The sequence below is a fragment of the Odocoileus virginianus genome, chromosome 9, assembly GCF_023699985.2.
Source record: "Odocoileus virginianus isolate 20LAN1187 ecotype Illinois chromosome 9, Ovbor_1.2, whole genome shotgun sequence".
NCBI lineage: Eukaryota > Metazoa > Chordata > Mammalia > Artiodactyla > Cervidae > Odocoileus > Odocoileus virginianus.
The window spans coordinates 76,904,139-77,048,317 of NC_069682.1; the positions used below are offsets into that span (position 1 = coordinate 76,904,139).

A 144,179-nucleotide genomic window follows, 5' to 3' on the forward strand; every position below is an offset into this window, starting at 1 on the left:
GCAGGAGAGAAACCTGTATGCAGGTCAAGAAGTAACAGAACCTCACTTGAAACAACTGTCTGGCTCAAAATCCGGAAAGGTGTAAGACAGAGTTGTATGGGAGCATCAGCTTTCGCATCAGTCCTTCCAGTGAATATTCAGGGTTGATTTCCTTTAAGATGGGCTGGTTTGGTCAACCCTGAATATTCACTGGAAGGACCGATGCTAAAGCTGGCGCTCCAATACTTTGGCCACCCGATGGGGAAGACTGGAGGCAAAAGGAGAAGGGGGTGGCAGAGGCTGAGTTGGTTAGATAGCGTCACCCACTCAATGGTCGTGAGTTTGAGCAAATTCTGGGAGACAGTGGAGGATAGAGGAGCCCGGCGTGTTGCAGTCCCTGGGGTCACAAAGAGTCAGACACGCCTTATGACTGACCAGCAACAAAGAGCAGGGGACAGGCTAAGAGAGTGAGCTTTGGACTGAGACTGGCGTGACTTGCTCACAGTGCTGCCACTTACAACCCCCTTATGGCTGTGCTGTGCTGAGTCGCTCAGTCGTGTCCGACTCTCTGTGACCCCATGGACTGTAGCCTGCCAGGCTCCTCTGTCCACGGGGTTCTTCAGACAAGAATACTGGCGTGAGGTGCCATGCCCTTCTCCAGGGCATCTTCCCAACCCAGGGATCAAACCTGGGTCTCCTGCATTGCAGGCGGATTCTTTACCATCTGAGCCACCAGGGGAGCCAAGCTGTAAAAACTTGCTGAGCTCAGCTTTTCTTCAGCTGCAAAACTGGGATTATCCTAACAGTCTCTATCTTATATGTTTGTAGCGAGAACTAACTGAGATTATGCACAGGAGTTCAGCGCAGAGCTGGGCAAAGAGCAATCTGCAAAGCTAGCAAACAGCAGCAGCACAGAGGTTTCTGCATCGTCTTTTATGTGACCGCGGCAAATTACCTTTTCCCTCACCACCGAATTCACAGTCTGGTGACCATCATCATGGTTCAAAGCGTGTGTGTTTCACTCAGCCTTTCTACGTCTCCCTTTGCACGTGCACAGGGGTGGCCACTGAATGTGCTTCCTCTCGGTGTACCCACTCTTCAGGTCTAGTCCCTGTTCCAGACTGCGCTCACTGTTGCCTCACCTTCTGAGAAAGCTACGCGTGACTTGGAGACAGATTAGGTTTCGGGAAGAGACAACAAACCTGTATCCTGTCTCTGCACTATTCTTTTTAACGCCTCTGGCCATCTACCCCAGTTCCTGGTTGAAGAATAAGCCAGGGAAGGTATTCATAGCTATGCAGTCCATTTTTGCCCCTAGAAAAATAAGCCCTGGTATTCCTGACACCTCAGACTTTTTTCTCACAAAGCAGTGGCCAGTGATTTGCCAATACTTTATAAGGGTTTTTAGAAGCCAGTCAACATGCGTTCACAACACAAAAATTCTTCGGTTTTGGGGGTTAATTCAATCACTTGCATTGCCGACCCAAGTCTATGCTCTCAAGGTTTCATTCTCTGTCTTCTGCACGCGTTATCTCCCAAGTTCTCTCTGGACCATTCCCCACATGGCGCTGGTTGTTTCTGGGAAGAATGGTTTTTCCTTACACATACCTTTTCTAACCTCTGTGTTATGAAGAGGAGTTCTGGTTGCTAAGGCCACCGGGAGTGGTGTGGGTGCTTTCAGCATTAGGTATCTTCCCACTGGCTGCAACACCATGCGGTCTTTCTTGCCGGCTTCTTTGGCTGTGTTGCTAAGTGTATGCTTGCCTGAATTCCCTGGCTTAATGCCTTCTTTTCTTATCGACTACATCGGCATGCTGTATCCAAAACTAATCGTTCTGACCTTTTCCCCGAGTGTCGTCATGTCTCTGTCTCTCTCTTAATTCTCTGACTTCTTTCTTCCTTTTTAAATGCTTCTGCTTTCTCTCTCCATTAGTTCCACCAAAGATTTAATAATAGTGCATTAACAGATTGACTAGTTGACCTTGTAGAGACAAGCTGAGAGTATGTGACCTCACATATTGATAATTGGGTGACCTAGGGCAAGAACATCTTGGTTTAGCTTTGGATGCTTTCTTCTGAGCTTTTGTCCCTACATTTATTTTATTTTAACTTTTTCTTTTGTATTGAGTTATAACTGATTAACAATGTTGTAATAGTTTCAGGTGAATGGCAAAGCCATACATATATACGTATTCATTCTCCTCCAAGACCCCCTCCCATCCAGGCTACCACATAACATTAAGCAGAGTTCCGTTACATGTGGAATCTAAAAAGAAATGAAACAAGTGAACTTACAAAATAGGAACAGACTCACAGACTTAGAGAAGGAACTTATGGTTGCTGGTGGGAGGGTCGGAGAGGGAAGGATAGTTAGGGAGTTTGGGATGGACTTGTGCCTTCAGCTGCTGAACAGCTTTCTTGAGCCTCTCTTCTCATGGGAGACAGTCCAGCTTTGATAAAAGGAAGTGCTCCTTCCCAGCTCTTTCTCAGGCCGTCCCTTCTAGGGGTCATCCTTCTGCGGTATATGGCTGATATTTTTGTGCACTTTGTTGTTCCTACATTTAGACTATCCGAACGGCAGTATCTTTCTCCTTCCTCACTGCTGCCCTCCATCAGACCATTTTGAAAGGACAAGTGAGATGCTGCTTAATTCTAGTGTCCCCTCAGTCATCCATTGCATCAGTTAAATGAGGGAAGGGTATCTTCTGATTCAACTGAGGAAGAAGGACGCACGACCTATTTCAGTGCCAAAGTTTAGGGATTCATGACAGACCTAGATTTCCTTATTCACAGTAAATAAACACACTTTCACTTCTTTGGCTATATATGCAATGAATGCTCGACAATGGGGACTTCACGTTATTCCTGAAGAAGGTAGAGAGGAATCTATGAAGGAGGCAGCCGTAAGAGATACGGAGAGGAGTCCACGTGGCCCAGCGTGCCACCTCCCACTGTCTGCATCACAGATGGTAGCTAGACTCCTCTGTGCACAGGGTGAGGAACAATAAAGACCCACCACTACTATGTGGACTCTTATCAGGCATCAGCTTTCTGTCAAGAGTCTCATTCATGTGAGACTTAATTTTAGGTTTTACAGATACTCCATGAGGTTGGAGCTAACTGTGATTGCCCATGGGCACATAGCATGCAAACACCATGGCTGGGATGAAAACTAATAGGGGTAACTCCACACTCCACATTTTTATATTGTACTTGTGATGTATGTTACAAACAGAAAGGTTCCATCTTGATAGTGAAGTCGCTCAGTTGTGTCCGACTCTGCCACCGCATGGACTGTCGCCCGTCATGCTCCTCCGTTCATGGGATTTTCCAGGCAAGAACACTGGAGTGGCTTGCCTGTTTCCTTCTCCAGGGATCTTCCGACCCGGGGATCTATCGCAGAGCTCCTGCATTGCAGGTGGACTCTACTGTCGGCGCCACCAGGGAATCGGGTATTCTTGCGCCATATACTCACAGTGCTCTTACAAAATGAGAGGGGGAAAGGGGTAACAAGGGAGACGAGGGGAGGAGGAGGAGCAGAGAGGTGTATTCACTACTAAAATAACAATAATAACATTTCTCAGCCTTATGAATGTGGGTAACCATATCATGATAGTTACTGCTTAATCCTTTTGCCCGAAAGACAAACAAATATGTAAACAAAATGCAGCCCAAACCAAAAGACTATGTTGGTATTTTTCCTTCCCTTCTTTTTGTTATAACATTTAAAGTCAGTAATGAATTTCTTCTTTAATTAGAAAATCTGCTTCACTTCCAAGCTAACACTCAGGTAAGTGTCAAACTTCCAATTATACAAATTAAAATATGTTTGGAACCAATGTTAAAAACACTATTTGCATTAGGCTTTAATCATCATAAAGGAAAAATGTAAATGTTTCCAGGCAGTCCAACTACATAAATAATCATTCATTTCTTAAGTGCATGGTGGAGTTTTCCCCTGAGAAAATTCCGTAACCTTGAGAGTAATGTAAGGGTAATTAATTACCAAAAAGAGATTAATACTGCATGCCAAGAATGATAACAAAATGCACAGAGGCCCTACAAACACAGTCTGCAGGCAGTTCAGAAAAGGAAATGTTGTGAAGCGAACCTATTTAATTCACATTTCAGGCTTAGTTCACAAAAAGCTATTTCTCTTTTTTTGGGTTCAATTATCTCTATTGAATCTCTATTCCACATCATCTGAATACCTGCAATACCTTTTTATTGCCCTCATATTCCTCGTAGTGTATCTCACCTAAACTCTCCTCTCAGGAAATCCATTTCAGTCTTGTTGCTCCCAACTAATTTCGCAATAACTCAATCATCATAGTTACCTGCTCAGAATCCTTCAATGGCTCCCCATTACTCCTGGAACACATTCCAGTCTTTTTGAAACACGTTTATTTAATTTTTTAGTTGGTGGGAATTGCTTTACACTTTTGTGTTGGTTTCTGCCATGCCACAACACAAATCATAATATATACACGCATGTCCCTTCAGTCCTGAGCCCCCCTTCCCTCCCTGTCCTGCCCTCTAGGTCATCACAGAGAGCCGGGCCGGGCTCTGGGTGGTACTCAGCGACTCCCCGGCTCTCTGTCTCAGGCATGAGAGTGTGCATGCGTCGGGACTAATTTCTCAAGTCCCCCGCTCGCACTTTTCCCTGCGATGTTCACAAGTCCGTTCTCTACTAGGTTCATCAGCACCACTTTTCTAGATTCCATATATATGTGTTAACATATGACATTTGTTTTTCTTTCTAACTTACTTCTATCTGTAGAAGAGGCTCTAGGTTCATCTATCTTACTACAACTGACTCAAATGCATTCCTTTTTATGGCTGAGTAACAGCCTTTAAAGGAAGATTCTGAGGTTCTTCATAAGCATGGTTTTGGCCAAATTTCTTCTTTTCCTCCTTCCCTTGCCACCAAGGCCATTGTTCACCAGCCCACTGTTCCTCAAATTCAACTGCCAAAAAAAGTCAACTGGGATATGTATGAGTTAAGACTTCAGATTCCTAGGCTTCTTCCCAGGAATCAGATTCTCTAGGAAAAGGGACTGGGAACCTACGTTATAACAAATGGTCCAAATCTCTCAGACCAGCTTAGAAACTGTTCTCAGCAAACCCGATCCTTCGCCTTCCCCTCAGCATGGCCCGTGGTTCCCCTTGCAGCTCAGTGGTAAAGAATCTACCTGCAGTGCAGAGAGAGGAGACGCGGGTCCCATCCCTGGGTTGGGAAGGTCCCCTGGAGGGGGACGTAGCAAACCACTCAAGTAATCTTGCCTGGAAACCATCCCACGGACAGAAGAGCCAGATGGGCTACAGTCCACGGGCCGCAAAGAGCCAGATGTGCCTGAGCACACACACAAAGCACAGGCGTGACCCATGTTTCCTGCCCCCAGCCCCTGCTTATTGAAGAGCTATCCTGGTGGATGGTTCAGCTAGCATGGTCTTAGTGTGGGTTTTCCCCAAAACAGAGCATAAGACCAGACTTTGATGGTAGGTGGCTTATTTGAGAGGTGATCGTGCGAAGCACGTAAAGAGAATGGGACGTGAGGCAGGGAAGGAAGCAGGGGCCACGTAAGCACTTTTCAGCAAGGTTATTGCTCTGGGTATTGGCAACTCAGTTCTGCTGGTGCATCGGCAGCCTCTGAGAGGTGTGCGGAACTCCTAGAGCAGCCCCTCTGAGTGCGGAAGTCTGGCGTTTATGGCGCATCGGCAGCCTCTGAGAGGTGTGCAGAGCTCCTAGAGCAGCCCCTCTGAGTGCGGAAGTCTGGCGTTTATGGCGCATCGGCAGCCTCTGAGAGGTGTGCGGAACTCCTTCTGGAGCAGCCCCTCTGAGTGCGGCAGTCTGGCGTTTATGGCGCATCGGCAGCCTCTGAGAGGTGTGCAGAACTCCTAGAGCAGCCCCTCTGAAGTGTGGAAGTCTGGCGTTTATCTGCCTGCTTGGGTTCTCCTCTGCGTGGGTGACTTCATGGCATTAAACCCCTTGCTCTTCCTGGCAAGGGCCCGCGTGGCAGTGAAGCAGACTCGGGGGCAGAGGAAGGGATACTGAGTATTCTCCAGATGGGATTCTATCAGCTAGAGGGTAGCCTGGGCTCCCGTGGCACTGTTCCCTGCAGCTGCAGATCATAGCCGAGGTGGGCCCAGGATGGCGTGGGGCCAGAGGCATTCACTGCATGTGTCCTTTTCATTCTGTATTAGCTAGCTATTGCTGTGTAACAAATTTCCCCAATAACAAATTATGTAGCTATAATCACACACATTTGTTATGTCATAGCTTCTGTGGATAGAGAACCTTGGTGTGGCTTAGCAGAGCCTTCCCGCTCAGGGACACCTCGGGTCTGACCTCATTTCAAGCCTTGACTGGAGAGGGCACGCTCCTGGGCTCAGCCCGAGGGATGTGGATATTGCTTCAGGAGTAGCTGGACTGGAGGCTTCGGTACCTCAATGGCTGTTTTCCTTCATGGGCTGCTTGCCATGTGGGCCTCTCCAACGAGATTTTCACAACACGGCAGCTGGCTTCATAGAGTGAACATGCAAGACAGATTCAGCCTTTTGTAATCTAATCTCAGAGGTAAGAGCTCTTCACATCTGTTGTATTCTGTTCATTACAAGTGAGTCACTAGGTCCAGCCCACACTTGGGTGGGTAGAATCCACCATTTCCCAATTCTTAGGGTTATCTCTGTGATCCATTATCAGAATTTGCTAGGAATCAGCCAGGAATTTCTGTCATGATAAAATGTTATATTAAATGTTATTTTGGTGTTTTATCTGTCAAATTTTATATTTGCTTCTCCTATATTTGAAACTTCTGTAAATCTAAGGCACTACAGGATATATGGAAAGAACATTTGAATAAATCATTTGACACCTTTTTCAAAGCCTGCCCTTTTAAAATTAATTCATGTGAAATCCAGTCAAGAGATAGTAAGTACTATAAAAATTTAAGGTACTGATAGTAAATATTTCATGCCACATAGGCCTGAAAGAAAATGTAAACCACTCTAGTTAGAAGATTTACCTAAAGCTTGTAGGGCCCTCTTGTTAAACTCTTTTTTCTTTTTTAAACCGTCTCCACCTTATCTGGGAGGGAGGACTTTGAACTCACAGCCTGAGGCCCTGAGTCTCTGTAGGCTCTCAAATCCTCTCAGAGTCAGTTTCATCTCCTATTCAATGGGGCGGCCTAATGTGAATCTTGGGCTTTGCAGGTGGCGCAGTGGTAAAGAATCCGCTTGCCAATGTAGGAAACCCGAGATGTGGTTTCGATCCCTCGGTCGGGAAGACCCCCTGGAGTAGGAAATGGTAGCCACTACAGTACCCTTGACTGGGAAATCCCACGGCCAGAGGAGCCTGGCGGGCTACTCAGTCCATGGGGTTGCAAAGAGTCGAACGTGACTAAAGTGCATGCATGCACGCGCACACATGAACACACAGTGTGAACCTCAGAGCGTATCAGTGTTGACTAAGCAAGCACTTGCTATGTGGCACCCTCTGAAAAGCACTCATCATACTGCCTGCATAGTACCTGGCACACAGTAGGCATACAATAAATAGCAACTGATCCTGACTCTGTGTCCAAGGGGACATTGGACACAATGTCCAATTCATTCTTAATTCATTATTAAGAAGAGTTTCTGAAGATCTTACTGGGGAAAGAGAAGAGCTAGGTTTACAGATTCAGTTCAGTTCAGTCGCTCAGTCATGTCCTGACTCTTTGCAACCCCATGAACCGCAGCACGCCAGGCCTCCCTGCCCATCACCAACTCCCAGAGTTCACCCAAACCCATGTCCATTGAGTCGGTGATGCCATCCAACCATCTCATCCTCTGTTGTCCCCTTCTCCTCCTGCCCTCAATCTTTCCCAGTATCAGGGTCTTTTCCAATGAATCAGCTCTTCGCATCAGGTGGCCAAAGTATTGTAGTTTCAACTTCAGCATCAGTCCTTCCAATGACTATTCAGGACTGATTTGCTATAGATGATATCTACATAAGGGACTTGAAAGAATTTCCCTGAGTGAAAAGTTAAGTTGCAAGCATTTATCCTTGCAGTTTGAAGAACTAACAGCAGGCGGAGCTCCGAGCTCACCGGGGGATCAGTTACTCCACACCTGCCTATTGAGGGCCTCCCCATCCATGGCATGCAGTCCTCTGGGCTCAGGGACCAGCGGATGCGAGCAGAGGCAGCACTTGGCAGTCAGGAGGGCCACACGGGAGCGGCGCGTGCAGACACCCCGGGCCAGACATGGGTGCGCAGTCGTGCCTGTGCCGTGAGAAGGAAGCCGAGACCAGGCGATGATGCCTGTGTTCACGGGGAGACTGAGGGGGCTGCCGGCAGCATCTGGATGGTGCGGGACACGTCCTCCTGCCCGAGCACGGCAGCTCAGAGCTTGTCCTCTGCAGAGAGCCGGCCTGGCTTGACGTGTGGCTTCACCACTGACTCCCTTTGTGACCTCGGCTATGTTACTTGGTCCCTTTGAACTTCAACTTCTTCATCTGACATGTGGGAATAATTACAGGATGTATTTTGTGGGGCTGTTGTGGGGATTAAAAAATTAATATGTGTAAAGCATTTCGAACAACCTGGCAATAGTGTTTTATATCAGCTGATATCACTATCGCTCTTGTTGATGTTGTGGCTGTTGTTAATATTGTTCTTGTTATTATCATTGTTCTGATTGTCAACAGCAGCGGCGAGACTCTTGTCCTTTCTATCTTTTTATTTTCTTTGGTCTCCACTGAATTTCAGGGACTTTCAGATGCATGATTCTTATTTAAGAATATCCTGGGAAGTGTGCTGAAATGCAATTTGGGGGCCTGAGTTTTGGTTCAGTGGGCTCAGTGGGTTGGGTTGGGCCTAGGAACTGACATCTTTACTAGGCACCTAGACAAGACTGCACTGTCAGAAATCCTTCCTTAAAGGTCAGAATCATGAAACGTAGGATTTACGGAGACACTACCATGCTTCAGACCCTTGGCTAAGTGCTTTGTGCATGCCATTTATAATCTTAACAAAAGCTCTGCTAGGCCACTATCATTATCCCCATTTGATAATGGGCAGCCTGAGGCTCAGCATAATCTAGACACCTCATTCCTGTTTGCTCAAGAGCCTGCCGGTCTTCCGCAGGCAGCGCTGCGCCACTCCGTGCGGAGGTCCGCTTGGTCGCTTTCAGCCCGTTAGTCCCCAGTGTGACGCCTCTGCTGCTGAAGCCCGTGTGCCCCCAAAGCCCGCGCTCCGCCCTGAGAGGAGCCAGAGCAGAGAGAACCTGCACCCACAGCTGGCGCGCAGCTGCCGATCCTGTAACCAGAGAAAGGGGCGGGGCAGCAGCGCAGACCCAGAGGCCAACAGAAAGTCCCCTACTGGAGATCACTCAGCTGAGGATTTGGGTGGGCTAGACCCAGGATCTCTAGGAAGGAGAAATGCGAGGACCTCCATCTGGGAAGTAAAGCATTTTGTTTAAGAATGTTTCCAGCTTTATTGAGATATAACTGACATATAACATTGTCAGGCAAACAAAATTAAGAGATGTTCACTATGGTGGGATTTTACAGGAGGGATAATATCAGAGGGGTATTTTGAAAGACAAAAGGCGTTTCCGACAGGCAGAGACACAGAAAAAGGGCCTGGCAAGGGGAATAGAAGGGTGTGGGAAAGACCATGGCTTGCTTGGGGATTGTAAGGAGATTCCTGTGACAGAGGATGGTGTTTTGTCTGATTGGAGAGGTGGGAAAGACCTGGGTAATGATGACAGAGCACGCCATGCCCCAGATCTGGTGGGGCGTCATGGAGACCTTTCAGCATGAGTGGAGCATGGTGTTTAATTATATGGATGCCTACAGTGTGGTCGGAGGTGATGCTGATGTCAAGATTTATAAGATCTAGGCGACCAAAAGGACCTCACCATGAAACTTTATCTACTGTGTGTGTCTGTGCACATATGTGTCTCACAAGGACCCCTGTGTTCTTCTTTTTTTTTAACAAAGATTCTTTTTTGATGTGGACCATTTTAAAAGTCTTTATTTAATTTGGTGTTAATATAACATTGCTTCTGTTTTATACCTTGGTTTTTTGGCCACGGGGTATGTGGGATCTTAGTTCCCGGACCAGGGATCAATCCTGCACCCCAGCATTGTAAGGCAATGTCCTAACCACTGGACTGCTGAGAAGTCCCCCTCCCACCATATTCTTTCATAGAACTCTTTCTTTTATAATTGCCACACCTTTCATAAGTCTTTGGAAGCTTTGCCATAAAAGAGAGCTACAAATGAACATATCAAAATCAACTCAAAAGTTAACCAAGGATTTGAAAGCAAAATTAACTTCTCACTAATGGTTGACATTTTTTTATCATCTTATCCTAAGTAATTCCATACACGCTTTCCCTTGACAAGGGAATCATTTAAAGTCACAGTGGAGTAAATGAAACTAAGATGCTTCTCATTCCCTGTCACTGACAGATTTTTAATCTAGTGTCAGAGCTTGAATATTCAAAATCCATTCTACTACCTCTCTAGTCAACCCTCTCTACCCTAGCACCTGTGAGGTTTTGGGAACATCAGCTTAAGAATGAACGTGTAACTTCTGATGTCCTATTAAAGCAATTCGACAACTGTTGATGTTTCCAGGATAGCCAAGTCCCTCCCAGACAACAGGGGCTCCCAGCTGAATTCAGCTTGTGGACGGTGCCCGTCTAGTAAGTGCACGGATGGATGCTGTCAAGGTGCAGGTTTGGGGAAAGCACTGTGCCCCGAGCCACGGAGCCAGATGGCGGGTCGAGCACCTACAGTTGGTATCATATGACTGCAGCACGCATCGTAGAGAGCAAAAGCAAGGCGATGTGCTGGGCAAATGCGATTCACAGCTTTGAAGTCCACGTTAAAAAGAAGTGTGGGCTTTATCCATGTTACCCTTAGAGCAATGGTCTCAGAGCCTTTGAAAAGAAAGGATTTCAGCAAAGGTGAACACCAGGTGGTCATCTTAGAAAATTCACTTTGATGGGTAGTAGGGTTACTAGTTGGAGAAGGCAATGACGCCCCACTCCAGGACTCTTGCCTGGAAAATCCCATGGATGGAGGAACCTGGTAGGCTGCAGTCCATGGGGTCGCTAAGAGTCGGACACAACTAAGTGACTTCACTTTAACTTTTCACTTTCATGCATTGGAGAAGGAAATGGCAACGCACTCCAGTGTTCTTGCCCGGAGAATCCCAGGGATGGGGGAGCCTGGTGGGCTGCCATCTGTGGGGTCGCTTAGAGTCAGACACGACTGAAGCGACTTAGCAGCAGCAGGGTTACTAGTGGAGAAGGCAATGGCAACCCACTGCAGTACTCTTGCCTGGAAAATCCCATGGATGGAGGAGCCTGGTGGGCTGCAGTTCATGGGGTCGCTAAGAGTAGCATGTGACTGAAGTGACTTAGCAGCAGCAGGGTTACTAGTGGGTTTTCCTGGTGGCTCAGCAGTAAAGAATCTGCCTGCAATGCAGGAGACTCAAGTTCAATCCCTGGGTTGGGAAGATCCCCTAGATAAGGAAACAGCAACTCACTCTAGGATTCTTGCCCGGGAAATCCCACGGACAGAGAAGCCTGGTGGGCCACAGTCCATAGGGTTACAAAGAGGCAGACAGGACTGAGCACACACACTCACACACAGGGCTACTAGCAGCACACACCGAGGGACTGGTACATTTTGAAAGTGTGCCCACTCCTCTAGGGGACTGCAAAGCCTGGTGCCCAGATTTATAGATGGGAGAGGAAGAGTAAAGTCATAACAGGACAGCATCCCCCCTCCCCCACCGGCAGGCAAACCCTGCATGACAACCAGCCCTGAGGAATGAAATGGGGAATGCAGGTCCGAGGCTGCTGGAGACAGCAGTGATGGAGACAAGGAGTGACGGAGGCCCGAGCCCAGAGTGCAGACGGAGAATGCAGAGGAGATGGATTTGGTCCGGCGCTGAGCGTGATGGGGTCTAAAAAGGTGAGGCAGAGACACGAGGTCGGTGCCTCAGTTTCTGACCTGACCATCTCAGGATGTCACATAATAAATATCTCTAGGGGACAGTGTATTATGTTAACATTCAAAATCTCAGGCTCAGTCATGTCTGACTCTTTTGGGACCCCATGAACTGTAGCCCACCAGGCTCCTCTGTGCATGAGATTCTCCAAGCAAGAATACTGCAATGGGTTGCATTTCCTCCTCCAGGGGATCTTCCCAACCCAGGGATAGAACCTGCAACATTCAAAATAGCATATAGCTTAAAGTCTGGACCAAGACACATACATGTTATGTCATGACTATGTATTCTGATTATCTATAGGAATATTTTCAAATGATTGCTAGAATATTCCTCAAGTCAGAATCAACTCCCCCCGTCCCCCGCACATCCCCACCCCCACCCCGCTCTTTTTGATGGTAAATGATATTCTGTCTGGAAGCCACAGATGAGCATTTTGCGAGCCCTTCAGGCCAGCTTCCAGAGTCCTCAGCTTTTCCATCTTTAGCTGGACTGTGTGCAGCAAATGGGCGAGTCCAGAAAAGGAGTGTCCCTGATGCCAAATGCCACACTGAAGGTGCTGCCTGGAGAGAGCGTGCCTGTGTGTGGCTCGGCTCTGTGCCCAGGAAGGAGGGGCAGAGATGAAGCAGGTTCCAGGACAACAGTGCCTTTCTGTCCTGTGCCTGCAGCTCCTCTAGCTGTCAGGCGGGCATGGTCTGCTCTGTCCCTCCAATGCGGCATCATGGGCATCAAGTGAGACGGGAATAGCTCCAGCTAAACGTTTTAAAAATAGTACCTTTTAGCCAATCCAATCATTTAATATAACGAAATACTATTTGTTGCCCAAATCTTGCCCCCCCATGTCCACTGTTGTCACATAAAAAAATATAGAGACAGAGTTTGAAGGAAATAGAGTGGCTTTCTCTTTGCAGGGTAATGGGGAATATACAGCAGGCTACTGCCTCAAGAACTATGCCCCCTCCCTTGGGGAACTTGTTGTTTAGTTGCTAAGTCACGTCTGACTCTTTGTGACCCCATGGTCTGTAGGCCACCAGGCTCCTCTATCCATGGGATTTCCCAGGCAAGAATACTGGAGTGGGTTGCCATTTCCTCCTCCAGGGGATCTTCCTGACCCAGGGATCAAACCAGCATCACTTGCACTGCTGGCAGATTCTTTACCATGGCATCACCAGGGAAGCCCTGCCTGGTGAATAGGGAGAGGTTTTATATCCTCATGAAGTTCTTGTATATAGATACATTTTTTTTTCCCTCTCATTTTACAGCCAAAAGCTGGTGTCAGGAGGCTCAGCAACCTGGTCTCGCATCCCCAAAGTTATTGGCTGTGAGCTTCTTCCTCTCGAGATGCAGAATCCTACAAGGAAGTGTAGGGGGAGAACTACGCCAGGTGCAGAATATAATCTACATGGAGTCAGACAGTACTTAGCTTTGTGAGGGACAAGTCCAGCTACAAGTGTGTGTCAGTAGTAACAGCTAAAGGATAAGCAAGATGGTTTAACTGTTGCAGAGCCGTTTGACTGGTATGTGCCAAAGGCTGCTCACTCACTTTTGTTTTTGCTGAAACGATCCTCCATGTATCACCAGCAAAGCCCATGTACAATTCCAGGGAAATCAAACTAGAATTGGGGTAAGAAGGTCCAATCTTTTTTTCCTGTGTGCTTAGTCTGGAGTCACTGGCTCACAGGGGACTGTGTGACGAGGCCTCGCACCCTGCATTCAGACCAGAGCTCCCGGTGCCACACGCCCTCCCACACTGGCAGCTGACCACTCTGTGGGCAGAAGCCCAGCGGCAACTCTCAACTCAAGCTGGCGGCCCCCAGCCACGCGCAGAACCGCTCCCCGCAGCCTGGAGCTCCAGGGCTGAGCGCTCCCGCGAGAACTCCGCCAGCCCCGCCCACCCGCCGCGAGACCCAGAAACAGCCGGGCGCGCAGCCTGCCGGGAGAGCGTGTGTTTTTGAGCCCCACTTCTTATCTTTCGGCTTTATGGTCCAAGAGGAAGCGACACCCGGCAGGAGGACTCTTGTGCATCCCTGTCTTGAAAAGGTTGGTAACAAACAAATCTTGTTTCAGAGAAAATGAGCTCCCTTTTCTCACAGCCTCGTGGCATTTCTTGTCTAGCCCATATCTCAAAGGTGCGTTCCATTACCTTGTTTTCCAGCTTTTTTTTTTTTTAAGAACAATGATACCAATGTGGGCAACTGCAAAAGCGAAAACGAAATGAAGAAAAGGGTAAAAGAGAAGAAGAGATTTCTTTTTCTTAAACTGAGGTTTTTCTGAAGTATTTATTCAGAATGGGCTTTTATTTCTTCAAGGACAGAAGGCCAAACTGACAGAATAGCGAAGAAGCACCTTCTTCCTCTCCTTGCGTAGTTCTCGACCTTCTGTGAGTGTTGATTCTTTTGGAAAATGGATTTGCTGTGGGCTTGGGAAGGCTGTACTGTGTCAGTTCCACCTTGAGAGCCTCCTAAATTCTCTAGGGAGAAGCGCGGGTCAGGATTCTCCTTCCTTCTAGGAGGAGGACAGGAGAAACTGTTGGGAAGTTCGTCAGAGTGGAGATGGCAAGCGCTAGACCGAAGCGCAGGTGTTTCGGTGTCACCCTCGAGTCAGGTACCTTCACCTGTTTCCATTTTGTTTGTGCGATTGTTTGATCAGCAGCCCAAGCTGTGCCCTGGTGTTGTCGCCCTGACCAGTGGGAGCAGGAAGCCAGCATTAGAAACGGAAGGAAGGGTCACGCTTCCTCCCGTTTGCTGTTATTGTAGTTGACACCTGCAACTCACTAGTCACTTTGGTTTCAAGTGGACACAACAAAAAATGTTCAGTGTGGTTAAAGCTCAGTCTAGGCTGCTACATTTACAATTGCCTTGTTATTTTAAAAATAGCTGTTTCTGGATTTTATTCTTTTCTCTTTATCTTGATTATTTTTCTCCAACGTGTTTGTCCACCATTCAGTCGCCCTTGGGTGACTCAGTTGACTATACCCGGAAAACCTCTGCTGTGAGATTTCAGCTGGGCCTTTGCTGTAGCGGACAGATCTGAGGGTTGGAGGAGGTCAGGGAGGGGCGTGACCTCCAGTTCACTGTGGAGCTGGATCCGGGCAATTGGGGGCGGCTACCCCATCCCCATCCTGGAAATCTACACTCTAACCACTGTCGCCACATAGAAGCTGTTAGAGGATGTGGCCTGAGGCAGGAAGGTGTTGGACCATCTGGACGATGTGCCTGGCTGCGCTCAGTCACTTCAGTCATGTCCAACTCCTGTGACCCCATGGACGGGAGCCCGCCAGGCTCCTCTATCCCTGGGATTCTCCAGGCAGGAAGACTGGAGTGGATGGCCATGCCCTCCTCCAGGGGCTCTTCCCAACCCAGAGATCTAACCTGCATGTCCTGCATCTCCTCCATCTCAGGTGGATTCTTTTCCACTGAGTCTCCTGGGAAGCCCCACTGTGTGCCTAGACCATATAAACTTAAAATTCTGGCAGGCACGTGTGGAGATATACTGTCTTCCAGATCCCAGGACAGACTTCATGTGTAAGTTGCCTTTTTTGTTAAAACTGTCACTTCCCCATCCCCAGTGGATTTCTCTTTCTTCTGTCCCTCCCTGCCCTTTGTGTTCAGGGGCCAGTTTGCTCACTGGTGGGAAGATATGTTCAGGGCCTTAATATTTTAAACATAAGTGTAATGTGATAGAACAATGGGTTGAAAATGAAGACTGGAATGCAATCACTGACATTCGCCATGGTACACAGGGTTGTGATGTGGATAAATATATCTTAAGTAAATTGTTGTGTCATTTTTTTAGTTACAGGCTGTTGGAACAAAGGATCTCAGGGAGGCTGTTTTAATTTCCTGCTCCTAGCCTCTTGTATTAAGAATGATGAATCTAAGTGAAAAATCCTGATTAATTCAATGAGTTATGGCTGAGGTGTACCTGTCATGAGAGTAAGAGCATGTTTTAATCTGCTGATGTTTTCTAAGACAGTACTATTCATTGAGTCTCCAGATTTATTTACCAGCAGATTTTTTTGTGTGAGCGTACCGTGTACCAGCACCAGCATAAGAATATTGGGCTAACATTCTATTGTTAAGCTTACAACTGCTTTGGGGCATATTATTTTCCTATTTAGAACAGTAGTTCTTAGCATGGAATAATACTTGGGAATTGAGTTGAAAAATAAGTAACAATTTCTATGTCTGTTTCCATATAAATAGCTCAGTGATTTTTTTTTTTAACCAGTTTGGGAGAACACTTCTGGGGTGCATAATTTTTAAAACAGTTTGAGTAGTATAAAGATGAGTTGATGTGGATGTGTGTATTTTGGAAGGTTCCTCAATGAAATTCTCATCCTTCGGACTAGCTAAAACCAAGATAGGAGAGGCGTATGTGTCTTCTGGTCAGAAAAGGCCAGCCACGCTTATTAAGTGATTGCAATGAAGAAAAACACTCAAATTAATTTGAGACTCACCTAAGTATTGGCTCCCAGATTCAAAAACTGATTGATTGATGAGCTGCTTCTCCTATGCACAGCTCTGTAAATTTGCTCCAGGCTAAATGGCAGCAGGAATGTATTTACTTAATTGTTATTGTTTAGTCACTAAGTCCTGTTGGACTCTTTTTCCACCCCATGGACTATAACCGACCAGGCTCCTCTGTCCATGGGATTTCCAGGCAAGAACACTAGAGTGGGTGGCCATCTCCTTCTCCAGGGGATTTTCCCGACCCAGGGATCACACCTGAGTCTCCGGCGATGGCAGGCGGATTCTTTACCACTGAGCCACCAGGGGAACCTTTGCTCATGTATTGTTGTTGCTGTTTAGTCAGTAAGTCATGTCTGACTCTTTACAACCCCATGGACTGTAGCCCGCCAGGCTTCTCTGTCCATGGACTTTCCCAGGCAAGAATACTCGAGTGGGTTACCATATCCTTCTCCAGGGGGTCTTCCTGACCCAGGGATCAAACCCAGGTCTCCTGCATTGGCACGGATTCCTGACTTGTATAGTAGTTCTCCCAAGGAATAGTAATAGCCAGGAGGCTAGCCAGTATGGTGAAAATAAAATAGTACATCTTGCAAATGATTTACTTTTGTTATTATAAAGTAGTGCCAGCTCAAGATTTTACTTACAGTTACTTTGTTGCGACCGTGTCTTAATAGCTCTCCTGAATGCCTAGCGGTGAACTTCCCACCTGTCTTCGGAACCCGAAGCCCTTGGGTGTGCTTCGGAAGGCACTGCCTATGCACTTGCATGTGTTCTTTATGGCTTATGTGATGGAGGTCAGGCTGAGGGTGATTTTCCTGGTCCTTCATCCTGCAAGTGTGGTCCTGGGAGGCCGGGCAGTATTGGTATCTCCATGGGATCTTGTTGGAAATGTAGAATCTTGGGCTCTTCTCTGGCCTACTGAAACAGAGTCTGCATTTTAGCAGGATCTCCAGGTGGATCCAAACATACATCACACGTGAAAGTTTAAAAAGCACTTGTCTAGAAGGCCTTTGATGTTTTCTACATTTTGTCTTTTGTCAGTTTTTTCAATGCAGTTTTTTTTTTTCTTTTACATAGTAGTTCCTCCCTTTCCCTGCCTCAAAACAATTCAAATAGTCTTTGAAGCATAAATCATTTAGACTTTAAATGGGAAAGTAAGGGAGAAAGTGGTTGCATTTGGAAGTCAGTGTTGGAGAACAGTAATTTTTGAAAATCTGAAATTTATCCATTTTAGAAGTCTAAACACAGTCCTGGTCCCAGAGATCATAACTCAAACAGATTACTTCATCTCTTTACCTGTATTCTAAAGAAAGAGATGTGTGTTTAAATGCATGTGTACATAGCTTCCTTAATGAAAGCTTTGCTGCAAAAGCACTTTGTTCCTAATGCATCCTTAAGTGAAGTTTTGCATTCTTAATTTTCCACTCAAGTAATTTAGAAACCATTAGTTAAAGTGGAACTCTAAGATAAAGTAGGATCCTTACAAGTTTAGATGGTTTCCTCTGAAGATTGCTCTTACAATTGTCAGAGAAAGATAAATTCTTAATTGCATTTCATTACATCTGGGTAGCAGATACATGTTTACTTTCCAGATACCTGTCTGGCAAAAGTGGAGGAGGATAGGTGATGAAGTGATACAGTAACATCAAGCTAACAGATTGCAAAGTTCTCCACCTGTCCAGCTGGCTGCTATGAATCCCCTTTTGTCAGGACAAAAGCATTTCCCCCGTCTATCTACACCTCCTTTCTCCAGCAGTCGAATCAAAATCGGTGTTTCTCCTTTGTTCCTATTTCTCCTATAGTTTACTACACGCTAGACAAGAGAACAGTTGTTGCTCTTGAAGGTTAGAGATTTCTGTTGTCGCCTTCTGAAATTGGCAATCATGGACAATGTCGGCAGTACAGACAGAAGCAGGTTCCCTTTCTTCGTTTCTCTCCTCAAAAGTGTGGTTCTGCCTCTGGCTCTTTTTAAATCTCATTACAAAATCTTCTTCTCTTGTGCCTGAATGGTTTGATTTTTCTTTCAAGTTAGAGGTCTTCTAGAGAAAGTCTTTGAAGTACAATCAGACCCAAATTTCAAAAGTAAAGAGATATATTTTACTGATCTTAAAAAAGGAATTGTGTTCACAAATACTAATATTTGCCTAGGGCCCTTTCCAGAATGAAAGATCTGCCCACATAGATCGGTCTACATGGATGTTGTGCAGCTGTAATTTAATACTAAGATAACACTTCCTAACATATAGATCCTATGTAAGCTTCTCATATTGGCATCTGACTTCTTTCTTGTCTTTTTCAAGGTCATAAAAAGTGTTAGAAATTTGAGTTAGAAATTTTTCCATAGTTTTTAGTTTTAGGTTTTTGAAGAAAGGCTAGCCTGTATGATTTTTCTGATTATATATAATCTATCTTAATACTAGACAGTTATAGCAAATAAAATTCAGAGACTTTCGAAAATACAAATGAGGGGGAGGTTTGTACTATGAGCAATATTTTTCTGATGAATCTGTGATCTCTTGGGAAAGGAAATTGAGGTAAGAAGAATCTACAGAAAGTCTCCAGGCTGAAGTATTGTTAATTTTGGAGGGATCTGGGACAGACTGAGCTCCTGACCAGAGTTACGAATGTATTACTGTTTCTTTTCCCTAGGCAAAAGGACTACACTTTCTTTGGATTGCCAAGGAGTCTATATTAAAAAAAAAAAAAGCCACAAGATTTACCCCTTGAATCATTCACAACTCATAAATCTCCGCTCCCCCTTTTCTTTAAATTATTTTACCTGGTTTCCATGCTGGTTTTCATTTCCTGATTTCATTGTCTGCTCGATCCTTAGCAATACCTGCTTGGTGTAGAGGTATATAGATCTGTGCTTCCAAGAGAAGAGAGTTCTCCTTCATGGGTTTTGTGAATCACTGGTTACTGTGAACTTTGTATGTTCTTTGTCAGTGCATATATGTAACTATAGATCTCTTCACACCTGCACATCTATGAATGGGCTTTCATGGCAGCGCTAGTGATAAAGAATCTGCCTGCCAGTGCAAGAGGTGCAAGAGACATGGGTTTGACCCCTGAGTTGGGAAGGTCCCCTGGAGTAGGAAATGGCAACCCACTCCAGCATTCTTGCCTAGAAAATCTCATGGACAGAGGAGCCTGGTGGTCTGCAGCCCATGGAGGCACAAAGAGTTGGGCACGACTGAGCACACTTACTACTACTGTGTGTACATGCATTAAATACTACACGTGTGCATGTCTATAATGTACACATGCACACATGTATGTGTGCATGCTAAGTCACTTCAGTTGTGTCCATAGTACTATGCGTACGTGCATTAAATACACATGCGCATGTCTGTAATTACACGTGCACACATGTACGTGTGCATGCTAAGTCACTTCAGTTGTGTGCAACTCTTTGGACTGTAGCCCGCCAGGCTCCACTGTCTGTGGGATTCTCCAGGCAAGAACACTGAGTGGGTGGCCATGCCCTCCTCCAGGGGATCTTCCCGACCCAGGGGTTGAACCAGAGTCTCTTAGGCCTCCTGCATCAGCAGGCAGGTTCTTGACCACTAGTGCCACCTGGGAAGCCCCCAAACACGTAGATACATGTATGTACATAGACACATATGTTCACATTGATGCCTTTGTATATTTAAGCATGTGTGTGTACATTTTTATGCGTGTTTATATATAAATGCATGCATACACGTATATATATGTGTGCACACATATCTATATATGTAAATATGCATGTAGTATGTGTTTATATATCTATATACCTATGTTTGTATGTATCTGTATGCTGCTGCTGCTGAGTCGCATCAGTCGTGTCCAACTCTTTGCGACCCCATAGACGTCAGCCCCCCAGGCTCCCCTGTCCCTGGGATTCTCCAGGCAAGAACACTGAGTGGGTTGCCATTTCCTTCTCCAATGTATCTGTATAGGTGAATATAAATATTCAGGTATATATATGAGCATATATATATAGTATGTGTATCCATGCATGTGCATATGTGTACATGTGCACATGTACACATATCTGTATATACATGTGTGTATGTGTGTGTGTGTTTACGCATGCAGTATGGGGCTTACCAGATGGACCCAGTGGTAAAGAATCCACCTGCCAATGTAGGAGACGTGGGGGACACAGCTTCAGTCCCTGGTTCAGGAAGCTCCCCTGGAGAAGAAAATGGCAACCCACCTGTGGGGAGAGAGCAAATTAGCCCAGGTGGGGTGTTCAGGCTCCCCCACTCCGAGTTTTGTAAATAAGGACTGTGTAACAGCTGAGATCACTTACAGCAGTGAGCATGTGCTCCCGAGGTCCCTGCTGGGCCAGGGACTCCTTAGTGCGGTAGCCCTCCGCAAGCTCCAGCTGAAAGGCGTTGGCCTTCCCGCTGCGCCCTGGCGGGGTCCTGGGGTCGGCCGGAACGGGGCGGATGCGGCGCGGCTGCCGCCCCGGCTGGGAGGGGAGACGAGGGCGTGGCTCCAGCGGCCCCTCCAGCCCCGAGCCCCATGCCTGCCCCGGGTTCAGGGACAGCGCGGTCAGTGCGGTGCAGCGATACAGTTGACGTCGAGAACAGGATCAGCACTACGCCACTCCACTATGCTTGCCTGCAGAATCCCAGGGATGGAGGAGCCTGGCGGGCTGCCGACCATGGTCGCAGAGCCAGACACGACTGAGTGCGTGCACACACATGCACGCACACACACGCAGCATATGTGTCCGTATTTCTGTGTTCATGGATGTGTACGTGCTTACCCTTCTGTTGATACTTCGGCAGAACCCCGTGGTTGTGCACGGAGCATCAGAATGTGCTCCAGGAGCTGCGGCAGGGGGGCTGCGGCATGCAGTGAGCGAGCCCCCGAGTCAGGCAGAGCCAGATGGGGGAAGTTTGGGTCAGTTCCGCCCAGCAGGTGGTGGCTTCCCTAAGATCAGAATTTCCTGGAGAACCCAGTTCAGTGGGTTGAGGTGAAGTGATGTTTTCCTCGGTGCTGTAAATCATAAATATCCGGCTGTTCTCATGGTGTTAAACGGCAGCCGGAGACCAGGGTCCAGTCACCAGTGTCTGTCTTGCTCCGGCGGAGACCCTCTGCGAGTAGGGAGGGATGGGGATGGGATCAGCGATGGTTTCAGTTACCTGATCAATTTTTCTTGCTGGAGCATGATGTTCTATTTTCCTTGCCCAGACAGTCTCATTACTCAGAAACTCTGAGGAAACATGCTTTTCAGCAGCTGTGAAATGTGCTGCTCCTTCTATGGAGAGCAGACAGGCACGGCCGTCAGAGTCCTCCTTCCCCACCAGCTGGCTCCTAGATGCTGGTGAGAGATAGGTCACTTGTTGACACTGCTTTTCCTAACTCTTACTTTTTTTTGAATTTGAAAATAAATGTTTTCTTTTTAGCATCATACATGGGAAGATCCCCTGGAAGAGGCATGGCAACCCACTCGAGTATTCTTGCCTGGAGAATCTCATGGACAGAGGAGCCTGGCGGGCCACAGTCCACGGGGCCACAAAGAATTGGACACGACTGAGTGACTGAGCACACGAGAATAGTACTTGCCTCTCAGAGACATTGTGGAGATCAAATGAGGCGACAGGTAGGAAAACCCGTATCAAATATTCAACTTAGGTTCCTGTTGCTGTTATTGCTACTCGCACTACTTACTACTGTTATGGTAGAACATGAGTTAGCAACAGCCCCCAAAATAGATTGAAACTGTTATCCACAAATAATTAAGGATTTTTAGCTCCTGAAGGTTATTTTATGTATTCATTCCAGACTCACAGCTATTCAGTGACAACTGTGCTTTCCTTATAAACATTTGGCCACCAGATGTTGCCTGTCTAATGTGTATGAGTATTCTTCCTTTTTTCAGACAGAGATGGATTTTTGGGTGTTACTTGTACTCTTAAGTTGAAAAATAAAAGCCTATGTCAGAATAAGTAATTCAGGCTATTTGCATCTCATTACTATAACCTTGGGTGCATACTCAATTGACAGAATGTATCAGGAGTCGATATTCTAATCAATCAAGCTATTGGCACCTCTAAAAAAAAATTAATGTTGGTGTAATTAGATTTAAAGGTACTGCAAAATGTTTTCTCCAGCCACAAAATAATAGAATCACCTCACAGTACTGGAGACAGATTGCTAACATCCTTATTGCAACCTGATCATTTCACATCACAGTATAGGCAGGGTGGTTCCTCTGACTTTCAGGAGGTTTTGTAGATGATGAATTTGATTTCTGGCAGTAATTAATCTTTATAGAATTATATAGGGTGCCTAAGAAATGGATTTTTTTCAAAGATGCCAGATCTGAAATGATGAGAAATGTCCAAACAAGTGTACTTTTAAGCAAAACTGAGTTGGATGTATAAATTGTATGCTGAAGTACATGGGATCAGATATGAATTCAGGACTAGAGGAAAAACAATGCATTTGTTTAATTTCTTCTAGTGCCTCTTTGAGTTCTTGTTAAGAGATGTCTGATAACTGCTCAAAACCATTTTATCCAACTCTTCAGGGCAGCTGATCTATGATGAGACAGAAAGAGGACCCTCCTTTTAATTTCTCCTGACTTAATCGATTAAGTATGTTAATTACTCTACTTAAATTTTTCTCATGGTGTTGTTTGTTTGTTAAGGTGGATCGTTCTGGCAGTTGATGAAAAATAGCTTCCTGCTAAGCCAGCATAATGAATATTGACGTTCTTGGCGTTTACAGCCAATAGAAATCACATTTTCAAGTCTCCATTTCCAAGGTGCTTACTTAATAAATAACTTCTCTGACCGTCTGCGCTACGGGGGCACACTCTCTCAAAGACTGGCATGAGTAAAGCTTGAAAACTGTCTGTGGATTAACGTCAGCATCTGTAAAGAGCAAACACTGAGCTTAGAGTTTGAATCTCCAAGACAGAATGGTAAGGGGAAGTGGGGCCTGGGAGTCTGGAGATGCAAGCAGGACAAATTCAGGCATCATTAGCTCGAGATCTCTGCCCCTGCTGTGTCTCTGCATTAGAGGAACATTACTGCATTAAATGTGGCCTGCAATCCTGATCAAGATGCTAATTGAAAGAGGAACTTTGCCAGCACCTTTCCACTTTCCTCTATACCCTGCTAAACCTTTATCTTAGTTTAACAGAGAAAACAAACAAAAAACCCCCTAAGGCCTGAAAAAGATGATAGCAGGAAGAGGAAGCTATTTTTTTCTGTGTCTCTTATATAAACGTTGTCTTTTGGTAATACACATCTTTAAAAAATGAGAAGGAAAGAAAGCCCTTTAAAACACTTAAGAAATAAAATGACACTTTCCCAAGGAATATTATAAGTTTCAGTCTCCAGACTTTGAAGCTCTCTTATGGGGCATTTTTCTACAAAGATCTTCAAATAACACCCCTCTAAAAAGCTGTCTCTCTTTGACAGTTCTAGTTTACCAATCCACGATTACTTGTCATATCTTGTTTTCAGTGTTCACGTGTAAAATGATAACCCCTTTTTTCCCTTCTTACAGCTCTCCTCTGAAAAGAAGTCTTTATGATGAGGTTCTGTCCCCACTTCAAGTCTTCTAGGATTTCACAGAACTGGAGAACCTTTGTGGATCTTGGGTATCACCTTTGCCAAGCCTCATATACCCCAGGTAAGGAAACTGAAGTATGTTTCAAGTCAGTTCCCTCCACTTACTTGTACCTTCTGAGTGATCATGCCAAGTTTAGAACTCAGGTTAACTGCCCTGCTCTTGGCTACCACAGAGCTGATAGTCTCTTCCTAATTTCAGAAGATGAAGACAGCAATCCTTTGACAGCTTGCTGTAGTTCTGGTTCACAAATGTTTACTTTTCCTCAATTCTTTTGAAAATCCACTACGACCAGGGGGAAAGAGTTTCACTTTATAAAGTACTGCAGCATCTTAGGTCCTTTGCGTTTGCTTTTTACATATTGCTGTCTTCCTGTGTCCGCGATGAAGTGCACCTTTGCCCAAGAGGAAACGTAGCCATTGGATCCGCTTCCCCTTCTGCGTGGGAAGAAGGTTTGGTCGTGAAATACTGTTCGGAGTCAGCCTCAGCCTTGCGGTGGGAGAGCTGCCTCCTGGCGACCTCAGCTACCCTTAGGGAGTTAAAAGATGGTGAGCTTATCACAGACTCTCTAAACCAGGCTCCCCAACTTGCAGGAGCTAATGCCTGATGATTTTAGGTGGAGCTGATGTAACAATAATACTGGAAATGAAATGTATAGTAAATGTAATGTACGTGACAGTGAAGTCGCTCAGTCATGTCAGACTCTTTGCAACCCCATGAAAGGTAGCCCGCCAGGCTCCTCCCATGGGCTCTGCCAGGCAAGAATATTGGAGTGGGTATCATTTCCTTCTCCAGAGGATCTTCCCCATGCAGGGATTGAAACCAGGTCTCCAGCACTGCAGGCAGACTCTTCACCATCTGAGCCCCCAGGGAATCCTGAAACCACTCCCCCGCATCTAACCCACCCTCTGGTTGTGAAAAAATTGTCTTCCACAAAACCGGTCCCTGGTGCCAAAAAGGTTGGGGACCACTGCGCTAAACTGGTTGAGGTCATCTGAATAGACTCGCCTGAGTTACTGACGGTGAGATTACTGCTGTATCAACACAGGGTTTTAGAATTTCAGTGGCGTTTATTCTGTCAACTGTTTGTTTTGGCGGACAGAGAATCAGTGGTTGTATTTGTCAGTGCTTTTTATTGGTTGCAGTTGATAGAAGTTTAGACCTAATCTGAATGTATATCTTAATCAAGCTGGCTAAACCTCAAAAAAAGGGAGTCTGAGAGCTGTTTTGGCTCCTGTAAGTTTAGGTGATAGATTCAGGGGCTTGGACGATGCCGTCAGTCTCCCCTCTCTCTGTCTTCTCCCCTCGCCTTGGTTTTCCTTCTCTCACTCTCCATACTGCCAGCCAGCTTACGTCCCTTTTTACTCACTCTGGTTGTTGTTCGGTCACTAAGTCATGTCTGATGCTTTGCAACCCCGTGGACTGCAGCATGCCCGCTTCCCTGTCCTTCACTGTCTCATGTCCATTGAGTCGGTGATGCCATCCAACCACCTCATCCTCTGTCATCCCCTTATTCTCCTGCCCTCAGTCTCTCCCAGCATCAAGGTCTTTTCCAGTGAGTCAGCTGTTTGCATCAGGTGGCCAAAGTATTGGAGCTTCAGCACCAGTCCTTCCAAAGAATACTCACAGTTGGTTTGCCTTAGGATGGACTGGCTTGACCTTGCAGTCCAAGGGGCTCTCTAGAGTCTCCTCCGGCACCACAGTTCAGAAGCACCAGTTCTTCGGTGCCCAGCTTTCTTCATGGCTCAGCTCTCACATCGGCGCGTGACTACTGCTGGCCTTGGAAAGCTGGAAATCTTGGCTCATGCTGGCCCTGTGTGCTCTTAAGTACGAGCATGCCGTTTGGTGCGTTCAGGTCCCCTCCCTGCTTCCTTGAAGCTGCTGAGAGAGTTAGGTGGCAGTCCCACCGAAAGCTCAAGGACAGAAGAGTGGCCAGGGAGAGGAACTGTTACTGAACTAGGGGCTGGATGCTTGCAAGAAACTAATAATAATAGTTAAAAATAATAACATCAGTATCTAACAGTTACTGGTTTCTCACTTCAATATGCCAGGAACTTTTCTGAGTGTTTAATAGCTAATAACTTATTTGATTCTCAAAACAGTGTGAGGTACATATATACATATGACTTCCATTTATATCAATAGATGAAGAAGATTAATCACAGGAGAGATTAGTTGTCTGTCATTATGATTTAGAAGCCAAGTGCATTTTTTCCCCCCAAATATATCTTAATGCCCAGTACCCTTTCAACTAACATTCATTAAATCAATATTTGCTCACAACTAATTGGGAACATTGGGAAGTGAGAAAATACAAAGCTTATCTTTATGGCATATGCAGTCTAAGGGTGGAGTCAAAGACATCTTCTATCTAAACACATATCCTGTATCTAAATAATGACCATGTAATTTATAGAAAGAAGTGCTACAAAGCAATCATGCAAGGTGAAGGACTGTGATACAGAGATAGCTAATGTATTCTCTTTTGGTTGTTCAAAAGAGCTGTATTAAAATTTCTTTATCACAAGGAAAATTAGTTCAAATGACAGTGATTGTTCAGTGAGGAAGGCTCAGTTGTCCCAAACCTTAGAAGTCTTTTCTCCCAGGTGAATTGGATCTTGCCAAGGCTGGAGAAAGGAGGTGGATAGAGAGGTGGGAATTCTTAAAGAATGTGTGTGGAATAAATGAATAACAAATAATTCAAATGTTGATGAAAAAAAACCATTTGGATTAGTTCTCATTTTGATTTTTTCTTTCTGATTTAAAACAAACTGCACTTAAAACACCAACCTAGAAAACAGCAAAAGTTGCTTATCATAAACTATAAATAATGTTTCTTTGTTTCAGATTGGTGCAGGTATATGAGAATATTTTCTTTAATTTTAAACTAGAATATTCATAGCATCAAATTTGAGATTTAACTCCTGCTTCTTTTAGGGTTTCATTTGAAACCTTGATATTAGCCTTTTCCCAATTAAAACATTTGAAGCCTTTGGCTCATTAATGAGGTCCATAAACCATAGATGCTTCTTCCTCCGCAACACCCGGCCCCACCCTGCCCCATTTGGCAACTTAAATTTCCCACTAGTCAAAAAAAAGTTAATTTGTATTAACAACCAGTTTCTCAAAAGGCTGATTATTCAAAAATGGGCTTGGACTCTAACCAGAAAACTTAGAGTTCTACTTAGAGATCAACGAAGTGTTAGAAAGCAAGAATACCAACTGAATCTGAAAATCAAAATATAAAGCATATTGAAAAATCTTCTGGAGGATAGAAAGGCCATCTTATCCATTTTATGTCTTTATCAAAGTGTCTGAATAATGCCTCCAATGCACAGCTTTCCCCAGCTACACAGACATGCTTTTCTTGGTGCACAGAGAGCCATTAAATCTGTCAGAGACTAGAGGAGATTACTTCGCATTTCTTGGAAAAATTGACTTGGAAGGTCATTGAAGGCTAATGCACTTGGGCAATTATAGTGGGGAGTTTACAAATCACTCAGCAGTTATGTTTTAACCAGAAACAAAAAATGAATAAATCGAAGGATTTGGGGTCTGCTAGATCTGTAGTTGTGACTTTCTGAACATGTCTGTGTGTGTGTGTGTGTGTGTGTGTGTATGATCAGCGTGTGTGTGTGTCTCCCTTTTTATTCTTCCTGATAAATGGCTGGAGATACAGAATAACCTGAAATAATTGCAGTAAGGTAGCAGTCACTATTCACTTGTCTCCATCTGCTGCATTAATTCTGATCAGATACAAACCCACTGAATAGACAGCAGGTGACAGATAGGAGTGAACGTTTTGTGTGTGTTTTGCTTTTCTCTTCCCCATCATATTTCCAGGGTTGTAAGTTTAAAGATAACGCTCAGTCAAATTACGGAAATGTGTTCCTATAGGAGAAAATTTGAGCATGTCTCTAAGGGGTTCAGATTCTCTCATTTCTAAAGCCTAGAGATGTAACTTTTGCTTTCTGAAACATTGTAACTGGGGAACAGGAGGCCTCAAAGTTCAGGAATGTTTCCTTGTTTATTTTTCTCTTGATGCACAAGAAAGAATAAAAGAATAATATATAACCTCTGGTCCTTTTTCTTCTTCATTTGATCTTTGTCTCCACTGTGAAACAAGAATATAATAAAAATGAGAAATTAATTGGACATCCAAAGAACCCTAAATTATGAGGGTGTAGTTCTGAAACGGCAGTGAATATACATACATGTGGACACTGCTCTCTGAGAGGTGGTTTTGTTTTGGAACCTGAGTATAATTATTGCTTATCCAGGGCAGGAGCCAGGTCATTCTTCTCCCAGATGCCTGGAATGGAGCCTAGAGTATCTTAAACAAGGAACCAGGACCTAAGATTATACAGCACTTCCTCCCGTGTGCCGGGAGCGTGTCCTGGGTGGCTCTGCAGCGAAGCGTCCACCTGCAAGGTAGGAGACATGGCAGGAGCCGCGGGTTCAGTCCCGGGGTGGGGAAGGTCCCCTGGAGAAGGGAATGGCTCGCCACGCCAGCATTCGTGCCTGGAAAGTCCCGCGGATGAGGAGCCTGGCGGGCTGGAGCCCATGGGGCTGCAGAAGAGTCAGACACAGAACTTCGCGGCTAGACAGCAACAGCGGCTCTGTGCCAGGCAGTGCCTGGAGCGCTGACACTTGCGATCCTTCACTCCTTTAGAAGTTGCTTCTTTGCAGCGGACCCCCTGCCCCACGGCTGCCTGCCTGAACTCCCTGGCAGTGCATAGGCAGCCTGCCATCTCAGCCTGGGCTCACGCACCGCTCCTCTCTCTGGTTTCTCCCCCCGGGAAGCTTGCTGGAGCAGAAGGATGCACAGCCCTGGAGCAGTGGCCGGCGGGAGACCCTGGGTAACTGGTGGAGCCTCCTCCGCCCCCCGTGGGATGAGTCTGAAGCCTGTTTTAAGTGATTTCACAAAGGCCCTCTGGCGATTTCGCCCACAGGCCTGTGGGCAGAACTTGCTCTTCGCCTCCTGTTTATTGCTTTTCCCCTTCCCTGGCGTGCTTTCTTCACGTCCTCTCTCACTGACTCCCCGGGAGGAGCTCCAGACAGTCCACTAGCGCTCACGTCGTCTTTGAGTCCGCCTGTGGGTCTCCCAAAGTTAGGTATTCTTGCTCGTATAATTTTGTGACCTGAATGAACGGACAAATGAATGAACTTGAGAGATACCTAACTCTTCCAGGCCAACCAGAAAGTGTTCAGTTTTTCATGGATTCTGCCTTTAAGTTAATGTACTCAGGCAGCAATGCAGCGGCAGTTGTTAATGAAGCAGCAGGGAGTTACGCTTAAGCAGAGACACAGGGAGGAATGAATTAACTGAATACAAAACAGTCCTGGGAAGAGCTGCGTTGGTCTAACCTGGGTGGAGTCAGTTGAGCCCCTGCTGAACACTGGCTGCAGACACCTTGCAGCCACGTTTCTCTGCGCATCCCTAGTGTCAAGAACGGTTTAAGATAAAGTGAGACTTACTATGAGATGATGGATAATTGAGAGAAACCATTAGGAAGATTATTTTGATTCCTTTGAAGTATATTGAAAATGACCCATGAATTGGATATGTTAATGATAACATTTATTTCTTTTGTACTTTGGGCTAAGGCCAAGGGAATGTGTTGATTATTGACGGTGTATTACTGATTATTGGTTCCATGCATTTGTTATTATTGTGAGATTAGCGATAACCTTACTTAGTTTATTCTGCTCCCAGAACTAAATTGGTGATTCTAATAGTTGTTTTGGTTCTGTTAGCATATGAAAACAACAATAACAGCCATCAGAAATTATGTAGGCTGACCAATAATTGTAGTTTATTGAGGATCTCTATGTGTCAGATATTGTTCTAGACATATGTTGTGTTAGTTACCATAACACACCGAGGAAGTTTCTGTCCTGATTTTCAGTTCAGTCACTCAGTCGTGTCCAACTCTTTGTGACCCCATGGACTGCAGCACGCCAGGCCTCCCTGTCCATCACCAACTCCCAGAGTTTACTGAAACTCCTGTCCATTGAGTTGGTGATGCCATCCAACCATCTCATCCTCTGTCGTCCCCTTCTCCTCCCCGCCTCAATCTTTCCCAGCATCAGGGTCTTTTCAAAGTCAGTTCTTCGCATCAGGTGGCCAAAGCATTGGAGTTTCCGCTTCAAACATCAGTCCTTTCAATGAATATTCAGGACTAATTTCCTTTAGGATTGACTGGTTGGATCTCCCTGCAGTCTGAGGGACTCTCAAGAGTCTTCTCCAACACCACAGTTCAAAAGCATCAATTCTTTGGTGCTCAGTTTTCTTTATAGTCCAACTCTCACATTCATACATGACTACTGGAAAAACCGTAACCTTGACTAGATGGACCTTTGTTGGCAAAGGAATGAATGTTTCTGCTTCTTAATATGCTATCTAGGTTGGTCATAACTTTCCTTCCAAGGAGTAAGCATCTTGTTATTTCATGGCTGCAATCAATCTGCAGTGATTTTGGAGCCCAGAAAAATAAAGTCTCTCACTGTTTATACTGTTTCTCCATCTATTTCCCATGAATTGATGGGACTGGATGCCATGATCTTAGTTTTCTGAATGTTGAACATTAAGCCAACTTTTTCACTCTCTTTCACTTTCATCAAGAGACTCTTTAGTTCTTCTTCACTTTCTGCCATTTTACCATTTACCAATTTTATCATTTTACCAATGAGGAAACCGAAGCTCAGAAAAAAGTAGGATAACATCTTCAAAAACACCTAGACTGTGCTCCTTCAGCTAAGTGTTGAGGCTTCAAATATTACAGGAAAGCCATCTCAGGACGTGTCAGATCTCAGCAAGCATTTACTCGCACTGCTGCTATTCAGTCCGATGCTGAGACCCCGTGGACTGCCCGTGGAAGGACTGCCTGCTTGGCCTGGCCCTGACGCTGAAGCCTGTGCGTTAGCTCACGGGGCACCAGGGCCGATGACCGGCACCCTTCAGTCCCTTGCGCAGGGAGTGGTGCTGCCTGTAGCCTGGCTCAGAGACTCACGTTTGGAGGGCCAGGGTCACAGCTGGCTACCGCATCCTTGTTCATCGATGTGGCAGGAGATACTCCATTTCACGCCACCTGTGAAATGACTGTAAGAGAAAGGAGTTAACCCATCCCCCTGCCTGATATTTGCCATTCTAGGAGACGTTTACAAAAATGGCATGGTTTTTACCTTGTTTTCTCCCCTCCCCCCATCTCTGATCCATAAAACAATCTGGCATCTAGGCCCCAACAAGATGGTTAGTTTGAGACTTTAGTTTGCCACCTTCTCGGTCAGCTGGCTCTCCAATAAAGTCATATTTCTTGCGTCAATGCCTTGTCTCTTAGATTTATTGGCCTATCATGAGACCAGCAGGGCAAGTTGGACTCGGTAACAGTTTCACTTTCTGTGGCCTCAGTTACCTGAGACTAACTATGGCCAGAAAATACTAAGTGGAAAATTCTAGAAATTAACAATGTATAACTTCAGAGCTGCATGCCATTCTGAGTAGTGTGTTGAAATCTCACACTGTCCCCTTCCAGCCAGCCTAGGGTGGGAATCACCCCTTTGTTCAGTATACCCAAGCTGTACGTGCTGCTCACCTGTTACTGTAGGAGGAAGTACAGAACGTGTTTGTATGGGGTTTGGTACTGTCCCTGGTTCCAGGCATCCACTGGGAGTCTTGGAACATTTCCCCCAGGAACCAGGGGGGAACTACTGTCCTGTCTCCTTGGCAGCCAAAGTGAATTTCTTTTAGTTCCCCCAAAAGCATAAGGCACATTTCACCTCTGGACACGGATGATGATGTTCTTTTTGTCTCAGATCTTTTCCCCACTGCTATTATTCCTTGCCTAGCTGGATCTTTTATTATTATTATTTATTTATTTGCACTCAGGCCCTAATGAAATTTCATGTTCTTTTCAATTTCGATTTCCATCTCAAATCAGCAGGTCTTATTGATAGCACTGATTCCACTGGTGGAAGACCTCTGTGGCTGGGAGATGATGCCAGTCCATCGAATAATCAATGACCAATAAGATTCCCGTGTTTGAGAATGTGAACAGAGACATGGAGTCAGTAACCAAGGAAGTGCAAGGGGGTAGGATTGAGGAGATGCAGCTGCAGGGTGGTGGGGCTGCAGGACCACAGACGGGATGGGGAGACTGGGGTGGGACAGGCAGACAAGAGCAGAGGTGAGAGGTGCCTGTGGGCCTTAGAAGGCTGGAGCCATTTCCTGAGACTGATGGAATCAGTCGTTCACCAGGAATACATTGACCCTCTCTGTATTTAACCCTTGTTTTAGGGGTTGTACTGCTCAACATATGTAGTCTTGATGGTCACTGAGCTTTAATTCTGGATGGGGATGTGTGTGCTTAATTTCTCAGTCATGTGCGACTCTTTGGACTGGAGCGCAGCAGGCTCCTCTGTCCATGGGATTTCCCAGCAAGAATACTGGACTGGGTAGCCATTTCCTTTTCCGGGGGATCTTCCTGATCCAGGGATTGAATCTGTGTATCCTGCACTGCAGGTAGAATCTTTACCCACTGAGCCATACAGATGCTAAAATACATAAACTATATAACACATTAGATGGTAGTAAGAGCAGTCCCATCACTTCATGGCAAATAGATGGAGAAATAGTGGGAACAGTGGCTGACTTTATTTTTATGGGCTCCAAAATCACTGCAGTTGGTGATTGCAGCCATCAAATAAAAAGATGCTTACTCCTTGGAAGGAAAGTTATGACCAACCTAGACAGCATATTAAGAAGCAGAGACGTTACTTTGCCAACAAAGGTCTGTCTAGTCAAGGCTATGGTTTTTGCCGGTGGTCATGTATGGATGTGAGAGTTGGACTGTGAAGAAAGCTGAGCACCGAAGAATTGATGCTTTTGAACTGTGGTGCTGGAGAAGACTCTTGAGAGTCCCCTGGACTGCAAGGAGATCCAACCAGTCCCTCCTACAGGAGATCAGTCCTGGGTGTTCATTGGAAGGACTGATGTTTGAAGCTGAAACTCCAATACTTTGGCCACCTGATGCAAAGAGCTGACTCATTGGAAAAGACCCTGATGCTGGGAGGGATCGAGGGCAGGAGGAGAAGGGGACAACAGAGGATGAGATGGCTGGATGGCATCACCGACTCAATGGACATGGGTTTGGGTGGACTCTGGGAGTTGATGATGGACAGGGAGGCCCGGCGTGCTGTGGTCCATGGGGTCGCAGAGTCGGACACGACTGAGCAACTGAACTGAACTGGACTGAAGAGCAGTGCGGGCAAAGCAGGAGGAGATATCTGGAAATGGAGGCGACGGCGGTTTTTTTAAAACGGTTTAATGTAATTTGCTTCACTATGAAGATGACATTTGAACAAAGGCCCAGAATGGCTGAGTGAGAGGAGTGGGGAAGACAAAACATTTCGTCCTGTGTTGCAGAAATTCTCTCTTGGGAACAGAATCAGTTCTGAGCTAGAATAAGGCCTGCTGGCATTAATACCATCCTCTATAGGGAAGTGGCTTGTTAGAAAGTTCATATTTACCCTGTGATGAGACATGAAAATGTTTCTGAGGTTTTCCCCTAATCTACAAAATAATGCAAATTTGCTGGCATTTTCTGATGAAGAGCAAAAGCTTTAGTTAGGATTTGAACCAGTGGCTCCAGGGACTGGCAATATCATTAAGTCAGATTTAAATCTCTTTAAGCCAGGTGCTTAATCCAGTAAATCCAGCCTTTAGTTTGCTAAGCTACCTTTCTGCGCCTGCTTAGGGAAATGATGTATGTTGGCTCCCAAAGGTTTTCTTTAAGTCAGAGCCAAGTGGAAGTCAGATGCCCCTGCAGCCTGCTGTGAATAAGAACGTGAATGCTTTGGTTCTGCTGGAATATGATTGTGGCAGAAGGCATGGCAGAAGTAGAGTTGCCTGGAATCTGATTTGGTTCATGGTGTCATTTTCATACTGTTATTTAGGTCTATGATAGTCACTGGCTATGGAGTAGAGGGGAGAGGAAAAATCAGTGTACTTACAGATTTTGCTCTTTGGAAATCGTTGTTCACCTAACGTGCACCCTGCTCCCCGACTCTCAGTTTTATGTTTTCTTTTCTAATGTTTATTTATTTATTGAGGCTGAGGTGGGTCGGTTGCTGGGTGGGCTCTCCCCTAGTGAGGTGAGCGGGAGCCTCTCGCGTTGTGGGGCTCCTCCCGTGGCGGCGTCTCTCCAAGCAGAGCACAGGTTCTGGGGCCCGCGGGCGTCTCTGGTTCTGACCCGCGGGCTTAGTGCTTGCAGCTCCCGGCTTTGGAGCGCCGGCCCGGTGGTGGTGGCGCTCAGGCTGAGCTGTTCCCTGGCGTGTGGGATCTTCCCGGAAAAGGGACTGAGCTCACGCCTCCTGCGTTGGCTGCATTGGGTGGGTTCTTATCCACTGAGCCACCGGGGAACCCCTCAGCTTTCTCGTTTTGTTATAGCCACACTTTCCGGGAAACAAACTCACTCAGAAGGACAATGCAGATAGTGAGTGCAGTTTGTTACACTGGTGGGCCCAAGGCAGAGTCTCCTCTTAGCCAAGGGCCCTGACCAGCATTTGTGAAAATCTTTTACACCCCATGTGTACGTGTCCAAACCCACTACCCCAATCCCTTGATGCTTACAAAGGAAGGGTAAATACAATCCCAATAACCCCATCATTCACGTGTTATGTGTTCAAACAGTTAATAATCAATAAGCCCACGGTTACATTCCAACCAGTTAATAACCGATAACCTGTGCTTACATTCTGATAGATAGTGTCCGGAGGCAGGAGTGATTAGTGTCTGTTTTCTCTTAGGTGATGAGTAACCTGGATATGATCTTCAAGGTTCCCCTGTCCAGAGGGGGCTTATCCTTCCATTGTCGTTCCCACAGGCACTAAGCGGAGAGTTCAGAGTCCACTGGAGAGGTGGCCGAGCACGATCAGCGCGGACAGGCCTCAGATGGAGTCCAGGCCCTATGCATTCCTTCTTCAGTTTGACTAACACGTGATACATGTGTGTTTGAGTTATAGTATAGGAGGGATCACAGACACTTGCAGGGGAACCTGCAGTCAGCCTAACTCAGTGAAGCAGTCAGATAGAAGGAAACAGACACTGAAGTGTTACCAAGCCCAAGCTCGCTCTGCTCACTGCATGGCAGGCCAGTGCCTCCACGAGATGAGGTGTTGAGGCGAGAACATGACTTTATTCAGAAAGCCGACTGACAGAGAAGGCGGCAGGCCAGTGTCTCAGAGTGACCATCGTGCCTGGGGCTTCATGCCGGGCTCTCTTACAGTCAGAGGGAGGGAAGCAGTGAGGAGCTGAAGCAAAGACAGAACGGGGCAGAGGCAGCGGGTGTAACACGAAAGGGAGGGAGAGGGCCAGGGAAGTGGGCTGAAGGGTCTTCAGTCTTCTGTCTCCAGGAGTGGCCAGCCATGGGAAGGCGCGTGTTCATCTGCAGCTGCTCACAGGTGGGCTCAGTGGTGACCGAACCCGCCTGCCAATGCGGGAGGCCCAGGTTCAATCCCTGGGGTGGGAAGATGCCCTGGAGCAGGAAATCACAACCCAGTCCAGTATCCTTGCCTGGAGAGGACTGGTGGGCTACAATCCGTGGGGTCACAGAAGAGTCAGACATGACTTGGCGACTAAACAGCAGACCCAGGTGGGCAGGGTCAGGCTCTCCCTGGGTTGAACAAAGGCACTTCGGTTTACAGTCAGGAAGAGGAGCAGGGTCCTCTGAGGCAGGCTGTTAGGGATGATTACAATAACAAAAGCAGCAACAAAAAAGCCAGAGAAACAGTTTTCAATACAGAGTCAGAATTGGCTTCTTCTCTGCAACAGAATTGCAAACTGACATCATCTTTTAAGCCCAGCTGGAGAGTTTAACAAAGTGCCCTGTGCCTTCACAGTGTATGCCTGTTGGCCAATTTCAGGATGAGGACAGCGGGATTCTCTTTTCAGTTCCTAAAACCGACCCTCATTAACTATGTGACTTTGAGATTTCTTAAGCCTTAGTTTCTCCATCTCTGAAGTGGGTGTAATTTCTTGCAGAGTTTAGTTGCACAGGTCCAGTGAGGTGATGCCTTGTCAAATGTTAAGCACAGACCACTGAATGTGTGCTAAGTTGCTTCAGTCGTGTCCAGCTCTTTGCGACCCCATGGACTGTAGCCCACCAGGCTCCTGGGCCATGGCATTCTCCAGGCAAGAAGACTGATGTGGGTTTCCACACGCTTCTCCAGGAGATCTTCCCGACTCGGGTGGAACTCACATTTCCTGCATTGGCAGACGGGTTCTTTACCACTAGTGCCACCTGGGAAGACCCCTGACCAATATAAGCAGTTAATAAATGATGAATTTCATTATTTTCATTAAAATTGGTGTTCATTATTTACAACACACCATAAGAAAGATTTGTTCCTTATTGAAAATTGTACATTATCTGGAGCAAACCTTTTGTGCTGATTTTGATTTTATGGGATTTAGTCTACAACTCTGTAATTGTAACTAACCTAAGCAATACGAAATAATTCCTGTCCGTTGATAGGTAAATGAATTTTGCTCCATTCCCAGTCAAAGCTAGTTTTGGCACCCATTTTTAATTCATTTTAATGTTTTACTTCTTATATTTGTGCTGCTTTGAATTCTCCATTGAACTGGTTTATCTGCCTGCTTTGCTCGTTTAACCATTGGATATTAAATAAAATCTGTAATGCAGGCTGATTTTATATCTGTATGAGATTCATGATTTTACCTGTTCTATAAAATTTTCCTTTAATGGTATAAAAAACTATTCAAAGGATTGTGAGTGAGAAAAGGAATCTTTGAGACCTGGGAGATCTGACTGAGATGTAGCCTTGCTGGGCACAGAAAACAGATTCGGTAGTAGATGTGGTAGGATTAAGTCCCCAGTGAAGGACATAAAACGTGAGTTTAAGGAACCACTCTACCCTGGTGTTGATGAGTGTGTTCCACTGAGGAGGCCATTCAGTAGATCAGAATTACTGGAATTTCTTTCCTCCCTCTTTACTTACTTCAGAGTGCTAAGCCACTGAACAGCAGAAAAACATTGGACATTCCCAGTAAAGTCCTTCTCGACATAAATCGATAAAGTGAGCAGCAGTCACCACCGCAGAAGCAGGCGTTTGTCTGTGTTCCTCCCGTCAAGGGACCGCACGTTGATGACTCTGTCATTCTCTGCCACATAGGACCTGAAATGTATTAGGGGTGAGGTATCTATATACTGAATAAATGCAGAAATACGTTAATTTGTCTGGTAAAAGCAAATGCTTTACTAATGAGCATTCAGTTGCCAATAATATGAACACAGCTTAAAATATGTTCATGAGTGTATTGTCAAAGAAAAAATAATATTCATGACAGTTGTTAGCGATGATCAGGAAGACAATCAAGGGGTCTGACGGATGGGTGTGGGGACCACAGCCAAGGGGTCTTGGCAGGGAAGATGGACTCGACTCCAGATACACTGTGGCAAAGTGAGAACTTACCGCACAGGGGCAGGGCGGGGACCGGATGGGAAATCACTGAGAGGAGGCGCCAGGGAAGAGGGAGCGGTGGTCGTCCTTGTGGTTCAGCCACGAAGTCACGTCCGACTCTGAGACTCCATGGACAGTAGCACGCCAGGCTCCTCTGTCTCTGCTATCTCCTGGAGTTTGTTCTGATTCATGTCCATTGAGTCGGTGATGCCAACCAACCATCTCATCCTCTGTCGTCCCCTTCTCCTGCCCTCAATCTTTCCCAGCATCAGGGGCTTTTCCAGTGAGTCGGCTTTCCCATCAGGTGGCCAAAAGATTGGAGTTTCAGCTTTAGCGTCAGTCCTTTCAGTGAATATTCAGAGTTGATCTCCTTCAAGATAGACTGGTTGGATCTCCTTGCAGTCCGAGGGACTCTCAAGAGTCTTCTCCAACACTACGATTTGAAAGCATCAATTCTTCAACACTCCCTTCTTGATGGTCCAGTTCTCACATCTGTACATGACTACTGGAAAGGCTATAGATTTGTCTAAGGGATAAGGGAGGGATTCTCTGTGGCAGGCCAGGGTGAGCAGACCTCACCCGGGGGACACTGGAGGGTGAAGGACTGCTGAGAGACGGAGGTGAGACTGTGATTAGATTGGGCGGATGGGGAATTCTGGCTGAACTGACTTAGCAGGATTTTTACTAAATCGGAAAATGCAGAGAGGAACATGAAAACCCAAAAGTCAGGCCTAATTTAAAGAAGCTCAGGGGAGCCTGATGAAAGTCTGGCCTTGGAGAGAATCTGTCAGCACAACTTTAAAAGTCCGGGCTCAGTTCTGTTCCAGGGTTCACATGGTTTCCTCTTGGTTAAATTTCCTCCCTCCCGCTAATCTCCTCTACTTTCCGTTATTCTGCTTTGCTCTTGGGCAGTGTCGTTTTCAAGCAGCTTTGCGCTGGTGGCAGCAACTGTTGCTCTGTCCCCAGAGCTTGTGTGCTTTCATGGCTGCTTGCTCTGTGTGACGCTCCCTCAGGAGTGCCCACGAGGGGAGACGCAGTTCAGTTCAGTCCAGTCGCTCAGTCGTGTCCGGCTCTTTGTGACCCCATGGACTACAGCACGCCAGGCCTCCCTGTCCATCCACAACTCCTGGAGCTTGCCCAGACTCACGTCCATTGAGTCAGTGATGCCATCCACCCATCTCATCCTCTGTGGTCCCCTTCTCCTCCCGCCTTCAATCTTTCCCAGCATCAGGGTCTTTTCAGATGAGTCAGTTCTTCACATCAGGCGGCCAGAGTATTGGAGTTTCATCTTCAGCATCAGTCCTTCCAATGAACACTCAGGACTGATTTCCTTTAGGATGGACTGGTTGGATGTCCTTGCAGTCCAAGGGACTCTCAAGAGTCTTCTCCAACACCACAGTTCAAAAGCATCAGTTCTTTGGCACTCAGCTTTCTTTATAGTCCAGCTCTCACATTCATACATGACTACTGGAGAAACCATAGCCTCGACTAGATGGACCTTTGTTGGCAAAGTAATGTCTACTTTTTAATATGCTGTCTAGGTTGGTCATAACTTTTCTTCTAGGGAGTAAGCGTCTTTCAATTTCATGGCAGCAATCAGCATCTGCAGTGATTTTGGAGCCCCCAAAAATAAACTCAGCCACTGTTTCCCTTGTTTTCCCATCTATTTGCCACGAAGTGATGGGACCAGATGTCATGACCTTAGTTTTCTGACTCAGGAGAGGGTCAAAACAAAAATGTATGTGAAACTCCTAGTTTCCAGGGAGATGTCAGCACCTAGGCTCACAGGGGAGATGCCACAACTTTGTCAGGTTTCAGAACAGGCTTCCCAGGTGGCTCATTGGTAAAGAATCTGCTTGTCAGTGCAGGAGATGCAAGACATGCAGGTTTGATCAGGAAGATCCCCTGGAGAAGGAAATGGGAACCCACTCCAGTATTCTTGCCTGGAAAATTCCACGGACGTAGGAGCCTGGCAGGCTACAGTGCATAGAGTTGCAAAGAGTCATGACTGGGCGACTGAACACACACACACAGGAGTGGAAGGCCTAGGGGAGGGTCGTTCCTGGGTTTCTGCAGGAAAGACAAAGCTGGGCAGATTAAACAGTGTGGTCTGGCTGGTGCGAGTCCGTTCCGCGGGCTTTGGGCTGCAGGGGTGGTTCTGGTTCCTTGGCACCTGGCCCAGGGTGAATTAGGCAGAGGCATGCTGCTCCTTCCTGGGATGTGTGGCTCTGGTCTGGTTCACAGGGCAAAGCAGTGGTCTAGCCTGGCCCTTTGCTCTAAGGATCAGCCAGCCCAGGGAGGCGCCTCTCCCCCCGGCAGAAAGGTTTTGTCAGGTGTTGAAAACTGAGGGCAAAAAGTCAAAATATAATATATAGAAAATTTAAAAAGTATATAAAGAATACACTGCTTTATATTATTTTCCTATTCAGATCTTGATACATTTTTGTGTAAGAATGGAGGCGAGAGTAACAAGGGAAGTGTTAGGGGAAGCACACGACTGAAACCGCCCACCCTGGCCAGGCCCCACAGTGACCATTCGCATGAGCTGTTTCACGACAGGAGGTCCGGTGAGGAGCAGGGAACTAATAAGCCACCAGCAGCCCCAAGAGTTCGGGAAGGGTCAAAAGGAGACACCGCATGTCCGACCACCTCCCAGAATCCTCTCTGGCCCCCATGTTGGCTGAGCGACGCGCACACCACCAGGAAGGACTCTGAGTCAGAATGACTGGTGGAGCACAAGCCAGAAACTCACCCCATCACCAGAAACCCCGAGCCTGCGAGCCACGTGGCAGAGCCGTCCTCCTGGGCTCCCTCACCCTCTGCTTTCCCCCCGGGCGCCCTTTCCCAATGAAGTCTCTTGCTTTGTCAGCACGCGCCTCCTCAGACAAGTCGTTTCTGGGTGTTGGACAGGAGCCCAGTTCCGGGCCCTGGAAGGGGTCCCCCTTCCTGCAACAGAAGGAGGTGGGAAGGGAAGGAGGGTGAGTCAGGCTTGTTAAACTTTCTAGTAGATGCAGAACACACGGGAGCTGTACTTCCTTGTAAAACCGCTCCAAAATGCAGGTTATGAACTCAGATGACTGCAAAAATGCCTTTTAAAATTGCAAAAGTCTTGGGCTACAGGTAGAACTTTTTCTCAAGGACATTCATTGGTACTCTGGTTAGAAAAATGTTATAACTGTGACCCCAAAAATGTTGACTTTTATTGAAAGATTCGTTGTCATGATGATATTGTGGGAATTAGCCTTGCATCTCTGTTGGCTCGAGTCTGACGTCCTCAAATCTCCGCTTAGGTTGGACCAGTGCAAATGAGATGGTGCCTGAGAACATGTTCCCTTCCAGGGAAGAGAAAATTCTCACCTTGGGCTTCAAAGATCATATTGGCTGTTTTCAAATGGTGTCAGTCTTCAGCAGTTCCAGTTCATTTTCTGCCCCACTGCAAGAACTTGCCCAAAATACCCTTTGGTTAATGGTAATACGATTCAAATGACATCTAATCAGAGTATTCTTGTAATTGATCTGATATTTGCAGGGACTTTTTCTAATCTTTGAGGATGTTTTGTAGCAAGGATGCTGCTGTCTGTTAGAATTAAATATGAGAAATGGAAATATTAGCTCTTCAATAACAACAGATTAAAAATCAGAAATTAGATATCATGCAAATGATGGTTCCTTTTTAATTTATTTCTTTGAAAGAAAGATTTTTATCACGGTGCAAACAAATAAAAACTTGAATATGTAATTAAGCACATTATGTAAAACTAGCCTGTCTTTCCAAATTGTTTCCTCTTAATGAATTGCAAACGAGTGTATTTACTTAGAGTATTTGGCCTGAAAAGTTTAAAATAAGAATTGCACAGTTTTTCTCCCTGGTTCTTTAAAGTCCAAGTGAAGATTCTTACTGCACACACAGGAAAGAAGATGTAGAAGCTTGGTTGAAATTTGCGCTTTGTCTTATTAATTATTCCTTTTATCTAGAAAGTGTGTGCATGCTAAGTTGCTTCAGTCATGTCCAACTCTTTGTGACTCTATGAACTGTAGCCCACCAGGCTCCTCTCTCCGTAGGATTCTCCAGGCAAGAATACGGGAATGGGTTGCTATGCCCTCTTCCAGGGGATCTTCGCCATCCAGGGACTGAACCTGGGTCTCCTGCAGCTCCTGCATCGGGCAGGCAGGTTCTTTACCACTAGCATCACATGGGGTGGACGTTTAAACCTTCATTTACTTTCCAAATTATCTTTATGCCAGGGTTTTTTTTTTTTTTTTTAATCTTTTTTCCTCTCTGTGATGTTGGAAATGAGAAGATGGAGCTCAAGTTGGCTTGAGGCAATTGTCTCAATAGGATGAATGGGAAGAAAAATAAATTTCCCTGTACTTTTCTTGGTTCTTTGCTGAGACCTCCCTGTAATAAATGACAGATTAACAGGAAAGAGAACAAACAAAAGTTTAATATCATGCACACCTTCTATATACATGGGAGACACCCAGGAAAACTGAGTAACCCCCACAAATGGCCCAAGCAACCACCTTAAATACCATCTCCAGCCAAAGTCAAAGGAAGATGTTGAAGTTGGGGTTGGGGCAGTTATGGGAGGTGACCAGGAAAAACCTAGTAAACAAGGTTTACTAGGTAAGGTTGTTATGCAGCTTTAAGTCCTTGCCTTCTCCATTGATGAGTTTCTAGAGATTTAGAGCATCTTCCTCTTTCTAAGAGAGAGAGAGATCTCCTTTCAAATGGAGAATTCTCATATATGTAAATGTCCCTTTGTTGTTGTCTAGTAATGAAATCGTTTCCAAATCTTTGCAGCTCCATGAGCTGCAGCATGAAGCTCCTCCTCTGTCCTCTACAACTCTGAGTTTGCTCGAATTCATGTCCATTGAGAGGTGATGCTATCTGACCATCTCATCCTTTGCTACCCCGTCTCCTTTTGTCTTCAGTCTTTCTCTTACAAAAGAGTAATTTCTACTTGGTTTTCAGAGATTCTTCTGTGTCTGCTGTTTCTTAAAAATAATCAGCCTGCAATAATCCTTATGCCAAAGAGGCATACTTTAGGGTGAAAAAGTCTGCTCCCCTTCAAGGGACATGTCTTGGATTATAGGTAGACGGAAAGGTGGTAAAGAACCCCCCTGCCAATGCAGGAGACGCAGGAGATGAGGGTTCAGTCCTTGGGTTGGGAAGATCCCCAGGAGGCGGGCTTGGCAACCCACTCCAATATTCTTGCCTGGGAAATCCCGTGGACAGAGGAGCCTGGCGGGCTGCAGTCATAGGGTCGCAAAGAGTCAGACGTGATTGAAGTGACTGAGCATGCATGCACAGACTCACTTTGGATACGCTGACTTCACCTCCTGTTGTTTGCTCCCATGTTTAATAGTATCTGGAAAGAGGTGGTTCTGGCTTACTTAAAGAGAGAAGAGGAGGACGCTGGTAGACAGACAGACACAGAGGCACACAAACATACAGTCACAGCAAGGCAAAATGAGAAAAAGAGGGACTGACAGGAGAGAGGGGGAGAAAGGGAAGAGGAGGCACAGGGAACGAGAGGAAGTGTGTGTGTGTAGAGAGACAGAGGCTGGATCGCCAGAGGAGGAGAGGTGCGATGACTGAGCCAAGGAGGGAAGATGGGAGCGTATACTGGGGGAGGTACAGTGTTAAAATAAATAAAGCATTAACAAACAGAAACCCCAATTAAATAGAGCCAGGAGACCTGAGAGGGGAGCGCTCACTCCCCACAAACATAGCAGAAACTAAGAGGAAGAAGAAAGACTCTTTCCTGGTGAGCCGATAAAAACTATGGACTCTGTTTACTATACCCTCCTGACTGCCTTTTATTCCCTTATAAAAGCTTTCTTCTTTCCTTGCTGTGGGGGGCTTGCCCTTGGCTCACCATAGCTGCCAACCCCAAATCGCAATTCTTGGCTGATCCAGGATAAACCCAACTTTGCTAAGGAAGTATTAGTATCTGGCAGTCTGTTTGTATTAGGTCAACAGAGACAGGCTCAGAATGCAGCCACTTGTGCTAAACCCCACTTTAGCAAACCAAAACTTAATATCTAAGCTAATTGCAATTTCAGCTTCTCCCACAAGCAGAATTTTAAACCAGTGGGTCCGGAATTTCCTGATCAACACTAGTGAAGTCATCTGCCTGATAGACCCCAGGAACTCCTTCAATAGTAGCTGACCTTGTCTGAAATAATCCTTTCTTTTGTTTGTGACTTCCTTGTTCCACCCACTTTCTGCCTTCAAAAACCCTTTTTATTGGTATGAAAATCTTTTGAAAGCTAAATAAGCCTCCTGCCAGTTTCATAACTCAGGAGTATTTCCGTAAGAACCCGGGAGCCGTATCTCTGAAATGTAAGCATTTCAGGAAGAGAGGCCCTGCCCTCTAGCTCCTGGGCAGGTTGGACCTTAGCTTCAGCTGGCACCTGGCTTCGAGTAGCAAACCTCTTCAAGTCCTAGAGTCATAATAAAATTGTTCTTCCAAAGGCATTGGCAACAGAGGTGGCCACGCCACTTACCAAGTAAGCGAAGGAGACCCAAGACCAAACCAGACCAGAAACAAACCTTTCACTCTGTGTGGCTCCTTGGAACCACAGGTTTGCTCAGTGAGTTTTGTTTTTTAACAAGAGAGAGACACTAACAGACAACAAGTGAAGTGGGAACAATACCCCTTCAGGAGAAAAGAAGCCTGGCTGTACCTTAAAAAAAACAAAAACGAACGAGACAAAACCCTTTCTTCTCTGACCTGTCTGTGAGCCTCGTAAACCATGACACTCATGAAGGACACGGGCTTTTCTTTCCGGGGCCAGAGTCAGAAGGGATAAGTATGGAGCCGCCCGTCGGCTCAGCAGCTGACCGCCCGCGTCCTCGCAGGCCCTCCTCCCCTCCTCTCCATCTCTGCTGTGGAGGCTGATCTTCCCTCACTGCGTATCTTCTCCAGCTCACGGGTTGGAAACACTGCTGGCTGACTGTGGCCCGTGACTTCGTCTTCTCTGAGAGTCACTTCTTTCCTCTGCTAATGGGAGTGGCGTGGGCACATCACATCCGGTGGCAGTGAGTGAAATCCTGAGTGTGCCTAACTCACGGTTTTATCCCTAGAAAAACGATGCCTCAGTGTTGGTGTCTTCTCCACGTCGCCTGCCGCTCCTCCTCCTGCATGTATTCTTGTGTCTCTTGTATAGTCTTTAGCACAGCTGTGGAATTTTAATGATTTAAAGCTGCAGGGGGCTAATGTTACAAAAGCTTAATCTTAAAAGCATCTTAATTCAAAGAGATTTGGGGTGAAGGGCAGACAACTTTCAAGTCTGCTGCTTTTCCTATTATCTAACCATCTCTCCTTTGTGGCTTCTGATGACGGTACATCTAGTAATGACTTCCCTGTTTCATCTTTTGTTGTTTTTCTAGACTCAACAGATTGATTTTGAATATCTCCCCCATGTCCTCAGATTCCCCTTATAAGAATTCAGTCTACTGCTATATAAAGTTTGGAAAGCTTAGACTCTCAAAGTGCATTCTAAACTTACTCATAAAATGAGATCATAAGAAGGTTCTCTAAAGAAAACTGTGGCCTTTATTGTCATAGAAAGCAGCTGAACTTTGGTAAAGATGGAGAAGCTATTGAAATATTGGGGCTTAGACAGTTCTTGTGAATTGCTCTGTCTACCCAGGTTTGAAACAAGCACCACTCAGTAAAATCTCCTCGTGTGGTTGCTGCTGAGTTACTGATATACTCTCCCAGGGTTCTAGCTGCCTGTGATAGCCTGTAATTTCAGGGTCCTGGGAGCTATGCAGCCAGGGTGATAAACTCTCTCCCTGATAACCTGATAATATGTATTTTGATTTATTGATGGTTTTGTGTGTCTTATCTCTTGTACCCAAACTATCAACTCTTTGTGAGTAAATGTTATTTGTTTTTATTGCTTCTGGATTTTCCACAGAACCTAGCAGCTTTCTAAGAGACTATCAGGGATTCAATAAATACCTGTTGATTGACAGCTGATAACATCCTTGCTTTGAGGTCTGGAAGCTATGCATGCAAATGAGTTTTGATGCGCTCTCTGCAGCTCCCCTAAAAATCATGCCTAATGCTCAGGTCTCTTATGACTGAAGGCATTTTGAAATAGTGCAGTGTTCACCTTGCCGCCCTCAGCCCTCATGACAGCCCTGTCATCTGCGCAGGCACCTGTATTCAGGATGCACAGCAAGAGTGTGGAGCGCAGGAGTCAGATTTTTGTTTCAACCTTGTGTTTGTTGTCCATTTGATGAGCCAAGGGTGTAGATATCTGCAGACTACAGGTAGGTTCCAAAACTCAACACTTTTAGGGAGGAGTTAGTCTGTCTTATTCATTCTGGTAATTTTCCAAGGATATTAAACTTGAAGCATTCTCTCTGAAGTTAAGCTAAGTTAAGCTCTGAGAGGAATTGATATGTGTGTGTTAGAGAGGTCAGGGTCTCTATTGTGAAGCCTGCCTCTGTGTAATGAAAAATCAACTTTGAATATTAAAAACATTAGTTCAGTCTCGGCAGAAGATGGGACTCACTGCTCAGCTGTGCAGTACTGCTCAGGTATAGTGATGAGACCTGGTGATGAGAGATGCTCTGTAGCCTCACTGGGTGAGGCTTTGATCGCTAAATCGAGCCTGTTGAGAAGCAGCTCTTCTCTAACCACACGCCATGTGTCTGCTCTGATCCTGTCTAAATAAATAGTTTGGGTGCATGGCTGGTGGTGCCCCAGTCAGCTTTGTGTATGTGGCTGAGCCATCTTATGGCGGCACTGGCTCAGAAATGGGATTTTACCGCCTGCATCTTATACTTTGCTGCATGGCAGTGACAAAGATCAGGGCCTTTTTTCCCCCATAAGGAGACTACCTCTGCTGGGTTAAGCTATTGTAATAAATAAGCAATCTGAGATGAAGGAGAAAATCAGGGTTAGTGAGGCTTGGATTCAGGTGGGGAAAATGCAGTTGCTGGTGTGGTAGGAAAAAGACAAATATGCACATACACATAAACTCTTGTAACCCCCCGTTCCTCTGCTTTCTTGACTCACCATCCAAAGATAAAGGAAAGTTACATGCCCAGCTCTATGTGGTTCACAGGGGATTGCTGTGATGATCTAGAAGGGTGGGTTTGGGGTTAGGAGGGAGGCTCAAGAGGAAGGGGGTATATGTATACACATGGCTGATTGGTTTCATAGCAGAAAGTAACACATGTTATAAAGCAGTTATGTGGGCTCAGTCATGTTTGACTCTTCGCAACCCCATGGACTGCAGCCCACCAGGCTCCTCTGTCCATGGGATTTTCCAGGCAAGAGCACTGGAGTGGGTTGTCACTTCCTGCTTCAGGGGATCTTCCCATTCCAGGGATCAAACCCATGTCTTTTGAGTTTCCTGTATTGACAGGAAGATTCTTTACGCCAAGCGCCACCTGGGAACCCCAAAGCAATTATGTTGCCCCCTATTTTTATTTGCTTCTAAGAAATAGCTAATATTACAATTCTCTGCTAACACAATCAGCTAAATTTGTTTTTTTAAACATTATCTATACAATTGATTTAATATGATCTTTTAATCAGGAGAATAAATATATTATCTTGGTATCATCATGAAATGTTCACTTTCAGAAATGGCCCCTTTGGGAATGGCCACATAAATATCCATTTGCTCTACAAACTGGAGTTCCAAGACATAGTGGCTGGTTGAAAAAATGCAAACAAACGAACAAAAAATACCCCTGATTTATTAGGTTGATTTTGCTTACAGGACTGCCAAGATACTGATTTAATGTAAAGTTTCAGTAAATTGACTGCTGACACCATGGCATCGTTTCATACTGGTATGTGCTAACTGAATCCTATTTTGGAATTTCTTCTGGTTCTGCTGTCTTATACACAGACTGGGGTTATTTCAGCCCTTGAGGGTTACCCCAGTTTTTACATTAGAATTGCTCAGGTGTTTTACCAGCATCTGTAAAGGACTGGTTGCTTTGATTACATTTAAAATATGCCTATAAAGGGAATGACTTCAATGTCAACTTTATTGATGGGTTAATCTACCTTTAAAAAATAGGGTACACAGTAACATTTTTCAAAAACACGGATCTGTGATTTTTAATAGAGGTTGTCTTAGCTCCTGCACTGTGTTGATGTGATATTTCAGTGATCGGGGCTCCGTTTTCTCAAGTCATTATGGCAGAGAATCTGGCTGCCCAGGGTGTATATATTCCAGTTTCAGCAGTTTAATTAGGATACCAGTAAGCCTATGGAGCAGCAGAGAGAAGGGGAGAGTGGAGAGGCTGGGAGAGAGAAAATACCCATGCCTTCTCAAGCCTCTTGTGCAAGCTGACTGTGCTAAAGGATTAGACTTTTGGATAACTCTTTAATATCTTATATAAACAAGGTTAGTTAGGATGAGTAAATCAAAACCAAACCCAAAAAACTTAATAATTAAAATCAAGGCAACCTGACAAGTTTGAACATCCATTTCCCTGTCTTTAAGAAGAAAGACCACAGTCTTGTGTCTACATTTCCACAGAGAGGAAATTATGCAGGATGGTTCTGAAGGGAGATTTAGGGGAGAGGAATTTTTCTGAGGGATGGGTAGAAAAATGCTGGAATCAGAGTGTTTTAGAAAAATTCCATGTGACTTGGGTCAAAGATGGGTAGGAAGAAGTTGGCTATTCTGTGTTAAGAGGTTCTGCACCCAGTGTGGTGTGCTGGTAAAAATTTAACCATTGGCTCCTTGTAGAACCATATGGGCAAAATAGGACTGGATGAGATCATTATAGATTTACTGACATAAAGTGCATGTAGTGCCCAATATATTAATGATAAGAAAATGTACAATACACTTTGTTGTCAATTCCACATGACCAATTGAATCTCACAGAACATTTTCATTAGCTTTTGCTGAACTCTTGTATCTGTAGACAAATTATGATTGTAAATGACCTAGAAGTTTAGTTCCAATATGAATGTTGAGTGATGCTCTTAAAAATATGGAAGTGAAAAGTTGAAGACGTGATGTACTTCACTAGTTTATCAAGGACATGAGAAGCTTTTTTGCTGAACTGAATGATAGCTTTGTAAACTGGAAGGGAAATTCCTTGACTTTGACCACGTGTTTCTTTTCTGTACAGTGTGCGTGTGAGTGTGTGCGTGTGTGTGTATGTGTGTGCATGTACGTGTGTGCATGCACGCGTGTGCATGTGCGTGTACGTGTGCATGTGTGTATGTGCATGTGTGTGCGTGTGTGCATGTGCGCATGCACATGGGTGTGCGTGTGTGCATGTATGTGTGCGTGTGTGCATGTGTGTGTGTGCGCGTGTGTGCACGCACACACATTGCGTGTTCTTCACAGCGTAGCGGCTGCAGGCCCGGCACGCCCACGCTTAGTCTGCATGGTCGGTGTGTTTCCCTTCCGTCACTTTCTTAGGTCTGGAAATCCACAGGGTTTGGGTTTCTGACTCCTGCCCTTTGTGAGCTTCCTGTGGCCTGTAGTTTCAAGCCTCTGAGGACACCGGGGGAGGAGCTGGGAGAGAAGTGAAGCTGCGTGCGGTCATGCCGTATCTGCATTGTGCAGATAAAACCAACACAAGTGAACTTCGCTCAAAGAAAAGTGAAGTATAATGAAATATTAGGTAATGATGATCTTTCTGTATCTACTACCTTTGTTTTTAACGTAAAGTTTGTATTATTCAATATTCACTGACATTCATGTTGGGATTCCCTGGTAGCTCAGTGGTGAAGAACCTGCCTGCCAATGCAGGAGACGTGGGTTCGATCCCTGGGGTCGTGAAGATCCTCCGGAGAAGGAAATGGCAACCCACTCCAGTATGCTTGCCTGGGAAATCTCATGGACAGGAGAAGCCTGGTGGGCTATAGTCCATGTGGTTGCAAAAGAGTCAGACACGACTAGTGAGAAAACACTATTCATGTTTAGCAGCCTGCTTGCAAAATTCCCGAAAAGCTAACCGTTGGTTGTTGTAAGCTTGCTCAGGCCAGCTCTGGGACACTGCTGCCCAGGTCCCATCCCGCGGGGTCCCAGACCCGCACAGGAGCCTCTCTGAGGGGTGACTGCCGGCGCCTGTGCCTGAGGTGAAGGCTCCTACACTGGGGCTTGGCTCTAACGTAGCACGGCTGCCTGCTGCAGCCGACCACAGTGGCCTGGACCAGCGCGCATCAGAGAGCAGTGCTGGGGTTCAGCACGAGCCGCCCCCAAACGTGCCGTTTTTCTGCGAGGGTTATTTTGAGCTAGGACTTCCCGGTGGCTCAGGCAATAAAGCATCCGCCTGCAATGGGGGAGACTTGGATTCGATCTCTGGGTCGGGAAGATCCCCTGGGGAAGGGAATGGCTACCCACTCCAGTGTTCTTGCCTGGAGAATCCCATGGACAGAGGAGCCTGGTGGGCTATATTGCAGCCTGGAGTTGCAAAGAGTCGGACACGACTGAGCGACTTTCACTTCAGTATTTTGAGTTTAAGGCACTTTAGACCCTGTAGGTTGAGGAGAAACTACTTTCTGTCTCTCCTTTAAATACCTAGAGTAATTTAAATTGGGGGCTTTTCCTAGAGAAAGAGTAATGACCAGAGGTAAATTTCATCCAAGTGGCCTCATCTGTAAGTCAGATTAAGCATGGAATTACTAGACGTTAGCTCTGCCCGTCGTCCTGTAAGTGACCTTCCTGTCCTTGGAAGTCCCCAGCTCCGTCCAACCTAGACCTCGTTTTAACTTTCTGTCTCTGAATCTCTCGTGTGTGTGGTGTTCCTGTACATACAAAATTAAATTGAATATTTTCCTGTTAATTTGTCTCACGTCAGCTTACTTCTTTGGCCAGCTAGAAGGGTAGAGGAACATTTTCTTCCTTCCTGACAGCAGTAACTGGCGTCAGTGAAAACCAGAGTTTGAATCTGGCCTGTGCATAACTTGTCACGGCTTCTTTTTTGGTGATTGAGCCCCACTGACATCTGAGAAGGAAAGGTACCAGCAACTTTAGCGTTGGAATATGTACCTATTCAATCGGGGAATGCTTGGAGTCGGTTTGAATTCCATTTAGAAAAATAAAAATAGCATGATTTTTCTTATACCAAATGTGGCAGAGTAGAATTCATACCCACTAAACTCATTGCAATATTTTAGGCTGAGGATGGCCATTGAATGCAAAACCCTGCCCTGAAAAGGGGAGTGGAGCACACTGTAAGCTTTAAAATAAATCAACCGAGACTCTGGGCCCTACCAGCCAACTCTGAACAATTTCAGCTAAGTTGACTATAAAAAAGATTTCATTGGAGCTGTAATCTTGTTTTTATGCCCTGTGTGTACCCGCCGGCAGATAAAGAACAAAACCTGGGAGCTACATGGAAATGCAGTTGATTAGGAGAGTCATAGACAAGGAAAGGGAGGGATGGAAGGGGGGATGGTTATTATTACTTTAATAGAAGGTAGCTCTCTTAAATCAAGGCAGGAAGATTGGATCACACTGAAGTATTTATTTCTTCTCAAACATTTCAAATTTTCTAGTTAAAAATGTCACAACTTTAAGAGTCTCAAATATCACAGTGTATCAGTCCTTTATAGCTATTTATAGACAATATTCAAATAGCACTCACAGTGTCATAGAATGTTTCCATGACTCTTAGGACTGCACTATTTCTACTTAAAGTTCACACTGCTGGACACAGAGCAGTTTTTCATTTACTTTGAAATGTCTCACCATGCTGTTAATGCACACTTTAAAATTCAGAAGCAATTTTAGAGCAAAATCAGAGGAGTATAAAAACTATGGAAAATCTTGATGCAATGCTAAAACACATTGAAAGTTCAATTGAAATGGTTATTGATTGCCCAAAGTCCCAGATTATTTTATATTATCACAATTGGCTAATTGGATTTAACACTTAAGATTAAAAAAAAATCCTTTATTCAAGCCAGAATGTGCTTGTTTACAAGTGAATTCAGGCATAAATAAGCCCCGTTAATGTTAATTATCTAGTTTGTCCAATTTAGATGTAGGACTTTTAATAGTTTATCCTGATGTTGACATGCACTCAAAATCTGATCTAGACACTCTAATATCATCCAGATCTAGAAGGCTTTGTACCATATTTTAAAACATTTGTTCTTTAATTTACTCAGATTTTTCAACAATTTATTTATTTAGTTGGAAGATAATTGCTTTCCAATATTGTGTACATGTGGTTTCTGGCATCCATCACCATGAATTGGCCACAGGCACACACATGTCCCTCCCTCTCAGACCTCCCTCCCGCCCGCGTCCCGCCCGACCAGCCCTTCAGGTGTCGCAGAGCCCGGGATGGGGCTCCTGTGTCATGTGGCGAGTTCCCACCGGCCGTCTGTCTCACAGATGCTCATGTGTGTGTTTCCATGCTCCTCTGGCAACGTGCCCCACCCTCACCTGCCCTCTCTGTGTCCACAAGTCAATATAAACTAACACATATAATACAGTAATATTTGTAAAACACGTTTTTCCTTTGGGACTAATTCTTGTTTGCACCAGAACTGCAGAGTGAGAGCAGAGAGTTCCCGTGTACCCTTTACCAGTTTCTAGGGATGTTAATATCTCATATAGCTATTGTAGCATTGTCAAAACTGAGAGATGAATTTTGTAACATTGTTGTTAACTAAATTGCAGATTTTACACTGATTTCACCAACTTCTTCATTTATATTCTTGGTCTGCTGTAGAATTCAATCCAGGATCCCACATTGCGCTTAATCATCATGTCTCTTTAGTCTTTTCTGGTCTGTGTAGGCTTCCGTTTTTCTTCTTTTTCATGACCTTGCCAGTTTTGAGCAGTGTTGGGTAGGCATTTGAAAACTGTCTCTCAGTTTGGATCACTGATATTTCTTGTGTGCTAAACTGGGATTGCGATGTTTCTGGGTGAATTCCGTGGAGGCCCTGTGTCCTCTTGACATCCTGTCGGGGTACGGGATATCGGCATGACTTATCAGTGGCCATGTTGGCCTTGACCGCTTGGGTGGGATGGTACCTGCTAGGTTCCTCAGGGGTAAAGCATGTATTTTGCCGTTTCCATCTTCTGTTTTTAGGAAGCGAGTTAGTCAGTCCAGCCTGCACTAGAGGTGGTGGCGGTAATAGGAGGGTTGTTGTTTAGGCACTAAGTTCTGTCCAACTCTTCTATGACCCCGTTGTCTGTAACCCACTAGGTTCCTCTGTCCATGGGAATTTTCAGGGAGGAATAGTGGAGTGAGTGCCGTTTGTTTCTCCAGAGGATCATCCTGACCCAGGGATAGAACCCACATCTCCTGTGTCGGCAAGCAAGTTTTTTATTTAACCACTGAATCACCTGGGAAGCTCAGTAGGAGAGTTGTTTTTGTTGTTTTTGCTAAGTCATGTCCAGCTCTTTGAGACCCAATGGACTGCAGCATACCAGGCTTCCCAGTCCCCTACTCTCTCTCAGAGTTTGCTGAAACTCATGTCCATTAAGTCAGTGATGCCATCCAACCATCTCATCCTCTGTGGCCCTCTTCTCCTGCCTACAATCTTTCCCAGCATCGGGGCCTTTTCCAGTGGGTCAGTTCTTCGCATCACGTGGCCAAAGCACTGGAGCTTCAGGTTCAGCATCAGTCCTTCCAATGAATATTCAGGGTTGATTTCCTTTAGGATTGACTGGTTTAATCTCCTTGCTCTAAGGGGTGAAATTAGGAATACTTTAAGGAAGATGTGCTTGTTTTTCCTTGAAAGGAGTTTGTCACTTGTGAAACGATTAAAAGTGATGAAACTCACACTTAGCAATTAAACTTTCACAATTTAAACATGCTTATCCATTTTAGAAGGAACAGAGACTATAAGAGAAAATTCAGCAGGTGGGATGTTTCCCAATTTTCCATGTGAGGGGCCTCTGAAGTCTTCTTCTCCTGTTTTGGTTACACATTCCATGTACAATAAGGGTGTACAAGTATTGATTCACTTATATATCCTATGTATGCACTACTGGACTAATGTATTGTGCACTTTGGGAAGCATGCATAAAAGTAAATGTAAAGGATGTGCTAAAAGTCAGAATCTAAACAGAATAGCAATTTCTAATATTTAAATACTTGGTGCGTTCCAAGCATTGTCCTGAATGCTCTTTCCTATTTTAATAAAGTTGATCCTGACAAAAAACCCTGTGAAATCAGAGCTCTGACTATGCACGTTCCACAGATGAGGACCATCTTGAGACAAGAAACGCTAGGTGCTTGCCCGGAAGTCCCCGCGTGAACCGGCGGTCGAGGCGGGTCCTGCCCGGCGGTCCGTGAGCGCGTGCGTCCGCGCTGAGCTTCTCGGGGAGCTCCTCCAGCTCTCCGCCCACCCCGCTCCGACGCGTGTGCAGGCCAGCTCCGGGCTGTGTGCAGCCTGCTGCTGAGAGCCCCGGTTCACAGCACGTGCCGGTGGGCCGCTCGGGGCTGGTGCCGGCCTGTCCTGGGTCTGTCGGCGCGGGCTCGCCCGGCCCCGCCACGCCTCTCTGCTGTGCCCCCGATGGGGACCCCGTCACGGAAGACCTTGCTTCTCTTTCTTGGCTTCGGGAGCGGCTGGCCCTTGCTGCCGCTGTGTCTGCTGTGAGCCCGCGGGAGGGGCGTTTTTGCCCTTCATTACTGCCTTCCGTGTGACGGTGACCACCGGCTAGGCTTACAGTCTGAGCTGGGAATAGGGCAAGGATGGCTTCACCCTGTGCTGGGGAAAACCTGCTTCTCTCTGGGATGTCAGCATGAAAATGATTTCGTTGCAACTCAGCCTTGTGGAAGTTCTTTCTATATCTTGCCTTTAAGTATCTATCTCCCAGGCAACAGTTACTTGGATTATTATTATTGAATCACCTCATGGACGATAGGCTGTGGGTTGCATAGACTCATATCATTTTTTTCTACTTTAAAAAAGGCATGCAGTTTTTGCCTGTAAAAGACAAACATAACTGTTGGACACCATTTGGAACATATAGAAAATATAAAAGATTTAAAAAGCACATGTAACTCCTTTCAGCTGGAGATAATTTTATTAACAATTGAATTCATTTCCTTTCATTCTGATTTCTGTATGAGGAAAATACTTATACATACATATGTATGCACATATATGTATATGTTTATATGTGTTTAAATTTCATTAATAATAAGGTAGGTTGTATTTTCTTTTAAAAATGATTTGTCAGAACAGTTGTGTGTTAGTAAACTTAAATCTGCTTTTGAATTGGTTTATTAAATCCACTTTTTTTTTTCAGTTTTCAGTTGACATTATGTTTCTGTATTTCTCCTACTTTTCTTGGTTTGTTTAATTGTCATCTTTCTAATTTCTCAAGTTAGGCTGTCAGTTCAATGTCTGTTTATTATGGTTATTAATTATAACATTTAGAGCCATGGATTTTTATCTGATTTCATTTTTGGCCAAATGCTATAAAATTTCATGTGTTTTGTTTTGAATGCAATTATATTAAATAGTCCGTAATTACAGTTTTGGTTTCCTCTTTAATACAAAAGATTGTTGTTTTTTTAGATTTAAACTTTTAAACTGAAAAACTACATTTTAGCATAGTTTTAGATTTACAGAAAAGTTGTGAAGATTTTTCAGAGTTCCTACATACCCCATACCCAGTTTCTCTATTATTAATGTCTTAAATTAGTATAGTATGATTGTCACAATTAATGAACCAATATAGTATTATTAAAATCTCTATTCAGATTTCCTTAGTTTTTACTTAATGTCCTTTTTCTGTTCAGGATCCTGTTTAGGATCTCAGATTAGATTAAGTGATGCTTCCTTAGGCGTCTATTAGCTTAATAGGAAAGTAGTGAAAAGTGAACGCATTGCTCGGCCCTGTGTGACTCTTCGGGACCCAGTGGACTGTAGCCTGCCAAGCTTCTCTGTTCATGGGATTTCCCGGGAGAATACTGGAATGGGCAGCCATTTCCCTTCTTCCCAACCCAGGAATCGAATCAAGGTCTTCCACATTTCAGGCAGATTCTTTACCGCCTGAACCACCAGGGAAGCCCCAAGGGTATGGAGTTAGGCTGGGTTGATGAGTTATCGGGAGATTTTCGGGGTTTGTTGTTGTTCTTGCCATTTTAATAGCTGTGTGGGAGTATCTTATTTGAATTTTCATTTTCCTAGTTACATCTTTTCATTTCTCATTTTCCATGTATCAGTCTATTTAACTATCTCACCATCTATCCAGTTATCATCTATATATTTATCATCTTTTTGAGGTGTCTGATTTATTAATTGGATTTTTTTAAATAATTGAGTTTTAGTGTTTTTGTATATTTGATACCTTGTCTTTTATTAGATATCTGTTTTGCAAAAGCTTTCTCCTACCCTATGGCTTGTCTGTTCTTTCTCTTAATAGTATCTTTCATAACACAAAATATTTTTAATTTTAATAAAATCCAGTTTATCATATTTTTTCATGGATAATATTTTTGGTGTTGTATCTGGAAACATCATCAGATCCAAGGTTACATATTTTCTCCTGTTTTCTTCTAGATGTTATATAGTCTTATATTTTATATTTTAGTCTATGATCCATTTTGAGTTAATTTTTTCTTAAGGTTTAAGGTCCATGTCTAGGTTTTTCTGTGTACAGACACAATACCTTTATCGAAAGATGACCCTATCTCCATTGAATTTCAGTTGCATCTTTTAAAAAGTATACTTTTATTGTATTTTGGCCCGATATCAATTATCATTGGTATGCTTTTTCATTTTTTAATATTTTGAGATTTTCTTTGTGGCCCTATAAATATAAACAGTCTCAATTGTGTGCTTTGTAAGCTGAAGTTGCAACTCTTGAAACAACATTATTATATTATTTAAATCATCAAGGTCTTGTTAATGTTTTACCTGCCTTCATATTTGTCAAAACTCACAGCTTCTGGCTATTAAATTATTTCAGACCATTTCTCCTGTATTCTAAAATTCTTCTTTATCTATTTTGATGTTTTATGAATTCATATCAAAATTTCATGAATGTATTTTATTATTGTCCCCCACCTGTGTTCATCATTGTTAGTTGCTTACATAATATCTGCCTTCTCGCTTTTCTTAAAAGAATGCCAGTTTAAAAAAGTGTATTTTCCAGAATCCCCTTGAACCTTGGGATGGCTTTGTGATAAGTATCAGGCCAAAAAAACAAGCCTGATGTCACCTGGGGATTCTAGAGAACGCTTCTTTGCAGTACATGTGCGGTCTGTTGGTCCTTGCCCCTTCTTTCTTCAGTTTTTCCTAAATGTACACAGGAAGCAGGCGATGGTGCACCTGTCCATTATCAACATAGATCTCTCTCATGTCTACAGCGTTGTCTTCTGTTTTTCATATTTTAAAACTTCATCTTGTTCATATTCTTTCTTACAGCCTCCTGCTATTGCAAGTGTGTGTGTGTGTGTTTAGAGACGGAGAAAAGAGGAAGGTTGGGGAGAGGAGGGAGCAGGGAAGTAGAAATGAGCCGGGGAGGGGGGAGAATTTGTGGGATCTGCCCCATGCTTTTGGATCCTTCTCTTTAAGTTTTATTCTATTTTAAATTTCCCTTGAGCTCTGCAGAGATCTCATGAGCCTGTCTTACCCACAGGATTTTCAGTCGTCTCTCATCTACTATCCAGGAGAGAGGAAATAAAAATCTAAAGCAGTTTACATTTCACCATTGATCTGGCAGTAAAGCATGAAACTTAGAGAGTGCAACCTTAGGGGGCAGAAAACTGCATTCTAATCCTGGCTCAGCCACTGGTTATTCCATCCTGAGCAAAAACACCCAATTTCTACTGCTTGTTTTCCCATTTGTGAAATGTGTACAAAAATGGTACCTCTTGAGCTTTAAGTGAGAAACTGCATACAGAGTCCCTAAGATGTGCCTGGTAAGTATTCAGTCCTAAATATACCTTTTGGTCCTACATTATTATTCAGTAGTTATTGGTCTATTAAGGAAATGGCAACCCACTCCAGTAGTCTTGCCTGGAAGATCCCGTGGATGGAGGAGCCTGGTGGGCTACAGTCCATGGGGTCGCAAAGAGTCAGACACAACTGAGTGACTTCAGTTTTAGTAGTAATTGGAAAGTGAAGAGAATCATAAAGCCCAATACTTCCCAAATAACCAGTCAACTCCTTCTGATAAGATCAAATGCTAAATATTCCTGCAAATTAAAAACATAGTGGTCTAATACTTGTACACCCATGTCCACACCAGCACTGTGCACAGTAGCCAAAACTCAAATGTCCATCAGAGATGAATGGATAAAGAAAAAATGTAATGTGTACACAATGTGTACACAGGTGTTATTCAGTCTTATCAAGGAACACAATTCTGATACATGCTAATTGAAAACATTTGCTAAATGAAGTAAGCCAGACACAAGAGGACAAATACTGTGTGATTCTTCTTATATGAAAGTGAAAGTCGCTCAGTCATGTCTGACTGTTTGCAACCCCATGGACTGTTCTCCAGGCCAGAATCCTGGAGTGGTAGCCTGTCCCTTCTCCAGGAGATCTTCCCAACCCAGGGATTGAACCCAGGTCTCCTGCATTGCAGGTGGATTCTTTACCAGCTGAGCTATCAGGGGAGCCCTTCTACTTATATGAGTTACCTAGAATGGGCAAACTAATCAAAACTGCAAGTTGAATGCTGGCTGTCCCTGGCTGTGGAGAGGAGTGGAGGAGGTCATTGTAGTGGGTACAGAATTCTTGCTTAGGATGATGAAGAAGTCCTGGACGATCTGGGTAGTGGTGGTGGTTGCACAACATTGTGAATGTACTGAATGCCACTGAATTTATCCTCTTACAAATGGATAAAACGGCAAAATTTACATTATGCCTATTTTACTATAATAAAAAAGAAACATTCAAAACACAGAGTTCCAAGTATCATATGGATGTTTCATTTTTTATCTCTGACATTGAATGATCTGTTATTATGAAGTCTGTGTAAATTAATCCACTCTCAGGAAACTGAGAATATGCTAATTATTATACATTACATTTGAGGTCCTCACTATTCCTTGTATCTGCAGAGAGTCCTTTGCCATATTTAAAAGTAAGCAATAGGCGGTGATGGGAGGTGTAGTGGGTGGCTTTGCTCTGGGGAGGAATTCTCCTGGCCTCACAACTTCCGAGGAACACACAGAGTCTCACTTGCAAGAGCTCAGCATGAAGCTCACCTTCACTCGCTCGTTTGCTCAGTCGTGTCCGACTCTGACCCCACGGACTGCAGCCCGCCATGCTTCCCTGTCCCTCACTGCCTGCCAGAGTGTGCTCAAACTCATGTCCGTCGAGTCGCTGATGCCACCCAACCGTCTCATCCTCTGTTTCCCACTGTTCCTCTGCCTTCAGTCTTTCCCAGCATGAGTCTTTTCCAGTGAGTCCAGAGAATCAAGTGTCCAAAGTGTTAGAGTTTCAGCATCAGTACTTTCACTGAATATTTAGGGTTAATTTCCTTTAGGGTTTACTGATTTGATCTCCTTGCAGTCCAAGGGACTCTCAAGAGTCTTCTCCAGCACCACAGTTTGAAAATATCAAATCTTCACCTCTCAACCTTCTTTATGGTCCATCTCTCACATCCATTCATGACTACTGGAAAAACCATAGCTTTGACTATATGGACCTTTGTAACCAAAGTGTTGTCTCTACTTTTTTTATACTGTCTAGGTTTCACCATAGCTTTTCTTCCAAGGAGCAGGTATCTTTTAATTTCATGACTGCAGTCACCATCCACAGTGGTTTTTGGAGCCCAAGAAAGCAAAAGTCTGTCACTGTTTCCATTTCCCCCCATTTATTTGTCATGAAGTGATGAGACCAGATGCCGTGATTTGAGTTTTTTGAATGTTGAGTTTTAAGCCAGCTTTTTCACTCTCCTCTTTCACCTTCACCAAGAGGCTCTTTAATCTCTCCTCGCTTTCTGCCATTAAGGAGGTGTCGTCTTTATCTCTGAGGTTGTTGCATTTCTCTTCTTCATTAGGCTCCACATCTGGCTCTCTTGGACCTTTTCTGGTGGCTCAGTGGTAAATAACCCCCTTCCAGTGCAGGAGACACAGAGACTCAGGTTTGATCCCTGGGTCAGAAGGATCCCCTGGAGGAGGAAATGGTAACCCAGTCCACCATGGGCAGAGGAGCCTGGTGGGCTACAGCCCCCGGGGGTCTCAAGAGTCAGCCACAGCTGAGCCGCTGAACACAGATGATGTTCTGTATGATGATGTTTGACTTTCTTACTGATTTCCACGAGCAGGAATATTGTGCACTGTGCATTAAAATGGACTAGTGTGGATCAAAGTAGGAAATTTTATCCTTAATTAGTATGAAATGAGCTTAACTCGGAACATCATAAAGCTGACATGTTATATGTTTCGGGATTAATCACATTTTCCTGTGTCTGTAGATTCAGAAATCAGAAATATTACATTAATAGGATTCTGACGCTCAGGTCGTCTAAGGTGACAAGAAGATACCCTGCCAGTAATGAACAAAAGGCAACGTTAATAAAAATCTCTCTGTAATATTAGGAGGCTTGCTACAGAGGGAAAGATAGTTACTCTGGGAAAGTGTGTTGTCATGACTGGAAAAATTAAAAGAGGAAACACAATCTTATTTTCTTTGGAAATATGTAAAGTAAGGCATTTTATTGGGAAAAGATTTAGTCAGATTTATACTTTACTCATTAGAAATTTTTCCTATGAATGATATTAAAGGAGTGGAAAGCATTCTATAAACTGAATGGGTCAAATATTTTACCAGAAAAGACTCAAACTCAGGTGAACATGTTGCCAACTCAAGGTGCGGTGGGAAGAGTCAAATTTTTACTTATCTTACTGAGTTGCTTTGCCTGTCTCATTTCTTGGGAATTGTGCAGACAACCAATATTCAAGTTAAATTTATTGCTGTATTCAAGAATTTGAGTGATGGCAAAAAATATTATGGTAGCGTCACTTACATGTCTGATTAAAAATTAGGGAACTCATACTGATTCATGATCCATCAGTTTTTTACATGATTATTTAGGCTTCTTTCATTGTGGGGGTAAACACTGACTTGATTTGAGTCTCTTAAACCACTAGATTCATTTTATCTATATTATTCACGAAGGCTAAAAGGTAAGATATGTATTAATCTTTTCTTATTAGCCAATGGGCTAGAATAAGAAAAGATAAAATACAAAGTATATACTTTTCTATGAGATACTCTTTGGTTTGTTTTTTTTTTTTTTTTTTTTGCTAAAGTGAAACCCTTTCTGGGTTCTTGTCAGGTGGAACATGTCTGTTGATTTGAAACTTTTCACTTCTAAATATTGTACATAAATTATGTGATTGGGGAGTTTACTGGCATTCATTTGATCCAGTCTTTGCATGTAAAACAGTTGCTTTTCAAACTACTGACTATTAAACATGCATTGCTAGGTACAAATAATCTTTGAATAACAGGCCTCATAGGGAATCATAGCTCAAACACTTCAACTGATAAAATGCTAGCTACATTTTGAAAAAGAGAGCTTAGAAAAAGTTACAGGCAAGGAGGTACCATTCCAAGTGTGGCTTCCAGGAGCCACAAGCTGAACTCATGAGTGACTGATTCTTCTGTGGTATTGTGCACTTTCCTGGTGGCTCAGTGGTAAAGAATCTGCCTGCCAAAAAGGAAATGTGGGTTCGATCCCTGGGTTGGGAAGATTCCCCCGAGAAGGAAATGGCAAACTACTCCAGTATTTTTGCCTGGGAAATGCCATGGACAGAGGAGCCTGGCTGGTTACAGTCCACAGGGTTGCAAAGGGTTGAAAACGACTTAGCAACTAAACAACAAAATCAACAGCAAACTTTAAATAACAAAATGATTAGTGTTCTTGAGATCCAGAAAGCTACATGTGTGGCCCAAAAGGGAAGGGAAGAGTTTTCTCTGTTGGAAAAGATGTCAGATTGGTCAGGTGACTTCTTTGGGCATCTTTCATCAATCAGCTCCAATTTAAATAACAAATAGAAGTGGCGTGATTAAAAAAGAAAGAAAAGAAAAGAAGAACACTGCTGTTGAAACAGAAGTCTAGGTTTTTCTTTACCAGTAGCACCACCTGGGAAGCCCAGTGAAATCCCTTAGTATAGTGCTTTTATAGAGTTAGGACTCATTAAGTGTTAGATATTATTAACATTACCCTCATGTATAAGTCACTCATGACACTTATCAGTTCAGTTCAGTCGCTCAGTTGTGTCTGACTCTTTGTGACCCCATGGACTGCAGGAGGCCAGGCCTCCCTGTCCATCACCAACTCCTGCAGTTTACTCAGACTTGTGTCTGTTGAGTCAGTGATGCCATCCAGCCATCTCATCCTCTGTCGTCCCCTTCTCCTCCTGCCTTCAATTTTTCCCAGCACTCAGGGTCTTCCAGTGAGTCAGTTCTTCACATCAGGTGGCCAAACTATTGGAGTTTCAGCTTCAGGATCAGTCCTTCCAATGGATATTCAGGACTGATTTCCTTTAGGATGGACTCGTTGACCTCCTTGCAGTCCAAGGGACTCTCAAAGATGGGCACAATAAAGGACAGAAACGGTATGGGCCTAACAGAAGCAGAAGATATTAAGAAGAGGTGCCAAGAGTACCCAGAACTATACAGAAAAGATCTTCATGACTCAGATAACCACGATGGTGTGATCACTCACCTAGAGCCAGACATCCTGGGTCAAATGTGAAGTCAAGTGGGCCTTAGGGTACATCACTATGAACAAAACTAGTGGAGGTGATGGAACTCCAGTTGAGCTATTTAAATCTTAAAAGATGATGCTATTAAGGTGCTGCACTCAATATGCTAGCAAATTTGGAAAACTCAGCAGTGGCCATAGGACTGGAAAAGGTCAGTTTTCATGACTCTAGATTTTACTTTTCTGGCTCTCAGCTTTCCCATGTAAAAAGTGAGGAGGATGAAGTGGATCCTTGGCTTCCAAACACACTTCTAAACATGGACACTTTTCTTGAAAGGCTCTTAAAACGCATTCATCCAACATACAGCAATAAAGCAGATAGCACACAGGCTGCTTTGGTTGGAGCAGCCGCAAGGGGCGAGGGCTCTGCTAGCCCCACATGCTCCCCACCAGCAGCAAGTCACAGAAGGGTTTCTGGAGACCTCTAAGTGGTTCCACTGGGTGTAATTTTCAAACTCCTGGTTTTAAAGACAGACACGAGCATAGATTTCCTGATTGCCATCTTTTAGTTAGCTGTGTGTTCTTAAGTAGATGACTTTCCTTCTCTGGACCTCAGATTCTGCTTCTGTAAAATCAAAGCAGGGATGAAGAATAACTTGGGGAATGAAGAAGGTAGAAAATGTGAGGTGCTCCATGCCTGATACTAAGAAATCTGAATTCAATAAAAGGAAGCCAAAAACATCTGATCACCACAGCTAACAAAGAAAATAGTGACTGTGATGATCAAGCTGCTCTCAGAAGAGGGTGAGTTAATTTCAGATGTGCTTCAGTTTGGGTCTTGCCTCAAATCCACCAGAGAGGAAAGACAACAAAGTTTTGTAAAAGGTTTTCCTTGATAAAAAGAACTTTCCATTTTCCTTTTGGGTTCATGCGTCTGTTTGAACTCAGGAAATTGAAGCTGAGGTTTTGTTTCCCTATCTCTAACTTCTGGGTTTATGTATCGTCTTCCATGGAGCCTTGCGGGTGAGTGATGTGACAGAGTTGGACTAGACCATTAATTTCTAAAATGCTAGTTTTTATTTTAGGCGTTGAACCTCTAAGTTCAACAAGCCCCTAAAGTTTTATCTCCCTCCCAAAGATTTTAGTTCTCTGTGATGGTGTTTGAAAGAAACTGGGACTGGGAAATTCCGGCGTAATTCTCTTTGGGGGGAACAATTTTGTGGAGAACCATGAAAGTACTGGCAGGTTGAAGATCAGACCGAGTCATTGTATTGGTTTTTTTCATATAATTTTTTTTTTTTTTAATGAGGATGAGTAATATCTCAAATCACCTACTGATCTTTATCTTCCTTTAAGGATTCCAGGACTTAGTGGTCACATTATAAAAAGTGCAGAGTGCATTCCTGTAGAAGTAATACGATGGGTGGATATATGAATGGAGAGGTGTGGGAGTAGATGAATAAGCTGCTGTGGACAGACCAGAATAAAGCCAAATGCAAGACGCTGAAACACTGAAATCCACCTGTTACATATAGCATATTGCTTACCAGTCAAAGACAGTTTGAGTATATTTGTGTGGTGATAACAAATGAAGCCTAACTTTTTCATGTGAATTTTCACTGTTTTCCTATTTAGATTATAAGCACTTAGAGGATGAAAAGTGAAAGTCACTCAGTCATGTCCGACTCTTTGCGACCCCATGGACAATACAGTCCATGGAATTCTCCAGGCCAGAGTACTGGAGTGGGTACCCTTTCCCTTCTCTAGGGGATCTTCCCAACCCAGGGATCGAATTCAGGTCTCCCGCATTGCGTGAGAATTCTTTACCAGTTTACCTTCCCAACCCAGGGATCGAACCCAGGTCTCCTGTATTGCAGGTGGGTTCTTTGCCAGCTGGGCCACAAGGGAAGCCAAGAACACTGGAGTGGGTATCCATTCCCTTCTCCAGCAGATCTTCCCGACCCAGGAGTTGAACTGGGGTCTCCTGCATCGCAGGAGGAGCTATCAGGGAAGCTCAGAGGATGAATGTACCATCTAATTTTTCTTTTTCATACAAATTCAACCAATTTTTCTTAAATGGCTCCTAAAGTGCGTAGGACTACATGCAGTGTTGAACTTGTTAGACATTTGAATAAATTAAAAACAATAAAAGAAGGCAAAATTATATTAGAAAATCTACATTTTGCCCTTTCAATTTTTGATTTTACAATTTAAAAGCAAAGAGTGTTTTCAGGCCACTGCTGCAAAGATCAGTGTTAACTCACAATGTAATTAAGATCCAAAGGATCATTTTGCATGAAAACACAACATTAAAAACCTTCATTTCACCTTTTACGCCATGCTTCAATTCCGTGAAAGCCATCCCTAGCAATTTGAATGGGAAAAGTTGCGTTTCATATCGCTTCTCCTTTCCCAGTGATGGCGCTTTTCTCACTCTTAAATGGGTCTTCCCGTGTTCATAATGATTGTCTTGGTGTTAAAGATGAAAAACGTGTTTGGGATGAAAAAAATGTCCTTTAAGCCACCTGGAAAGAGTGTCCTTTATTTATGCTTAAAGACAAAGTGAGGGTTGATTTTTCTTAGCAATGGTGAAGTGTTTACCTTGGTGATTTGGAGATGCAAAGGCTCGGAAGTAATCACTTAGATACTGAAGGCTGATCTGTCAGCACTGATACAACTCAGTGTGGAAACGCAGATGGATTCAGTCATGCTAATGAGGTGGGGGTTTTTTTTCCCCCCTTTTTTCTGTATGTTACCTTTTTCTTGGTGCAGTTAACTTTTGTTGGTGAGAATATGAAATGTTGGATTACTCATGTATAATAATCTTTCATATAAGTTACGCCTCTTAATCCTCACAACAGCCTTTTTCGAAAGGAAAATAATACTATTTTCATTTTGTAAGTGAGCAAGCTAAGACTCAGAGAAGTTATTTTCCTAAGGATATGTGGTATGAGCACAGATCTGTCTTTAGGGTTTATACCAGCTACTATGACAGATAAAAATTTTTTTTAATGCCATCTTGTTTCAAAATGTTGAAATAGAGTTTAAAACAGAAATTGCAGTTCATTAGTTGCACTCACTATAGGGAAAATCCAATGACTTATCTTTAGTATTAAATAATTAATTCAACTTATACATAGTAAGTACCATTGAATTCCTCTTACTCAATATGATGTTAGGTTCTGGGATGCAATGCTAAAAAAATAAAGATACTGTTTCAGCAGTCACAAGTGTTGTATAGTCTAGACCAGAAGTTGGCAAACTATGATCCACAAGCCAAATCTGGGCCCACAACCTGTTTTTATAAATAAAGTTTTGTTAAACACAGCCATGCCCATTTGTTTATACATCATCTGTAGCTGCTACTGGGCTTCCCTGGTAGCTCAGGTGGTAAAGATCTGCCTGCAATACAGGAGACCTGGGTTCAATCCCTAGGTCAAGAAGATCCCGCGGAGAGAGGAATAGCTACCGACTCCAGTATTCTTGCCTGGAGAATTCCATGGCAAGAGGAGCCTGGCCAGGTACAGTCCAGGGGGCTGTAGAGAGTCAGACATGACTAAGCAACTAACACTCACTTTTTTCTTCACCTAGCAGCTACTGTATAACAGTGGTAGGATTCAGTAATTGGAACAGTGACTATATGGCCAGCAAAGCCAAACACATCTGCTGACCTCTCTCCTGGACCAGCAGCCAGACATTTACAGTCAGATGGAGCATTCTGGAGGAGCTATTATTTATTATCTGTGCTGTCATATTGATAGGGATTCTCCAGGGCTAGCAGGGTGCAATGGAGCCGGTAATAGATAAGGCTCTTCTCGGTGGTTCAGTCAGTAAAGAACCTGCCTGCCAATGCAGGAGACCCAGGTTCCATCCCTGGGTTAGGAAGATCCCCTGGAGGAGGAAATGGCGACCCACTCCAGTATTCCTGCCTGGGAAATCCCATGGACAGAGGAGTCTGGCAGGCTACCGTCCATGGGGTCACAAGAGTCGGACACAATTTAGCAACTAAACCACCACCAGCCTTTGGAAACTCCTGTGACAAGTCCTTGGGTGAAAGAGGATGTTTCCTCTGAGGACTCAGAATATTCAGTGTGAATAAGGGTTAGTGTCAGTACAGGATGGTGTGATTTTTATCACCTAAGCATAGTGGTGGGATTCCCTAACACCAGTAACCCATAGATGTCCTGGGTAAGCCTCATTTTGGAATTTTAGGAATTCTGGGGATTGGCAGGAAAGTCCTCACAAGGTGGTCAGATTGAAGGCTGGGGGAATCTGGTGTTGCCCAGGTGTCTCCATCCTAAGCCAACAGCAGCATGAACTGGGCTAAATCTGAGCGGAGGTGAAGGGGGTTCTGGCTCCAAAGACACTGCTGGGCTTTTCAGCACAGTCTTTAGATCTCACTCACCCCCACCTTGGCTTGTGTGTGCTGCCTCTGCCTACCTCACCCCCACCCTGAAGAAAGCATCCTGGGGTTCAGTCCCAATCCTTTCACTTGGGTGTCATTCACCCACATCTTTTCACCTCAAAAGATCTCAAAAATCTCAAATTTTTGTTGCCGCCCTTCCAAAACTTAGTCCTTTTCCTTTCCTAAGAGACTCCAATTGTCCACTGAAGCTGGAGGTGGAATTATTGAAAGATAATATAGTATAGTGATTACAAGTATGAATTCTGATGTTTAAGTCTGAAAGCTGTGTGGTTAAGCAAGTCACTTAACCTCTGTGTTTCTCAAGGTTTAACCATTCATTGAGGATCTACCTTGATGAGTTGTTTAGAGGCAGAACTGTCAACATACTTAGAAGCCAGCTCATGGCAAATGTTATATACATGTGAGTTATGTTTGTCATGTCATTGACTCAGCACTCAGGTTCCTTTTCCCAGAGGCCAGTGGCTTCAGACACTCCTGGAGATGGAGGATGATGGATGGCGTTCTGTTGGGGCTGGGCGAGGAGACAGGGAAGGAGTGTGTGCACGGGGCAGGGGCTGGAGGGCCTCACTCTCCTTGGGACCACGCACGGGCTTGCCACAGAATCCAGGAATCAAGGTAAATAACATCTGCATGCAATATTTTAAATAATAAAAATGAATATAAAAATTCTGTGATGAACAAAAATTTCCAAATTTTAAATCAAGAAGTGCTATGTCAAGCCATCTTGGAGCCCAAGGCAAAGGAAGGTTACTATGTGAGTGACAGGGATGTCCTACCTCTCCACTAATGTAGCATAAAAGGAAAAAAAAAAAAACCAGCTTAAGTGTCCAGAGTAGAAAACACTGAATATCCATAATTTGACTCTGCCTGGAATGAAGACTGCAAAGTGGTGAACACAGAGCAACGAAGCCAAGAAGAGAACAGCTGTTGGATCAGGCTTGTTGAAGATTGTAAGCTTCATGCCCCAAACAGAAGGAATCCCTGAAGGGTTTTAAGCTGGAAAATGTCATGAGCTAATTCTTGTGGGGTATAAATTAGGATTCAAATCTGTAGAACCCTAAGCCAAAAAAAAAAGCGTATTTATTTCTTTGAAATCCAAAAATAATAAGCAGTTTTTAAATAAAAGAAGTAAATCTATATTGTCTAATGAACTGATTTTGAGATCAAACATATATAAATGTAATTCTGTTCAACATTCATCAAAAAAGAAATAAAAGTTGATTCAAACAAGCTTTATTTTTTGACACTCCTCTACTTTGATAACTGCCAATTTTATGAGTATTCTTGCTTGAATACTTGTGAATAAAATTGAAAAAAAGGCTATTAAAAGTATTTCTGGATGATGCTAAGTCGATCTACATTTTAGAATGATATTTTTGGCAAGAAAGGATCTATGATATGTGGTCTTTTTTTGTTGTAGTTTGAAATTGCTTCATGGTAATTCTTTAAATTTTTCATTTAAAATGAAAGGTTAATAGTTATCCTGAATAGTTCTTGCAAAGTGAAAATGAGATTGGAAAGTTAAAATATAATTAATTTACTTTCCTATTATCCCTTCCACTGGAGGAATATTCATGCATTCTGAACAGATAAGTTTTAAAAGAGGCACTAAATTGCAAGTGTTCACACTTGGATTCAGTTTAAAAGTTTAAAGCTTTCAGACCAAATATATTAGACAAGCATGCAGGATGACTCCATCTCAATATTAATGAGTTATAGTTCCACCTTTCACATCATTTTGTTTGTAGTTTCAGTATCAGACTCAAAGGTCTTCTTAAAAGTTGCCATAGAAATATATTGCTATTTACTTACAATGCATCAATTTGTAGTTGTCCAAATTTCAGCTGTGGCCTTTCAAAATGAAGAGTGATCTAAGTTTTGGAGACCCTACTCAGGAGATGATTCTGTAACTTGTTTGCCATCTCTCCAGCTTGTTCTCAGTGATACATCACTTAAGGTTCTCTGGTTGCAAGCAATGGAAATGTTATGCAAGAATATGGATATGCCCCTGGGATCCAAAGAAAAGACAAGAGTAGTGATGTTGTTTAGAGGGAGCCGGCCAGTCAAGTGATCACAGTGGTACCTGAAGACAGCCTTTGTGAGATCCTTGAGGTAAAAAGATGAGACACATTTAATCTGCCTTTACTTTGTCAGTTATTTACAAATTATTACATGGCATCTGTAGATGAAGTTACAGTGAGATTTCTACTTGAAGATTTCATAAATTCCTGACAATTTCCCTACTGTTTTTCATATTACCAGATTTTTTTAGAGTATGAAAACAGGCATATTGTGCTCAAAATACTGAAGGAGGTTTTGAAGTGATTGGTTTATTTACTGATTTTTTTATTCACTTGACAAATAATAAATTGTTGGGAAGAAGAACTAAAGAGTCTCTTGATGAAAGTGAACAAGGAGAGTGAAAAAGTTGGGTTAAAGCTCAGTATTCAGAAAACTAAGATCATGGAATCTGGTCCCATCACTTCATGGCAAATATAAGGGGAAACAGTGACAGACTTTATTTTTGGGGGGCTTCAAAACCATTGCAGATGGTGACTGCAACCATGAAATTAAAAGACGCTTGCTCTTTGGAAGAAAAGTTATTACCAACCTAGACAGCATATTAAAAAGCAGAGACATTGCTTTGCCAACAAAGCTCCATCTAGTCAAGGCTATGGTTTTTCCAGTGGTCATGTATGGATGTGAGAGTTGGACTATAAAGAAAGCTGAGCGCTGAAGAATTGATGCTTTTGAACTGTGGTGTTGGAGAAGACTCTTGAGAGTCCCTTGGACTGCAAGGAGATCCAACCATTCCATCCTAAAGGAAATCAGTCCTGAATATTCACTGGAGGGACTGATGCTGAAGTTGAAACTCCAATACTTTGGCCACCTGATGCGAAGAGTTGACTCATTGGAAAAGACCCTGATGCTGGGAGGGATTGAGGGCAGGAGGGGAAGGGGACGACAGAGGATGAGATGGTTGGATGGCATCACCAACTCAATGGACATGAGTTTGAGTAAACTCTAGGAGTTGGTGATGGACAGGGTGGCCTGGCCTCCTGCAGTCCATGTGGTCACAAAGAGTTGGACATGACTGAGTGACTGTACTGAACTGTATGTCAAGTATTCTGCCTGAGAATATCACATAGATCAGGCAGATGTGGACAAATGGGAGAATGCAGATGAGAAACAATAAACAAGTTTTGAGAAAAAATATATTCAGAAGGTTATGTGCACTATAAACAAAATAAGACGGGGTAACGTCTCACAAAGTGGGGGTAGAGATGTGGCACTAATTTAGGAAGGTCCAAGGCAGTGCTTTTGAGGGGTTGCTATCTTGAGTTGAGTCCAGAATGGTAAGAAGGAACTAGTCATGGAAAGGTGTGAGCAAGGAACATCCCAGGCAAAGAACACCACCATTGTAAGAGCTGCGAGGCGTGGATGGACGCAGCATGGTCAGAGAACACCATGAGTGTAAGAGCTGCGAGGCGCGGATGGACCCTGCGTGGTCAGAGAACAGCATGATACAGAATAACCGTGGATTAATCAAAATAAAAGTTTCCTTCTCTCTTGTGAAAATTAAGAGGTAATCAATTGAAGGCTGGTGGCATATTCCTGATTCTTGAATTCTTAGGGACTTAGGTCTAGGCCTTCATCAGTTTTAGAGGATGCCCTGGTCTTCAGGGTACAAAACTGTGGCTAGAGCTCCCCCCATTGCATCTATATTCCACACAGCAGAAAAAGGAAAGAACAGAAAAAACAGGAATAAATGACGAATATCAGCTATCATTTAGGAAAACTCCCCAAATGTTCTGTATGATGCTTGTCATGATATCCAGTTTATTCATAATGTGCTCACAAGGTTAAAAACTAGTGACAAGGGAAGCATAAAAGATGTATTTTTAAAATTATGGGCTGTCATATGTCCAGCTAAAAAATTTAGGGGTTCTTCACATGGAAGGACAGTGAAAGTGAAAGTGTTAGTCGCTCAGTCGTGTCTGACTCTCTGTGATCCTGTGGACTGCAGCTTGCTAGATTCCTGTGTCTTTGGAATTCTCCAGCAACAATACTGGAGTGGGTAGCCATTCCCTTCTCCAGGGGATCCTCTGACCCACGGATTGAACCCAGGTTTTCTGCATTGCAGGCAGATTCTTTTCCATCTGAGCCACCAGGGGAGCCCCTCTAATATGGAAGGAGAGGAATGAATATTGGTGAGGAAACAGCTAGCACTCCAAAACAAAATTTTAAAGCATTAAAAGTTTCTGATTCCCTTGGAAATGAACCAGTTCAATGCATAATTTAAAAACTCTCTGAGTAAAGCTGTAAGTATTAATTATCTTTTAATCTCTTAAATAGCTGTGTGTTATTTTTCAATAAGTAGTAAAGAACATTCAGTGAAAAACTCAGGACTTTTTTTCCCTGAAGAATAAGGAGAGAAAGAGACAGACTAAAATAATGAGAAGAAATGGAAAGAGTTTTTGAAATCACAAATTGTGTCGTTTTCCAGGATGGCACTAACTTTATTTTCCTCTATTCGATATTCAGTCAAAATTCTGCTCTATTAAATTTGAAGTCCTGTTGTCTCTCCTCAATAGCTGTGATCTCCCGCAATGGCTTAAATTGGGATTAGTAGGGATAGCAGTTGTAGCAACAGTAAAATGATTACTAGTTGTGCTAATAATATGAAGTGGTTGCATAACATCACCGACTCAATGGATGTGAGTTTGAACTAACTCCAGGAGATAGTGAAGGACAGGGAAGTCTCATGTGCTGCAGTTCATGGGGTTGCAAAGTGTTGGACACAACTTAGTGATTGAACAACAAACTATTAGTATTAATGGTCAATAAAAATATTTACTTCACTGGTTATTTTGAAAAGTAAATTTATGTCAGGGCATTGATTCTGTATTTGAATTCAAAAATTAGCACATGGATGACTATTCCACAAATCCTAGAAGCATCAACCTCATAAAATCTTTCGCTCACAAAGACCTTTCATGAAGACACACCCCCCCGTGGATGGCCCAGCACAATGTTTCAAGTGGTGCTCTCTGCAGACCTGCTGGCAGGGTCTCTTCCACTTCTCCTTCTTTATCATTTTCTGCTGTGCATACCTCTCTCTTTCCCTCATTGCAGAGAATTATTTTTTGAACAATTATTAAATTTTGAACAAATGAACAAAGGTTTCTTGAGCTATAAGTAAGATACTCTCCTGTGCTCTGTGGTTGGTAAATGAATGAATAAGAAAAAATTCTCTGTTCTCAAGGGGTTTAAAAGTCTAGGATGGAAATGCAAATATATAATAATCATTATGATGCTCAACTTGACAGTCCTAGTCAGAAAGATGGTGGTAGCAATGACATACAATTTCTAAAATCCACATCAGTTTCCGTGAATAAAAACTTTATCTTTCAGACAAACTGCCAATCTATTGAATAATAATTTTTTATTTTATTTTATTTATTTTTTCCATTTATTTTTATTAGTTGGAGGCTAATTACTTTACTAATAATTTTATAGTTTGTGTGTGTGTGTGTGTGCTTTTGCTGATCTCCAAGCATTTCTATTTTTCTCTGCTGACTGCTCCTATCTCGTAAAGGAAAAATATGTGAAGAGGAGCTAAGAGGGGAAATAGACTGATTTATAGAACAATTAAAATGTGAATCAGTGAATTGCCTATAAAAGGCAAAAATATCATTTAGAAAACTCTAGCCATGTAGTTTTTTCTGAGTTGTAACATCACTATAGATTATTTTATTTGTGTTTTATAATGCATAATGCAGTATAGTGGCTTTAAATTACTGCTATGTTAATTATCTATGGATGGTGATATTTTGCACATAAATAAAAATGGTTTTTACTATTAATGCATGACATAAAATCTTAGTTTCTGGTGTCAGTGCAAAAAGGAAACACTAAAATAAAACTGAGCTAAAATGAATATATTCAAGGAGTTTGGAAAATATGGGGATTTGGAGCTTATTAAATTGCTACACAAGTAGACATGATTGGAACTTCAAGCAGAGAGAAGTATGAATAGCATGTTATCATTAGGAATAATGCAGAGGTTGGCAAAGTATGGACTGAGGGCAAAATAGTGCCTGCTGCCTGGTTTTATAAAAAAAGTTTTATTGCAACACAGTTCAGAGCTGTCATTCACAGATTACCTGTGGCTGCTTTTGAACTACAATGGTAGAGGTTAGCTGTTGCAACAAAAATTACATTGCATGGAAAGTAAAAAACATGTATTCTCCTCTGACCCTTAATAGAGCTTGCTGATCTTTGTAATTGACTCAAGTTTTACCCAACCCAAGGACCTTAACTCCTTTTGTTGTTTGTGTCTGTAACAACCCTCTAAACCTTCACTCGGTTTGTGGCTGCTGTGCAGTCGCTAAGCCGCGCCGGACCCTTTGGTGACCAGTAGCCCACCAGGCTCCTCTGTCCATGGGATTCCCAGGCAGGAGCACCAGCGTGGGTGCCATCCCGTCCTCCAGGGCACCTTCCCGACTCAGGGGTCAAACTCGGCTCTCCTTCGTCGGTAGGCGGATCCTTCACCACCGAGACACAAGGGAAGCCCTCCCCTCAGCGTCCTGGCTCTTACCGCCAGTCTGGTTCGGGCTGGAGAGCCGTCGCCTCTCCGGAACGCGCAGCCTCAGGCCCTGAGCCCGCGGCCGCCTGCCAAGGCGTCTCCTTCCTCTTGCGCTGCCGTGTTTACTCAGGCCCCTCTCCTGCCTGAGATTACACTGCTTGTTGGTTTCCTTTCCCCCTCTCTGGAATGGTTTCTACAGGAGAAGAGGTCTTGTCTGTCTTCACCTAATTCTGAGAGCCTCATTCAAGTCCCTGTCGGGTAGAGACCGAGAGAGCCGGACGGGCCGCAGGCGCTGCGGCAGCCATCTTGGATGTGCGCCCGGGGCAGCGCTGACGGCTGTGCTCGGAGGACTGCCCGCGCGCTGGGGCGGATGGTGCTAGACCGAACTGCTTCCTAGAAGTGAATTGCTCACTCACCTTCTCGAGATGTTCACTGTGAAGCTTTCTGGATAACAAGAGGTTTCTGGAGCACCCCGTCAGAATTATACGTGAGTTCTTTCCTCTGTCACTTCAGGAGTGACCTTCTCTCAGGGCTTTCTCAGACACCTTTGCTGAGGTATGTTCGTGAGGGAACCTGAGTTGTGACCCAGGCTGACTGCCAGCTTCGTCCCGTCATCCCAGTACTGGATTTGGAGAGCCTGGCTTTGTGCTACTCGGCTCATCTTGCTGATTAACTGACCTGAAATTGTATCCAATGCTTACTATTATTGCTTCATAAGGTACTTTTTTCCAGACAATAGACATTATTAAATATTTAATTCAGCAATGAGAGTTCTGTTTATAGAATATTTATTAGATGCTTTATCTGAAGGTTTTTTATCTTCAATTTTGCAACTGATAAATCTTATGACAGTACTTCAAATTGGCTGTACTTTATGTCAGCCTTCTTTTGTGAGAGGAAGCAAAAACGTGATAGAGTATTCATAAACTCAGCTGGGTAATTAGATGTGACCTAAGACGCCCTCTCCTGTGTCCTCCTTCTAACCTTTCTAATACTAGTACTAATCATCTGGCCATCCTGACTGTCCGTGCAAAAAGTTGCTGTTTTTCTTATTAGATTTATAAAGGAAAATAAAGTGGCTCACAGATCCTGTTCAGTGAAGATCCTTGTAATGCCTTGAAGGATCATTTTGTTTACTTGTGCATTCACCAAATCTTTATTAAGCCATTTCTATGTGTTAGACTGTGCTGGCATGGGGTTCAAAGTCCTGGGCTCAACTCTCATGAGGAATATTGCTCAATCTATTACAGAGCTTTCTTTTAGAAATCATTTTCCATTACAAGGTTGATAGAGGCAAAATGAAATGGAAATTTGAAGACTGTATGCAGAAAATGACAAGACATGTAGCATAACACATTTGATGTGAAAAGTCCTATCTGAAACCTACTGCCATCCTGTTCCCCTCTTGCATCATCTGAATAAAAATGCTGAAGTAGGTGTGGATAGAATGTGTAAAGATATAGTAATAATAGTGGATTTCCATGAGCACTATATGTTAAGTGCTCTGTGAGTGTTATTTCTCATTATTGAGAAATCGTTATTGCAACATTGTTCCCATTTTCCAGATGAGCAAAGAGTCATGAATAAGGTTGACTGGTCTGGTTTTAAGCCAGTCTTACTCCAGCGCTCTAATACCTCATGCCAGCTCCAAATGCGTCTGGTATCTTTAGGTGACAGAATGCAGTTTCCTTTTCACTATTGTAAGAAATATCCAGGAATCCAAATGTTCTGATTTCTCCTCACGTTGTTTCCTAGTACAGACAGAGCATGTGGAGAAAAATCTAAGCCATGGCTCGCCAAGATAAGAATATTGATGTTCCACTGACCATGTTTGAACCAATGGAATGGTTCTTGGGGTGAGAAGCAAAAACAGTTGCCCCGTGTACATTCACACTGACAGGCACATATGTCAGATCCTGGATTCACCCAGGACATTTTATTTCAGTGGTTCTTGAGTCAAACATGAAGATGTATATTTTTAGTAAGTTAAAAGTGGGGAGGCTGGTTATTTTCCCAGTTGCTTCCAGCAGATAATTACCAGGCAGGCTGTGTATCTTGAAGGTGAATATATAACATATTCCAAAGGGAAATGGGGTTTTCTGAGCTCTCCAGCTGGCTTTCAGGTGCCAGTGGTCCTACTTCCATGCTGTAGATATATCTCAGCTTCCTCAGTTGACCACCTATTTGAGAGATTTTAAAGTTTCAAGGAAGAATTTTAAGAAAGCAATTTGAAGACATATCCTATTAATTTTAATTGAGAGTAAGCAAGTTGAATTTTCTCCACTGTGGGTTTATTTGCTAAAGTACAATACAATCTATGTCACCCAAGACAGACAAGACTATTTTATTAAAGGAAACCTGAGGTTGCATTTAGAGTTTATTAGTAATGAAGTAAATATTCTGAAGTTTCTTAAGAAGTGTATGTGAAGAAATAAGATATCTAGAGGCAATTACAGAGCTGGGCTTCAAAATTACTTTTATAAAAAAGAACAACATTTGTCATTTTTGTTTGAAATCTTGATTTATCACATTCTGAGTGGAACTTGAAATGTTGTGTTTTTATTTTACCTAACAAAATGCCTTGCCTGCAGGCAAACAGAATGTTGAATTAAAACTTTCAATACTCTGGGGCAAAATCTGTTGCTTTAATAAGAGACAAAGGCTCATTTGGAACTTTTTGTCATTACATAAACAAACTGAGCTTCCGTTTATCATGTTCATTGCTTTAATTCTGGGTGCATGGCATTGAGGAAGGAGACAGGTGCCGGGGCGCACATGGCCTGCGATGGGTGATCAATTTGAGCATCTGTCAGCAGAGGCACTTGCTCTCACAGGTAATTGTCGACTCCGTCTTCTTTCATCTGTAGCCAAGAAGGTTTCAAGTGGATATTGTTCAGAAATGTATCACTTTATGCAAATGGCTTCAAAGAAAAGTGAAGGAGAGCTCCACATAAATAGCTACTATCAATGAGGTCATCTGTCTTAAAAAAGATGTTCACCTGGATTGACTCCTCCTGCGTGTCAGGCACCCCACAAAGCATGTCATAAGCATATTCTTCGAAAGGACCTTTTGATTTAGATACGATTGCTATTCTGCTTGACATAAAAAGAAACAGTAAGTCCAGAGAGGTCAGCTGGCTTGGCCAAGGGAGAGGAGATGGGCTTTTATCCCAGGAACTTGACTCAGGCTACCTGCCAACATGGTATGTTGCCTTAAGAAAGCTGTTCATTTATGTTGGCCAAGCCGGGTCTTCACTGCTCCGTGGCCTCTTCCTCTGGTTGCAGTGCGAAGCCCCGTCACTGTGGCGGCCTCTCCCGTGCCGCACGGGCTCCAGGTACATGGACGTCAGTGGTGGCACATGAGCTCAGCAGTCGTGGTTCCGGGCTCTCGAGCGCAGATTCAGTAGTTGCGGCTCACGGGCTTAGTTGCTCCAAGGCACGTAGGATCTTCCCAGATCAGGGATTGAACCCGTGTTTCCTGCACTGACAGGTGAATTCCTTACCAGTGGACCACCAGGGAAGCTCTGTGCTCCTTTTGGTCACAGCACGTGCTGGGATTTGACCTTTCGCTCCTGGTGTGAGGAAGTAATGTAGCAGCCCAGAGGCCGGTTTCCGCTACAGAAGGCCTCTAGCATGCGTCCAGGCAGGAGGCAGGCAGGTCAGGGAGTAGGGGAGCTGGCAGTTAACATGCCATGGAGGTGTGAAAACCCTTCTGTTAGTATGACGGAAACACTGTTGCGTGTTTTATTGGCATCTGTGTTTTATGTCAAAGAGCAACATTTTTTCCATGCATCACCTCATTTCTCAGGGCCAGAAAGACGGTGAAGACTGGGAGCTGTGGCACGCTGAGCCGGGTAAAAATCTTGCCTGTGTTGTGTCATCTGAACAGTTCACCATGTAAACCATGAAACCTCTCTTGGCCTTGATTTCTACATCTCCATATTGGGCGTAATGAGGATGTAAATGAGGTAATATTTGCAAAGAAATTTGCAAAGTCCTCTATGGTTTTGATGAATGTTGTGTAATTGTCATCATTCGAGTTATCTTGTTATCACCTGTTAGCTTATGGCCATGCATGGATGCTATGTGTTTGCGGCATAGATATGACTCTTTCACCATGTTAGTAGTTTGCATCTGAGAAGTGAGGATAACTGTGATTACTAAGCTACACACTTTCAGGGCAGATTGAAGTAGAGAGTGGAATCATCTTAAATATAATTTAGCCCCTAAATAATTTGAGTCAGTATTTTCAATATTTATCCTTTGAAGTAAAAACAGTTTTGTTCAGTTTGATACATTTTTATTGAGTACCTGTGCCAACGGTGAGTGGGGCAAAGACAGTATTAACTCTCAATGAGTTTATATTCGAGGAAATGAAAACAGTCACACCGATGCAGCCTTCTCTGTAGATCCACCCTTCTCTCTGTAGATCCAACCTTCTATCTGTAGACCCAGCCTTCTCTCTATAGATCCAACCTTCTCTCTATAGATCCAGCCATATGTCATCCATTGATGAGCTCATACGTAATAGGAAATAACATATACAGAACAGTGAACATATTCATCATCTAGGAAGACTCCAAAATGAGGATGATATCTGAATAATACTCCTACAAAAGCTTGAGGGGTTATAACTGGGGGAAAGGGCAATATTCTTTATATACTCAGTTACTTAGTTTATGTCAGTTAGCTGCCTGCTTTGTATCAGTCCTGATGCTAGGTGCTTGGGTTCTAAACGGTGAGCAAACCCAGAGATGATTCCTGATCTCATGGCACCCTAGTTGATTTGGGAAATGCATCAGATCTGTATTTTGTATGATTTTTATGGTGACAGTGTAAACAGCATAGTGAAGTTGAACAGCAGTGGAATGCCAAGTGGAAAGAGAGGGTTATAATAATTTGAGTGCTGCTTTATGAGGAGTTGAAACAAGGGATGGAGCTATGTTGATCTGAATTATCCACAAAATGCATCTGATTCTGGCTTCATATTTTCCTGTTAGTCTATATGTTACCCATACCCATATAGTATTTATTGAAGGAGAAGAGGTAAAATATAGCAGAGTGTTTTCTTGTATACCAGAGGATTCAAATTTGTGGTTGTTTCCAAATGGTGTTTCTCAGAGAATAGAAATGGAAATAGAACCAACTCCCAATAATATAGAATAGATGAATCTTGAAAAATGAAACAGTGAATAATTGTCATGAAAATGACAGCCTGGGTTACACACAAAGGGAGCAAATTCTAATTTCAGATTGTGCAGTCAGGCAACAGAGCTAAGCAGAAATGAAAGGCTTTGTAAGAATCTCATGTCATAGACTAATTTTGCACTTAAAACATCCGCCCACTGTAAGAACAGATAAGAAGTGCTTAACCTGAGCAAATCTGTATCTTAAAACTTTTCTGTGAGCTTCTGATAAGATGAATGAAATTCAGCTATTGGGCTCTTGGAAATTAGCCTGCTTGTTTGTGATGCTCAGTATTTAAAAACTGTGCATTGAATTTAGCAAACATCTACTGAGAATCTAGCATGCTGTAGGGGTCATGCATAATTCAAAATTGAATAAGACTTGGTTTATGTTCCTGAATTTCTCAGAATCTACTATGGTGCAAAACATCAAGATCAAATACCACTGTGGTAGAAACTGTGGGCTTTGAAGTAAGAATTCACTGGGTTCAAAGCCCACCCTTTCACTTAACATTAGCGTCCGTAAGAGCATCACAGGCCTTGCCAGTCATTCTCAGTTTTTCTATCTCCTTAATGAGAATGATATTAATACTGGCTTTCCACACTGATTAACAAATGACCACAAATGTGGCTTAAAATGACACAAATTTTTAACTCATGATATCAGTGGATCAGGACTCTGGACATAGCTTACTCTGGGTCGTCTGCTTAGGCTCCCAAAAGGCTGAAATCCAGGTGCCAGCTGGGCTGTGCTGCCTTCCTGAGCCTAGGGTCCTCTTCCACGGAGTCAGTTATTGGCAGAATTAGTTCCTTGGTTGTAGGACTGAGGTCCAGCTTTAGGCACCACTGTCCGCTGAGGCCTGTGCTTGACTCCCGGAGGCCCCCACAGTGCCTGACCTTAGCCTGTCTCACCATGACAGCGTATCGTGATCATAAAGTTCATTTGGGCGTTTTACAAAGATGTAATGAAAAACTCAAATTTTTTTTGCCAACCAAATACTTTCAAAGCCAGCAGGAGAATCTCTCTGACCTCTAGACTCTTTTTTTAAAGGAATCATCTGATAATCTCCCTTTGGATTAAAGTTAACTAGATCAGAAATTTTAATGACGTCTGCGAAATCCCTTCACCTTTGGCTAGGAGTCATCTACCACATTTAGGGAAAGGGGTTTCTCATGGAGCCAGGAGTCACAGAGTGCATCTTAGAATTCTGCCTACCACATGTTCTTACTGTTATTCTCTTTATTTATTTATTTTTTGTTATTCTCTTAGAATTAAATGAGACAACCAGTGTATTACTTAGGATTTATACAGGCAGGCTATCCCTAAAATGTGAGTAACTTTAAAATGCATTATGTGATCATCTGCACATGCAGAAGAATCCTCACCAAGTTGGTTTAGATTTCAAGGTTGTTGATGCCACACATATACGCTAAGAGAGCATGGAAAGTTTTATTATTTATGTAATTGAGGTCCCTGGAAGAGGCAGGTGGTCTGAAATGGCTTGAGAGAGTGTGTGCGAGCACACGTGCATGCGCGCATACACACACACACACACACACACACACACACACAGAGGCCGGCCTCAGTTCTTGTGATGGTTAGAAAGCAGAGCCAGAAGGATGACTCCCATGCAGACGTGGCTGGCATGGTCTGAATCTCTAGCCAACATCAAAGGTTGAGAGCACCCAGGTTCTTTTATCAGCTCAATGTGGGCACAAGAGGAAGTGGAGGGATATGGCTTAAAAGCTCCAGGCTGTCAAGCATCCAAACATGGAGTGGGACTCACCATTTCAAGGCATGAAAGCAGCCTTGCAGTTGCCGGCTGAGACCCACTGTGGTGGGTCCCCGCAGTGAGATATGGTGCAGCTCTCCTCTGCCTTTTTGCTGTTCCAGCCTCATTATCACCCTTCCTCCTTCAGGATCAGGGTCACCATTTGAACCGTGATGCCTCCTGGGTCTTTAGCTTTTTATCCACATCACAGGCAGCTGGAAAGGGAAGGGAGTCAAACCGTAAAAAATGGCTTTCACCAGCTGTCTGCCCTTCATTTTAAAAACGTCCTGGAAATTCCTCCAAATAACCCTTCATTCTGAATTCATGATTATAAGGCCATGAATTATTAGTAAGGCTTAGGAGCCACAAGAGAGAATAGGGATACAGTCTCTCAACTAATCCCAGGGCCAACCCTAATAACATAGGAGTTTGATGAGGAGAGGAAGTCTTTTCTTAGATGTCAGTTACCTAGCCCAGTGACTAGCTTTTTTTCTAGAGATATCATGTATTTATTAAAAACACTCACATTGAGTTTTTTTTTTCAAATACACTTTTAACTTCTGAACAATTTTAGATTTACAAAAATGTTAGAGATGATAGAGAGAGCTTTTCTGTACTCATCCATAGCCTGCCCCCACCCCCCATCCTTCTCCTACCATCATCTCACAGGGTCTGGAGGACCTTTGCCAAAACTGACGAAGCTGGTGGTGGTGCATGACTTAATCATTCTCCAGGTTGCACTGGGAGTTCTCTAGCTTCCCCTCTCACTCCCCCCCTCACTGCATCATTCACTGGAGTTCTCTAGCTTCCCCTCTCACTCCCCCCCTCACTTCATCATTCACTGGAGTTCTCTAGCTTCCCCTCTCACTCCCCCCCCTCACTGCATCATTCACTGGAGTTCTCTAGCTTCCCCTCTCACTCCCCCCCTCACTGCATCATCACTGGAGTTCTCTAGCTTCCCCTCTCACTCCCCCCCCTCACTGCATCATCACTGGAGTTCTCTAGCTTCCCCTCTCACTCCCCCCCTCACTGCATCATCACTGGAGTTCTCTAGCTTCCCCTCTCACTCCCCCCCTCACTGCATCATCACTGGAGTTCTCTAGCTTCCCCTCTCACTCCCCCCCCTCACTGCATCATTCACTGGAGTTCTCTAGCTTCCCCTCTCACTCCCCCCCTCACTGCATCATCACTGGAGTTCTCTAGCTTCCCCTCTCACTCCCCCCCCTCACTGCATCATCACTGGAGTTCTCTAGCTTCCCCTCTCACTCCCCCCCACTCACTTCATCATTCACTGGAGTTCTCTAGCTTCCCCTCTCACTCCCCCCCCTCACTGCATCATTCACTGGAGTTCTCTAGCTTCCCCTCTCACTCCCCCCCTCACTGCATCATTCACTGGGAGTTCTCTAGCTTCCCCTCTCACTCCCCCTCACTGCATCATCACTGGAGTTCTCTAGCTTCCCCTCTCACTCCCCCCCTCACTGCATCATCACTGGAGTTCTCTAGCTTCCCCTCTCACCCCCCCCCCCTCACTGCATCATTCACTGGAGTTCTCTAGCTTCCCCTCTCACTCCCCCCCCTCACTGCATCATTCACTGGAGTTCTCTAGCTTCCCCTCTCACTCCCCCCCACTGCATCATCACTGGAGTTCTCTAGCTTCCCCTCTCACTCCCCCCCTCACTTCATCATTCACTGGAGTTCTCTAGCTTCCCCTCTCACTCCCCCCCACTCACTTCATCATTCACTGGAGTTCTCTAGCTTCCCCTCTCACTCCCCCCCCTCACTGCATCATTCACTGGAGTTCTCTAGCTTCCCCTCTCACTTTCTCCTCTCTCAGGACCCCTCACTGCATCATTCACTGCAGGTCTATCTTCTCAGGTTTGTGACACTTTCTCAAATTTTTCTTTTTTAAAAAATGACCTTGACGGTTTCAAGCAGTCCTAGTCAGTTATTTCATAGACTCTTTAAATTTTTCTGATGTTTCCCCATGATTAGAGTTTGGGGGATGAATACCACAGAAATGAAATGCTTTCCTTGTCGCTTCATTTGAGGGCACAGAAATCCATCTGATAAAACTGTGATGTTCATCTTGATCACTGATTTGGCAGAGTGGTATTTTTCAGGTTTTTAAAGTTACTTTGTTTTCCTTTATTCATACACAGTTACTTGGAAGTGGATTATCGGATCCAAGCCGTATTCAAGTCTGTGTGTGTATGTGCACGCGCGTGTCTGAGACTTTAGCTCCATTGTTATTTCCACATATTGTTTGTAATTTTTCAGTATAAACAGATTTATCTCTTCTCCCTCACTTTGGATTCAACCGTTTATCTGTCTGAGTGTAGACTTGTGCACTTTCATTCCATACTGGGCTGTGACCGACACTGCTCAAGTCATTCCAGGTTTGGCCATTGGGAGCTCTTTCAGCTGGTTCCTGTGACTTTGCAGTGTGTTCCTATACTTTTCATTTTTCAGGCACTCACCCAGTCTCTGTCACTCCAAATACTGCTCTTTCATCTTGTGTTTTCCCTGATCCAATCCTAGAATCAGTCATTTCCTCATGAATCCCTGATTCCTTTTACTGGAGAACAGTATTATTAACCCCCTCCCCCCGCCACAGGTGCACATTACACTGTATAACTGTCAGCTAAATACTAAATACTGACAATTTCTATAGAACTATGAAATTGATTATCAGTGGAGAGTTACAGTGTAATAGCAAGAAGTGTGCTTTGCAAATGGTGTCAGTTGTCTGAGGATCATCTTGTTTTATTCTCCCACAACTCCCCAGCTTATGCAGAAGAACGTGAAGACTCTGAAGGCCAAGGCCTTTGCATACATCATATAACTTGTGAGTCGCAGAGACAAAACTGGAAACGATGTTTCCTAGCTCACTCACTTCTTTGATCACAACATTTGGCCTTCCTGAGGGATATTTCTAAAGGACTTGATTCCAAACATTATCATTATTTTTTTTTGTTCACTGAATGAGTCAACAAAAATTATTTGTTTTCACCAGTACTCTTGCCTAGAGAATCCCATGAACAGAGGACCTGGCGGGCCACAGTCCCTAGTGTCACAGAAAGTTGGACGTGACTGAAGCAACTTAGCACAGCGCATGTGCACATTGGCCATATACGGCTCTTAACCCTGGGGGTCAGGTGACAGGGCAGAAAAGTTCTTGGCAGTCATTTAGTTTACAGCATTGTGGAGATGAAAGTCAATAAATAAGTGAGAAAGTAAGTAAATAAATAAATAACTTCGGAGAGTTGAATTGCTGTGTAGAAAATAAAGTGTGCTGGAGGGTGAATGATGAAAAAGAGGCTGTGTATGCATTAGGAGGTGACATATGGAGAAATCTGGTATAAATGGAATAAATGCATAAAGAGGGCAGTCTTCAAGGTCAGAATTGGCTTGGTATGTTCTGTGAAATTGAATGAAGACCACTGTGAATAAACTGAAGAAAATCAGGTGTTATATGACAAAATATAAAGTCAGAAGTTTAGGAAAAGGTCAGATAATAAAGGGCCTCATATGGCATGTTAAGGAGGTTATATTTTATTTATTTTTCTCAAAATAGTAGAAGTCATTGGAACAGTTTTGGCAGGGGAGTAATGTGACCTGAATTTAAAATGTTTTATTCTTATAGTTGTGTGGAGAATATATGTCACATATTCCACCAAAGTTAAGATGGTGTTGATTGTAATTTTGAGATGTTAAAATTGGAAAGGCTAAAAAGAAAAACAGAACCAGTGCAATTTTAAAATGCCATCAACTGATTGTAAGATGTATTCCAATTTCAGATGTGTTAAAATATGAAAAATATACGTCTTAGAATATAGCACATTGAGAACTAGGTGAAGAGAGTGCTAGCAGGGAGGCAGACTGGCATGGATTGCTGTCATGTAGGTGGGATGTGTCAGTGGAGTGGGCTGGTGTCATTGAGATGGAGGTAATTGACCAGATTTTGAGTGTAGCTGGAAGCTGAATGGGAAGAGGTTACTGACAATTGAGATAAAGAGTGAAGGAGAGAGAATGACTTCCAGATGTATGGTTTGAATAGGATGCGTGGTGGTACCTTTACTGAGATAGAGAAAGTTATTTTGAAAAGTCACGATCATAACTTCATTTCTGGCCACGTACCTAGTAGACTTCCAAGTGACCTTATTAAGCAATGATTGAATAAAGAAATCTGGATTCAGTAGAGATGGGGTGAAAGTCTACGATACTGATTGGGAGTCATCCAGATACAGTAAAGTCATGGGGTAGATGAGCGTGCAGATAAAGAGAAAAGACTATGGAGAACATCGGAAATAAGCCTTAGCCAAGGAGGAGAAACCAGCTCAGGAGTCTCCAAAAGGGGAGCTTGCATTGATAAATGGAAACTGGTCCACAGAGGCATCACAAAGCCAAGAGTGTGGAGAGCAAGGGCATGGCTAACTAGGCAGATGCATCAAGACACTTTGATAGAGAAGAGTAATGACTCCAGATTTTGCAAGATGGAGGCCATCTGTGATATTCTAGACTTTTCTGGGTGTTAGTGTTGATTTATAAACAGGCTTTCCTGGTGGTTCAGTGGTAAAGAATCCACCTGCCAAAGCAGGAGATGTGGCTTCAGTCTGTGGGTCAGGAAGATCCACTGGAGAAGGAAATGGTGACCTAATCTAGTATATTTGTTTGGGAAATCCCATGGACAGAGGAAGCTGGCAGGCTACAGACCATGGGATTGCAAACAGTTGGACATGACTTATTGACTAGACAACAACAATCTTGATTTATACCTTGGATGAGAATGTATCATCTTTCCGTAATTAGTAATGTTAACTATTAACTTTGACATGCTTTCCTTTATCTAGCTTTCCTCTAGAATATTTGCAGCTTCATTTAATAAATGCTGTCAGTGGGATGTTTAAAATTAATGAATTCTAGAATTATATGATCAAAATGACAAATTCACAGTATTGAAACTCAGACTTACTTTATATCAAAATTATTTATTATTTTATATAGTCAATATCTTTCTTTTTTGTCCTGCATAGGTTTGCTGGAATCTTCAAATGTCTAGAAGGATGATTTCCCTTTGAAAATTTAGCCACATTCTGAGGGTTTTAAGTTTGTCTAATTGTGATAAGTTTTTGATTGATTATTCTGTAAGGATTTTTATTTGTCTAACTGTGAGATATTCCTTATCATAAATCCAAATGCAGATATTGTCATCAGGAAATGACAGCTTTATCCAAGTTGCGTTGGGCTTCCCTGAGGTCTCAGACGGTAAAGAATCCACCTGCCAAAGAAGGAGACACGGGCTTGCTCGCTGGATCAGGAAGATCCCCTGGAGAAGGAAATGCAGCCCACTTCAGTATTCTTGCCTAGAGAATTCGATGGACAGGGGAGCCTTATGGGCCACAGTCCATGGGGTTGCAGAGAGTTGGACATGACTGAGCAACTGACACTTTCACTTCACTTTAAAAATCCAAGTTATGTTATGGGGAAATAATTGTTTTAGACATGGTGTTTACTTCCATAGACCATCCACCATATCTTGGGGGAGGCGGTATTTGAGGAAAGAAAAGCCTACTGTTCTGAGCTTATGAAAACTCTTTAATGTATATTTTTTGGTAAACTCTTTGTTTTAGAATAGTTTCAGATTTGCAGAAAATTGTGAAGATAGTACAGTATCTCTGTACTCTCATTTCCCCTTCTATTGACATCTTACATTAGCAGGTGATATTTATCATAATTAATGAACCAATATTATTGATATATTATTATTAGAGTATGCAGTTCATTCCTATTTTTTTTTTCCATTTATTTTTATTTGTTGGAGGCTAATTACTTTACAATATTGTAGTGGTTTTTGCCATACATTGACATGAATCAGCCATGGATTGTTTACCTAATGTCCTTTTTCAGTTCCAGAATATCCCACTCAGCATACATTTAATTGTCATGTCTCTTTAGGTTCCTCTTGACGATGGTAGTTTTTCAGATTTTCCATGTTTTTGATCATACTGACATTTTTAAGGAACTGTTCTGGTATTTGGTAGCATGCATACATGAACGCTCAGTCATGTCTGATTCTTTGAGACCCCATGGACTGACTGTAGCCTGCCAGGCTCCTCTGTCCATGGCATTTCCCAGGCAAGAACACTGGAGTGGGTAGCCATTCCCTTCTCCAGAGGATCTTCCTGACCCAGGGATCAAACCCAGGCCTCCCACATTGCAGGCTGATTCTTCACTGTCTGAGCCAGGGTGTCTGGTGCTCTTTACCGAGTCGTTTGACAGTCTGTCCTGTTTGAGTGGCATATACGGTTAAATGACTTGCAGCCGTTGCTGTTAACCTCAGTCACCTGGTTAAGGCTGCGCTGGCTGCTTTTCCACGGAATCACCACTCCTTCCATTCTCCTTGCTGTGCTTTTTGTAAGGAAGTCCGTATTCTCAGCCCATACTTGTTTCGTTGGCCATTACGCTCTATCCCACTAAGGACAGCTTCTCCATGCATTATTTGGAATTTTTCTGCACAACAGATTTATCTCTTCTCTCTTGGCTGTTCATTTGTTTGTTCATTCATTCCCTCAATCAATAATTTATATCGGGACAGACTCGTGATGTATGTTCTGTACTCTGGGTTCTGAAACTTTGCCAGTTTATTTTCTTGCTGAGACAGTCCCCTCTTTGCTGTTAGCAGCTCTTCCGGTTGGCTCCTGTGTCCCTCTGACAGCTTCCATCTGTGTGTGTGGGTGTGTTCAGCACTTTGTTCCTTTCTGGCATTTCCCTGATCTCGGGCTCATGTTGTGTATTCACTGACCATCTCTTAGAGTCGGTAACTTATCCAGAGATACCTGATTTCTTTTTTTAATAAACATGGTATTGGAAACCAAGATCTAGTTGCTAGAAGTGTTTTTTGCTACTGAGATGTCATTTCTTCTAGGTGATCTCAGAAGACAGAAAAAAGATCTGGGTTAATACGCATATCTATAAATATTTATTTGTATATATATACACACACACACACATTTCTATATATAATTTCTGTATATAGATTAGGATAAGCATCCCTACTGTTGTCTTAACTATAACTTATTTCTAAATTGTTCATTCTAGCCTCCTCCCATTGCTTATCTGTATATTCTACTCCAAAGTTGAGAAACATGACTCCCATCACCCACTGTTCATTTATGTAATTGCCCAACAGACCCTGATGCTGAGAAAGAGTGAAGGCAAAAGGAGAAGGGAGTGGCACACGGCGGACGGTCACAGAGCATCAGCAACTCAGTGGACGTGAACCTGAGCAAACCCCGGGAGACGGGGACAGAGGGGCCTGGCGCGCTGTAGTCCACGGGGCTGCAAAGAGGGGGGCACAACTTAGCGACTGAACAGCCACAAATTCTGGTTCATATACACAGCGGTTTCAGAATGTCTGATATTAAAACTCTTTTCATATGTGTCTATTTATTTCAACTTGTGCATCAAATGTCATTATAAAAGATTTTTGTCCTATGGTTAATCTGTAAGCCAATGAGCATAATACATTGGCTGTAAGTCAATAAGAAGTAAATATTTTTGTTTTGTTTTAATAACTGTGTTAACAAATGTAATTAGTGTATATAGTTTTAAAAACTGGTAACATATGCAAACAGTTAAAAGGAGCATAAGCTAAGATTATTGTTGGTGGGAGCAGCATGCAGAGGTCCCTGCCTCCCTCTGTCCCATCCTGCGGCCTGCGCTCCGGAGGAAAGCTCTGTTCAGCGTTTTAAGGGTTCCGTGTGTGTGTGTGTGTGTGCTCACCTCCGCACCTCTGAACAGTGGCTTATGCTGCTGCTGCTTGATGTAAACTTAAACCTGGAAGTTTATATCCAGTAAGCACTCCTTTTCTGCTGAGATAAGTAAGGCTATCTTAGCCTTAGCTAATTGTCTCTTAAATGGATTCACTATCAGTCTTTTTGTGATTAGCCCTATCTATACCCCTTGCTTTCAAAAATACTACATACCCGTTCATCACAGCCTCTTAACTTAAATTTGATATGTTACTGCCACTTGCTCACCAGCTTCTCACATTTCAGTTTGATTAACGTACTTCTTCTGTTCCTGTCTTCTTCCCTTTCTCCTTGTTGTCAAAAGTCGGTGCCTTTTAAATTAATGTCATTGCAATTCTAGTGGGCTTGTTGAAGAGAGCAGAGTTAAATGCCTTCATTTTATTCACATATGGTTATTTGGAAGTCAAAAGCCAACGTATACATTTCCTTCTGAGCACAGTATGTGATTTTGTAGAATGAGATTATTTTGCTGATTATAAAAGAAGTACATTTTAAATAATTAAAATCTTGCAAAAGAAAATAGTAAGTTTCTCTACTGTACTATCTTCCACCTCCTCCCCAACCAAGTGCCATGGCTTAGACTGCTCTTTTTCTGGATTGAGTTTTTCCATTGTTATAATGTTTTTATCCACATTTTTTTGATGGTACATAGAAATCTATTTCATCTTCTTAAATTGCTGCATATTATCCTGTGGTTTGATTTCCCATAACCTCTTAAAACTGCTTCCCTGGTGACTCAGATAGTGAAGAATCTGCCTGCAATGCAGGAGACCTGGGTTTGATCCCTAGGTTGTGAAGATCCCCCAGAAAAGGGGATCCACTCCAGTATTTTTGCCTGGAGAATTCCATGGATATAGGATCCTGGCAGGCTAATGTCCGTGGGGTCACAAAGAGTCAGACATGACTGAGTTACTCTTAGACTAAGTTACTCTTAGTTGCCAGCCAGCCAAGAGGAGCTACCCCACGTCGGAGGTAAGGAGCAGCTGCTGCAGTTTGCTGGAGTAGCCATGAAGAGATACCCCACATCCAAGGTAAGAGAACCCCAAGTAAGATGGTAGGCGCTGAGAGAGGGCATCAGAGGGCAGATACACTGAAACCATAATCACAGACAATAGGCCAGTCTGATCACACGGACCACAGCCTTGTCTGTCTAAATGAAGCTAAGCCTTGCCGTGTGGGGCCACCCAAGATGGACGGGTCATGGTGGAGAGGTCTGACAGGTCCACTGGAGAAGGGGATGGCAGACCACTTCAGGATTCTCGCCTTGAGAACCCCATGAACAGTGTGAAAAGGCAAAAAGATAGGACACTGAAAGATGAACTCCCCAGGTCGGTAGGTGCCCAATATGCTATTGGAGATCAGTGGAGAAATAACTCCAGAAAGAATGAAGGGATGGAGACAAAGCAAAAACAACACCCAGTTGTGGATGTGACTGGTGATGGAAGAAGGGTTCGATGCTGTAAAGAGCAATATTGCATAGAAACCTGGAATTTTAGGTCCATGAATCAAGGCAAATTGGAAGTGGTGAAACAGGAGATGACAAGAGTAAACGTTGACATTCTAGGAATCAGCGGACTAAGGTGGACTGGAATGGGTGAATTTAACTCAGTTGACCATTATATCTACTACTGTGGGCAGGAATCTCTTAGAAGAAATGGAGTAGCCATCATAGTCAACAAAAGAGTCTGAAACACAGTACTTGGATGCAATCTCAAAAACGACAGAATGATCTCTATTCATTTCCAAGGCAAACCATTCAGTATCACGGTAATCCAAGCCTATGCCCCAACCAGTAATGCTAAAGAAGCTGAAGTTGAACAGTTCTATGAAGACCTACAAGCCCTTCTAGAGTTAACACCCAAAAAAGCTGTCCTTTTCATTATAGGGGACTGGAATGCAAAAGTACAAAGTCAAGAAACACCTGGAGTAACAGGCAAATTTGGCCTTGGAGTACAGAATGAAGCGGGGCAAAGGCTAACAGAGTTCTGCCAAGAGAACGCACTGGTCATAGCAAACACCCTCTTCCAACAACGCAAGAGAAGACTATAGACATGGACATCACCAGATGGTCAACACCAAAATCAGATTGGTTATATTATTTGCAGTCAAAGTTGGAGAAGCTCTATACAAGACCGGGAGCTGACTGCGGCTCGGATCATGAACTTCTTATTGCCAAATTCAGAATGAAATTGAAGAAACTGGAGAAAATCACTAGACCATTCAGATATGACCTAAATCAAATGCCTTATGACTATACAGTGCAAGTGAGAAATAGATTTAAGGAACTAGATCTGATAGAGTGCCTGATGAACTATGGATGGAGGTTTGTAACACTGTACAGGAGACAGGAATCAAGACCATCCCCAAGAAAAAGAAATGCTAAAAAGAAAAATGGCTGTCTGAGGAGGCCTTATACGATTAGCTGTAAAAAGAAGGGAAGCGAAAAGCAAAGGAGAAAAGGAAAGATATACCCATTTGAATGCAGAGTTCCAAAGAATAGCCAGGAGAGATGAGAAAGCCTTCCTCAGTGATCAGTGCAAAGCAACAGAGGAAAACAAAAGAATGGGAAAGACTAGAGATCTCTTCAAGAGAATTAGAGATACCAAGGGAACATCTCATGCAAAGATGGGCTCAATAAAGGACAGAAATGGTAGGGACCTAACAGAAGCAGAAGATATTAAGAAAAGGTGGCAAGAATACACAGAACTGTACAAAAAAGATCTTCACGACCCAGATAATCACAATGGTATGATCACTCACCTAGAGCCAGACATCCTGGAAAGTGAAGTCAAGTGGGCCTTACGAAGCATCATTATGAACAAAGCTAGTGGAGGTGATGCAATTCCAGTTGAGCTATTTCAAATCCTGAAAGATGATGCTGTGAAAGTGCTGCACTCAACATGCCAGCACATTTGGAAAACACAACAGTGGCCACAGGACTGGAAAAGGTCCATTTTCATTCCAATCCCAAAGAAAGTCAATGCCAAAGAATGCTCAAACTACCACAAAATTGCACTTATCTCACAAGCTAGTAAAGTGATGCTTAAAATTCTCCAAGCCAGGCTTAATCAATGTGAACCATGAACTTCCAGATGTTCAAGCTGGTTTTAGAAAAGGCAGAGGAAACAGAGATCAAATTGCCAACATCTGTTGGATCATTGAAAAAGCAACAGAGTTCCAGAAAAACTTCTATTTCTGCTTTATGCCAAAGCCTTTGACTGTGTGGATCACAATAAACTGGGAAAATTCTGAAAGAGATAGGAATACCAGACCACCTGACCTGCCTCTTGAGAAACCTGAATGCAGGTCAGGAAGCAACAGTTAGAACTGGAGATGGAACAACAGACTGGTTCCAAATAGGAAAAGGAGTACGTCAAAGCTGTATACTGTCACCCTACTTATTTAACTTATATGCACAGTACATCTTGAGAAATGCTGGGCTGGAGGAAGCACAAGTTGGAATCAAGATTGCTGGGAGAAATATCAATAACCTCAGATATGCAGATGACACCACCCTTATGGCAGAAAGTGAAGAAGAACTAAAGAGCCTTTTGATGAAAGTGAAAGAGGAGAGTAAAAAAGTTGGCTTAAAGCTCAAAAACTAAGATCATGGAATCTGGTCCCATCACTTCATGGGAAATAGATGGGGAAACAGTGGCTGACTTTATTTTTCTGGGCTCCAAAATCACTGCAGATGGTGATTGCAGCCATGAAATTAAAAGACGCTTATTCCTTGGAAGGAAAATTATGACCAACCCAAAAAGCATATTAAAAAGCAGAGACATTACTTTGCCAACAAAGGTCCGTCTAGTTAAGGCTATGGTTTTTGTAGTGATCATGTATGGATGTGAGAGTTGGACTCTAAAGAAAGCTGAGTGCTGAAGAATTGATGCTTTTGAACTGTGGTGTTGGATAAGACTTTTGAGAGTCCCTTGGACTGCAAGGAGATCCAACCAGTCCATCCTGAAGGAGATCAGTCCTGGGTGTTCATTGGAAGGACTGATGCTGAGGCTGAAAGTCCAGCACTTTGGCCGCCTGATGCAGAGAGCTGACTCACTGGTAAGGACCCTGATGCTGGGAGGGATTGGGGGCTGGAGGAGAAGGGGTCGACAGAGGATGAGATGGTTGGATGGCATCACCAGCTTAATGGACATGGGTTTGGGTGGACTCCAGGAGTTGGTGATGGACAGGGAGGCCTGGCGTGCTGCGATTCATGGGGTCACAAAGAGTCAGACACAACTGAGCGACTGAACTCACTGACTGAATTTTTCATGAATAAGCAATGCTAGAGTGGGAATCTTGCACATAAAAAGTTGAGATTTGGATAAAAAAGGAAATAATGAAGATCAAACATATAACTGTTACTCGTAGGATTTGTTGTAAATTTCTAAAAAAAAAAAAACCACATTTTCTGATCTTATGTGGTACAGTGACATTTTTTGCAAAAGATCTTTTCCTAAATAGTGAGCATGATTCCAACTCACACAGTTTAAGTTTGTATTTTCAGTAGGAATAAAAGTAAAATGTACAGGAGTATATTCTCAAATCTGGTAAATCTACAACTATTTTAGCATACTTTAGAAAAATGTTTCTTTAAATTTTCACAGTATAAGCACTAATATTTCATGAGATGATAGTCTCTGATAACACAGTACATCACTGTGGTTACTTAAACCACAGTGGCATTTTTATCATACCTAGTATTGATTTTCCAGCATTAGCACAGAGCAACCATCACTTGTTGGAAGCTTGGAATGCATTATTATAGAATCTGAAAAGAGTTTAAATTGTAATAGCCTTGATAAATTACAAGGGACTTCCCAGGTGGCACAGTGGTAAAGAATCCACCTGGCAATGCAGGAAATGTGAGTTTGATCCCTAGGTAGGGGAGATTCCCTGGAGAAGGAATTGGCAACTCACTCTAGTATTCTTGCCCAACAAATCCCATGGACAGAAGAACCTGGCAGGCTACAGTCTATGGACTCCCAAAGAGTTAGACATGACTGAGTGACGTACACACACACTAAAATGATAGCAAAGGAGTCATAGGTTAATTCCTGGAGATTCACTTGACAAACGTTTTATACAGTAGTTCCGAAGGCTGGCAGTCGTCTCTAGGTACCAGCTAGGAAATGGAGTCGTCTTGGAGCAAGTATGAAAACCGTTTGTGATTCATTCAATCAGTGTTGAAGTCAGATCGTACTGTTACCTGCCTCTTCCTTGAAAAATGACCCTGCAATTTAACAGTTTAAATTTTAAACATCTAATGAAAATGTGGGCACTGAAAGCTTAAGAAACCTGGTCTTGACTTGTCAGTTGTTCAAATGCAACAGAATGTTCTCCAGTTCTTGAGATACTAGAGCAAGAGAAATAAATCAATGGAAATGATTAGTCTGTATCATCTCAGGACCCAGTGTTGCTGGGCCGTGAATGACTGGCCCCGGTAAGTATTTTAGCATTCTCTCCTTCCAGTATGGTGAAACAGAGCCAGCGATATAGTACAGAAAAATAACTAAAAATAGATTTTGTGAATGTATTTTGGGGGAATAATATCTAATACAGTTGATCTTGTTCTAATCCATCACATGCTCAGTTGTGTCCAACTCTTTGCGACCTTGTAGACTATAACTTTGCCAGGCTCGTCTGTTCATGGCATTCTCCAGGCAAGAACACTGCTCTAGTTTTAATGTAATTTTATGTGAATATACATCAGTTTAAAATTGTATTGAAATTTTTAAGCTTAAATACCTTTTTTTTTTTTTTTTTGAAGAATTGGGTAGCGGCAACTAAAACATTTTCACCAAAGTAGTCACCATTCCTTTGGGAAGTCCGTTTTCAAAAACACATGTATGTATTTTTTCCACCTACCTATTTAGGGGAAAAAGGCAACCACTATAAGAACAGAAAAGATTGTTATTTGAAAATGTTCTCTGGATCTGTTTTCCAGCAGGAAATTGTGAGTTTATGACTAATTTCTGATTACTTAAGAAAAAGTCACTCCTTTAAATAACTTATGATAAAGTCCTTAATAGCAGGCAACTTCAAATGATGTTTTCTGGGAAGTTTGAGGGGACAACTTATTTTTCTTGCTTTACATAGTTTTATTATTTTTTTTTCCTGTTTACTCTCATCAATAACATGTGGTATATTTCCCACATGAGATATTTTAAATTCTCTGTACATTTTATTTGGAGATTTTGCTTTAAGGATCAAAAAAATCAATGTTTTATGTTATGCTTTCAAGATTCTGTGCCGAGTGCTGTGTGTGTTCAATTGTGCTCACTTGTGGTCCTCAGAGTTTTCAATATAATCACAAAGTTGATGCATTATAGGCAGATTTGGCTGGGGATGGGGAGTGTGGCAATTAAATAGCAACCTATTTGATGGTAGCTAATTACAACATGGCAGATACCATGACTTGGGGTGGATGATTATTGGCCAAATTGGATTTTTGTGCCCTCAAACTGTGTGTGTACTCAGCCCCATTTGACTTTACCAACCCCATGGACTGTAGCCTGCCAGGCTCCTCTGTCCATGGGATTTCCCAGGCAAGAATACTGGAATGGGTTGCCATTTCCAACTCAAGGGGATATTCCCCATCCAGGGATCCCACCTGAGTCTCCTGTGTCTCTTGCATTAGCAGGCAGATTCTTTACCACTGGACCACTGGGGAAGCCCTGAAATTCTGAAGATGCTAAATTTAATTGAGATTTGAATGTGATAATAGTCTTAACACCTTTCCTCTCCGGCTTCTAAATTTTAACCCACTGTCTCTGTAGTTCAAGGTTATTGTCTAATTTGTGCTGAAAATACGGTTTTCAATGGTTGGGTTGTGTTAATAACTAATGCAACAGTTAGAAAGAGCAGATGGGGTTCTCAGGTGACGGCAGATTCTGAAATACAGACGTATCGAAACGCACATTTACAGGGTGAGGTAACCATTGTGCATTTTTCTCTCTCATTTTGATCAGTCTGAAAGAAGTGAAAACATTCCTTAGTCATCATATCGGGATTTTCTAAGAAATGCTAGTTTTTGGCATTCTGCTCAGTATACATTGTATAATAAGGCATAATCATAGAGAAAGTTTTTGAAAATCATAGGTTCTTTTGAAAATTCCCTTTCTGTGTTCTTTAAAATGAAATACTAGTTCCCTTCTTACTGCTTTTCTTTTCTCTCCATGTGTAGAAGATTTTTTTCTTTTATCTTGCACAACAGTGAATTTATTTGCTCTTTTATTGTTATCCTAAAGTTAGGTTTTCTTATCATTTGTTCTCAAAATGAATAATTCTCCTCTAAGTCCCTAAGGAAGTGAATTCATGCATGTTCTACTTGTAGTGAGTTTCTTTTACTCCTTGAAATTTAATTTTTCTCTTCTGGTTTTTTTACTCACAGGTAATCTTTCTTTTACTATGCCTCCCCTAAGAGTCAAATTGATGACTTTTAAAAAATGATTTTTTCATTTCTCTGATAAATTCATGAGGCAACATTAGGACTTGAAGTTACAATTGTGATATTCTCATCAATATCTTCTCTCAGGACTTTTCTGCAAGTAATGACTTCTGCAGACCGTTACAGAGTTGGCCTATTTTTCTCTCCTCCTAGCACTCCTTACAGAGAAGGCAGTGGCACCCCACTCCAATACTCTTGCCTGGAAAACCCCATGGACGGAGGAGCCTGGTGGGCTGCAGTCCATGGGGTCACTAAGAGTCGGACACGACTGAGCGACTTCTCTTTCAATTTTCACTTTCATTCATTGGAGAAGGAAATGGCAGCCCACTCCAGTGTTCTTGCCTGGAGAATCCCAGGGACGGGGGAGCCTGGTGGGCTGCCGTCTATGGGGTTGCACAGAGTCGGACACGATTGAAGTGACTTAGCAGCAGCAGCAGCACTCCTTAATTTATATTGCTAAAATACATATAACAACATGTTTAACAAACATAAATGGCTTTTGTTAAAAAATTGAAAATATCCCCTTTCCTGTATAATTGTTTAAACTTATGTTACCAATCAGCTTGTAATGGCTGAGTAAACAGTGAGCTTGATTTTGGAGGCTTCCTGGGAGATTGCAGCTTTATTTCCAGTTTTGCTCTGATTTGTGCGATGACTAGTGAGCACAGTTGTTCGGCCTGGCTCTCTCTTATACACAGATACTCATTCGTTCGTTCATTGAGTACTGAGTACCTAGTATATGCCAGGTGCTGGACTATCTTGCCTGGTGACTTAGACAGTAAGTCTGTCTGCAATGCAGGAAACCTGGGTTCCGTCCCTGGGTCAGGAAGATTCCCCTGGAGAATGGAATTGCTACCCACTCCAGAATTCTTGCTTGGAAAATTCCATGAACAGAGGAGCCTGGTGGGCTACAGTTCATGGGGTCACAAAGAGTCAAACGCACTGGACAAGCTGGACAGAAGCAGTTAACTAGAGTGATCTTGTTTCCCCCCCCCCAACCACCCCATAGGGGTTAATAGTTTATTTAGGGGAACAGTCTTAAACCAATACATAATCTATATAGCTGAACACACTGATTTTCCACTCAAGGGTGATGCAAGTCCTTTACCCTGGATTGCCATCCATTTTCTTATTTCTCATAAATAATAGTAATTATTCCCACCACTTATTGAGAGGTTACAACTTGCCAGGGACTTGTCTTTTAATTGCATTAGCTCATCTGGTCCCCCAGACACCCACTGATGGACTATCATTATGTGCAGTCCACATGGGGAAACCGCGACCCAGAATGGCTGTCATCGCCCGAGCAAACGAGCTGCAGTCAGTCCGGGGGTCTGACCCCTGCCCCGCCGCTCTGCTGGAGCCGGCGTCGGTTCACACGCTCTTCCCCCTGCTTCCAGGTAAAGGACCACTTCTTGTGTCTGATGACAGAGACCTTTTCCCTGCAATCAACTCAAAGATCATTTTGTTTTACCTTTGCCCAAACCGTTAATTTGAATTTTGGATAATTCTTCACTGGCTAATCATTTATTTATTTATTTTGTTCCTTTTTTATTTTGTGTTGGGGTATGGCCAACCAACATGCTGTGATAGTTTCGGGTTAAGGGTGAAGGGACTGCAGTCATACTTGTACATGTATCTATTTCCAAACTGCCCTCCCAGCCAGGCTGTCACAGAACCCTGAGCAGATGTGTGCTCTCTGCAGGTCCTGCTGGTCATCCGTTTTAAATACAGGCGTGTCTGTGCGGATCGCACACTCACCAGCTCTCCTTTCCCCACACTTCCCCTTGGCAACCATAAATTGATTCTGTACTTTTTAAACAATCAATCAGCATATGTGCTGGTGCTGAGTAGCTTTCGTGATATCCATGCCTGGCTGTGACTCACTTACTCACTGGCTCAGGACGGTATATAACTCAACACGGGTCAGTCAGAGGGTGACAGTAGCCATCCTGCATTTTCCCTGGGAGATTCTGAGAAAGAGATGTTCTCTTTCAACCACAGTTTCCACACTGGGATGATTTAAGCCTGAAACTGACTTCCTGACCTCATGTAAGATGTCTCGTACAGGATGATCTGTGATGCCCTCTTAGAAAGGAGCTGCAGAGAGAGGTGGCTGGGATTAGAAGAGACCAAGAAGTCATCACCAGCTGACTTGCAGCATGGGTGCATCTACAGCCTCACTGCAGACGCTCGTTAGGAACAAACTGACTCTCACCACTTAGCTAGCACTTCTTGGCTCGAGAGCATAGGCAATCCCACAGGGCAGGAAAACCATTTCTGTATGAACGCAGAGACAGCCAGCCTGGGCCTGGGGGAGATCTGGCTCCTTGCAAGCTGTGTTAGCGGTAATAAAGAGACAAAGGAAATGGGAGACACAAGAGGAGGCCTGTGATTGACACCAGTTCCCCCCCCAGTTTTCCAGGGCCCCCACAAGTGATGCATAGATATGTGTAGCAATGAGGGTCTGTCACACTGTGTCAAAGGAAATGTCATCTGCAACTGAGTGTGGAAAGTTGTAAAGCTAAGGAAAACACACTTGGGATGCAATATCCATATCCAGGGTGGCATTAAATCAAAGCATATTAGAGGAGTCTTCGCAGAAGAGAGGCCAGTCTGAGCGATGACAGTTTCTCTGGGTTCCCAACCAGGCACAAAACAGAGGAAATTCATATCAGCTTTGGGGAGAATTCATCTGTTGATTCAAAAGCAACTGCCAAGCTGTCTTTGGAACATGACAGCTGGAAGAAATTGCCTTCTCAAATCCGTGTTTCAAATGCAGGCACTCAAACTGGATTGGTTAAAAAGGTAAGGAGGGTAAAGGACATGAAGATGTAGAGACCCGTGAAATGAGAGGCAGGCGGTGAGAGGAGATGTGATGACGAAAACTAAGTGAACTTCAAGTGGCTCCGCAAGGCACCTCTGCAGGTTTCAGATTAGCCCCCTGTCATAAGTCACTTTCTTACAGGATGCAGTTCACCCCTATATCAGCTCTGATAGGTTTATACTTGATTCAAAGCTATGTTCTTAAACTGGATTATTACTTTTATTTCTTAAAGCATTGGCTCAACTCAGGAAAAGGTAGATGCTCTCTAGTATTCAGACACTTGACATTGATAGTTTTCTGTTTTTTTTTTTGTTTTTTTTTTTTGCCAGTATCACTCTGGAATTTACATGAAAATGTGCCAGTTTTCGCTTTAAAATCAGTGCTCCCAAGAGCGCCGGGATGGGGGATGGCCGCGGTGGCCTGTGGGCTCTGGTGCTGCCCTGCGAGACCTGGCTCGGTGGTGAGAGCACCCACCTGCCAGGGTGGAGAAGAGGCTCTGATTTGACCCCTGGGTTAGGACGACCCGCGGAGAAGGAAATGGCAACCTGCTCCAGCGTTCTTGCCTGGAGAATCTCATGGCAGAGGGGCCTGGCAGGCCACAGTCTATGGGGTTGCAGAGAGTCGGACACGACTAAAACAAAAGCAAAAAAGAGCTCCATGCAGAGCGCTGCAACCTGGATTATAGTCGTAAGGTAAACAATTTCTTAAAAGTTTGTTTCTAAAGCGTTGTGCCTTTAGCAGGTATAGAACAGCCTCCAGGGTTGGTTATTCCCATGCCCTGCGCTGCTTTCCTGGTGTTTACTCAGCTGCACTCCTGTCTCTAATGTTCTTCCTCAGCCTGGATTATCCCAGGGGAGCAGAATGGCCGGAACATTACTGCAACTCATAACCACATACCTTCGTCATCATCAAAAGAGAAGAAGACTCCTCTCACAGCTTTGCAAAGTGGTCACACTTTGTTTTTAGAATCCATTCAGTAAATCTGTTTTAACGTGTCTTTGGCCCACATTAGGGCAAATGCCCCTTCCTGGCCTGTGGTTTTGGGAGGGTTATGTAATAACTTGCTTATGCCTGGGATCTAGAACTATTGGAATATGGAAGGGCGAATTGGAATTCCTGCTGTTCTAATCAAACCAATCTGCAAAGTTTTCAAAGGGATGCCTCCAAAGCATGTGGCTCCTTCATGGGAGGTACTGACTTAGTTTCCTATTCCTGACGTAACGATTACCACAAGATCGGCATCTTAAAATAACACGTATAGTAAATAACGTTAATAATCTCACAGGCCTGCAAGTTGGATGCCTGGGCCAGCACAGCTCAGCTGGTGCTCTGATAGTCTCACAAGGTCAAAGTCAAGGTGTAGACAGCTGTGTTATCTTGTCTGGAGCTCTGGGATGAATCTACTTCCAATCTTGTTCAATTTGCTGGCAGACTTCAGTTACCCATAGTTATGGAGCTGAGATTTCTGTTTTCTCGCTGATGTCAGCCAGTACTTATTCTCAGCTTTGAGAGGCTGCCTGTATTCCTTGGCTCCTGGCTCCTGTTTCCTGTCTGCAAAGCCAGAGCCAAGGTCAAATCTTGATTTGCTTGAATCTCTTTAAACGGAAATTTCTGTAGAGAACAGAAATACCTGCTTATTTGCAATGCACTGATGCATATGTGCAAATAGATTGTTTATTCTCAGAGAAGAACTAACAAGAAGTTTATATACACATTAGCTGTCATCACATATATATTCAACTTTCACATTGCTCATGGGATTCTCAAGGAAATTGCCCCAAAAGAGAAGCAGAGAGTTAGCGCTAGTAGCAACAACCAAACCCGGGTCTACTGCATTGCAGGCAGATTCTTTACTGTCCTAGCGACCAGAGAAGTCCCACAAACAACAAAGTAAATGTTAATACTAACATTTTGCTTCTCTTGGTTAAAGAGAGAAAGTACCCCTACTTGTCACAGAAATGGATAACATCCTTGATGAATTCCTACACTTTGATTTATAACTATCTTATTATAGTTATAGGTGAGGGCTTCCCTGGTAGCTCAGATGGTAAAGAATCTGCATGCAATGCAGGAGACCTGGGTTCCATCCCTGGGTTGAGAAGATCCCCTAGAAGAAGGCATGGCAACGCACTCCAGTATTCTTGCCTGGAGAATCCCCATGGACAAGGAACCTGGGGGGCTACAGTCCATGGGTCGCAAAAAGAGTTGAACATGACTTAGTGATTAAACAACAAGTTCAGTTCTGTATACTGGGGAATTCGTTTACATGCTCACAGCAGACGATTCTCCTCCCTGCTCTGCCAAAAGTGAAAAATAACCATAGTGGACTAAACAGCATAGATATTTTTTTTTCCTCTAAAAGACATTTAGAGATGGTATGACAGGCTGGCATGGTGTTCTGCCACTGTGCTGGTCAGGATTCTCCAGAGAAACAGAACCAATAGGAAATACAGGCATTAGCTCAAGTGGTTATGGGGGTTGAGAGGTCCATGATCTGCCGTTTGCAAGTTGAAGAAATAGAGCCAATAATATAATTCAGTACAAGTCTAAAAGTCTTGTAAATAATGTTTAGTAAATGTTTTTTGCATCACCAATAATAACTCAGTGTTTCTGTCAAGAGAAAATGACAATTACTGCATCTACTGTGTGGCAGGTACTTTTCTAAACTGTTTATATGAATAAACTCAATAAATGTAAAGATGTTGTCCCATATTACAGAGTTGGGTGTTGTGGAGATAATAACTTTCCCACATTCACACAGTGATTTCAAGGGGAAAACAAGGCCAGAGTCAGAGGATTTCTGAGGTGCACAGCTCACACTGCTGCCCATCGAGTAGCACCGCGAAATAAGCATAATTTATCTGTGGGTTTTTAAAGTAATATGCATAAATTTCTAGACTTGAAGGTAGATTGTACTAAAGAGAAGGACCAGCATTTATTTTCTTAATTTCTCACACACATGTTTTTGTGGATGGTGATGTTGATGGGTATTTTGTCCTCCTTATTGTTTAAATATATAAATGAGTAATTTGAATATATTTTTAGGGGCTTCTCATATTGAAAGGATTACTAAAGGCCAAACTTTGAGGAGCACTTCTAAAGTAAAATGTTCCATTCATTTATTTCTTCCAGTGTAGGCAGTAGACATCTATATTTTGGTTAATGTAATGAATTCAGTGCCAACAGCTTATTGGCATTTTGCTTGCTGTTTTTAACCTGTTCAGTTTAGGAGCCCTTATAGTATATTTTCTTCTAGAAAAGGATCTATAAATAATTCGGGATTTTGATATTTAGAGAATCTATGGTCATTTATTCTGGGGAAAAATGTTATGTTATTGATATTTTGCACATCTATGCATAACATAAAGAGATGAAGACCTGTACTTTTCTGGGAAATTGGAGATTCGTAAGTATTTTGAACAGTGTGGAGCCTGTCCAAGCCTACCTATTGCCACCTGCATATATATCCATACCTTATCAAGAGGCACCAGATGTGGTATAAACGTGTTGTACTCCAAACTCTATATATGTAACTATATAAAAGTTTCTTTGGTTGGGCCAGGTCTTGGTTGCAGCATGTGTGATCTAGTTCGCTGACCAGGGATCAAACCCAGGCCCCCTGCGTTGAGAGCACCGAGTCTTAGTCACTGCACCAACAGGGAGGTCCCTCCATATAAATTTACAGTAGAATAATGGAACAAGTGCTGACTTGGAATATAGTGCAGCATCACCTTGGCTTTTCAAATTATCATTGAGTAAAAATTCAATAGGTGTACACAGAGAATTACAGAAAAACAAGATCAATTGCTGACATCTTGTCACTTTATCTCTTAAATTTTTTTCTGTAGTGACATAAATTGCAATGATAAGAAATGCATTTTAATAGTCTTTTTAATCTTTGCACATTTGATGTGCCTAAAGATTAATTCATTTACAGTGCCTTTTCTTCTTCTTAATTTCATTCTCTCTCTCTCATCAGTGTTAGACTTATTATATTTCCTTCTCTTTTCTGGGCAGTTATTTTTCTTTGTCATTTTTGTTTTGGAAACTATAACATGTAATCACAAGTTTCAATTGCTGAGGAAAAGAAGTTGATACTTTTAGTGATTTCTATTGTTTGAAGAAAATTAATTAACTAGATAAATTATAAATAGCAGTGTATGATTGTATGATCCTTTTTGAATTCATCAGAGAAATATATGTATGGTTCATAACAGGGATAGAAGCTGCAAAGATAATTCATCACACTTAAAGTGCAAAGTCACAATACTCACCGCCTTCCATTTTAAGTGAAGTGTGAAAGTCACTCAGTCGTGTCCTACTCTTTGTGACCTCATGGACTTTAGCCTGCCAGGCTCCTCTGTCCATAGAATTCTCCAGACAAGAATACTGGAATGAGTTGTCCTTCCCTTCTCCAGGGCATCTTACCAACCCAGGGATCAAACCCAGATCTCCCACATTGCAGGCGGATTCTTTACGATGTGAGCCACCGAGAAAGCTCTATATTAAGTGGCTTCTAAATGACCGGTGGCCATTTATTTGACAGAAGTGCATTGATTGGATACAGATGTCTACTGTCCTGTTAATGGGTAAGCATAGTGATGTTATTGATACCATCAAATGTCATCTGTGTCAGTGTACATGATTTGCAAAAGTATTCTTTCTTGATACAAACATACCTCAGATAAGTTAAGGAAATGGACATTGGCTTCAGACATTCAGGGTTTTCTTCACCATACACTTGATGTCCGTAATCTTGGGCAGTTTATTTGCCTGTGCTTTAGTATGCCAATCATTAACCTCAGAATAATTACTCCTTCTTCTTAAGGAAACTATGACTATGAATGTAAGATATATTTTAGTATAGGTATATGATGATTATATATTGAAGAATCATTTATTGAACAAATGCTAAGTTTCAAGTTTTGTCTCAATATTTTATAGTGTGTATGCATTTTCTAACATATATTCCAGTCTGTAAGATTTTTTAAAATAAGAACTGGATAATACCAAACTATATACTAAGTCTACAATTAAATTGCCTAATGTTTTTCCTCTACTTATTTATTTAAATGAGTAATTATCAGTGAATTTCAGCTTAAACAGCCTGATCAGTTAAACAAATTAATAATCAAAATGATAGAAAATGAACAAAAGCATGAACTTCATGAAAATGACAACCCTGAAAAACAAACAAACCCTGTTTCTCTAGAGAACCAAACAGAGAACACCAGAAAAAGCCACTGGCCCTTCCTCTTAAGACTGCACAGATTTGCTTAAGAGCTATGCCTACCCTTTAAGAGAGGTGACACTTGACATTTTCCCAGGTTATAAGTAATTTGGGTAATAAAGCTGTAGGGAAATTGAATTTGTCAGCATGTTAAATGAATTTGTCTCTCTGAATGTAATAAACTATGTTGGTGGAATGGATGATAATCTCAGGCATATTTTTCTAATTTATCAGAAAGTTATTAAAACACTTAAAAAAAAACTTTTATTTACTTCTTCTGTTTGTTACCAAGTGTCAAATTTAAAACTTTACATAAAATCAAACATATCTTTGAATCTTTTCCTAAGTCTCAGGGTTATGGAGTAAGAGTATGTCATAGCCATTTCCACTTAAATGTGTTGTTTTGCTATGGATGTATTCAAACTCTCCTGCCATTTGTGTTTTGATATATTTCTACTTGATATACTATGATATATCTTGTTAAATGATATGTTTTGTGTAAGTTGCAAGTTTAATTCACTTTTGGAGTTAAGATCCTTGGTCTGATTTTTGAAATGAGGTGCCTATTTGCAAACACTTCTATTTTTGCCTTAACACTAGTAGAAAATGCAAGTAACATAAGTTCCGTGGGAAGACTAGCAAGCATACTCATTGAGTGCCAGACATATTTAAAGTGTTTTACATCAATGAATTTGTTTAATCCTTACAACAATCCTAGGTAATAAGCAATTATTATCATTCCCCTTTTAATAATAGATGAGCAAATTGATGCCCAGAGGAGTTAAGTAACTTGCCTAAGGTTACACACTCAGAAGGTTTCAGAGTTAGAATTCAAATTCAAAACTTTGGCACCAGAATAGGACATTTTACCCCTAAGACATGTTCACCCTTAACTCACATATCCACCATATATGTAGCATGAAGGACTTGAGTTGTAGCTGTAGTGTATTATATTTATTTTTTTAAATTTTATTTTTTAGTTTAAGGCTGGGTCTTTGTTGCTGGGAGGGCTTTTCTGTAGCTGCAGAGTAGGGGCCACTCTCCCACTACAATGTGTGGTGTGTTATTAAAAATAAATAAGTGGAGGCAAATATTGTAAGCTGTTAGAATGTTAATCTGGCAGAGGATAAATGGGTCCTTGATATGTTATTTTTTGTTAAGATCTACCGTTGGAAATGTTTCATAATGAAGATGTTGACAAGCTAAATTTCATACAGATGGGGCGTCGTCTGTGATTAGTGAGGGCTTGAGCACAGTCAGTGTGGGGAGAGAGCAGTTTAGGCGAGGTGGCGTGTTCAGGCCTTCTCGGCCATGTTTTGTAAATATTAATGTAACTGCTGGGGTCACATGGCGCTGAGCATGTGCTCCCGAGGTCCCTGCGTGGCCAGGGGCTCCTTTGTGCGGTAGCCCTCCACGAGCTCCACCTGAAAGGCGGCAGCCTCCCCGCTGCGCCCGGGCGGGGTCCGTGGGGTCGGCCGGAGCGGAGAGGACGCGGCGAGGCTGCCGCCCCAGCCGGGAGGGGAGACAGCACACGGCTCCGGCGGCCCCTCCAGCCCCGAGCGCCGTGCCCGCCCCAGGTTCAGGGACAGTGCGGTCAGTGAGGACAGTGTGGCCAGCGAGATGGCGCCAGCAGGGAGAACGGTGGTGCGAGTGGCGCAGTCGGCGGGACGGGCCCCTCAGGCTCCACAGAGGAAGGGGCGGGAGCCAGTAGGACGAGGCCCCACAGAAGAGGCGGGAGCCCAACGGGACGAGGTGCCCGAGGCCCCTCAGAAGAGGCGGGAGCCCAGTGGGACGAGGCCCCCGAGGCCCCTCAGAAGAGGCGGGAGCCCAGTGGGACGAGGCCCCGAGGCCCCTCAGAAGAGGCGGGAGCCCAGCGGGACGAGGTGCCCGAGGCCCCTCAGAAGAGGCGGGAGCCCAGTGGGACGAGGCCCCCGAGGCCCCTCAGAAGAGGCGGGAGCCCAACGGGACGAGGTGCCCGAGGCCCCTCAGAAGAGGCGGGAGCCCAGTGGGACGAGGCCCCCGAGGCCCCTCAGAAGAGGCGGGAGCCCAGTGGGACGAGGCCCCGAGGCCCCTCAGAAGAGGCGGGAGCCCAGCGGGACGAGGCCCCGAGGCCCCTCAGAAGAGGCGGGAGCCCAGCGGGACGAGGCCCCCGAGGCCCCTCAGAAGAAGCCGGAGCCCAGCGGGACGAGGCCCCGAGGCCCCTCAGAAGAGGCGGGAGCCCAGCGGGACGAGGCCCCGAGGCCCCTCAGAAGAGGCGGGAGCCCAGCGGGACGAGGCCCCCGAGGCCCCTCAGAAGAAGCCGGAGCCCAGCGGGACGAGGCCCCGAGGCCCCTCAGAAGAGGCGGGAGCCCAGCAGGACGAGGCCCCGAGGCCCCACAGAAGAGGCGGGAGCCCAGCGGGACGAGGCCCCGAGGCCCCTCAGAAGAGGCGGGAGCCCAGCGGGACGAGGCCCCGAGGCCCCACAGAAGAGGCGGGAGCCCAGCGGGACGAGGCCCCGAGGCCCCTCAGAAGAGGCGGGAGCCCAGCAGGACGAGGCCCCGAGGCCCCACAGAAGAGGCGGGAGCCCAGCGGGACGAGGCCCCCGAGGCCCCTCAGAAGAGGCAGGAGCCCAGCAGGACGAGGCCCCGAGGCCCCACAGAAGAGGCGGGAGCCCAGCAGGACGAGGCCCCGAGGCCCCTCAGAAGAGGCGGGAGCCCAGTGGGACGAGGCCCCGAGGCCCCTCAGAAGAGGCGGGAGCCCAGCGGGACGAGGCCCCCGAGGCCCCTCAGAAGAGGCGGGAGCCCAGCGGGACGAGGCCCCGAGGCCCCACAGAAGAGGCGGGAGCCCAGCGGGACGAGGCCCCCGAGGCTCCACAGAAGACGCGGGAGCCCCACGGGACGAGGCCCCGAGGCCCCACAGAAGAGGCGGGAGCCCAGCGGGACGAGGCCCCGAGGCCCCTCAGAAGAGGCGGGAGCCCAGCAGGACGAGGCCCCGAGGCCCCTCAGAAGAGGCGGGAGCCCAGCGGGACGAGGCCCCGAGGCCCCTCAGAAGAGGCGAGAGCCCGGAAGGACGAGGCCCCGAGGCCCCTCAGAAGAGGCGGGAGCCCAGCGGGACGAGGCCCCGAGGCCCCTCAGAAGAGGCGGGAGCCCAGCGGGACGAGGCCCCGAGGCCCCTCAGAAGAGGCGGGAGCCCAGCGGGACGAGGCCCCGAGGCCCCTCAGAAGAGGCGGGAGCCCAGCGGGACGAGGCCCCGAGGCCCCTCAGAAGAGGCGGGAGCCCAGCGGGACGAGGCCCCGAGGCCCCACAGAAGAGGCGGGAGCCCAGCGGGACGAGGCCCCGAGGCCCCTCAGAAGAGGCGGGAGCCCAGCGGGACGAGGCCCCGAGGCCCTCTGGATGGAGGAAGCGGTGGCTCCAGAGAAGCCTTGGCGCCGCGGCTGCGATGCTGTCAGCGTGGCGGGTGGGCCCTCACCGCTGCCCTGAAAGGCGTTGGGGGGCCAGGACGGCCGCGGGCGTCCTGCTGCTCCCCGAGGCCAGTGACGGCCCAGGGTCTGGGCGCTGCCCTGTGGGTGCCGACACTCGGGTGCGGATACGCGGAGGAGCTCAACAGCGCCCGGCCTGAGGAGCGCCCGGCCTGAGGAGCGCCCGGCCTGAGGAGCGCCCGGCCTGAGGAGCGCCCGGCCTGAGGAGCCGCGTCTCCCAAGGCGACGTGCGCGTGGGGACGGCGCTTCCGCCCGGCGAAGGCCGCTTACAGCAGGGAGTGAGGGGGCCACCTTAGGGCCGGGTGTGGCGAGTCCACGGCGCGCCGAGCGTACACTCGGGCCGAGTGGGTCGCCGTGGGGTAGCAGTTTTGCAAGAGCAAGGGGAGATGCCTTTTGCAAGGACACGGGGCGGGCCCGGCGCCTGGGGGTTTGCGGGTCCTTTCTGAGAGAAGGAAAGGGGCAGCTTGCGAGGCAGCATTCGGAGGATGTAAGACCCCGAGGGGCGCCCCAGCTGGCAGGGTGCCGTCTGGGGTGAAAGTCACCCAGCCGCGTGCGGCTCTTTGTGACTCCACGGACTGTGGCCCGCCAGGCTCCTCTGCGTATGGGGGTTCTCCAGGTAAGGATACTGGAGTGGGCTGCCTTTCGCTTCTCCGGGGGATCTTCCGGAAAGGGATCGAACCCGCGTCTCCCGCGTCTCCCGCAGATCATTTACCGCTGAGCCACCAGGTAAGCCCCGAATTGAAGCTCCACTCTGCTGATGAGAAGGCACCGTTTGCAGATCTGCTCCTTCACACCGGGTCCACCCGCATCTCAGAAGAGAGAAATAATACTTCTCATGTTAATGCCCTAGGAAGAGGCAAATAACGCCCAGGAGGTTTTCTAGGAAAACCCTGACAAAAATAAGTTCTTTAGATGCTGTTTCCTCCCCCTTGAGTAGCTAAAATAAAAGTAGTTTTGAAAAATAAGTGAAGTTGACAGTAATATGAAAACATGAAAGTTTGTCTTTTGGCATGAAACAGACTGTTGAATCTGGTAGCTTTTTTCCTTTTTAATGTAAGATTATACTGTAAGAACATGAGTTACCTGCTCTAGAGATTTAGTTGTATGTGCTATTAAGCTGGATTTATTGTGACCTTAGCTGACAAAATAAACAGTTCTGTTGTGAATAAGCTTTAACAAAATGGAAACTGAAAATGCATTAAGTGAATAAGTTTTTTAAGAATTACAAATTCAAGCTTCTGAAGAGGACTTAATACTCGGAGTTTTAAAACAGCAACAACCATTTCAAATGTGTTCAACAAATACTTCAGGATCACACCGTCTTTATAACATCTCTCTTGTCTGTATTTACGTTTACTTCTGCTCTTTACAAACTAAGAAAATGTTAGACTTTTTCCCTTAATGCCCAAGCTTTACCACTTACTTATTGGATTGACTTTAACCAATTTTTAATATCTTTTAGTCTTTTCTTAATGTCTTAGATGATCGTATTGTGCTGTAAAATCTAAAGGCAGGTTTAGTGCTAAACTTCTATGATTCTGGATGTTTTTGGACAATGAAAGAAATTTTTTTTCCAGCTAGTCATGCTGCGCTGTTGTTCAGTGGCCAAGTCATGTCTGACTCTCTGCGACCCTATGGACTGTACCATGCCAGGCTTCCTTGTCCCTCACCATCTCCCAAAGTTTACCCAAGTTCATGTCTGTTGAATCGGTGATGCCATCCAACCGTCTCATCCCCTGTTGCCCTTTTTTGCCTTCTGCCTCCAGTCGTTCGCAGCATCCGGGTCTTTTCCATTGAGTTAGTTCTTCACATCAGGTCGTCAAAGTAGTAAAGCTTCAGCATCAGTCCTTCCAATGAGTATTTAGGGTTGATTTCCCTTAAGATTGACTGGTTGGATCTCCTTGCAGTGCAAGGGACTCTCAAGAGTCTTCTCTAACACCATAGTTTAAAAGCGTCAATTCTTCAGCGTTCTGCCTTCTTTATGGCCCAACTCTCACATCTGTACGTGACTACTAGAAAGACCATAGCCTTGACTAGACTGACCTTTGTCAGTGAAGTGATGTCTTTGTTTTTTAATACACTGCTATGTTGTAGTTATCACAGAATTAGCCAAAGCCACTTCTGTCTTTAAGGAGAAACCATTCTCCCTGTGGAGTGAATATCTATTGAGTTATTATTAAGTTTTATTTTTACCTGTTCAGCATCCACCCCCTACCCCAACTAATAACAAGATCCCAATTGATTTTCCATTGAGGAAGAATTATCTCTCACCTTTGATCTGTGTGACTTGATAAGTTGAATTGAGTACAGGAATTAGCTTTTGAATAGAAATTTATTTTTTCATTGTATTCCATTTGCCAGCCATGAGCCTCCTGTATTCGGTCAGTGGAACCTGTTTTGAGAATGTTGGTTGCAGCTGTCAGCAAGGCTTAAATACGTGTTCCACTGGCATTTAGGGGTTGTCTATGCTTGTGTTGTTAGAGCAGAGTTGAGAGCTGTTGCTGGTGTCAGATGTTTTCTTGCAAGCTTTAGTTATAAGAATCAAAGCATTCACTTTTGTTCACGCTACTTTGAGCTGTTTCTGTGACTCAAAACGGTGAGTTCAGACGCATTCACTTGTATACGCCTAAATGGTTGGAATCCGTGCAGACATAGGTGTTGTGGGAGGGCTACAGGTGACCGCCTCTCAGACCTCCAGTTGCTCAGCACAAGTCTCCTTGGGACGCACAGGTCTGCAGGGAAACTGGGAATCCTTCCTACTGACTCTGCTTCAAATCAGGCTTTCATCTTGTTCTGATTTCAGACTTAAAAGTCAAATATTTTGGGGGAAATGTGAATGTATTAGTTGGAGTTCTCCAGAGAAACAGGAAAAAAAGGGGGCTTCCCTGGTGGCTTAGTGGTGAAGAATTCACCTGCCAGTCTGGGAGGCGCAGGTTCGACCCCCGGGTGAAGAAGATCCCCTGGAGAAGGGAACGGCAGCCTCTCCATTTCCCTCTCTTGCTGGGAACTCCCGTGGACAGAGGAGTCTGGCGGGCTGCAGGCCATGGGGTTGCAAACGAGTTGGATGTGACTTAACAACTGAACAGCAACAACAACATACACGTGTACACATGATTGTGAAAGCTGCCCAAGTCCAGAGTCAGCAGGCTTGGCTGGAATGCTGGAGACCGAGGGAAGAGCTGATGCAGATAAAGTCAGAGGACAGTCTGTTGGCAGAATTTCCTCTTCCTTGTGAGAGTCAGTATTTTTCTTACGACCTTCAGCTGACTGGATGAGACCCACTCACATTATGGAGAGTAAGCTCCTTTACTCAAAGTCTGCTGATTGAAATGGTAATCTTATCCAAAAATACCTTCACAGAAATGTTTAAGGTAGTGTTTGACTGAATGTCTTGGTACTGTGACCTAGTCAAGTTGACACATAAAATTAACCATCACAGTAAATCAATTTTAAAATTTGGTATTTGATACAGGGAAGACAATATAAATAAATATGTATATAGATATAAATACTGTATGTACATATTGTGGTGGTGGTCAGTCACTCAGTTGTGTCCAACTCTTTGTGACCCCATGCACTGTAGCCCACCAGACTCCTCTGCCCATGGGATTTCCCAGTCATGGGTACTGGAGTAGGTCACCATTTCCTCCTCCAGGGGATCTTTCCAACCCAGGGGTTGAACCCACATCTCCTGCATTGGCAGGCAGGTTCTTTACCACTGAGTCACCAGGGAAGCCCATGTATATATATATATCGTGTGTATATGGAAGCCCATATATAGTGGATCTTTCTGGCCCAGGAATCAAACCAGGGTCTCCTGCATTGCTGGTGGATTCTTTACCAACTGAGCTTTCAGAGAAGCCCATATATATATGTATACATGCATACATACAGTTGACCCCCGAATAACACAATATACGGGTGACAACTGCCCGTCGAAAACCTACCTGTAACTTTATAGTCATCTCTTCACGCCTGTGGTTCCAAATCCATAGATTCAACCAAACTGAGGATCATGCAGTACTGCTGTAGTATTAATTTTTTATATAAGGAACCATGTATAAACTGCTGTTCAAGCCAGTGTTGTTCAGCTAGTGTACAGACACACAGACATACACATGTGTGTGCATGTATGTGTGCATTTTTATATAAATTAATACATATATAGTTTATTAATTGAAATGAATAATAATGAAACAATACCTGTGAATTCACTACTCAAACTAAGCACTATAATGCGATGGGTATTGGTCAGTCCACCTGTATTCTTCCCCACTCCTGTTCTCTTGCCTCGCTCCAAGTTTTGAATTTACTGCACTCTTATATTTAAAAAATATTTTCTGCTATTTCATGTAACTACTGCATATGCATATATCCTTAAATAACTCTTGTTTGTTTTTGAGCCTTCAAGAGTTGTGTTTGGTATGCAGTCATCTGTGACTTGCTTTTCTCTTCTTCATACTGTTTCTTAGATTCATCTCCATTGTCATGTGTAGCTGCAGTTCATTCATTTTCACTGGTGTATGAAATTTCACTGGGTTAATAGAACATAATACTATTTCTGCCAGTACGTTTTCAATGGACAGTGGAGTTGTTTATGCCTTTTTGTTTTATGGGAAATGCTGTTCAAAATGTGCTTATGCAGGTAAACTTCAGAGATTCTCTAGGGGAGGAGGTATCAAATCCCTGGATCAGAAACACTGACATTAGCATCACATGTGAGTTTGACTTAGAGTCTCTGGTGGTGGGTCTCAGCAGTCTAGGTTTTTAGATGATTCTGAAGCTCTGTCCAGTGTGAGGACCATGGACCTGGGTACACACTAGGAGTTAGTCTGATCACTCATGACTCAGTTTACTTTACTTGTTAAATATTTTTTCTCAGAATATCTCAGTTTTACCCCTCTTCACTTCCATGCTTTCATTTTTTATCTCCTTGGCTCAGAGCCTCTTGAAATAGTTTCTAAATAATTAATTTATTCCATCTTAATCTCTAAATCTTAATCACAAACTTGAGGGTTTCTATCTCTAGGATTAATTGATTTTCTTCTGTTTCTTTTCCCCTTTTACATCTGTTGGTTTAAATATTTCAGGTTTTATCTCATATTTATTTTAATTTCCAATTTTCATTCTGCTCTAATCTTCTTGAGCATCTATTATTTCTGTGTTTTTCATCTTCTTATATATTTTTCCCCCATATTCTTTTTTAATGTATTTCATTTTTACTCTTGGCAAGAAATGAGTCTAAAAATTTGTGAACTGAAGTGGTGACATTATAATGGCAAAATAATTTTGAGATTTTCTTAACCTAAGTTGCTTTAGCATCTACTTCTTCCTTCCCTCTTCTTACCTCCCCCAAATGAATTCCTATCCTAGTGAAGGAAATGCTTTAAAAAGTCATGGGTTAGGAGCTGTTGCAATATGAGAATTTCTCTCCTTTGAACCACATAGCTTACTGCCTAGTTAACTAATTAGCTCACGTTCATTCCCTTTGGATGAAATGCTCTGTTCAGCTCACATGACTTGGTTTGGAAAAAATGATAGAATGCCTACCGCCCACAATAGGCAGAGTAAGGGGGACTTTGGTCCTAGGAAGTTCACTCAGGTTATGTGTCAAATGCCTTGTGACATCAGAGACACTGCCCCCAGTGGGTAAAAAGATGCCTAGAGGGTTCAGCAGACAGTGCATTTTCAGAATCTGTGATAGCAGAAATCCTAGAATTTAGGATTCCAATGGGAAACATGAATTAAGGAACTGCTCAAACAAATTTTGTGGGCAAGAACTCTATTGGTATTTTTGATATAAGGGATAATAAATGACTGAGTTTGGTAATGATGGTTAGGAGTTCTACTTAAAATGAGTTTTGCTAAATACTAGAGCAGTACAGTATAGGGATTAAAAGCATGAACTCTGGAGGCAGGATCTCCTGACTGTCATGTTGGACAGGAGCAGCTAGCCATGAACCCTGCCAGGTGGGTGGCTTTGGGCAAATTGCTTAACATCTCTGTGTCTCAGTTTATTCATGAATGAAACTGAGATAATAGCATAATTGTTTAAAATGTAAAATGATTTAATGAATGTGAGATCCTTATGCTATGCATAATAAATATGCTATTATTGTTATAATTAGATAATTTACATTTCTGTAGATACATCATAAATAGCTCCTTGTAGTTCAGAAGCCATGACCTAGTCTTTGAAAAATCCTTATTTATAGCCAACACTTTATTTTAATATTATATATCTTACTTAATGGGAAAAGATATTGATTTCTCTGGGAAAAATGTTTTAAAATAATCCATTAAATATTAACTTAGATTTTTATTTATTTGAATACATTATGAAGAACTGCAGTTCTCCAGACATTATAGCTTAGACTTTACTAGTAAACAAAGAGCACGCACACACATACACACACTCAAATGTGCACAACTGCATTATGATTCAGTCTACTTGGTTTACAGTGTAAGCACTAACACAAAGAAACGTGTGAAGTCAGAGTCCAGACTTAATGTTTTAATGGATTTTCAGATAATGACCTTAAAATATTTTAATGAAGGATGTGTATCAAGCCAAGTCATACACATTTGTGTTAGGGAATAATTAGGTTCATGAATAAATAATTCAAAATAATGACTTATGAATTGATATGCATTGTAAACAAGCTGAAATTGTGGTCACCCTCCTAGAATTGACTTCCCTGGTTCAGGTGGTGAAACGTCTGCCTATAACGTGGGAGACCTGGGTTCAATCCCTGAGTTGGGAAGATCTCCTGGAGAAGGAAATGGCAACCCAGTCCAGTACTCTTGCCTGGAAAATCCCATGGACAGTGGAACCTGGTAGGCTATAGTCCATGGGGTTGCAAAGAGTTGGACACGACTGAGTGACTTCACTTTCACTTTCCTAGAATTGAAAATTAAGTGGTGGGCGCTTGCTCTAAGACCTGACTTTCTTGTGTTCAATAAAAACATGAAATTAAAATGCTTGTTACTTGAAAGAATAGCTATGACAAAGCTAGACAATGCATTAAAACACGGAGACATCATTTTGCTGACAAAGGTCTGTATAGTCAAAGCTATGGTTTTCCCAGTAGTCATGTACAGATGTGAGAGTTTGACCATAAAGAAAGCTGAGTGCCAAAGAATTGATGCTTTTGAACTGAGGTGCTAGAGAAGACTCTTGAGAGTCCCTTGGACTACAAGGTCAAACCAGTCAATCCTAAGGCAAATCAATCCTGAATATTCGTTGGAAGGACCGAAGCTGAAGCTCTAATACTTTAGCCACCTGATGCAAGAAGCTCATTAGAAAAGACCCTGATGCTGGGAAAGATTGAAGGTAGGAGAAGAAGGAGATAACAGAACATGAGATGGTTTGATGGCATCAGTGACTCAATGGACAAGAGTTTGAGCAAGCTCTGGGTGATAGTGAAGGACAGGGAAGGCTGGAGTGCTGCAGTCCATGGGGTCTCAAAGAGTCGACATGACTTAGCACCTCAGCAATAACAGCAACTTTTAAAAATAAATTTTTGGGAAAAATTTTGTCCATTTTTCTCAAAATTCTCTAGGTTCAACAAAAATTCTCAAGAAAAGTCAACAAATAGTTGGAGAAATAATCCATTTAAAGATAGTTATTTGAGCATGTGTAAGAATGGGGCAGAGATGGGATTAGAGTGACTTGACTGCAGTGAGCTACCATAAACAGTCCATTCTAGGGCCATGTGCCATCTGGATCTCAAAGACAAGAGGAAGATGCTTCACTTGAAGCAACTGTCATTTCTCACCACAGCTATTTTCCATGGGTTTCAAGGGCTAGAAAGGGAGATTGGAAAACTAGTCCATCTTTCATGCCAGCTGTGATCCGTTGGTGGTGCCTGCCTGGATGGTATTGAAAAGGAATCAGAAGTTTATTCTCAGGACAGAGTGCTACAGTCAATTAATTAATTCTGGCCTTGTGAATAGGGAGAGAGAAAAGGAGATTCAGCTCACTCATGTCAGCGTGGCCGTCTCAGGCTGGAGGCATTTATGGAAGAAAAATAATGATCCTTTGTTCAGCTCTGAAATAATCATGCCCATGGGCCTGGATAAATTTCCTCTGCTGTGTGTGTTGGTTCATATAATTGAAATACCAGACTTCTCAGTAGTTTTAAAAACTAGATAGCCTAAAACAAACAGCAATATGATCCTTGCTTCCCAGCTGTTGATAGGTAGATGGGCACAGCATGTGTCTGATTCATTTTTGTCTCTTTGCCAGCGCAGTGCCTGGCGCATAGTAAGTGCCCTTAATTTCTGGTGAATCATATATCCATCAACTATTTCTTACATGTATCAGATGCTGTATTTGGACTGGGAAGTGAACAGAGCAGAAATACTATGTACCTTAATAGAGCTTGTGCTTTTGTGAAAGGGCTGGATGTGAAATAAGTTAGTACCCAAATTTGATGAACGCTAGGTCAAGACATTGTGCTTTGAGAGAGACAATAATGGTGGGACCTGTGTCAGGATAAGGATTTGGGAAAAGCCCTTTGAGGGGAGAGATTTAAGTTGAGGAATGAGTAAGAGACTAATTTTGTTTGGAAGAGCATTTCAGGCTAATGTGACAGCATGTAAAAAATATGGAGGTGGAAAAAAGTTTGATGCAGGCTGAATGGCTGGCTTGGCTGAAGTATAGTGAGTGAGAGGAGTGTGCCTGAGGATGAAGTTAAAGAGATAGATAGGACCAGGCTCTGCTGAACTTGAAGGTCATACGAAAGAGCCTGAAATTGACTTCAGGAGCAATGGGAAGCCAGTAAGATCTGCAAGTGGGGTGAGTTGTGGAGTCTTTATTTGACTGATACTTTAAAAAGTCACACAGCTGCTGGATGAAGAATGGGCTGAAGAATGGCTTATCTTGTGCGGGGGAGCTTGCCCAAGATGCGAGAGGCAGAGTGGGGCGGGCCGTCTGGCCGCAGGAGCTGTGTGCTTGGCCGCTCTGCAGTGCTTGGCGGCAGACTCTGAGTGCTGCCCCTTGAAACAAGGCTGGGCTTGCCAGCTTGCCAGTCACCTCTGACCCCTCGGGTTTGGAGGGTGACAGAGGGAGCAGACAGAAGCAGATGAGTTCCTGTGCACTTGCCCAGTTCACTTACAGACGCTCCCACATCACTGGGGCACTGTCTTTATTTGAATAACTTCTGTGAAATGGGATTGGAGATTGAGAGGTACAAACCACTGTGCATAAAATAGATAGGCTACAGGGGTGTGTCATACAGCACACGGAAATACAGCCACCATATCAGGGCGACTTTTAATGAAGTATAGTCTGCAGAAGTGTTGAGTCTCTATGTTGTACACCTGAATTGAATATGATGATGTAAATAAATTATACTTCAGTTAAAAAAAGTTCAGCTTATGCAGTGGATAGTCTCCAGAGACGAGGAAAGGTTTGAGAGGGGGTCAAAGTGTGATTTCCACCGTGTCTTCAGCATGACTCTGCCACAGCTGGCTGGCTGCGCCATCTCCTCTTTCTGCAGGAGGTTCCCCAGTTAGTAAAACGGTGAACATTCTAGAACGGCCGTTTGAGCACCTCTAGTGCAAGAAACAGCCAGGTCCTTCAACAGTCTTTCGATGAGTGTTTGGCCTGCACCTCGCCAATGCAGCTTAACAACCTTGTTGCATTCTGTCAGGGGAGTGTTATGCTAATTAAATCAGCAAGAAGGTATTGGGAGGCTAAATTGCAACCATTTGGTCTTTGATCAAGACACAGGCTTTCTCAAGCAAGTTGGTTAGAGAATCAGACTTCTGCTGTTCACATTGCCAGCAGCAATAAAAATCCATTTCCCCCTCAACCCAGAGATGTTTAAATATATCTTAATTGTCCTGATTACTCTGAGAGGTTTTTTCTCATAAATTGGTTCCATTTAAAGAGCTGAGCACTTCTTGAGAGTGGTACGAAAATCAAGCCCAACTGAACAAAGCCAGCTAAGAGCAATGTTGTTTTTATCTTTTTTATTAACTAGTTGTTTTCTTTGATTTTTGAACTAAGAAATAATGTCTATATATTGTAAAATATTCCGACTACATAAAAGGTTATATTCTAAAGAGTAAGACTCCTGTTCTTGACATTTGAGTTCCCTAGTCTTCATTGTGACTTCTTATGTCTCATTTCAGAGTTAGTCTGTACATGTACATAGCAGCTTGTATGTAGACTGTGTATTCAGATGTATACAGACTGTGTTTAGACAGATGGATAGCACATCTGGCTTTTTTTTCTTTTTTCACTCAAGTAAGAGTTTCCTATTCTTCTCTTCTGCATGTTGCCTTTTCCACTCAACTAGCTTAGCCATTATTCCATGCTTTTTGGTAATTTCAATGCTCATGTAAATGGGCCATCCACCGGGGTGAGCTCTGATGCCATAGACTCTCCATCAGCGGTCTTCCTGGCCACATTCTAGAGTAGACACTCTCACTGCCAGTAACCAGGGCTCCACTTCACTTTGGGTTCCAGGAATCTCACTCTCCAATCTCCATCTTCCTATTCCTACAACTCTGCCCCTTTCTTCTCTGCTTCTGACAATTCTTGAGCCCCACCAGGGCCTGCTAACTGCTGGATCCACCACTGTAACCAGTCCTTTAACCCCTTGAATTTTACTTCCTTTTCTACCTGGAATTTAAAAATTTTAGTTGAAGTCGTTAAAATTTTCCTTCAAGTATGTCCTCAACTTTCTCAGCCTTCACTGTACTTATCAGAGAAAACCTTACGAGATGTTAAGTTCAAATTTTGCCTGTTTGATGCCCAAATGCAGTCCACTAACGGATCTGACCTAAAATACATACTTATCACTTCAAGCAGACCCTCTGTGTTGCAGACTCATTTACTCCACATTCTCTGAGGACTTTCTTTCTTCTCAAGCCTCAGGACCCTCCACACCAAACTTGGCTGATGATGTTGCTATTCATTTTATTGACAAAATAGTCCAATACTCAGAGCTTTCAAACATCAATACCAGTCATCTGCTAAGTGGTAGACTCCACAGTCTTGTACTCTGCTTTCCATCTGGGTACTGCACACCATCCATCTGATAATCCTGCTGCTGACATTGACAAGGCGTGGGGAACAAGGATACTGTAATCCAGGCTCAGGAAATCTGACTTGGGAAGAGGACCTTTACGGTGCCTGAAGCATATGCAACCCCTTTGAATAGAGAAATCCAAGATCTCAAGTTACATTTAATGCACTATGGAAGTGGGGTGCAGGTTCCTGGGGAGAGCATCTGTTGAGGGGCAGAGCCTGAGAAGGACCAGAGGGACCCTGTCTCAAACCATGGAATGCCAGCCAGTGTCTCCAGGTGCGCGGATAAGAGCAGCGCGCCTGCCTGATCTGTGGTCTAAGAACACCCCTCACTGCTGGTACAGTAGGAGTTACTCTGTTCCTAACTCAGTGGCCTCCGTCCAGGAGGCGTTCCCACTGTCTCCTGCGTTTGTGGTTTTCTTCCCTTCTCTGGACGGTTCTCAGCATGCACACATGCTAGAGTGTCTGCTGTCTAATAAAATGAAAACACATTGTTGTGTAGCAATAGGTACCTGAAGACTGCCTCATACAGGTTTTAAATTATTCATCAAACGAATGAAGGAACATGTTTACTACTGTCATGTCATTTTTTTACCCTATAAAATCCTTTAGTGTTCCCTCCCTCCCTCTCACCAACCCCCCACCCTGCACCCCACTTGGATTACACCTCCGGGGATGCTCTGTGGTTCGGAGAGAAGAATGAATCTTGGAAAAGGTGGCTCTGGACCTGAACTCAGACCCTCCGAGTATCCTTGTTCCCCACGCCTTGTCAATGTAGCCACTAAATTTGATACTTGAGATGGATTATGTTGTATCACTCCTTGCTCTATATGACAGAAACATTTTCACTAACTGTTGTGAAAAAAACAAGTAAAACAATGGCAGAAAAGAACTACAGATGGGAGGAATTTTCTTTTATTTCTTTTATTATGTTTCCTATATACAAACATGCCAGAGGAAAAAATAAGTAAATAAGTATAAACAAGTGAAATAGGTATGAAAAAGAAAACAGTGGCATAATTATAATTAACAGTTGTTAATTATATTAATACAAGTTTTAATGCATCAGTGCATTTTAAAAAATCTGTGCCTGCCTGTTTGCCTTTTGTTGTGACAAATAATACCATGATGACTTCTCTTTATTAAGCAACTTTTTAAAAATTTAAGCACAAAAACTCCAAGTGGTCACATTTAAAAGGACAGACTTGAAGTATGACGTGTTTTTTTGTTTTTTTCCCTTTATTATAGTCTCTGGGTGATCTGTGTTTATTTCACAGCTACTGTTTAAATGCAAGATTATATAGTTCTACAGGGCTTGAGGACACAAGCTATGCCTGAGGCAAGCTTGAAGGGTTCCAAATCTTCAAGAGTTTATTCTTGGAAGAGATGCATGTGACTGAGTCTGTCTGAGTCCAGGGCCAGCTTGTAACTGGAATTTCTCCAAATAAACTGCCATGTACAAAGCAGTGTAGTCAAAGTCAAAGACATGTGAGAATTGATCTGGCTTTTAGTCTACTATTGTGCAAACATTGTACAGAAGGTGGACCTCATGGACAAACTTTGAACAACCACTAAAATCAGAGCCCCTTTGTCTTCCAGTGAGTGGAGAACCAAGGACTTTCTCAGCTTTGGAATGGAGATCCTATTTCTTTTTATTAGTTTTCTAGCAGATAAGAACTTTGAAATAATTTAAACGAAAGCGAGAAGTCCTTGGCAGGGCTCCGAACTTTGGGGTGGCGGCCCCGTGCGGAGTAACAAAGCAGGTGCAAGATCCGGGTCAGGGACCAGGGACGCAGGCTCTGCCCCCGCTCTCCTGCGTCCCGCCATCCGGCCCGGGCTTTGCGCTCCAGCTGTCCCCGGACCCCAGTGCGGAGCGAAGAGGGGCCACAGCGGCCTCCCGCCTCCTTCCTCTGCGTCTCTTCTAATCAGGACACCATGCTCTAGTCCAGCATGGGACCTTGACCCCCAGGCCAGATTCTCAGAGGAATGGCTCTGATCCATCTGGCTTGGCTCAGGTGTGCCGGGGAGGGCTCCCGAGCTGTGGCCAGGAGCAGAGCTCTCAGTAGCAAAGGCGACAGAGCTGTGGGTTGGTGAGGAGAGGCTCGACAGGTGTGCCGGGGTGGGGTGGGGGAAGAGGGGTAGGAGTGCAGACAGGACTCTCAGGGCCGTGAAATACTCTCTATGATACTAGGTTTCTAAAGGGTTTGTTTGTTTGTTTGGCTGTGCTGGATCTTAGTTCCAACAGGTGGGATCTTTGTGGGGGCATGCGGGACCTATTTCCCTGGCCAAGGATTGAATCCAGGCACCCGCATCCAGGGCATGGAATCTTAACCATGGAACTACCAGGAAGTCCTTGTATGATGTTATAATAGTGGGTATGTAGGTATTCTATCCATTTCTACAGAATGTGCAACACCAAGAGTGAAACTGAACTGTAGACTTTGGGTGGTTATGAAGTGTCAGTGTGGGCTCACCCTGGGTAAGAAATGTGCCATTCTGGTGAGTGATGGTAATAAAAAAGTGGGGTAGCTTTACTTGTGTGAAGCCATGCTGTATGTGCAAAATTTATGTACTTCCCTTTCATTGTTGTTGTAAACTTAAAATTGCTCTGAAAAAAATGTCTTTACAATAATTTGAGAAGTTAAACCTGAGCCTTTAAAAAAACTAGAAAGGAGACTTCTTAAGAACTTAAATATATTTGCTGTTTTCATTTTGAAAATGAATCTTGTCAAAAAAATAAAATTTTCCAACTAAATCTGTTAATTCATGCCTAGGAAGTCTTAACATCCCTTGTCGTCTTTATTTTTTAAAATATTGTAGCACTTAGCTGGTGCTTTCCATCTTTTCTCATCCCATTCCTAGGACTCCTGTAAATGCCATCCCTATATGGAGATTACTGTAGAGAAGTTAAAATTCATCTCTCAGTTTTCTTTTTTTCTTTTTCCCTCTAAGTACACATTGCACATTTCTTTAAGATTTCATACTACTGCTGGGACTTAGGGTCTTCCATGGCTTTATATCAGGTTAAGAGCAATAGATAATGAGTAGTCATTTTAATATTACTCTTAATTCCAAAATGCTTAGCATTCTACTTACTCCTTTCTTTAAAAATGGGAAATAAAGTGGAGAAACATACTGTACACATAAAAAGAAATCTAGTCTATGACTCAGCAATTCCATTTCAGTGAATTTGTGATAACACAGTAAACAAGTAAATTCCCAATTATTATATATTAGTGTATTATTACATTATTTATAATAAAAAACAGAAGCAATTTTAATGTCCCATATATAAAGGCTTAGTTGGAATAATTATGGTATTCAATGAATTACTCTAAAAAAAACCAAAACAACATTGGCATCAGTGCTTACAAGAGTGTGTTTATGATTTTATGAATTGAATTTTATATTAGACACACATATATGACATATGTATATAATACATGCAAGTACAGTGTATATAAATATTACAGTGATTGATCATATAAATCAGGATTTCTTTTCTCTATAATGATTTTCTGCATTTCTCAAATTTTCTACAATAAGCATGTATTATTTCTGTAATCTGAAAGTCATATTAGTTAAAACCTAACAAAAAAGAAGCCTGGTATCCTTTTTTGATATGGTGGTCTTGAAATTTCCTTCTAATAATGCAAGGAAAAGACTGTGTGTCATTTTGTTCTTTAAAAACAAAGCAAACTGAACCACTGGAACAGACTGGGCACATATATATCACGACGTGTAGTCAGTTCATAAGGTCCATTATTCGTACATAGAGCTCAGAATGTACCCTGACATTCCTTAGCATCATCTGTAACTCATCATTCTTATGAATCTGTCATCACTTTTCTCAAAGGAATTTCCACTTCTGTAATGTTACTTTTTCCGTTATGCCTTATATCCACCAAAATAGTAAAAGGACATAAAGTCTATTTCCTTTGCTTTGTATTCTCTACTTGCCTGGAAGAAAAACTAATTAAATATGTTTTCCTTTATCTGATTTTTCCCCCCTAGCCATCCTGGAAAGTGGTCACAGAGACAGTTTTCTGGGACAGCAATTTCTGTATAGAAAGGACTTCCTCCAAACCACCTAAAATGATCAAAAGTTTATCCACATTTAAAAAGATCAAGAATGTGTTGGAACATTTATTTTTAGCTTTGGTATTTATTATTACCAGGATATGAAGGTAGTTGATACAATAAGAAAATAGAAGTGGATAGAGAAGAAGGGAAAGCAGACCTCCTTCTTTCATTAAATTTTCATTTAAGATTATGTATGACCTCAGTAGACTCTAATACTGGGAAATCACTCACTCTCTCTCTCTCTCTCTCTCTCTCCATAATTCTTGATAGAAATGTGTTCAATATTGAACTTTCCAACAAAAATGCAGGCTCCATGCAAGCAGGAACCGGGCCCATCTGGTTCATCTTTGGAATAGTGAGTGGCATAGGATATGGTCCATAAATATTTGCTAAGTGACAGGTTGATTTTTGAGGCAGAAGTAGAAAATGCTGGTCAATTAGGAAAGCACTTGTGACCGATGTCAGAATAATTGTTTTGTCCTACATTGTTTTGTCTTGACTTTTATTAACTAATATACTGGCTGAATTTTTCACAGAGTGTAGGGCAGTATCAATAGACTTTCTTTTCTATTTAGAAATTCTTTCTCACTTACAGAAAGCCTAGTACAAAGAATGTTTTTCCTGTATATCGTGTGAGAGTAAGTTGCCCCATCACCACCGAATACTGTAGTGTGTGTCCTACATTATTCTACATAACCACAGTACTGCCATCAAATTCAAGTCATTAACACTGACATATTACTACTGTCTAATTTACGCACCCTTTTCAGATTTCTTCAGTTGTTTCAATAACGTCATTTAGAGCAAAAGGATTCAATCCAAGAATCACGTATTGTATTGAATTTTTATGTCTCCTTCAATCTGGAATATTTCCCAAGTCTCTCCTTGACTTTCGTGACATTGGTTTGACAATTTGGAAACTTACAAATGAGTCATTTTTTAAAAAATGCCTTTCAAGTTTGGTTTGACAGATATTTCCTTATAATTTGCTGTTATGCATAGTTGGGCTTCCTTGGTTTGGTGGTTTAGGTGGTAGAGAATCTGCCTACAATGCAGAAGATGTGAGTTAGATCCTTGGGTCAGGAAGATCTCCTGGGGAGGGCATGGCAACCCACTGAAGTATTCTTGCCTGGATAATTTCATGGACAGAGGAACCTTGTGGGCTGCAGTCCATGGGCTCTCAAAGAGTTGGACACAACTGAGCAACTAACACATAATTGGCAAGAATGTCACAATAAGATGACACAGATGTTATGACTGTGTCCTTCTCACTATCCCCTGTCAAGTGGTACATGATTCCAACTTGCCCCAATCCTCCTTGTGTTCACTTTCATCACTTCCCAATTTTTCCAACCAAAAGATGCTCTTTTCCATTTGCAATTAATGTGTATTTTGTGAGGAGGTACATTAAGATTATATAGATACAAAATTCCTCATCAAAATTTGATGAGTAGTTCTATATCTGTTGATTTCCCTTGGCTCAATTTGGTGATGGTTGCCAAATGGTGATTGGCTGATTCCATCATTCTTTTTGCATTTATCAGTTGATGGAAAGCACCAATTAATTAATTTGTTTTTTACTTTTTGTCCCCTTCTCTTATTTCTCCCACCTCAAATACCCTGTCTCTGGTAGTCACCAATCTGTTCTCTGTATCTAGGAGCTTATTCCTATGTCTTTTAGATTCTGCAAATAAGAGAGGTCGTGGGGTATTTGTCATTTTCCATTCTGCTCTGTTGATCTGAGTGCTTGTTTTTACACCAATACTGTACTGTTTTAATTACTGTAGCTTTATAATATATAAGTTGTTTATGCCTTGTTTTTTACTAGTGGGCACAAAATTCACCAGATAGTCATACACCATAATGGAGCTAAAGACTAACTTCCCTAGAAGCATTATAAACAAATTCAAACTTAGGTTAATGTGAGTAAGCATTTTCTAAGAAGAAAGTTTTGTAAATAAGTTGAATGTAAAAAAGGTAAAAACATTCTGTCTGAATTTACCACATAGATGTCCCTGTACCTACTCTGGGGCTAAAAGGTTTGAGGGTGGAAAGATGCCAGAAATGACACTGGTTGAACTGCATTTGAAGGGAGGAAACTGAGCCAAAACTCACAGCATGTGGGGGACTGGTACACCTCCTGGAAAAGAGAGTTTAAGTGAGGCACACCGAGTAATGCATAATTATTATAGCATGCACTAAATATTTGTTCAACCAATGGGTTGAAATATGTGAAAATGACAGTGTCATCCCTTGTTAATCAAAGTGACCCAGCCTTTGTCTTGTTTGCATTTTGGGCTTTTGTGTAACTGAAACACTGTAAGTTCCTTAAGTTCTTTTTATCATACATCTTGGTAATGCCTTTCTTTTAACAACCAGAACACTCTGTGCTTCCAATTCTTTACTCTTGTTTGTATATATACGCAAAGTTTATGACTTGCTGACTCAGATTCCCTGAGTCTGTTAATACACACTGGGGGTAAGTTAGGGACTTTGAAATAATGCACTGACTTCTTAATGAATCCGGAATGCCTTGTCGGGATTGTTGGTTCTCTTACAGTGTAACAAATGGCATCCTGGCAGGGTGATCGAGGCATTCTCTCCACAATTCCAAAACAACAGTGGAAAGGCTGTAAAGAGACAGTCAATTGGTCCTTTCTGTTTAATTCCAGATGACTTCTGCTAACTACTTCCATTTAAAATCTACTTAAATAACCAAGTAATTTTAAATACAGTGTATCTGTCTGTATGGGTGTATGTATATATGTGAGTATTTGTGTATAAATATGTGTGTATATGTGCATAAAATCTCTCTCCTGTCTTTAGAAAATAATGCCAATTTAGAAGGATATATCTATATTAAGTAACAGGGTTATAAAAGAAATGTAAGAAGAAAGATGAAAAAGCAACATCCACCATCATCAATACAAAACAAATGGAGCTAGTAATGAGTTTTAATACAAAAATGTATGTTATCAAATCCCATGAATTTTCTAGGAAGATGAGGCCCCAATTGGGCTTCTCAGGTGGTACAGTGCTAAAGAATCCACCTGCCCATACAGGAGACACAGAGACACAGTTTAGGCACAGTTTAGATCCTCCAGGAACATCCCCTGGAGGAGGAAATGGCAACCCACTCCAGTATTCTTACCTGGAAAATTCCACAGACAGAGGAGCCTGGCAGGCTACAGGCTATGGGGTTGCAAAGAGTTGGACATGATGTATTGACTGAGCACACACAAGGCCCTGATTTTTCACAGGCATTCAATAGAAAAGGAGAAATGACCTAGTTAACAGTGCTAAGACAAAAACAGACTAATTACTGTGAAAGGTACTCACATTCTTGAGTTAAAGGGAAGACAGATATCTCGAGAGAGTCTTTATATGAGCTATGTGCAATACATATTGTTCAGAGATGCTATTGCTCCAAAAAAACTTAAAAACTACTTAGTAAATATAATGGAACTTACGGCGAAAATAAGATTAGGCAAAGCATTCAAACCATGTGGGTATATAATCAGAACAACAGTAAAAACAATACTAATTCTAGAAAAATCAAATATAAGTACAAACATGTTACATCTTAATAAAGAACTATTACAGTAAGTACAGAATTTTGTATCTTTGAAAAGAAGTGAAGAAATCTCATTAGAAAAGAATGTAAGGTGGACTGAAGCTGCAAAATCAAATTCATAGATAAACAAATGCATTAAGAGTGGAAAGATGCGTACAGAAATCATTTCCAAACAGACCCCGAAGCCCGTCAAGCGCAGAGGAGAGCCGCAGTGAACGGGCATCGCGAGTCCCTTTGCAGCTCACCCTGTGCGGTTGCGGTGGACGACTTCAGCTCTGCTCTGGCTCGGTGCTCACACCTTCCTCATTTCCCGTTTGCATAGGAGTTAGTTTACATTGCAGAAGCAGGCGTCATGGAACCACCGGCAGTCCCTTTTGTGTGACGTATGTGTGGGTGTTTTAGGGCACCAAGTTCACCACCTTCCCAAGACGTTTAAGAAATTTTAATAAACAAAGGTGTGTGTATACACACATAACTTGTAATTTAAATCACCTTTTTTGTGTGTCATGTGGTATTCAGTTTACAAATCTGTGTGACAGATATTCTACTAAATGACAGGTTCACTGAAGTTTGGCAATTAGCTAAGTGAGGCTGTTTTTCATAATGGCAAGTGGTGTGTTTTTTTTTTTTTAAAAAGCATTGATATGATTTTTTACACTGTTTTTACATTCAGCTGTTTTACATTGAATATGAACTGGTGAACTAGGTCGGGACTAGAATACTATTTTTCTTAAAAATGGCACTATTTACAGTGCTTCTGTATGTTTCACTCTGTCATATTTGTATCACAACATTAAGATAAATGAGAGGAAATAAAACAATTTCAACTTGTGTGGTTTACTGTGAGATCTTCGATAATACTTTAGAATGCAGTAGGTTTTGGCAAGGTTCTCCCTAACAAGTAAAGATGAATCTTCAGGAAAAATCAAAGTTACTATATTATATGGTCTGTTGTGTTAACAGCACTTGAAGGAGAATGAAAATGGGTGCCTAGTCTAAATGTAAATGGCATATCCAATTTGGAAATAAATGACCACAGGATTGAAGAACTATTGAAATATATGCCTGCCTTGAGTTTGGCCATTCAATCCAATCTTATGAAGTAAGTGCTAAGATTTAGTAGTAGTACTTATCATTTTAGGACTCTGTGGGAGCTCTGATATTATTTTTGTGTCCTTTCCTCTTAGAGGGAGAAAAAGCACAGCATCCACAGAAATACAAGTACAGAGGAGCTGGAAAAATTAAAAGGAGGTTATGATTACCAAGAACTTGCAAATAATTTGAAATTCTGGCATTTTCGTCTTGGAACTAAGTTCTGAGACGAGATGCTGCATAGGTTAAATTTATAAATCTATGTAAGTTTCAGGTTCAGGAAGTTTTTTCTCAACGTCATTGTTTTCTCTATCCCTCCAAGAAATTTCTTTCGAGAATGTATCTCCCAAATTGCAGAGAAATAGGAGTCTGATGATTACAGGCTGACTGTAAGTCTTCCCAGCTGGCTCAGTGGTGAAGAATCTGCCTGCCAGTGCAGGAGACGTAGGAGACAGGGGTTCGATCCCCGGGTCGGGAAGATCCTCTGCAGGAGGAAAGGGCATCCACTCCAGTACTCTTGCCTGGGAAATCCCATGGACCCAGGAGCCTCGGGGCTCCGGTCCAGGAGGGGCAAAGAGCCAGAATGACTGAGTGCATATGCATGCCTGCACGCATGGCCGACTTTATCGTCTAGAGAGAGGCGTCACTCAGGGAGTTTTTAATACTCTTCTTCTTGCACAATTGGGATTTTGGGAATTGGGGTTTCAAATTGGGCAAACCTCACTTAATATATTTTTGACACATGTCAATTAGGGAAATGATCCTGAGGTATGACTTTCTCCTGTGCATTGAGGAGTAGTGACAAAATTATCAAAATCCTTGATTCTAAAATCTGACTGCCTGACTTCCAATCTTAACTTCATCTCATTGTAGGCTTGTCATTTTCAGAAGGTTACTACACCTATACCAGTTGCAGTTCCCTCTGTAGAATTGGGAGGATTCTCATATGAACCTTAAATGATTGTAGTGAGGTTTGGATGAGACGAGGCACACGGTGTCCCTGATAAAGTACTTGGCACAGAGCAAACTCTGGATGCATGTTAGCTTTCATCTTCATCACTATTATTATTGCCCCAGCTGTAGGTCCAGGCTGCGGCAAGATGACTTTATTCTTCCAGGCAGGCACAGCTACCCTTTGGAATGTGATCACTAAAGAGAACAAGCTATCATCATGGATCTAAAACTTAGGATTGCTACACCACTTGTTTCTGGGTGTGTCTGACTGGATTTGCATTACCCTACAATCAGACTCTGAGGGGTAACAATTTGCATGTGTGTTTCTATTGCTGAAAACCATTTTATCAGCAAATTGTACATGAAATAGTCATCATCACAACAGGTGGACCGGCAGTAGAGTCACAGGATATTCACGAGCATCTTGGAGTTTGCTGAGGTGATGCCACTGTTGTGAGTGACATGGGTGAGAATATATGCCTGTTTGGATGGTTCTAAACAACTGATTGATTGAGTCAGTCAATACAGAATAGCACAATCAGGTGTTATTCTTTGTTTTTAAATTATATTTTAATCCCTGGTGTCTCAGCTGGTAAAGAACTTTACTGTTGAACAACTTTACTGTTACACAGCTTTACTGATATACAAAACTGCTACCTTCATCATAAAAACAATCCAAATCACCAAAAGGAAAGTGGCAATTTGAAGATAGATACATACCATGTTTCATTCTGACTAATTAAAACAAATCACAGGATGGTAACAAATATCTTAATATGAGTGCATTTAAAAATTAGCCTTCCTCAGAAATTGGCCAAATTGATCATTATTTTGCTTTAGATAAAGATATGTTCTAGGAGCTTTGAAAGTGAAAATGAAGTTGCTCAGTCATGTCCGACTCCTTGTGACCCTATGGACTGTAGCCCACCAGACTCCTCTGTCCATGGGATTTTCCAGGCAAGAGTACTGGAGTGGGTTGCCATTTCCTTCTCCAGGGGATCTTCCCAGCCCAGGGATCGAACCCAGGTCTCCTGCACTGCAGGCAGATGCTTTACCATCTGAGCCACCAGGGAGCTTTACTGTTTAAAAAAAAGTAAAATACTAGAAATACCAATTAAAATATATGTGCAAATCAGAATATTTTTGTCAAAAGTAGAGGCATTAGGTAAAAATTGTCTTTAAGTTTTTCTTTGCAAATTACTCTCAACACAATGTTTTGTTTTTATTTTCCTTTTCTGGTGGCCAGTTTTATTCTTTTAGCGCTAAAGATAACCTCTCTCTTACAGACATCATCAATCTCTTTTCTCTTTCTTCCTCTGTTAAATTAGCCTAGTATTCTCCAATGTGGTTGAACTCAAACATCTACTGTCTTCTGTGTGGCAGGCGTAAGTATTCATGTAGCATTTATACATTCTCCCATTCCTCCTAACAAAGCCATGGTTTCACTCAGGGCAACAGTGTGTGGCTGCATGCTCACTCTTCCTGGTTCCCTTGCAGCTAGGCTCCCTGGACCACATGCCGCAGGGCTAGCCACTGATAACGTGAGTAGAAGTCCAGTGGGCGTTCCTCGGAAGTCCTTTGTTTTCCTGAAAGAAAATTACTGAGACTGGTGAAGATCTTTTCTTCTTTTTACTGCTGTGATTGCTAATGCACTGAAGGTAAAAGCCCACATGCTAAGCATAGAAGTGAAGAAAGAAACAGCCTGCATCCATGATGACATGATTTAAGCAGCTGCTGAATCAATAGCAACAACTATGTTATTTCCAGACTTTTTATTATCTAAGAGAAAGAAAAAAGAGGCCCCTATTTGTTTAACCCTTCTTGCATCAGATTTCTGTAACTTGCAGCTAACCTAGCCATGTTCCTGCAGGCACATTAATCTCTGGACATTGCTGAAGAAAATCAGCCTTTATGACTGGTCTTTATTTTTTTTTGTGTGTGTGTTTTTTTTTTTTTGTTTTTTTTTTTTTGGTCTTTATTTTAAATCATGCTTATAGAATACATAGGATCACAGCTTTCAGTTCTATTGTACTTTCCTGGTAAGAGTAAGTTCTTTTCTTTCTTTTTTCATGGAACTTATAATCACTATCTCCTCTCTATCACCTGAAAAACTCACACTTTCTTTAGAAAATACAAGCCTCCAGGAACATAATCCTCTCTCATATCTACCTGAATTGCACATCAATTCTCATCATGTTTAATCAGCTACAGGAGAAGATATGCTCCTGCTTTTCTCAAAGGCAATCCTTCCATTTTTGCTCTGGACCTGTATCACCTCTGCCCTTCACTAGGACGTTGCTCCTTTTTTTCCCCTCCTTTTTCTTTGGCATCTTCCATTTGTCTGTCATTACTAGACTATTATTGGAGAAGGAAATGACAGCCCACTCCAGTATCCTTGCCTGGAAAATCCCACGGGCAGAGGAGCCTGGTGGGCTGCAGTCCATTGGGTTGCAAAGAGTCGGGCACGACTGAGTAACTAGCACACAGTAGACATTATAAGAATATAAAAATTCTAGTACTTTTCATCTTTGTAAAAACTTGCCTCACCCTTCTTCTTCCTTTAGCATCTGACCCATTTTCCTACTCCCCTTTCTATTCAGACAACTAGAAAACAATTTTTAGAGTGAGCCGCTTTCTGAAGTTTTTTTCAAGCAGGATTATAATTCTGCTTATCTTTCTACCAGGACACTAAGCCCGTCTCCCGGTCAGCAACCTCTGTGTGGACAAACCCACAGGACTGTCCTTTTTTTAACACATTGACAGCATTTGGTGCAGTTTATTAATCTCTCTCTGAAATTCTTCTTCTCAAAGCACTGCTTCTTGGTTTGCTTCCTTCCTTACTAGCTGCTGCCTTCTATCATCTCTGAAACAATAGAACTCTTAAGGCTAAGTTTTACACTGTCTTTTTTGCTTATCTATATTTTCTCTGCAAATAATATTACCCCATAAATAGTAAAAAAAATAGTAAAATTTTACATTAATTCCTAATGACCGCTGCTCTGAGCTCCAGGCCCGTATGCTGAAGTACCCACTTGACATCAAGTAGAAATCTAATGACCATCTCACATGTGACACATCCACATGAATGATACTTTCCTCCTCCATCTCTGCTTGGTTCCCAGTTTTCCAGCTTTCTCTCTCTGAAACTAGCACCATCATTAGCCAATTCTTAAAGCCAGAAGCATGAAATTCATACTTGACATTTCCCTTTTCTTAATTCTCTGTATTCTTTGTCTATCAGCAAATCTTGTTCCTTCCATCTTCAGAACCTGTCTTGTATACCTGCTTTACTTTTTTCTGTTACACAACATCCATAATAATCTTTTGAAAAGTGAAAACATTCACTGTAAAGGCTAAACTTGAAAAGGATAGCTGTACCAGTTGGTGGCAAGGCTGTGGAGCACTGAGATTGCACACTTGGTACAGGCTTTAATTGGTAAAATGACTTTAAAAAGAAGAAGCATGGTCTATTAAAGTTGAAGATATGCTGTAGTTCTCTTCCTAAAAGCATCAAGAATGAGTGTACATATGCAGTAGAGACAAGGATGATGGTATTCATATCAGCAATGTTCACAATACGCCCCCCCCAAAAAAAAGATAAACCCAAGGTGCATCCACAGTGGAATGGATTCAAACATTAAATGGAGGGCTAGACATGCAATGGAACACTATAGAACCATAAACAATGAATAAATTATTCAATTGCTTCATGCAACAACATGGATGGGAATTCATCCATGTTCTTGAACTTGCATCAATAATACTTATCAAAAGAAGCCAGACACAGCTTGATACAAAGGCAGTTCCACGTGTGTAAAGTTTACAAATATGGAAACCTGAGCTATTGTGTCTATCAGTTCATCCTCAGGTGGGACAAGTGTAAAGAAAACTAAGAAATGACTACTACGAAAGTCAAAGTAGAATTACCTATGAAGGGAAGGGAAGGTGGTTTTGAGTGACGGTGCGGGCAGGGGTGATCTGGGATGCTGGCAAGGTTTTTGCACGTTGCACTTGTTTTACAGTGGCATACCACATCTGCATGGATGCTTTGTGTACCTTTCAGCATATGTGTTATATTTTAGAAAAAACGCAGGTATGAAATATGCAGATAACTTGCCTGAATGAAGCCAGTGCATGTAGAATGAAGTCTGAACACCTTTTTGCGTCTGACAAGACCCTGCAGGAACTGGCTCCTTTGCAGAGTCATGTTGAAGTCCTTTGCTGCTTGTTAACCCCTCTGAATCTCACCTGCTGTCTACCAGTGCCTTGGACATATCAGGTGCTCTTTCCCCACTGTTCCCTCTTAGAAAAAAACTATCCTCTGACTTTTGTTTGATGAGCTTCATCTAATCCTAAGTCTCAGGCTAAAATATCATCGCTTCAGAGGAGAAATCGGGTGTAAAGCGTCTACCTTTCATCCTCTGGCCGACTGCCCTGTTTGTGTTCTTCTCTCTGCCTAGCACAATCTGTGGCTCTTCCGGTGCTACTTACTGATTTGCTGACGACATTCCCAGCTGTGCTGGAGGCCCTGGGGAGACAGAGAGGTTTTGCTTGTTTGTTTGTTTAGCATTGTGACCCTAGGGCTTGTCACACAGCATACTTGGCTAAATATCACTGCAGGAAGGAACTCATAGGTTGGCTTTTAGGAAGAGATCCTGTTTGATGACTTACTTGAGGAATATGAATGATTACATAATTAGACATTTACTTCTTTGGTTCATTAGTGATTCTGAGTAATTAGTTTTTTTCCATATCCTCTTTTCACACAAACACAAAATACCACATTGAAAATTGACCCCATTTTAAGAACAAAAGTGCTGTTTCCCAAAATGATTATACAAAATAGATAATGCTTCAATGATTATAAAGTCCTGTTGTTGTTTTTTTTTAATTTCTATTTTTTAAACTTTTTTAAGAGTTTGGCTGCACCGGGTCTTAATTGCAGCACGTGGCTTCAGTTCCCTGACCAGGGATCAGACCCCGCGGCAGGAGTGTAGGGTCTAAACCCCTGGACCACCAGGGAAGTCCCTATTGAGTCCTGTTTTGAACGAGAGGTGGTTAGAGCTAGAAAACGCATCAGCGATGACGTAGTAGGGAAGGAAGCTGAGGAGCAGAGAGGTGAGACAGTTTCTCTGCGGTGGGAGATGTGTTGGGAGAAGAGGAGGAGGGGAGGAGCAAAGGAGAGAAAAGGATAGAAGATGAGCTAGAATCCCATCTGCCGCATCTGCCAGGTGTGTGCGGGCCGAAGGCGAGGGCTGAAGGGGACTCAGCCGGCGTCAGACAGTGAGGGGCACAAGGACGCCCCCTGGCTGCCAGTGGACTGGTGTGTGTGTCTCCTTGGACAGCGTCTAATTGCACGTGGGATGGTCCAGTCATTCCTCTGTTTCTAAAGGCACGAAACAGAGCTCTGCCTTTTCACCACGAAGCACTGACCGTGGTGCTGTTTGCCTTAAGAAAGTGTGAGACAGTCAGTGGCCGGGAGCCACAGGGCCGCGGGCCCTGCAGTCCTCACCTTCAGACCTACCTGTGTGAGACAGTCAGTGGCCGGGAGCCACAGGGCCGCGGGCCCTGCAGTCCTCACCTTCAGACCCTGCCCCGGTGCTCTGCTCGGGCAGTCATCTAGTCCCCAGTCTTTCAGCAGGTTATGAAATCGCAGGAGCTTTGTCAATCTATTTAAAATATCTGAATGCTAATGAAATGGCCCAGCACGTTAATTAGCCAGTCACTAGATCATTCAGTCTTAAAAGCTCACTTTCTCTTCTCTTCATTTATTTTCAAACAATTGAGCCGCAGCACATTAGGAATGATATCAGAATACCAATTAATTCCAGTTCAGTAAATTTCCAGATAAGTTTTTCATATTCATATTTCGGAAATAGTTTAAAATGTTATTCATAATAATAAAATTTACCTCTTTTTCTATTAACCATAATGAAGGAAAAACATGTTGATGCTATTTTTACATATACTCTAGAAATTTCAATAGAAGTGTGTTAATAACACTAAGTCAATAAAATGCAGTTCTCAGAGAGAACAAACTCATGTCCTCATGTTAGTTTGCTTAGGCACTCAGTCCTGTCTGACTCTGTGACCCCACGGACCCTGGCCTTCCAGCCTTCCCCGTCCTGGGATTTCCCAGGCAGGAACACTGGAGTGGATGTTCCCTCCTGCAGGGGAGCTTCCCAAGCCAGAGATCAAAACCTGTCTCCTGAGGCTTCTGAACTGCAGGCAGATTCTTTGCCTCTGAGTCACCAGGGATGGCTGTCAGAATTGATATCTTGTATAAAATGCCTATAAATTTAAATGGATAGGATGTCTGTTTTGTTACAAAATAAGATTGTGAAATCCAACCATCAAATTTTATGGGACTTGTTTAAAGATGAATAATGTAATCCAAAATGTATTAAGAAAATGCCTTTATTTTTTGGCCAAAGACAGAAAATTTTATTTGAAAATTCAACATTTTATTTACCCATTCTAAAAATAACTGGGGAACTTTGGGTAGAAAAACATCATTGATATTATATCTTTCTATTTAAATCAGTTTGAAATCAACGAACTATCATTAAGAGAGGATTAAAAATGACTAAATCAAAAGCAATATGTATATCAAGATTTGGAGACGGTTTTGAGATTGCTACTTCATTTTGTGACTTTGCAACTGATGATGGTCAGGTAATATTTCCAGGGCTTAGCAAGCATTCCTAAAGAAGCTTATATACTGATATGCTTCAGATACAAAATTACTAAAAATTTTTGACCCTTTTCTCTTATAAAATACAGGTTTGATCACTTAATTCCCATTGAGGATCTGAATAGTACTACATACATTTTTATTCATGGTATTCTGATATTGTCTTATATTATTGGCAGGCAATTTTAATAATACAAAAAAGAAAAAGCACATAGAATAAAATGGGACCCATAAATCTGTCACCAAATATTATTATATTTCATATAGTCTATTTGTCCTTGCCAAATTAGTATATATAACTTTATTTTGTGTGTGTGTGTGTGTGTGTGTGTGTGTATATATATATTTGGTGTGATTATTTATCTTGTTGCCATTCCTGGTGGCTCAATGGTAAAGAATTCACCTGTCAATTCGGAAGACATGGGTTCAATTCCTGAGTCTGGAAGATCCCTTGGATAAGCAAATAGCAACTCATCCCAGTATTCTTGCCTGGAAAATTCCCATGGACAGGGGAGGCTGGTGGGCTATCATCCATGGGGTTGCAAAATAGTCAGACACAACTTAAGAACTAAGCAACAACATCCTTAAATGTTAGATTGTGTCATACTTTAAAAATAATCAGTTTTATTGAGATATAATTTATGACACAAAACTTATTTTTAATAATGATCACACTATTCCTTTGACGTAGTCCTTTTGATAATGGTTTATTATCAAATCATTGGAATTTGGTGGAGAGGGGGTGATGGAATTCCAGTTGAGCTATTTCAAATCCTGAATGATGATGCTGTGAAAGTGCTGCACTCAATATGCCAACAAATTTGGAAAACTCAGAAGTGGCCACAGGACTGGAAAAGGTCAGTTTTTATTCCAATCCCAAAGAAAGGCAATGCCAAAGAATGCTCAAACTATCGCACAGTTGCACTCATCTCACATGCTAGTAAAGTAATGCCTAAGATTCTCCAGCTAGGCTTCAATAATACGTGAACCGTGAACATCCAGATGTTCAAGCTGGTTTTAGAAAAGGCAGAAGAACCAGAGATCAAATTGCCAACATCTGCTGCATCATCGAATAAGCAAGAGAGTTCCAAAAAAGCATCTATTTCTGCTTTATTGACTATGCCAAAGCCTTTGACTGTGTGGATCACAATAAACTGTGGAAAATTTTGAAAGAGATGGGAATAATAGACCACCTGACCTGCCTCTTGAGAAACCTGTATGCAGGTCAGGAAGCAACAGTTAGAACTGGACATGGAACAACAGACTGGATACACATAGGGAAAGGAGTACGTCAAGGCTGTATATTGTCACCCTACTTATTTAACTTATATGCAGAGTACTTCATGAGAAATGCTGGGCTGGAGGAAGCACAAGCTGGAATCAAGTTTGCCGGGTGAAATATCAATAACCTCAGACATGCAGATGACACAACCCTTATGGCAGAAAGCGAAGAAGAACTAAAGAGCCTCTTGATGAAAGTGAAAGAGGAGAGTGAAAAAGTTGGCTTAAAGCTCAACATTCAGAAAACTAAGATCATGGCATCTGGTTCCATCACTTCGTGGCAAATAGATGGGGAAACAGTGGAAACAGTAGCTGACTTTATCTTCCTTGGCTCCAAAATCACTGCAGATGGTGATTGCAGCCATGAAATTAAAAGACGCTTACTCCTTGAAAGTTGTGACCAACCTAGACAACATATTAAAAAGCAGAGACATTACTTTGCCAACAAAGCTCCATCTAGTCAAGGCTATGGTTTTTCTAGTGGTCATGTATGGATGTGAGAGTTGGACTATAAAGAAAGCTGAGTGCCAAAGAATTGATACTTTTGAGCTGTGGTGTTGGAGAAGACTCTTGAGAGTCCCTTGGACTGCAGGTAGATCTATCCAGTCTGTCCTAAAGGAGATCAGTCCTGGGTGTTCATTGGAAGGACTGATGTTGAAGCTGAAACTCCAGTACTTTGGCCACCTGATCTGAAGAGCTGACTCACTGGAAAAGACCCTGATGCTGGGAAAGATTGAGGGCAGGAGAAGGGGACAACAGAGGATGAGATGGTTGGATGGCATCACCGACTCGATGGACCTGGGTATGGGTGGGCTCCAGGAGTTGGTGATGGACAGGGTGTGCTGCGGTTCATGGAGTCGCAAAAAGTCAGACAACTGAGCGACTGAACTGAATATGCTACTAAATATAATCTGCCAAGTTTTTATTAGGACTTTTGCATCTGTATTTATTAGTGAGTTGTATCTGTACTTATTTTATCTTTGTTGCATTTTATGTAAGTATTATATTTAAGTATGACTGTAGAATCTATTTTAAAAATTCTGGATTAACATGTATGATGGGGATCAATATTTATGGGAATGATAAACAAAACTCATGAAGGTCCAGAATTATTGTGTATTTATGTACATACAAATCATATGTGTGTGTAAAAACTCAATGAGTAGTACGTGAAAGATAACATTCCTTTTTAAATTTACAAAATTGAGTTTTAATAAAGCTGTGTGAGTTTTGGTATTTTGTATTATCTTATTAGTGATTAAAACCAATATGTTCAAATTTATTAATAGCACAGAACTGTGTATTATATTTTTCAATAACATTTATAAGCCCTCACATGTTCAGTTTTACTTCTAATTTAAGTTCCTTTGATTTCTCCATCCCTCTTTTTTGACCAGAAAGAGAAATTCTTTAATGTTTGTTTTGCAGTCATTTCTTGAATTGATATGTCATGTATTTCTTTACCTGGGCTTCCCTGTGGCTCAGCAGTAAAGAATCCACCTGCGATATAGGAGATGCGGGTTCAGTTCCTGGATCAGGAAGATCCCCTGGAGAAGGAAGTGGCAACCCAGTCCAGTATTCTTGCCTGGAAAATCCATGGACAGAGGAGCTTGGCGGGGTACAGTCCATGGAGTTGCAAAGAGTTGGATACGACAGCGACTAAAACAATAGCATTTCTTTACCTAATGCACTAATTGGTCATTACTTCAATTCTTTTTTCTTGTTTTCTTTGGATAGATCATTCTTTTAAAATTCTTTTTTAAAAATTAATTTATTTGTTTTAATTGGAGGCTAATTACTTTACAATATTGTGATGGCTTTTGCCGTACCTCGAAATGAATCAGCTGCAGGTGTACACGTGTCCCCCATCCTGGACCCTCTCCCACCTCCCTCCCCACCCCATCCCTCTGGATTGTCCCAGTGCAGAGGCTTTGAGTGCCTTAGTTCATGCATCAAACTTGGACTGGTCATCTGTTTCACATATGGTAATATACATGTTTCAGTGCTATTCTCTCAAATCATCCCACCCTCGCCTTCTCCCACAGAGTTCAAGTCTGTTCTTTACGTCCATGTCTCTTTTGCTGTCTCGCACATGATATGCTTCTGGATAACCTGTTCATCAAGTTTGCAGAATGTGTTCTGTCAACTTTATGTTAAAGATCAGTCCACCAAGTATTTCATCTATATTCACCAGTTGTTAGCCCTCCATATCATTTTTGTTTTTTGAACCATTTGTGAGGAATTTTCAGACACCATGATCCTTGTAGACATATGTCATCAGTTTGTATTTACTAATTGAAAGGACATTTTTTACACAAATCTAATGACATTTATGAAATTCAGAAATTTTTTACCATTGTTTGAACCCCATTATCTAACATATACTCCACATTCAAATATTTATGATAATGTCCCACAGGACAAAGCTGTGTACTGTTTTTCTATAACTTTGTAAATGCAGTATTTTGCAGTTTCCTTTAATTGACAAAAATTTCTCAGCCTTTCTTTGTTTCTCTTGAAATTAGCATTGTTAAGGAATATAGATCAGTTGTGTAGAATTCCTTTTTTTCCCTGATTCTTATGGGATTCAGGCAGTGCATTTTAACAGGGAGACTGTATATGTAATGTGTTCTCAATGTGTTTCAATAGGAGGTGGTGGTGTTCAGTAGCTAAGTTGTGTCTGACTCTGTGCCCCATGGTTTACAGCATGCCAGGCTCCTCTGTCCTCCACTGTCTCCGAGGATTTGCTCGAATTCATGTCCATTAAGTTGGTGATGCCATCCAACCGTCTCATCCTCTGTCACCCCCTTCTCCTGGCCTCAAATTTCCTGGCGTCAGGGTCTTTACCAATGAGTAGGCTTTGCATCAGCTGGCCAGAGCATTGGCGTTTCAGCCTTAGCATCAGTCCTTCAATTCAGGGTTGATTTACTTTAGGATTTGACTGGTTTGATCTCCTTGTGGTGCAAGGGACTCTCAAGAGTATTTAACAGAAGTTACATAATGTTAGTCTCTCTGATTGGATTACATTTGCTCAGTTATAGAGAGTGTCTGACAGATTTCTGCACTATGAAATTCCCTCCCCCTTCACTCACTCATAATTACTAAGTAACTTAGAGGAAGATGCTTTACGTTGTCCACAGCAAGAATTTAACTTCCTCTGCTGACTTTTTCCCTTAATCAATTGCTGTTAAAGTCCTTGTAAAATAATATATAACTCTTTCATTAATTCAACATTTATTAGTAGGATGACTGTTTTACTGAAAAACAAAGAAAAAATAAAAACCTTCCTTCCTCCTTCATGAGTGTGTGTGTATACATACACATAAATATATATATGCATATATATGCACACATATATATTGGTATTGTAGAGATGTGTGGGTTCACTTTTATTCAGTATGTTAAAATCAACTGCTGTCATTATTTCTTGCAATGCTCAAAAATGTTCAGAATTATCATGAAACTCTCTATGTCCCTTTTGCATGTTTCATTAACTTTTTTGACTGAATGGTTGATTCATAATGTTGTGTTAGTTTCAGGTGCGCAGAAAGTGATTCAGTTATATGTATTGTTTTCAAGTTATTTTCCATTATAGAATATTACAAAATACCAGATATAGTTCCCTGTGCTATGCAGCAGGTCCTTGTTTATCTAGCTCATTTGTTTTTTTAAACAGTTTTTTTACATCTTGGCACAGAAATTTGTTTAAAAAAAATCACCATATATCCTTATATTTTGTCTGTCCTAGCCATGGAATCAACCATTTTTTTGTGTGTACTTATACACACTAAACATGATACAGGCACAAATTGTTTTTACCTATATGTGTATGTGAAATTATCAGTTCATACTAATGCTTCTAATTTCAATTCAGAGCTTCAAGAGTCTTCCATGAATCAGAAAGTGAGAAGAGGACAAAACAAAATGAGATCTGCCTTTTTTGGGGGAGAAATGTATCATTTATAGGGGCTTCTGTATACATTTCAGGAGCAGAATTGTTGTATGTGGACACCTCATAAAAAGCTTAAAAAAAATCTTGTTTTTTTTGTAGAATGAATGCAATGTCCACTTAAAACTGGAGTTCTGTTTTTTTTTCTTCAAATTGAAATGCTTTTTTAAGAAAAGTTATTGATTTATTTTAATTGGAGGACAATCACTTCACAACAGCATGGAGGCCCTGCCATACATCGACATGAATCAGCCATAGGTACACATGTGTCCCGCATCATGAACCCTCCACTGCCCTTCCCACCCCATCCCTCTGGGTTGTCCCAGCGCACCGGCTCTGAGGACCCTGCTTCATGCATCCAACTTGCACTGGTCGTCTGTTTTACACATGGTGGTATACATGTTTCAGTGCTGTTCTCTCGTATCATCCCACCCTCGCCTTCTCTCTTGCTGCCTTGCACATCGGGTTATTGTTACTGTCTTTCTAAATTCTCTATATATGTGTTAATATACTGTATTGGGGTTTCTCTTTTTTTACTTACTTCATCTGTGTAATAGGCTTCAGTTTCATCCACTTCATTAGAACTGACTCAAATGTGTTCTTTTTTATAGCTGAGTAATATTCCATTGTGTGTATGTACCACAACTTCCTCATCCTTTTGTCTGCTGATGGACATCTAGGTTGCTTCCATGTCCTAGCTATCATAAACAGTGCTGCAGTGACCCTTGGGGTACATGTGTCTCTTTCAGTTCTGGTTTCCTTGGTGTGTATGCCCAGCATTAGGATTTCTGGGTATGGCAGTTCTATTTCCAGTTCTTTAAGGGCTCTCCACACTGTTCTCCATAGTGGCTGTACCAGTTTGCATTCCCACCAGCAGAGGGTTCCCTTTTCTCCACACCCTCTCCAGCATTTATTGCTTATAGACTTTCACAGGAGCCATTCTAACTGGTGTGAGAGACCTCATTGTGGTTTTGATTTGCATTTCCCTAATAATGAGTGATGTTGAGCATCTTTTCATGTGTTTGTTAGCCATCTATATGTCTTTTTTGGAGAAATGTCTGTTCAGTTCTTTGATCCACTTTTTGATTGGGTTGTTCATTTTTCTGGTATTGAGCTACATGAGCTGCTTGTATATTTTTGAGATTGTTGCTTGGTCAGTTGTTTCCTTTGCTATTATTTTCTCCCATTCTGAAGGCTGTCTTCTCACCTTGCTTATAGTTTCCTTTGTTGTGCAAAAGCTTTTATGTTTAATTAGGTCCCATTTGTTTTTTTTTATTTCCATTACTCTGGTAGGTGGGTCATAGAAGATCTTGCTGTGATTTATGTCAGAGAGTGTTCTGCCTATGTTTTCCTCTAAGAGTTTTATAGCTTTTGGTCTTACATTTAGATATTTAATCCATTTTGGATTTATTTTTATGTATGGTGTTAGAACTAGTGTTCTAGTTTCATTTTTTTTTCTTTTTGCACGTGGTTGACCAGTTTTCTCAGCACCGCTTGTTGAAGAGATTGTTTTTTCTCCATTGTAAATTTTTACCTCCTTTATCAAAGATAAGGTGTCCATAGATGCATGGATTTATCTCTGGGCTTTCTATTTTGTTCCATTGATCTATATTTCTGTCTTTGTGCCAGTACCATGCTGTCTTGATGACTGTAGGTTTGTAGTATAGTCTGAATTCAGGAAGGTTGATTTCCCCAGTTCCATTCTTCTTTTTCAAGATTGCTTTGGCTATTCAAGGTTTTTTGTGTTTCCATGCAAACTGTGAAATTATTTGTTCTAGTTCTGTGAAAAATACTATTGGTAGCTTGATAGGGATTGTGTTGAATCTGTAGATTGCTTTGGGTAGTATACTTATTTTCACTACATTGGGTTCTTCCAATCCATGAGCATGGTATATTACTCCATTTATTTGTGTTCTCTTTGATTTCTTTCATCAGTGTTTTATAGTTTTCTATATATATAGGTCTTTTGTTTCTTTAGGTAAGTTTAAGAAAGGATAGAAATGAGCATCAGGTTGACAGCTAGCAGTGGTTGCCCCAATATGATATATCAACTGGCAGAAATACATGCAGGTTGTTACACTCAGTTCTGGAATGACTGTGGGACTTAACTCTTCATGCTTGAAGAGAACATGATCCTTTTTTATTTCCAATTGATAGTACTGAAACACTCATTTTTAAAAATGTAAATAAATATAAATACAGTAAAAATTTTAGAAACTCTTACTGAATATTTTAGTGTTTATAAAGTAGCTGAAAAGACATTTATTATAGCAAATACTACTTTGCCTGTACAAAGTATGAGTTCTGAATCTAATGCATATAGCAAGTCCAGAATGATTGTGACTTCTGACTCCTAGGTCATCCTAGCTCTTTCGTTTTTGTTGTTCAGTTGCAACTCATGTAAAATTCTCTGTGACCCCATGGACTTCAGCATGCCAGGCTCCCCCGTCCTTCACTAGCACCGCGAATTTGCTCAGACTCATGTCCATTGGATCCATGATTCTATCTAGCCATCTCATCTTCTACCACATACTTTTCTTTTTGCCTTCAATCTTTCCCATCATCAGGGTCTTTTCCAATGAGCTGGGCCTTAGCATCAGGTGGCCAAAATATTGGAGCTTTGGCTTCAGTCCTTCCAATTAATATTTAGTGTTGATTTCCTTTAGGATTGACTGGTTTGATCTTCTTGCAGTCCAAACGGCTCTTCTCACTCATATCCAATTCTCCTTTCACATCTGGTTCTGTGTACTGGCTGTGTTCATCTTTCCCCAGCTTTTCCAAGCCTTAGTTCATCAGCCTCTGAAGCAGTAAAGCATTTAAGGCACCTGTGTTGTGTAAGAATGGCTTAATTCCCAAAAGGTTATATGAATGATCTCAATCTGACCCATATAAAACTGCAAGTGAAATAGATCATGATATTCCTATAAGTAGAGGGAAGTATTTTATGGATTCCCTCATGAAATGTCTTATAATATGGCTTCTGAGAGTGTCCACCAAGTCTTTGACTTATGAGTTGGAGAATAAGATTAAAGAACCAATGGGATAATAAGGTTACATACCAGAGAGCCACATTGCAATCTGTGTGTGTTGACTTACAAAGTGATCCTTGCTGGAACTCCATTTATAAGTTAGAGAAAAGTCACAAAAAGTTTTCTGAGTCTGGGGAGAGAAGAGCCAAGAGCAATCTGTTGTATTATCTGAAGTGACCCATCCATTACATTCAGTCTCAGGTCACCATTTGTCCAATACCCTCCCTAAATGCATGTTTATTATAAGGAAGGGAATAGTGTGAAGTGAAGTGAAATGGATGGAAAAGCATCACTCTACTTTCTTTTCACCAGAAAAATAATTCCCAGTTGAGATTATTTTCATTTTAAGAAAATTTTGAAGATATATATCTCCTCTCTGATGTTCAGTCACAATTACTGAATATTAGCATTTTGTATCCTGGGATGCTAACCCACAGACTAGTAGCTCTCTTTGACATTTTGGACTTAGCAATCATTTGCCTGCCTTATGGTCCTGGCTATGTAAAAATTAATACCCCAGAGTCAAACACTGAAACTCTAGTTTGCCTAGACAATTGTGATATACTTAACTAGCTTAGAGGTGACTTCATGAAAGACAGAAAATTTAGATCCACTACACCTCAAAAATTTAAAAAAATTGTGACCTTAGACTAATCTTGAGATTTTCTTGCCCAAAGACTCATTATAAAATAATATTTCCTGGGCTTTCCTGGTGGCTCAGTGGTAAGTGTCTGCCTGCCAGTGCAGGAGACCCAGGTTCAGTCCCTGATCCAGGAGGACCCCACGTGCCACAGAGCTGCTGAGCCCAAGTGCCCGAACAAGGGAAGCCAGCACAGTGAGAAGCCCAGGCACCTCAACGAGAGAGCCGCCCCCCTCCCCACAGCTAGAGGAGGGCCCATGCAGCAGCAGAGACCCAGCACAGGCAGAAATAATAAATAAATTATAAAAATAATGTTTCTAAATGCTTGATACCTATGTAATTTTCCTGTTCTTTGCCACACACGGGCGTGACAATGTTCTAGAAGAGTGTTTCCCAAAGTATGTTCCATGGAACACTAGTTACCCCAGATGCTCTATAGAACTGAAGGATTCTGGAGACAAATAAATTTGGGAAATACTGCAGACCATGTTCCTCAAATGGATATTCTTATTTGCAGAGTTCTAGAGAAAACTTTATGTTTGAATTAATCTAGCATTTGGCCCTCGAGCCCAAGGACCACAGAGTGTCTGCATCCTTTAGAAGCAGTAGTTTGCACAACAGCATTTGCAGAACACATGTTGAGAGTTTAGATGAAGCACTGAAATTAATACCATTATAATGTTTTGTATTATATTTATATATAATATATGTATAATAAATATATAATATGTTTATTATAATACCATTATAATACTAGTATAATGTTTCTTACTTTGACTCAAAGAGAGAGCAGGTACATTGCTATAGCTACTTAGCTATCTAAAACATTTAGACATTTTAAAAATATGAGCCATTACATTAAAATTTGAGCCATTGAAAAGCTTCAATAGAATTATTTTAATCATAATTTCTAAGAGTGCCCTAAGTGTTGGAAATGTTCCATATCCAATCCTGCCTTTTCAAATGATGACAACA

General features: G+C 42.9%; 1 protein-coding gene and 1 long non-coding RNA gene across 2 annotated transcripts; both read left to right on the plus strand.

Moving 5' to 3' along the window:
* Positions 1 to 22,932: 22,932 nt before the first annotated feature.
* LOC110151240 (uncharacterized) lies at positions 22,933 to 88,423 on the plus strand. The gene is made up of 3 exons (XR_011489299.1): positions 22,933 to 23,228; positions 23,978 to 24,103; positions 87,282 to 88,423. It is a non-coding gene; the product is annotated as an uncharacterized lncRNA (long non-coding RNA).
* An 8,218-nt stretch (positions 88,424 to 96,641) lies between these two features.
* On the plus strand, positions 96,642 to 107,007 carry LOC139036460 (collagen alpha-1(I) chain-like). Its single transcript, XM_070471831.1, has 3 exons — positions 96,642 to 96,753; positions 98,510 to 98,640; positions 104,842 to 107,007. The coding sequence occupies exons 1-3, from the start codon at positions 96,642 to 96,644 to the stop codon at positions 107,005 to 107,007; spliced, it is 2,409 nt and encodes an 802-aa protein (XP_070327932.1).
* The last annotated feature ends 37,172 nt before the right edge of the window (positions 107,008 to 144,179 follow it).

Excerpts from the sequence above, each read along its gene's own strand:
- LOC139036460 (XM_070471831.1), top strand. The coding sequence starts at position 96,642 with ATGGCTGTCATCGCCCGAGCAAACGAGCTGCAGTCAGTCCGGGGGTCT. Across the intron at positions 96,754-98,509 it reads GCTCTTCCCCCTGCTTCCAG|TATCACTCTGGAATTTACAT; the intron begins GTAAAGGACCAC and ends TTTTTTTGCCAG. Across the intron at positions 98,641-104,841 it reads CTGCGAGACCTGGCTCGGTG|GCGGCAGCCTCCCCGCTGCG; the intron begins GTGAGAGCACCC and ends TCCACCTGAAAG.